At 44.1% G+C, this 116,931-nt stretch overlaps 7 protein-coding genes across 15 annotated transcripts in view; 4 read left to right on the top strand and 3 right to left on the bottom strand.

The window, feature by feature from the left end:
- Positions 1 to 31,710: 31,710 nt before the first annotated feature.
- On the bottom strand, positions 31,711 to 42,446 carry DHRS1 (dehydrogenase/reductase 1). Of its 2 annotated transcripts, none has more exons than XM_020970804.2 (9): positions 42,342 to 42,446; positions 41,867 to 42,035; positions 35,811 to 35,954; positions 35,547 to 35,626; positions 34,187 to 34,319; positions 33,675 to 33,812; positions 32,955 to 33,024; positions 32,521 to 32,601; positions 31,711 to 32,283 (listed from the first exon to the last, which is right to left on the bottom strand). In XM_020970804.2, the coding sequence occupies exons 2-9, from the start codon at positions 42,014 to 42,016 to the stop codon at positions 32,147 to 32,149; spliced, it is 933 nt and encodes a 310-aa protein (XP_020826463.1). In that variant the 5' UTR covers positions 42,017 to 42,035; positions 42,342 to 42,446; the 3' UTR covers positions 31,711 to 32,146. The 2 variants fall into 2 exon arrangements, with proteins under 2 accessions (XP_020826463.1, XP_020826535.1); XM_020970876.2 differs by having other exon boundaries at positions 41,867 to 42,038; positions 42,342 to 42,439.
- A 112-nt stretch (positions 42,447 to 42,558) lies between these two features.
- NOP9 (NOP9 nucleolar protein) lies at positions 42,559 to 52,818 on the top strand. Of its 2 annotated transcripts, none has more exons than XM_020970612.2 (10): positions 42,559 to 43,338; positions 43,712 to 44,152; positions 44,404 to 44,514; positions 44,764 to 44,905; positions 45,012 to 45,204; positions 45,343 to 45,483; positions 51,387 to 51,506; positions 51,690 to 51,926; positions 52,152 to 52,257; positions 52,562 to 52,818. In XM_020970612.2, the coding sequence occupies exons 1-10, from the start codon at positions 43,137 to 43,139 to the stop codon at positions 52,717 to 52,719; spliced, it is 1,851 nt and encodes a 616-aa protein (XP_020826271.1). In that variant the 5' UTR covers positions 42,559 to 43,136; the 3' UTR covers positions 52,720 to 52,818. The 2 variants fall into 2 exon arrangements, with proteins under 2 accessions (XP_020826271.1, XP_020826351.1); XM_020970692.2 differs by having other exon boundaries at positions 42,565 to 42,898.
- CIDEB (cell death inducing DFFA like effector b) lies at positions 52,792 to 58,074 on the bottom strand. Its single transcript, XM_020970989.2, has 5 exons — positions 57,813 to 58,074; positions 57,254 to 57,398; positions 53,947 to 54,096; positions 53,420 to 53,610; positions 52,792 to 53,311 (listed from the first exon to the last, which is right to left on the bottom strand). Exons 1-5 carry the CDS (start codon positions 57,869 to 57,871, stop codon positions 53,179 to 53,181), a joined length of 678 nt encoding a protein of 225 aa, XP_020826648.1. The 5' UTR covers positions 57,872 to 58,074; the 3' UTR covers positions 52,792 to 53,178.
- A 2,327-nt stretch (positions 58,075 to 60,401) lies between these two features.
- Positions 60,402 to 62,517, top strand: LTB4R2 (leukotriene B4 receptor 2). Its single transcript, XM_020971096.2, has 2 exons — positions 60,402 to 60,617; positions 61,129 to 62,517. The coding sequence occupies exon 2, from the start codon at positions 61,130 to 61,132 to the stop codon at positions 62,207 to 62,209; it is 1,080 nt and encodes a 359-aa protein (XP_020826755.1). The 5' UTR covers positions 60,402 to 60,617; position 61,129; the 3' UTR covers positions 62,210 to 62,517.
- A 3,698-nt stretch (positions 62,518 to 66,215) lies between these two features.
- On the top strand, positions 66,216 to 70,533 carry LTB4R (leukotriene B4 receptor). 3 transcript variants are annotated; one of them, XM_020971855.2, is made up of 2 exons: positions 66,216 to 66,377; positions 69,150 to 70,533. In XM_020971855.2, exon 2 carries the CDS (start codon positions 69,159 to 69,161, stop codon positions 70,209 to 70,211), a length of 1,053 nt encoding a protein of 350 aa, XP_020827514.1. In that variant the 5' UTR covers positions 66,216 to 66,377; positions 69,150 to 69,158; the 3' UTR covers positions 70,212 to 70,533. The 3 variants fall into 3 exon arrangements, with proteins under 3 accessions (XP_020827514.1, XP_078007401.1, XP_020827465.1); XM_078151275.1 differs by lacking the exon at positions 66,216 to 66,377 and adding an exon at positions 66,407 to 66,632; XM_020971806.2 differs by lacking the exon at positions 66,216 to 66,377 and adding an exon at positions 66,669 to 68,393.
- Positions 70,534 to 71,746: 1,213 nt separating this feature from the next.
- On the bottom strand, positions 71,747 to 96,450 carry ADCY4 (adenylate cyclase 4). Of its 5 annotated transcripts, XM_020971372.2 has the most exons (27): positions 96,343 to 96,450; positions 94,847 to 95,180; positions 93,826 to 94,049; positions 91,838 to 92,035; positions 91,453 to 91,614; positions 91,143 to 91,292; positions 90,121 to 90,269; positions 89,827 to 89,938; positions 89,426 to 89,553; positions 88,865 to 89,023; positions 88,017 to 88,149; positions 87,392 to 87,568; positions 80,017 to 80,060; positions 79,733 to 79,819; positions 79,458 to 79,527; positions 78,831 to 78,928; positions 77,041 to 77,125; positions 76,320 to 76,457; positions 75,808 to 75,912; positions 75,161 to 75,345; positions 74,867 to 74,951; positions 74,018 to 74,176; positions 73,574 to 73,720; positions 73,119 to 73,226; positions 72,725 to 72,839; positions 72,065 to 72,189; positions 71,747 to 71,958 (listed from the first exon to the last, which is right to left on the bottom strand). In XM_020971372.2, the coding sequence occupies exons 3-27, from the start codon at positions 93,982 to 93,984 to the stop codon at positions 71,815 to 71,817; spliced, it is 3,222 nt and encodes a 1,073-aa protein (XP_020827031.1). In that variant the 5' UTR covers positions 93,985 to 94,049; positions 94,847 to 95,180; positions 96,343 to 96,450; the 3' UTR covers positions 71,747 to 71,814. The 5 variants fall into 5 exon arrangements, with proteins under 5 accessions (XP_020827031.1, XP_020826947.1, XP_078007399.1 ...); XM_020971288.2 differs by lacking the exons at positions 94,847 to 95,180; positions 96,343 to 96,450 and adding an exon at positions 94,605 to 94,764; XM_020971531.2 differs by lacking the exons at positions 94,847 to 95,180; positions 96,343 to 96,450 and adding an exon at positions 94,605 to 94,766 and having other exon boundaries at positions 71,902 to 71,987.
- Positions 96,451 to 114,768: 18,318 nt separating this feature from the next.
- Positions 114,769 to 116,931, top strand: part of NFATC4 (nuclear factor of activated T cells 4) — a 12,690-nt gene continuing 10,527 nt past the window's right edge. Inside the window, exons 1-2 of the mRNA XM_020972010.2 lie at positions 114,769 to 115,024; positions 116,307 to 116,931. The exon at positions 116,307 to 116,931 is cut by the window's right edge and continues 474 nt beyond it. Of these exons, the coding sequence (XP_020827669.1) occupies positions 114,919 to 115,024; positions 116,307 to 116,931 (731 nt within the window). The 5' untranslated portion in view covers positions 114,769 to 114,918. The remainder of the gene's footprint in view (positions 115,025 to 116,306) is intronic.

Below are 116,931 nucleotides of genomic sequence, written 5' to 3'. Positions count from 1 at the left end.
GCTCTTTGATGTTGGGCAAGTCACCCCCCCCCTTTAGTTTCTCTATAAATTGAGGGAGGTTGGACCTAATAATAACAACATTTATTTATACAGCAGTTTCTGAGTGCTAAATGTTTTAACAGTTATCAGATTTGATCCTCACAACAACCTTGGGAGGTAGATGCTGTTATTATGCTATTATTATTTGACAGATGAGAAAACTGAGGTTAAGTGACTTGCACACCGCTAGTAAGTGTCTGAGATGAGATTTGAGTTAAGGTCTTTCTGTGCTCTTTCCATTTATCCACCTGTCTTCCTGGATGTGCAAAAGCCCATTCTAGTTCTAAATCTTGTGAGCTGCTGTGGAGTGACCTTGGAGACCAGAAGACCTGAGTTCAAGTCCCACCTCGGATATGACCTTTATTACTAGATAGGACCCCAGCAAGGCACTTAACTTCTCCTAGCTTCAATTTCTTTGTCTACAAAATGGGAATAAAAGTACCTACCTCTCAGGGTTGTTGTCAGCATCAAATGGGATGACATGTCATATGATATATAAAGAGATTTGCCAACCCTCAAGTGCTACATAAATGCTAGCCCAGTGTGCCCAGACACTGTGCAAGTGCTGCTCATGTTAAATGTGTTCTCTTCTACAGCTGTGTGACAATGTGTGTGGTCATTTGAGCAAATGGTTATTGGGCACCTACTGTGCATGGCACCTAACATTCACTTTTCTAGGTGCTGGATACGAAGAAGATGCATGAGATACAGTTGCTAACTTCAGGCAGCTGACTCCAGTGAGCAAGAGGCGATGTTCGGAAAACCACTTGGAGAGCCGGATGGCACAGGGTGTAAGTGTAGCATCATCAACTATTAGACCTTTAAGGGAATTGTAGAGAGCATCTAAGTTTACTTCGACTCCACTATGCAGAGGAGGCAAGGAGGCCCAGAGACTTCCCCAAGGGTCACACAACTGATGGGCAATGGAGCTGGGACTAGAATCTAGGTCTCCTTACTCTCAGTAATCAACCTTTTTTGCTGGGCCACAGCTGCCTTCCCAGCTACATTAAGCTGCCCCAAATTCTTAGAAATAGCTTATGTATAGATCAGAAGTAGGTAAACCAGTGTTTGGAAGTTAGAAGGTGCAAACTAAAAATTGTATGAGAAATCATTTTAAGACATTGTAAGAAGAGAATAGTAGTGTTATTACTAATAACACTTATAAAGCAATTTACAGATTACAGAATGCTTTCATATAGAGGATTTCATTTGATCTTTTCAGCAACTGTATGAAGTACCTAGGGTCAGTGTCATTATCCCCATTTTACAGACAAGGAAACAGGTCCAGAGAGATGGCACAAAGCTAAGGCAAGAGCCCAAGTTTTCTGACTCGAACACAGTCTCCTTGCTGTTTCATCAACAAGATACTCTACTAAGTCAAATTTATAAGAATACAAGTCACTTCCCAGTTGAGAAATGGTCAAAGGATATGAACAGGAAGTTTTCTGATGAAGAAATTAAAGCTATCTGTAGTCATATGAAAAAATGCTTTAAATCACTGTTGATTAGAGAAATGCAAATCAAAACGACTCTGAGGTACCACATCATACCTATCAGATTGGCCAAAATGACAAAACAGGAAAATGATAAATGGTGGAGAAGATGTGGGAAAATTGGAACACTAATGCATTGTTGGTGGAGTTGTGAAGTGATCCAACTATTCTGGAGAGCAATTTGGAACTATGCCCAAAGGGCTATAAAAATGTGCATACCCTTTGACCCAGCAATGCCACTTCTACGACTGTATCCCAAAGAGATCATAAAAATGGGAAAAGGACTTACATGTACAAAAATATTTATAGCAGCTCTTTTTGTGGTGGCAAAGAACTGGAAATTGAGGGGATGCCCATCAGTTGGGGAATGGCTGAGCAAGTTGTGGTACATGTATGTACAGGAGTACTATTGTGCTATAAGAAATGATGAGCAGGAGCAGCTAGGTGGTACAGTGGATAGAGTACCGGGCTTGAAGTCAGGAGTTCAAATCCAGCCTCAGGCACTTGATACTTACTAGCTGTGTGACTCGGGGCAAGCCACTGAACCCCAATTGCCTCACCCCCCCCAAAAAAAAAGGCACCAAAAGAAATGATGAGCAGGCAGACTTGAGAAAAACCTGGAAAGACTTGTATGGACTGATGCTGAGTGAAGGGAGCAGAATCAGGAGAACACTACACAGTAACAGCCACGTTGTGAGATGACAAATTTTGATAGACTTATCTCTTCTCAGCAATGCAAGGATCTAAGACATCTCCCAAAGTCTCATGATAGAACATGCTATCCACATTCAGAGAAAGAACTATGGAGTTTGAATGCAGATTGAAGCATACTATTTGCTCTTTTTTTTCTTCTGTTTTGTCTTGTTTCTTCTTTCTTGTGGTTCCTCCTATTGGCTTTAATTCTTTACAACATGACTAATGGGAAAATATGTTTAATAGGAATGTATATGTAGAGCCTATATCAGATTGCACATCGTCATGGGGAGGAAGGTGGGGAGGGAGGGGGAGAAAATTTAAAACTCAAAAGTTTATGGAAACTAAAACAAACTAATTATAACTATAATAAACTAATTATAAATAAACTAATAATAAATTAATTTAAAAAAAACCAAGATATTCTATCTCTTGACTCTAGACATTTTCTCTGTCTCCTATACCTGAAATGCTCTCACTCCTCATCTCCACCCACTGGCTTCCTTAAAGTCCCAACTAAAATCTTCCATGAGAAGCCTTTCCCAACCACTCTTAATTCTAGTGCCTTCCCTTTGTTAATTATTTCCTATTTCTCCTGTATAGCTTGTTTTTATATATACTTGTTGTTTCCCCTATTAGATTGTAAGGTCCTTGGGGGCAGTTCCTGGCACATAGTAGGCACTTAATAAATGTTTATTGATTGATTCATTTCCACTGTACCCCATTAGCCTCCATACTTGTGCATATACATTCTTTTGTTGTGAGTGACTATGGTTCACCAAATTTATGTTGTATGATCATGGGGGGTGTGTATTCACATAGTCTTTATGTTTATTGTCTATTTTCTCTACTCGACTGTACATGTATTATGTATTGTCTATTTTTTCTACTTCAGAGTATTAGATCCTAGGCTGTGGCTGCTCTATACTCATAACTTCTCATAGATTCATTTTAGTAAAAAATTTTTGTTCAGAATAGATTACCTTTCAAAAAGCATAAAACATATAACAAATATATACACCAAATATATATGTATGTTTACATATGTATACATATTACAGACCTAGAAGTAGTATTGCTGGGTCAAAGGGTATGCATAGTTTCAACATTCATTTTTGTAAGATTTTGAGCTCCAAATTTTTCTCCCTCTCTCCTTTCCCTCTCCCCTCCCCAAGACAGCAAGCAATCTGATATAGGTTATACGTGTATAAGCATGTTAAACATTTCCATATTTGTCATTCAACCTTTTTCTTTCAATCCAACCACCAGATTCAGTAACCTTGTCTTAGGTACCTTGAGGAGTCATGACAAGAATCACACATATTTTGCTTTACAGTTTACAAAGCATTTTATGTACAAGGTGTCATTTGCTCTCCATAGCAACCCTGTGACATAGTTATTGCAAATAGTATGATACCCACTTAGCAGATAGGGAAAGTGAGGCTCAAGGAAGTTAGTTGACTTGCCCAGAGTCCTATAACGAGTAAGTAGTAAAGCAGGGACTTTGAAATGCAGGTGCTCTAACTTGAAATCCAGTTCTTTTGCTGCTGTGCTTCCTATACTCCAGCCATCTTCTTGACAGTTTGTTAACTACCTTAATACCCTGTAAAATCATTTACCATGCACTCAGTGTCCTGGTGAGTGACTGCCTGTCCCAGACTATAATTTCAGGAAAGCCCCAACCACTATACTTTGCTTCACTTCTTACACTCTGGCCATCTCCTCTAAGTCTTTACAGCTGCTCTGTACTGTACCTTTCCTGTCCTCCCCCAACAGTATTTCCAGTTCTAGAACCATGAATCAAATCGACTCTGCTGTTGTCCCGGAATGGGGTATGTCAAGCTACTCCTCTGTGGGTCTCACCATCCCTGTAACTTTCTGGATCAAAGTGCCTTATCCTGGCCACCACTCCCATATGTGTGTTGTTTTCCCTGTTAGAATGTAAACATCTTGAAAGTAGGAACCGTTTGCTTTTGTATTTGTATCCTCAACACTTGGCAGAGTGCTTGGTACGTGATAAGCACTTAATGCTGTTGCTCGCCCTCAGTGGAAAGAGATAAAACAAACATATATTCACACAGATGCCCACAACTATGCTTCTGCAGAAGTACACATTTAGAGTAATGAAGGAAGTTGAAAGAGAAAAGCATGTCAAATATGAATGGGATTGATTATTTTTTTGAATGATCAGTATTACTGCAATTGGAAAGGTTTACTCAGGGGAGGCTCCAGAGAAAATGTGAGTGTTGGAGAGGGGGTAGAGTTTTTTTAATAGTATGGAAAGGATCCGTAGGAAGGGAATTCAAACTATGTTATGATTTGAAAGTGGGCAAGAGAAGGCAAAAATTGGTTTAACTGCTTATCACTGAATCAGATGTCCTGGGAGGCAGCAGGAGTGGAATTCATGACAAATCATTTGCTTAAAGGCAGAAGGAGTTAACAAGAATGATATTGTGGTGCATGAGCCAATTTGGACCTAACGATGGCTTCTAAGGAGTACAGTGATTAAAATAATGCTTAAGGCTGATGAGTCCTATTGCTGTATATAGGAAGAAGAGGAGGGATAGTGATGAAGGATGTGCCAAGGCCCAGGAAACCAAGGAGATCCCATGGAGGAGGGCTATGCTGCAGTTATAGCCAGTGTGATCACAGTTGTGGGTTAAGAGTAAAGAGAAACTAGCTCGGAAGCTGTGGGCCTGTGATTAGGATCATAGGATTCAAAGCTGGAAGGGACCTTAGAGAGATCTCGTCAGGCCCAGGATCACCCAGGTTAGGAAACTGTGGAGGAAAGGGCAGCAGTCCTGATATGGGGTCTTGGAAAGCAGAGAATGTTTGTGGGGGGATTAGAGGTGGAGGTGGTGGTGAGATGGGGGGCAGAGAGGAATGGGCTGATTTGGAAATATTTCCTTTTAAGGAAAGATGACTTAGAGGTGGCAAGAAGCCCAGGTCCAGGGAGAGAGAGAGTGAGAGGTCAGGGCTGGAGATATACCTAGGGATAGGGATTTTTCATTTTTTGTGCTTGTATTCCCCAGCATTTAGTATGGTGCCTGGCAGAGGAGATGCCTAATCAATCCTTGCTGGCTAATTGACCCATAGTAGGAATGGAGTGGGAACACTTGGAAGGAGGGTGGCATTGAACCACAGGGATTTCCCACTGTGAATAAAGAAAGGAGATGTCAGGAAAAATAAACAGAGGATGCAGGGACTAGTGTGAGGAGAATTACATGAGTGCTGTGAACCAGGCCCCAAAGCTAAAGTTTCACAAAGAGGATGGTCATCAGTATTAAAGACAGCAGACAAAGGCAGGGGCTCTTAGAGCTGAAGCCACAGAATCATAGACTGCTAGCTAGAGTTAAAAATGGACTCACATTTCATCAAGTCCCACCTCCTACCCCATTATAGGGTTTATCCTCTAACAGGGTTTCCTCCCTGACAGATTTAATACCTGAATATTATCAAGCAGCCCCTTCTACTTTTGGATAGCTCTCATTTTTAGAAAGTTCTTCCTTCTCTTGAATTACTTAGTGGCTGTTCTGTAACCTAGGATCATAAGGATCTCAGGGTTTGAAGTGACCTTAAGTCATAGTCATAGATATAGAAATGAGATTAGATTAGATTAGAGTTCACTTAGCCTGGTCATCTCATTTACAGGTGAGAAAATAGACTTTTGGGGGTGAAATAACTTGCTCACATTCACACAGGTAGTAAGTGGCAGAGGCAGGATTCAAACTCAGGTCCCATGACTCCAACTTAGCCATCTTTCATTCTGGTACATAAATACTCTCAGTACATCTCTGGAAGTATTCATCCAGCCTTTGCCTGAAGACCTCCTCTGATGGAACTAACTCACTCCCACCTGAGGCATCCCATTTCACTTTGGTACAATTTTAATTAAGAAGTTCTTTCTTTACCTGAAATCTCCCTATCCCTTAATAGTTTCCATCCATTGGTCCTAGTTCTGGCCTCTGGAGCCATGTGAAACACATTTTATCCTTATTCTATGTGATAACAATAACTAGCATTTATATAGCAATTTAAGGTTTGCTATAATATTTACAAATATTTCATTGGATCCTCACAACAACATTGAGAGATAGGATGATTCCCATTGAACAGATGATGAAGGATAAATGACTTGCAGATTGTTACATGCCTAAGTAAATAAATGTCTGAGGTGGAGCTTGAATTCAAGTCTTCTAGACTCCATGTGCCAGATTCTATCCATTGCACCACCTAGTTGTCTCTACACATAGACATATGACAACCTTTCAGATACTTGAAGTCCAATTTTGTCTTTGCTGAGTCTTTTTTAGGCATACACACCCCTCAGTTCCTTCAACCTAAATAAAATGATTTTAAATCTCTCCACCATTCTGATTTCCCTCTTTCTAGATACATTCCAGTTTGTCAATGCCCTTCCTAAAATATGGCTTCCAGAATACAATCTTCCAGAATGGGATGTTTACTTGACCAAGTAGTCTAACAAGGGCAGAGAACAGAAGGACAATCGCCTCACATAATCTGGACACTTTCCCTCTATCAATGCAACCTAAGATTGCTTAACCTTTATTACCCTCCCTGTCATACTGGTGACTTACAGTGGGCTTGCAAACAACTAACACACCCAGAGCTTTTTCATATAAACTGCTAACTCTTCTCTCCTGTGTTTAATGATTTTTTTTTCTTTCAACTAACATCAGAATTTTACATTTATTCCTCTTAAATTGTAACTTATCAGCTCTGACCCATTATCCTACTCATCTTTCCTAGTTTTACCCTCTGGAGCTATGTAAAATTTAACTCAGCTCAACAAATACTGAAGGCTTGCTCACAGATTTTGCAATCCTGGCATGGTAAGTAGTAACATCAGGACTTCACTGATGCTGAGAAGTCAGTAGCCAATGGAATTCAGGGCTGATTGGACATTCCTAGTAGAGATGCCATTGGCAATGGGATCCATGACCCCACAAGATTAAGAACACCTGCATTAGAAGGAAAACAGAGTCATGGCCATAGGCTAAAGGAGGAATGGAGTCAAAGGATGGTTTCTTCAGAATTGGATATACTTACAGACAGAAAAGAGAGAGTTGGTGATGCCAGAGAGGCTAAAAGTGAGATGGCAGGTTTTTAAAAAATGTTTTTCAACTTTTTTGTTTATTTAGTATTTTACTTTCCCCCCCAGTTACATGTAAAAACAAATTTTAACATTTGTTTTGAAAACTTGAGTTCCAAATTCTCTCCCTCCCCAATACCCTCATTGAGAAGGCAAGCAATTCCATATAGGTTATACATGTGCAGTCATGCAACACATTTCCATAATAGTCACACTGTAAAAGAAAACATAGACCAAAAAAAACCTCAAGAAAAATAAAGTAAAAAAAGTAAGCTTCAATCTGTACTCAGACAAAGATGGTGTTTTATAAACCAGGACATTAAGATGTAGAGGGCTGCTCAGTGTTTGGTAAAGGGGTAGGGAGGTAGAGCAGACAAGAGACCTCTTTGAGATTTCTGGGAAACAGGATGAGTGCAGCAAGAAGGGTCATGTTTCAATGGAGAAAGAACCAGATGGAGGAATTTCAGCGTAATGGTCTTGATCTCCTAGGGGAAGATCAGGTCATCAGTGTTTAAGGGGGAGTAGAAGGAGAGAGCCTTGAGAGATTTGGGAGAAAGGTGAACTTTTGACCGTCAGTGTAAACTGGTGGAGGATGTCAAAAGAGGAATGAGAAAGTTACAGTGCTTGGGGGAAGGGGCAGAATTAGGGTGGTGGACTTCTGAGTGGACAGATGGGAACAGATGAATTGAGCAAGAAAGCCCATTCCCTTCCACCTAGTTCCTTTTTCCACAAAAGGCTTAGAACATACAGTCATATGGTTAAGCCTCTTCATTTTCTGCTTTCTGAGGCCTGAAGTGGTTAAGTCAAGTCCATTAACATTTATTAAGCTCCAACTATGTGCCAGGTACTGTGCTAAGCACTTGGGATACAAACAAAGGTAAAAAGACATTCATTGCAGTCAAAGAGCCCACAGTCTAATAGGGGAGATGACATGCAAACAGCTATGTACAAGCAAGATGTATTCTGGATAAATTGGATAAATCAATGGAAGAAGTTGCTAGGATTAAGGAGGATTGGTTAAGGCTTCTGGTAGAAGGTAGGATTTTAGCTGGAATTTGAAGGAAGCCAGGGGGTGTATGAGGAAGAAATAAGGAGGGAGAGAATTCCAGGCATTGGGGAGATCCAGTGAGAATGTTTCGAACTGGGAGGTGAAGCAGCAAAGAGGCCAATGTTACTAGATCCCAGAGCATGTCAGAGGGAGTAAAGTGTAAGAAGATTGGGAATGTAGGAAGAGGCCAGGATACAAGGGACTTTAAAAGTGAAACGGAGGATTTTATATTTGATCCTGGAGGTAATGGGAGTCACTTAAGTTGACTGAACAAGGTGATATAATTAGAGTTGTAGAGTGACATAATTAGACTTGTAGTTTAGGAAGATTAATTTGATAGCTCAGTGGAGGATGGACTGGAGCAGAGAGAGATGTGAGTCCAGGAAACTAGCCAGAAAGCTATTGCAGTGGCCCAGATGGGATGTGATGAAGGCTTGAACCAAGGTAGTAGCACTCTCAGAGGAGAGAATGGTCATATGGGAGAGTTGTTATGGAGGTAAAATCTATAGGACTTTGAAATAGTTTGGATATGATTTGTAAGAGAGTGAGGAATTAAGGGTGACTTCTAGGTGGCAAGTCTGGGTGACTGGAAGGATGGTGGTGCAAGAGTAATAGGGATGTTCAGAAATGGGAGAAGGCTTTGGGGTGAAAGATTAGTTTAGAAAGTTTAGTTTTGGACATGCTAAGTTCAAGATGTTTTTCGAGATACCCATTAAGCAACTGGAGATACAAATCTGGAGATTGAGAGAGAGGTTAGAGTGGAAAGTATATCTGAGAATCCCCAGCATTGAAATGCTCATTAAATCCATGGTAGCTGATGAAATCATCAAGTTATAGATACTAATAGAGATAGAAAAGAGGAGGGCCCGGGGTAGAGCCCTGGGAGATATTGACCATTAGTAGCTGTGACCTGGATGAAGATCCAGCAAAGGAGACTGAAAAGGAGTGACCGAATATCTAGGGGAACCAGGATAGAGTAGTGAGTATCATGAAAACCTAGAGAAAGAAGAATATCAAGGAGAAGAGGGTGATCAACAATGTCAAAGGCTACAGATAAGTCAAGAATGATGAGGACTGACAAGAGATCATTAGATTTGGCAATTAGGAGATCATTGGTAACTTTGGAGACACAAGTTTTAGATGAATGATGAGATCAGAAGCTGGTCTGTGGAGAATCAAGAAGAGAGTGGGAAGAAAGGAAATGGAGGCATTCACTGTAGACAGCAGTCTCAAGGACTTTAGCCACAAAAGGGAGGAGAAATATGGGACAATAGTTAGCAAGGATGGACGAATCAAGTGAGAGTTTTTTAAGGATGGGGGAGACATGGGTGTGTTTGTAGGCAGTAGGGAGGCAGCCAATAAACTGAGAGAGAATGAAGATAAGTAAAAGACTGAGGATGATAGAGGGGACATTCTTCTGAAGAAGACAGGATAGAATGGGATCACAGTGAAGATAGAGGAATTTGCCTTAGCAAGGAGAAGGGCCACCTCTTCATGTGAGGCAGAGGTGAAGGAAGAGAGTGGCAGAAGCCATCTGAGTGATGTGAGATGAAGAGGATGGGGAAAGAAGGAGCTCTTAATTTTTTAAAAGTGAAATATGAGGCAAATTAATAGCTGAGAAGCTATTAGGGAAGGGAAGCCATGGAAGGCTTGAGGAAGGAGGAAAAGGTTTAGAAAAACCATTATGAGTGGGGTAGTGAGTCACTTAGGGAGGTATGAAAGGATTGCCTTGCTGCAGGGAGAGTCCACTTGAAATTATGTAAAATAAACTTCTAGTGGACCAAAGCAGCATGGTTTCTCTATCTTCATTCAATAGCACATGAATAGAAGTGAAGGCATCAAATGGTGGGAATAATCCAAGGCTGAGGCTTGACAGAGCAGGATCTTCAATAGGTTAAGGGGTCAAGGGATTGATAAAAGAGAACAGTGTAAAATTGAACTGGTTCATAAAGGGTCACTATAAGACTAGGAGGAGAGTATAGTCAGTGTAGAGATAATGGTCTGGGAAAGAAATAAGGGGGATTAGATGCCATGATGAGGATATAGAATAGGATTTGGGGTTGCAAAGTAAATGGGGAGGCGAAACAACCATAAATTGTTATCAGAAGAGGAATTTCAGAGTTCATGAACATGGAAGTGGTACATTGTGGGGTGATGGCAAGGTCAAAGACATGACCATCTCTGTGTGTCTGAGGTTGGGTGGAGAAATATGTCATGTAGTAAGTTGAGGAGGCTAGAGTTTTTGAAGGAGTATCATTATGCATATAAGTGACTGGCCTAAGGTCCTAGAGCTGAGTGGTAGCCAAGCAAGAATCAGAACCTAAGTTTTCTGATTCCTAGACTAGTGTTCTTGTCCATATCACACCACCTTTTATATCACAGGCCAAGTTTGTTATAAATAAACCAGTCCCATCCAGCCCCAGTTCATCCCTGGTCCTGAAGAATTCATGAAGACCAAGTTCTTTTCATTTCTGTCATGAGGCAAGACTGACTGGGATCCTCTAGGGTCACTCTAGGCCTAACATTTTTTGTATCATGGACCCCTTTGGAAGTCTGGTGAAGTCACAGACTCCTCAGAATAATTTTTTTAAGTGCATGAGATAAAATACATTATGAAGAAAAACAGTTATATTGAAATACACTTATCTCCATCCATCCATCTATCTATCTATCTATCTCTCTATCTCTCTATCTCTCTATCTATCTATCTATCTATCTGTCTATCTATCTATATTTAAAGCACAAGTTCATAGAGTCCAGGTCAAGAAACTCGTGCATCTCTGGTAACCAAAAAACCCACAGAACTCCAGGATTGGTCCTGTCTTCTGAGGATTCTTGTAATCTTCTTGTACATTAATATTGTCTCCTTGGTTTCCCCCCCACACTCCCTTAGTCAGCCATTACAGTTCAAATTGTGGCTGAATGGAAAAACTCTCTCAAAACCAAGCTGGGATCTGCCTTGGTGTGCTTGGACATGACTGTAGCATGCTGCTGGCAAGCCTGGGTCCCTTAGATTGAATGATCTGGGAGAAAGCTGAGGCAGAACTTCAGAGAAATGGGGAGGGCCTACAGAGGAAGTATCTCATTCAGAGCCTTGGGGGATGAGGGATATGACTCAAGGGCACCAAGGACTAGGCATCTGGCAAAGTGAAATGGAGCTGAAGAACAAGAAAAACCCCCTTGGTCAGATCACTGAGCCGACAAGAGGTGCTGATAGCTTCATGACAACTCTGATGATGCTACCTTGAAACTGGAAATTTCAGTTGCCCTCTGGCCCATAATAGAAACTCTTTGCTCCCAGTGAGGGATAGAATCCTAGAGGAAGTAGAGGAGGACATGAGGTCCCAGAGAGGAAAACGTCCAGTTTGGGAGAGGAGGGTGAATGCAGGACCAGGCTCCAGAGAAGGTTCTTTGCCTTGGGCATGGGGGATGGGTTCTGTGAAGAGGATCAGAGATAGAGGGGACTTGGAGAAAACACTCCCATTTTGGAAGGGGGAGATGCAGTATTGGGGTAAACTCTCCAATTCTACAACTATCCTCTTGCTCTCCCTCTATCCCAGGCCTGCATGACATACAGCCCAAGGGCTGCTTTTGGCCTGCCAAAGGATTTCAGGCTGCGTCCCAAAAATGTAGAGGATATAAAAGAAAGTAAAGATGTAACCAGTGCTTTATCTGTGCCCCATCTTCCACTAGTCACTACTGTGTCTGTCATGTAACTTGGTGGATGGGTTGCCACTGCACTCGCTCCTGTTTGTCACGTGACCTTCTGCAACCAACCATCATCAGTCTGTGTCTAATCTGAGAGAAGTGATTTCATGATAAATAAAAATCATAAGTAATTATGTGTAATTAACTGATATTAACTGAAATTTCCCTTTTTAAAAAATTTTTACAGGCAGCTAGGTGGCGCATTGGATAGAGCACTTGCCCGGGAGACCAGAGGCCCTAAGTTCAAATACAGGCTGAGACTCGTGATGCTCACTAGCTGTGTAACCCTGGGCAAGTCACTTAGCCCCAGTTGTCTCACCCCCCAAAAATTATTTATATGTAGTTTTCAACATTTACTTCTGTAAGTTTTTGAATTCTAAATTTTCTCCCCATCTCTCCCCTCCCCCCACCCCAAGATGGCATGCAATTTTATATAGGCTCTATATACACATTCATATTAAAATGATTTTCACATCAGTTACATTGTAAAGAATAACTAGAACCAATGGGAAAAGCCATGAGAAAGAAGAAACAAACAAAAAAAGGAAAAAAAAAGAGGGAGAGCAAATAATTTGCTTTGATTTGCATTCAGACTCCATAGGTTTTTTTTTGGATGGGGACAACATTTTCCATCATGAGTCTTTTAGAATTGTCTTAGATCCTTGCATTGCTGAGAAGAGATAAGTCTATCAAAGTTACTTATCACACAGTGTTGCTGTTACTGTGTACAATGTTCCCTGGTTCTGCTCACTTCAATCAGCATCAATTCATATAAGTCTTTCCAGGTTTTTCTGAAGTCCACCTGCTCATCATTTCTTATAGCACAATAATATTGCATTACATTCATATGCCACAGCTTGTTCAGCCATTCCCAGCTGATGGGCATCCCCTCAATTTCCAATTCTTTGCCACCACAAAAAGAGCTGCTATAAATATTTTTGTACACCTAAGCCCTTTTCCGATTCTTATGATCTCTTTGGGATACAGATCTAGAAGTGGTATTGCTGGGTTAAAGGGTGTGCACAATTTGATAGCCTTTTGGGTATAGTTCCAAATTGCTCCCCAGAATGATTGGATTGGGGCAGCTAGGTGGCTCAGTGGATAGAGCACCGGCCCTGAAGTCAGGAGGATTTGAGTTCAAATCCAGCCTCAGACCAAACACTTGAAACTAGCTGTGTGACCCTGGGCAAGTCACTTAACCCCAGTTGCCTACAAAAGCAAAAACAAAAAGCAGAATGGTTGGATCACTTTACAACTCCACCAACAATGCGTTAGTGTTCCAATTTTCCCACATCTGCTCTAGCATTTATCGTTTTCCTGTTTTGCCATGTTAGCCAATCTGAGGTGTGATGTGGTATCTCAGAGTTGTTTTGATTTGCATTTCTCTAATCAATGGTGATTTAGAGCATTTTTTTCACGATTATAGCTAGCTTTAATGTCTTCATCTGAAAACTGTCTGTCCATATCCCTTGACCATTTATCAATTGGGGAATGAAATTTCCCTTTTTAAAAATGTTGTTTATTTGCAAAATAGTTTAATCATTAATTATACCTTTACTTGGAAAGTGAGCCACTAAAAACCTATCTTTGGTCTGAAGAAGTTTAGCTTATTTTAATTTTGGCCTCTACCTACTGCCACATTGTGAAGTTCTGTTCTATCCCAATGCCCCTGGGCAGCTGGGCAAAGCAGGCCACACCCAGGGTAGGGATTAGAGGGAGGAGCTGCAGAAGATTGCTTTAATCCCACAGTGGTGAGTGATTGGGAGAGGTCAGATAGACTGGACACTGGAAGAAAGGCTCTCTCTACATTGAAGGTGTGGTAAGGGAAGGGCAGGGAGAGGAGGACAAAAAGGTGGCACAGAGTATCAGGATGCTAAGGAGACTTTCTAGGATTAGTAACTGAAGAACTGGCATTTGTGGTGGGGTTCCTAGGGCACAATGACTCAGGATGGGGCCCTGAACTACCCAGAGAAGTGGGGTGGGGGATGTGGAGGGCTGGGTGGGGATGGATCTAGACAAATTATGAGGAATATGTGGGAGAAATCATTTTTATCAGGCAGTGGAGTATGGATCAAAGAAGGTTTTCTGGGAGAGGTGGCACCTGGGGAAGAGGAGAACAGAATCCATTCTAGGCATGAAGGACAACCTATCCAAATAAATTCTGAGAAATGGGAAAAGGCAAGTGGAGACGGAGGAGCTGCTAGTACTCTAGTTTGGCTGGAATATGGAATGCATCAAAAGGATTAATGTAAATAAGCCTTGTGAAAGCCTTATGTGAAAAGTAGATTGTAGCTAGACCAAGGAGGATCTTCAGTGCTAGGGTGGGGAGATTATACTTGATGCTAGAGACAATAAGGGAGCCTCTGAAGTTTTTTGAGCAGCAGGGGTGATGTGCTCAGACTTGAACATTTGGAAAATCACTTTGGCAGCATTTTCTAGGTTGGATTAGAGAAGGGAAAGACTAGAGATAGGGGGCTATAATAATGCAGTTAGGAAGCTATAATAATGGTCCAAGTGGGAAGTAATGAAGGCCTGAAATGAGGTGATAACATTGTGAGCAGACAGATGGAAACCAGTGAGAGAGATGTCAGGGAGGAAGAATCCCCAGGACTTGAGGGCAAAGGAAAAGGAAAGGTCAAAGTTTACTCCAAGGTTTTGAGTCTTAGTGCCTTTATCAGAAGCTTGTTCTCGTTATTCTCAATTATGAAATACTTCCTACTCCGGGTTGGAGATGTCATCTAACAGATTCAGACCCAGGCTGCGTCAGCACAAAGCCAGAACCTGTTTATTTTTGTTCCTCTTGGTCCTTGATTCTTCAGCTATCAAGATTTTTAGAGTGAGCCCAGAACAAAAAGCCACTCACTCTTTTGTAATCTTTCCAACCCTGTGAATCACGTCATCGACACCTCAATTGCTCACTTTCTACCAACAAAGGCTCAGTTGCTTCATTTCCTTCCCCATCTACCTCCTTTGGCCTCTTTTGTGGCATCCTTCCATTTCTCAAACTTCCCTAACAGTTCTAGATAAAGCACCTGGAATTTACACTTGCTCCTCCCTGGCAACACAGAAGACACAAACAACCCCCATAAATGAATGGACTAGAAGTGATTTACAACAGAGCATTGAGAGGGCGTGGCAGGCAGAGAGGGAAGGACCGTAGCCCTTCTAATTCTTGACCTCAGTCAGGTGAGACAGGCACAACTCCTTGGCAGTGCTTATAATTTGGGGGGCAGAGCTGCTTGCCAGGGATATGTCTAACCACATAATGTGAGTGGTGGGCCTTAGATGACTCTAAGATTCTGAGAGTCAATGCAAAATTAGCTGTTTGGTCCTGCTGAGTCAGCCATTACTGGCGTAACACTAGTTCCTTTGGAAAACTTGGTATTAAATACAAGACATGTATATGGTTTGGTTTGGAGGAAGGGGGAAAAGGAGACTCCATAGAACAAAGATGCACAGACAGTATACTTTATGCCACCCTCCCCAGTCTCCTGGTTTGCTTTTACTTTATCATCATTGCTTGTCAGATGTGATGCATCACTCTCCCCTATCTCCTCTGTCCCCTCTACTAGGGTCTTAGAGTGAGTCAGTCCTTTCCTCCACCACTGTATGGGGCCAGTCCAGGTCAGGCAAATATTCAATCACATTTAGCAGATATACACAGGAAATCACTGTAGACATCAGGCAACTCCTGAGACATGTACATGGATGGATGCATGCTTGTTAGGGGAAAAGGGCAGGACAAGTGGAAAAGTGGAAAAAGCAAATGGAATATAGGGAGATGTGTTGGGGTGCTCCTAGTTGATATGAATCCAACTAAACTACCTAGATAGTTGATTGGACTGTATCTTCACCTCATCTGAGCTGGGATGAAGGAATAAGACTGGGCAAAGAAAAGCAGGGCTTCTCCTGATGTGGGGCAGCTAAAATTATTGTTGTTTTAGCAAAAACTAGAAGAAGGGAATGGACATGTAACCAGAAGGGAAGAGAATAATCTGCCTGTATCAGATTCTTATTACACTTATAAAACTAAGGGCCTATCTTCTACAGCAAGCCTTTCCTAGCCCTCTCCCCTTTGTTCTAGGGCCTTCCCACAGTTAATTATTTCCTATTTACCCCACATATAGCTGCTTGCTTTGTATATATCTGTTTGCAGATTGCTTCCCTGATGGGGTGCTTGGGTGCCTGTGCTCGGACCTCAGTTCCAAGAGTATGTTTCTCACTAGTCTCAAAACACTATCCCTGATAATTTCCTCCTCATCTCAAAGACCCTATCTATGGCAATAACTCAGGAGTGGGCCCAGTGAGGTAAACTATCTCACTGTCTCTCCCTGTTACAAGAACAAGCTGACCTCTGTAGACTAGCCCTTGTATGATTGAGACTCTTGTATCAACAAAACTATCATGTACTGATTCCCAGAGTTATCATATACAATTCAGAGGTCAAGTTACAGACATCAACTCCTGAAGCTATCTTGTTACAGACATAACAGACCAAAAATACATCCCTACACCCCTTAGGAACCCTCCCCCCGCTCCACCTCCATTTCCAGTAGTGAATGATGCCTGTGACCAAGGTTGTTTGTTAACACCTCATTAGCATACTTGGCACATAATCCACTACTTTTCCTATATAAGCTTTAGCATCATTCCTGTTAGGTTGCAGAATCCCTTAAGGAGCTCTGCCCACCTTTATTAGTGTTATAATAAACTTTTTGCTACCTGATTGGAAGACTTTGAGTCCATGAATTCATTCTAGATGACTTACCTTGCACCTTGGTATTTTGGGGTCCCTACACCCCTGAATCACATCATCCTCATTAGATTGTGAGCTCCTTGAGAGCAGGGACTGTCTTTTGCCTCTTTTTATATCCCCAGACTTTAGCACAGTGCCTGACACATAGTAAGTGCTTAATAAATGTTTAATAACTGATCAAATGTGAACTATTAGATTCTATAAAGATAGATAGTCTAGTATAATGTAATGGATGGGGACCAGCCTTGGACTTAAGAGAACCAGAGTTCAAGTGCCACCTTTGTCATATAGTGGCCGTGTAACTCTAGGCAAGTCACTTATCTTCTCAGCAAGCCAGACAACTTTGCAAGACCTAAGATGCAGAAAAGGTGACAACTGGCAATTGGTAAAGGGAGTTTTCTCACCAAGAAGTTCTTTATGTATGAATAATATTAAAATAACAGGTCCAGTGCCATCCCATTTGAATCTGAACCACACCAATTAGTGCTTGATTATCTAGTGTTTTATAACATTTCCCAACAATTCCCTGTGTATTAACCTTGTTAACCCAATTGATTCTAAACTTCTTGTCTTCCAAACTGTCTTATAGGCCATAGTAAATTTAATTCAACTCAAAAAATGTTTCTCGTGTGAGAGATCAAGTTTGTTCTCCTTGGCCCCTAAGGGTGCACAGCTAGAATCAATCAATTGAAGTAGGGGCAATGTGTTGCACTCAAAAGAACACTACGTTTGGAGTCAGAGGAGATGGATTTGAACTTCTGTTCACTTGTCTGGACCTTAGTTTCCTCATCTGTGAAGTGAGTTGATTGGACTAGGTTTATAAAGACCTTTCCAGCTCCAAATCATGTGATACTGTACCAGACACTGTACAAGCTTTAAGAGAAAATTTCTACCCTTGTAACAAATAATAAAGAGTTCCAGTATCAAATTCTTGTTGATCAATGAGGAACAATAGAATAACATTAAATTGGCAAAAATAATTTTAAAAATGCAAATGGTGTTAGAGAGGTCATGGAAAGGTAGTATATTATTTGTATAGCTATGAATTGTTCCAAACATCCTGGGAAGCAATTTGTAATTATGCCTCTGAAGTGACTAAAATGTCCATATCTTTTGACTCCGAGATCCCATTATTGGCTATGTGACCTAAGTAGGCCAAAGACAGAAACAAAGTTTCCATGTGTACCAAAATATTCATCAGACATTCATCCCACTCAGTTCAGTTTTGGGTATGGAGCAACCGATGGAAGAATTGCTTCCTTGCTTATGACTTGGTGTCCTGGGTCCTAGTTCAATTGACTTCTAGGCTGGGCTTGGCAGACAAGAAAACCTGCTTCAGACTCTAGTTCCTGGACCTTCGGAAGCTCACAAGGTTGTCATCATCTGTTCTATTCCTTTTCTGTCTGTCATTTACCTAACACAGGAAAGAAGAAACACAACAGACACAGAAGAAACAGCAGCACCAAGTGTTTATAGCCATGTGGTGACCAGGTAAGAGGGGATCCCTCACTTCCCTTCCACCCAGAGAGTATTTCTTCCTTCTTACTAAAAATACATCAGGGAGAAAGAGAGGAGATTTTGTCTGTCTGTACTTTCTGCATGCTGACCCAGTAGCCAATTAAAAAGCTTTTTTATCACCATGCAGTAAGTGGATAGGAAACAGTCACAGAATAGCTGGGCATGTTCTGAATCAGGAAAGAGGGCCCGATATTACCTACCATCATGAATTTCTGTTAGCAGGATCACTAGTTCTAATACAGTGCATGCTCCAAGGGCTGGCTTCTCATTGACCAGTCTTACTATTATACAGGGTGTCCCAAAGTCTTACCTAAAACTAGACTAAGACTGTGGGACAGGCTATATAATAACAGAACCTTAGGTTTGCAAGGAACTTCAGAGAGCCCAATAAGAATCCCATCTACAACATTTTTATGATAGAAAGGAAGGAAAAGAAAGAAAGAAGTATTTATTAAGTACTTACTATATGCTAGGCGTTGGACTAAGTGCTTTACAAATATTATCTCATTTGATCCGCACAATAACCCTGCATGGAAAGTGCTATTGTTATTATCCCTATTTTTACAGTTGAGGAAATGGAGTCTGACAGAGATTAAGTGACTTGTTCAGGGTCACACAGCTATTAAATGTCCGAGGCTGTATTTGATCTCAGGTCTTCCTGACTCCAGGCCCAGCTCTATCCACTGCTTCACCTAGCTGCTTCCTATATAGAGATAGGAGCAATGTATACCAGAATTTTCCCCCTCCTTATTCCCAGCAGGGGTTAGTGTTCTGTAAAAGGAGACAAAACTGTCCCTGGGACCTAACTGGCTCTTGTCTTCCTTGATTCAGATTCCTGGTAACCTAAGAGCACAGGCAAAAAGTTCTACCCATGTGGAGTCAGTACCCCTCAGACTGGGTAAATTCTGAACTCATGAGTTACTATATACCAAGCCTTGATGAACAAATATATTTCTATACGGAGATGAGTGTTACTATGTCTGTAGCAGCTAAGGGCTACTGTATCCGTCTTGCATATGCTTGTAAGTTAGGGCTCGATATATCTCCTTTTGTTAACTGTTCATTGACTTCGAAGTGACTCATTTCCTCCCAAAATTGAACCTGAATTAACAGGGTGCTGGTGTCAGCCTTCCCACACCTCCCAACAGCTTGTCATCCAGCTTTTGCTTAATAATGAGAATAGCCAACATTCATATAGCACTTTAAGGTGTGCAAAGGACTTTAAATGTATTATCTCGTTTGATCCCATTACCCTCAAGAAGCTCATGAAATTCTGGATAATTTAAATTGTTAGAACATCCTTCCTTTATATCAAGCAGAAATCTCATTCCCCTCCTACTTAGGATAATAGTATCATTGAAGGCATCTAATTTACCCTCTAACTCCAGTTTACAGATGGCTAAACTGTGCCCCAGAGAGATTTCCAAATATATTAATTAGTAAATAGCAAGAACTGAGAAATGAACCCAGGTCAACTCCAAATCCGATACTTTCCCCCCTCTCCGTTTCTCCATCCATTGTTCCTTATTCTTTTCTATGGGACCAAATATATAACTTGGGGAGGGTAGGCTAGGGTAATATCCGCCTCTACCCTCCCTACTCCACCTCCCCCCCCACCCAAGTCTTCTTATCCTTAAGATAAATATCCCTATTTCCGTCAACCAATCTTTATGAGGCAATGATTTCTAGTCCCTCACCATCCTGGGCATACTTCTCTAGATGAATATGTCATTTTCCTTCCTAAAATCTAGTACCTGGAACTGGACAAAATATTCTTGATGTGGTCTGATCAGAAGGGCTATCACCTCCCTTATAAGGACACTAGGGGCAGCTAAGTGGCAGCCAGGTAGCCCAGTGGGTAGAGTATCGGTCCTGGAGTCAGGAGGACCTGAGTTCAAATCTGGCCTCAGACACTTGCCATTTACTAGCTGTGTGACCTTGGGCAAGTCACTTAACCCCACTGCCTAGCAAAAAACAAACAAAAACAAAATAAGGACACTATAATGCTATAAATACAACCCCAGAGCAAATTAGCTTTTTTTGTTTGTCAAGTCACCCTTGCAGACCTCTAAAGCACTCAGATATCTTCCATCAGATATCTTTCACGTGAGCTATTATCTAGCCAAGATTTCCTATTGTTCCAATTCCTATTTATGTGTAGTTTTTTTTTTAAACCTGTGGATTTTACATTTGGTCAGTTAGTCAACAAGCATTTTTTTTTGGGGGGGGGAGCAATTAGGTTTAAGTGACTTGCCCAGGATCACATAGCTGGTAAGTATTGGAGGTCTGATTTGAACTCAGATCCTCCTGACTCCAAGGCCAGTGCTATATCCCCTGAGCCACCAGCTGCCCCTAAAACAAGTATTTATTAAGTGCATACTGTGTTCTAGTTAATGTGCTAAGCTTTGGGGATACAAAGAAAGGCAAAAGACAATCCCTGACCCCACTGCCTAGCAAAAAAAAAAAAAAGACAATCCCTGCTCTCAAGGAGCTCACAGCTTAAATGGGGGAAATGACCTACACACAAACTATGTACGAGCAAAATATATTCAGGATAAAATGGAGATAATCAGCAGAGGGGAGGCGCTAACACTAAAGGGGGCTGGGAAAGGCTTCTTGCAGAATGTGGGACTTCAGCCGAGATTGAAAGGGAGCTAGGAGGTTGAATTGAGGAAGGAGAGTGTTCCAGGCATGGGGCATAGCGAGTGAAATTTCTTGGAGTTGGGAGGTAGGAATTTGGAAATATCTACAACGAGGAACAGCAACAGGACCAGTGTCACTCAATCAGAGTGTGTGAGGGGAGTGTGCCCCTATGTAAGAGGACTGAAAAAGTATGAGGGACACCAGGCAGATGGAAGGTTTGAGGCGAGAAGGAAAAAATCTCTATCTACAGCCCCAAAGAATTTTGGAAAACAATTCATGGGAATAAAGTGAACTGAAGTAAAGGAGAGAGGCCAGAGCTCAGGGGAACTTCTATTATTGGACAACCTTGAGCTCACCTTCCTATCATTCAATGTGTTTTGCTGTGACAGAGGTCCAACTATTTCCTTTTGTTCTCACTCTTCAGCCTCCCTTACATACCATCTACTTTTCTTCTTTCCTATTCTTGCTTCTCTTCATTCAACAAGAGCTTTCTTCCCTCTTGGATACTCAAGGACTTTCATAGTCAGATGGTATTTCTCTATGTTATCCCAGTTGCCTTAAATTATCATTGAATCCATCTTTATATATAACAGGTGTAGATAAGACCATAAATTTAGAACTGAAAGAGATTTTAGAGGTCATTTAAACTCCATCATTTTACAATAGAAGACACAGAGGCTCACAGAGATGAGGTGACTTGCTCAGGGTCACACAGGTAACAAATAGCAGGGCAAGATTTGAGCCAATCAGCCTTTTTTCCCCATTATAATACATCATATTCTATACAAGATACTCCTGTTTTCCACAGAAGTCATAAATAGACTTCTTCTATTCTTCAAGCTACAATCAGGAAAGGTTTCAAGTTATCCTGTGTCCTTATCTTACCACTTTCTTTTTTTTTTCTTCTTAGGCAAGTGGGGTTAAGTGACTTGCCCTGGGTCACACGGCGAGTGTCAAAGTATTTGGTCTGAGGCCGGATTGGAACTCAGGTCCTCCTGACTTCAGGGTCGATGCTCTACCCACTGCGCCACCTAGCTGCCCCTTCTTACCACTTTCTAAAGAGGAAGCATTTATTTCATCGGTTTTGACTTATCTAAAACTCAAGCCTATTTCCTCTAAAAAACAAAACAAAACATAACATTTTTTTAAGGCAATTGGGATTAAGTGACTTGCCCAGGGTCACATAGCTAGTGTCAAGGGTTTGGTCTGAGGCCGGATTTGAACTCAGGTCCTCCTGACTTCAGGGAAAACATTTCATTTTGCTGCTTTTTAGCTTTATGTCACATCACCTCCTCTCTCTGGATTGGACCCTTCCTTGTGACAAAGAAAAATAATTAGGCAAAAACATCTGATAAGATGACTATGTCTGACAATATATAAACTATTCTGTCCTAGTAATCTTCAACCTCTCTGCCTAGAGGCATAGGCATTTCACTGTCCCTGGCTCCCCCCACCCCTCCATATATTGATTGTTTCATTTATACTGTTGTAATCATTGTTTACATTGTTCTCTTAGTTCTGCATACTTTGTTTTACAGCATTTCCTATAAATCTTCCCACATTTCTCTAAATTCCTCACACTGGTCATTTATTATGGCTGAATAATATTGTATTATATGCATGTACCAGAATTTGACTAGTCATTCCCTAATCAATAGAAACACTTCATTTCCAGTTCTTTGCTATCACAAAGAGTGCTGCTAAAATACTTCGGTATATATTGGCCCTTTATTTCTATAGTCTTTTTCCTTGGGGTAGCCCATTTCATTCAGTCTTCAATGGAAACAAATCATTATTAGGTTAGACACTACTTACAAATGTCAGGAATGGAGTCTGAGGAGTCCCTTTCTCATTCAGATTCCTTGAGAATGTCCTTTATATACATTGCCTCCATTTCCCCTTCTCTTATTCAGTCCTCAATCCTTTGCAGTCTGTCTTTTGACTTCAACACTCCCTGTCGACCACCCTTTCCTCCTGATCACTCTCTCATCTCTGGATTTTTGTTATACTGTCCTCTACAAGCTCAAATCCTACCTGTCTGACTGCTCCTTCTCAATCTCCTTGGGGGGCTCATCATCCAGGTCACATACCCGAACTGAATATTCCCCAGTGCTCACTGCTAGTCCCTCATCTCTCTCGACATTCTATCTTGATAACTTTATTAGCCCCCATGGGTTTAACTATTATTTCCCCCTCAAATCATGCTTTTATTTAGTTTTTAAATGAAACATAAGTTTAAACAATAATACATAATTCCTCTTTGAAAATATTTTTTCTTCAGTTCCTAATTCTCTTCTCTCTAGCTCCTTCCCCACCCACTGAGAAGGCAAGAAATGAAATGCCTATTACACATATGAAATCATGCAAAGCATATTTCATCTATTGTTTCTGTGAAGATGTCCCTCAGATGTATACATCCAGCCCCAGTCCCTTCCTTGAGCTTTAGTCACGGATCACCTGTTGCTTACTGGACTTTCAAACTGGATGTCCTAGAGTCATCAAACTCAATATGTCTGAAATTGAACTCATCTTTTCCCCTAAAACCCTCCCCTTTTCCAAAATTCACTATTTCTGTTGAAGGCAACAACATCCTCTAATGTCTCAGATTTATAATCTGTATTGTCCTCAACTTCTCGAACTTCTCCCTCACCCCATATATCCAACCAACAACCAAATCTTGCCATGTCTACTTTCACAACATCTCTTGTTCCTGACACCTTCTCTTCACTCACATAGCTACTACCTTAATTCAGGTCCTTATCACCTCTAATGTAGAGACAGCTAAGTGACACAGGGGATGGAGTGCTGGCCTTAGAGTTAGGAATTCTTGAATTCAAATCTTGCTTCAAACACTCACTAACTGTGTGACCCTGGGGAAGTCACTTAACTGGTTGGCTTCAGTTTCCTCATCTGTAAAATGAGATCAGATCAGAAACATGTAAGGCATTTTGTAAACTCTGACGCACTATATAAATGGTACCTTTCATTGGCTTCCTGTAATTACCTCCTAGTTGGTCTCTCTACCTCAGTCTCTCCCCACTCTATTCTATCCTACGTGTTGCAGCCAAAGTAGTTTTCCTTAAGTATTTCCTCTAGAGGAAAATATCAACTCCTCCATTTAGCTTTTAAAGCCCTCCACAACCTACCTTGGTATCCTTGTTGGACATTATTCTACCTTACCACACTCCATGATCCAGCCAAACTGGCCTTCTCTCTGTTCTGCACTCAAGACATGTCCATCTTCTGTCTTTGTTCCTTTGAATTGTCTACCCCCTATACCTGGAATGCATTCTCTCCTTACCCTTCCTTCCTTGAATCCCTCTCTTCCTTGACTCAGGCACCATCATCCACATGAGAACTTTCCTGATTCCTCCAACTGCTAGTGCCCTCCCTCTCAGCATACCTTGCTTTTAACTACTTTGTGTGTGTGTAAATTTTACACTGTATGTATTTTTACATGCACCTGTTGTCTCCCCCATTAGTATATAAGGTTAATGTTGTTGTTGTTGTTGTTCAGTCATTTCAGTCGTGTCTGACTCTCTGTGACCCCATTTGGGGTTTTCTTGGTAAAGATACTGGAGTGGTTTGCCATTTCCTTCTCCACCTCATTTTACAGATGAGGAAACTGAGACAAACAGGGTTAAGTGACTTACCCAGGGTCACACAGTTAGTAAGTGTCTGAGATTGGATTTGAGATTCAGGTCTTCCTGACTCCAGGCCCCGCTCTTCATATACTGCATCACCTAGCTGCCTACTCACTGAGGAAGAAATAGCATTAAAGAAAAAAAAATACTAACAAAAGTAAGTAGATTAGATCACATATATGAAGAACTGATTCGTGATAGAGTCAGCAAAATTTTAAGGGTGTTGAGAGATCAATTCAGGAGTCATTTGAAGAAGAAAAAGATATCAAAAGTATGGAAACAATCTTGGAACTTATTAATACCAACTGACTATATGTTTTTTCCTCTATCTCTATAGAATTTTGATGAGATTTATCTATGCCTTTGTTGGTGGTAAAACAAATGTTTTTAAAATCTGGCAGATCTTTTCCACCTTTCTTCTGTTTGTTGTAATAATAATAATAGCTAGTGTTTGTGTAGCACTTATTATGTGCCAGGCACAGTGCTAAGTGCTTTACAATTATCTCATTTGAGCCTCACAACAACCCTAGGAGGTTCTATTATTCCCATTTTACAGATGAGGAAACTGAGGCAAACAGAGGTTAAATGATTTGCCCAGGGTCACATAGCTAATAAGTGTCTGAGACCAGATTTGAACTCAGATCTTCCTGACTCCAAGCCTGGCACTCTATCCACAACACCAAAAAAAATAAGATAAATATCAAGATTCCTCTCGAATCATTACAAACTATTACATAAAAATGAACACCTTCATTAGCAATATGTTAATCAATAGGTGGCATTACTGCCACTAGCCTGATCCTATTCATCTTAAGAACCAAACATTGGGCAGTGCCAAGTCAGCTAAGGGGCACTCTTTCTTCTAGTTGAATTCTCCTTCCCCATGTCATTAGAAAGCGAAGTGCTTCCAGCCAATCTACTCCTTGGAAGGGAATCGTCCAGTGATTATCTCAGGGAAAGGAGACCTGACAATTAAGGATGCCCTGAACTACTCTCAGACGTATAGAACATTCTGAGAGGGCAAAAACTTGGATAACTCCTCATAGAAGACCAATAAGGAAAGACTGAAGAGGGTGGCCTGGGACAATTTCTAAAAGCAGTCCATCCTTATCAAGTAAGTCTTCCTGAAGGCTGTATCCTAAAAACTGCTGAACTGGAGAGTCTCCCCCCTTCCTAGGTAGTACCAATTCAACATAGACACAGATTCTAGGAAGGGAGACATCCAACCCCAATAATCAGGGACAGGTACAAAGTTCATGTTCTAAGGGTCCATTCTAGTATTCAACAAGACCAGTTGCTTTATGATGCAGGAGTTGAAAAACCTAGCCAAGGTGATAGCGATGGATCGAATCTCAGACATCCAAAAACCTCGCAGTAAAATAAGTGTCCTGATCAGAGGCAATGGTGTCAGGGGGCCAGGATGAAAAATGATACGTTCTCCAAGAGCTCTGATGTTGGCTGCTGTGGTAGAAGGCTTAATTGCCACTTACTACCATATCCTGAGTAAGTGCCAACTGCTCTTTCCCATTTCAGCCATTCAGCCCACAGCTTGGCCTGGTGGGAGAACTTTTCAGGAACCTCATCCCTCAGGGTATTCTCTGTTATGAGATTAATGGCCATTGAGGTGCAATTATGCACGTCTGTCTCATAGCAGGCAGAGTCATCAGTTAATCTGGCAATAGCATTCTTTAAGAGCCAAGTCCTCATAAATAGGGTCCTTTTAGGCTAGCAGAGGAGATGAAGCCCTGGGGCTGGTCCTGGAGGTGTAAAGGGCAGACAAACATCAAGAATATTCCATTTCCACTGAACAACTGAAGCCTCCTGGGACCAACTCATCTTGTTAGGGGGGCATCTTGCATCACCCAACTAATAATGGGAAATTCTGGACGAAGGGTGATGGTATGACTCTGCATCAGCCATCTGGTAGCAACTAGGGCCTAGTAACAACATGAGTATCTGCTTTTTAAAAGTAGATAAAATGGTACAGATGGCACAATGAGGAACCTTTTCAGGGAGGTTATGGCTTAGTTTAGCCACCTCCTTATGCCTGTCAAAGGCTCCTTTCAGCCTGATCATTACAGAGCCTTCTAAAAACAGAGGTCCTATAGGGTCATAAAGACCGAGGGAGGAAGCCTGCTGTTGGTTTCTTTGGGCTTTTCTGAGGTAAGAGTATGTTCTGGGACTCTTCTGAAAGAGATGACTCAGTAAAAGGGAAACATCAAAATACTCAGCTGGGGAATATGGATTCTTTGGAACCTGAAGAAAGAATCCAATAAAGTCTCTGAGCTTGACTTTCAGATTGTGAGGGAGCGTCAGTAGCTCATTACGGACTACATTTAGAATCATCTATGTTCTTCCCATCCAATTCTCTACAACTCCACTCTGAATTTTCTTAGGGTCCATCTCCCATTTTTTCTTTTCATATGAGTGACCATCTTATCTGCCACCATAGCTTTCTCCAGCCTGGTCAGCATTATATCATCAATATAATTAGGTGGACATAAATGGCCTCAGGGAGTGGGGCTTCTTTGAGGTCCCTGCCCACCAAACTATAGTAATATAAAGAGTTCAAGTAATGTTGAGGAAGGACGGTGAAGGAATATTTTACTCCTCTCAGGTAAAATCAAACCTACTCCAGATTACTTTCAGACATGAGAACAAGGAAAAGGCATTGGCAAGGTCAGTAACTATGCTATTAGTCTGACTCATGGGCTACTTAATCTAATACATTGATAAGGTCAGGAATAGCTGCAGCAAATGGCATAACAATTTTATTTAGCTCTCTATAATCCACTGAAAAGTACCAACTACCATCTATCTTCTTCATTAGTTATATAAGGTTATCATAAAGGAAGTTTATGTAGTAAAATATTTCAGCCAGCCTCAAGCACGCACACACACAGCCACTCCGATACTTGATATTGTTTCATATTAACTATACAGGATGGTTCAAGCAATTTCAAGGGTTTCCATTTGGCCCTACCCACAATAATTGGTATAGAAGTTGCCGTAAGTACCTGTACAGGTACTGACTCCCAAGAACTCACAATATCTATTTCCACAAAGCAATGACACTGATTAACCATCACATGGCCAAGTAATCATACTGATTAGCCATCACAAGGCCTAGATGGGGAATCTTCCAACCACAGAAGGACCTCCCCCATCCCACTTCCTTTAGTCATCTTCCCTCCCAAACTCCCAGTGGAAAGTAGAGTGTCCCTATGATCTATCTGTATAATAGTAACCTGGGTATCTAGCAGCCCCTTACACATTTGGTGGCTCTGACCTTCGTAAGTTACCATGACTTGGGTATATAGACTTGGGTTCCTTTCTGATCTTGCAGTTAGAACTTGAGCCTTGGAGGAACCTTAGCTGCTGCCCTAGGGAAACATCCTCAAAGCCTCTCAAGTCTACATACAAAGATTTAAGTGGTTCAGAACATGCCAATGAAATGGGGAACTTTCAGAGATGTCCTAAATCTGGAAAGAGCAGGACCCCTTCTTCTGCCTGAATTCTAGATGAGAAAGTTTTATTAATATCCCCAAAGAGTGATGATAATCCTCTTCAATGTCATGTTTCAAAAGCCACATCCAAAGCTTCTTATGAGAAAGGGTCACCCTCCAACCACTTAATCTGGGAACAGTAACAGTATCTCTTTCCACCATTTCTAGTATGCTTGTTTGTGTGGCAGCCATATTTGTCTAGACAGCTAAGTCTGCCCTAATCTCCTTGAATTTCATGAGCTGGTCTGCCCAGGCCTGTATGGTGGTATGGCAGTGGAGGTCCAATTAAAGGCTGATGCCACCCAGCTGGGGCTCAGCACAAAAGGCAAGATCTAATTGGTCCTGATATATGTTGGTCATAGGGGTACTAGGGTGGCATAGAACCAGTCAACCAAACCCCTTCTCTTCTAAGAATTTCATCCCATCCCTTGCTGACCCCCACTGGGGAACTGGCTGTAGAGAAAATTCATTTAAAACTTATTATTTATTTTTAACATTCATTTTTTAAAAAATTGAATTCTGAACTCTCTTCCTCCCTCCTACACTTCCCCTACCCATTGTGAAGGCAAGAAATGTGATATCAATTATAGATATGAAATCTGTAAAACATATTTACCATATTAGCCATGTTGCAAAAATAGCAAGAAAAAGAAAGTGAAAAAAATTATGCTTCAATCTGCATTCAGACTCCATCAGATCTTTCTCTGGAAGTGGACAGTATTTTTCATCATAAGTCCTTTGGAATTGTCTTGGATCACTGCATTGGTCACAGTAGCTAAGTCATTCACAATCTTCCCAGGTTTTTCTGAAGCCACCTTGCTCATTATTTCTTATAGCACAATAGCATTCCATTACAATCATATATCACAACTTGTTCAGCCATTCCCCAATTGATGGACATCCCCTCAATTCTGAATTCTTTCCCACTGCAAAATAGCTGCCATAAATATTTTTGTCCTTTTCCTTTGATCTCTTTGGGACACAGACCTAGTAGTGGTATTGCAGGATCATACGGTACACAGAGTTTTATAGCCCTTTACAGCATAGTTCCCAATTGCTTTCCAGAATGTTGGATCAGTTCACAACTCCAACAACAGTGCATTAGTGTCCTAATTTTTCCACATTCCCTTTGACACTTATTTTCCATTTGTCATATTAGTCAATCTGACAAGTGTGAGATAGTACCTCAGAACTGTTTTTTCATCTTTAATCAATAGTGACTTAGAGCATCTTTTCATACGATTATAGATGGCTTTGAGGGAATTCATTTTTATGAGGCTAGAAGTCGCTATAGTGATCACCTAAAAAGGGATAAAAGACAGTCTCCATCTATGGACATGTAACTGATTTAACTTGCTTTGCAAAAGTAAATCTTCTGTGAGGCTCCTCACACCAATGGAACCGTAGGAAGATGCTCTGAACTGACCTCATCAGACCATATTCTCACTAACCACTGTTCTAATGACTCATTAGACTATTGTAAACTTCTCTTGCAGCCTCCCAGGTTCCTTGGTGGTAAAAGCCTGTCCACTTTAACTCTGGAGGAAGTAACCTCTGGGGAGTAATAACAGTAATAATAAACAGGCTTTCTTAGCACTACTGCCTGTTCCCAGTTCTCATCCTTATTCCCACTCCCCTTCTCTTCACTAAATAGTTCTAAACTTAACAGAATTCAATACATTCTATGCAGTGAGAAACCATGCTTTTCACCTGTGGCCTATTAGTTCCTGCTTCCATCTGTCTCTAGCATAGCTGAATGTGCAATTCTACAGACAATCTATTTTTATTTTCCTCATGCTGGCTGTCATAAGCATTAACACCTGCACAGTTTCTCTTAAATGGTATTGAAACCATCTCAGGACTTAATTGGTCCAAGAAACTAAGGCTAAAATCAGTAAAGATATCTTCCTTGCAGTTTAAGTACAAAAGCCACCAGGGACTGCTCCTTCAGATTTGACACACCTCTTCACTGGTAGGGAAGTTGAACCCAACTGAAGCAATGTGTAAACTTGATGAATCACCTTACCATGCTATGGCTAAGTAAACTTCCTTTCCTTAACCGTTAGATGATTTTCTCATTTCATTCCAATCCTAAACTTGAGCCATCAGACTGCCTTGAATCAAATCTGGCCTAGGACACTGATGATCCTGCTTTTCTAAAACCATTTGCAAGATCCACGGAATGCTAGTTCTTGCAATACTTTTATTTTCCCTGTCAATCTCTTTAAGCACCCATTGGACTAATCCTAGGAGGTCAGTAGGGCTTCCCCCCTTATCCTAGTGAAGGGCTCCTTGTATTCTGCTAAAAAAGCCACAGGGTGCTAGATTCCTGAAACTGGCCATCCAATCATCTCCCTAAACTGGACCCATGACTTCATCAGGTCCTGATGAGGAACTTCCTCCATCAATGGAGGTCAGAACTTTCTCTGCAATTTGTAGTCTTAATGTTGCCTGGGGGAACTTACAGGTTAAGTGACTTGTATAAGTCATATAGTCAGTAGGTGTTTGGAAGGACAGGTATCCACTGAATCAATCATCTTACCTCACTCAAATAAACTACTTTTGTCAGGTTAGAACACCTCTACTGAATTGTGTCAATCAAGGGCAATAAACTAGGTGGGAAAACTCCTTGATTAATTTGGAAGGAATGAAAGCCATCTGATGAAATAAAGTAACTCTGCAAAGGAAGTGTATTGGGATTCTCTGGGGAGACTTAGTAGTGCCCTGTGGGCCATGGAACCTGGGCACCTGAGTATCTGGCCAGCCCAGGATAGCCATCTAACAAAGTCCCTAAAAGGGAACTGCTTGGTGAAGAAGATCTGTTCCCTCCCTGTTCTCTCTCTTAACAAAAGGACCTTGTGAACTTTGAAAGGTCAGAAGATTTTGTACATTCTATCAGTGTCTTCATAGGGAACCAAAGACAAAAGAGCCTGAGGAAAGACAGTTTGAGGATTCTACACAGCTTAGCAGAAAGCTGTATCATACCATGCCTTTACAAGGGCATCCCAAATGAGAGAGAAGGACTTCCAAAAAAGGATTTCCAGGAGCTACAAGTTAACCTTATTGCCACAGCTTGCTCTCTGCTTGGGCCCTATTTCCCTCGATTCTACATGTACTTGTGGGAGAGTGTGCCCTAGTCTGGAGGGGTATGTTGAATCTACTGGCTTTGCCACACTGCTTCAGTAAATACCCTTTCCTAAATGTCAAGTCCAGCAGACTAACTGATATCAACTGATGATCACTGGGGGAAGCATACCAACATCAGCTTCCAAGCTATACTTAAAGAAGCCACATCCCCCTTCTCTTAGAACCCTGACAAGGAAAAAAAGCACTAAAAACTCTCTGGGTACTCAGCTTTCCAGGGCAGTGGAAGTTAGGAGACTGAGCCCCAGAGATGTGCTACAGGTAGGACTCAAATCCACGTGCTTCCTACCTCTGAGGCTGGCCCTCTATCCACTATACCACGCTGCCTCTCTGTAAGCATATCATATCTTTTACATTAGATTATAAGCTTCTTGAGGGCATAGTCCATTAGGCTTCATAAATATGTTAAATTAATAACTGAATTCTTTATTGCCCCAGGCATCTTTTCCATTAAAAGGTAAAATAAGGCACAGGAAACAAGGAAAAGAAACCAAACAAAAGCACAAGTGGTATTAGAGCTCATAAGAATCACAAAGCTAGCCATTGTTTCAGATAAGACCAGAATTTGTGCCACATCCCAAATGCTCTTCTCATCAGGAGTCCATTCTGGCTGCATGAGGGAGAAATACAAGTGAAATAGTGAAAGACCCAGTTGAAGTCTTCACTTAAAGGCAGGGGTTGCTCAAGAGTTCAAGTATGTGGGAAATATTAACTTTTCTTATCCAAATATGTCAAATCACTCCTTGATCCATGGCTGATGACTTCGGCAGAGTAGAAAGCAGTTGTGCTAAGTTTGGGGAGACAGGAAGTCTTGGCCCTTCATCTTGGCTGGCTGGTAAGATCAGAACTTACTGGAATAAAGGGTCATAATCCACTTGGGCATACGAAGGAAGCTGGGCATGTAAGAGGCCAGCCAGGCCAGTCTGGGAACCTCAGAAAACACCGATCGAAGGGACAGATAGTCAGAGACAGGACGGCCTGAAGCAACAGGAAGGAAAACTGGGTTAGAGGGATTACACTTTCAATCCCCACCCTTGAACTATCCCAAACATTGGAAGTGGGAACAAGGGGAGATAAGGAAGGAAGGGATAATCAAAAGAAATACCGGGAAAGGGAAGTAGAAGAAAAAAAGGTAGAAAATGGATGGTGGAAAAAGGAAAGTTTGAGGACATAAGGACATTTCCTTTTTCACTTCCTTGCCCCCCAGCTTCTCACCATCCACATCCTTAAAGCCATATCTTTGAGCCAGATCGATCGATGGTAGGACCCGACCACTTAGCTGCAGGATATTGGGATCTGAGGATAGAAAGCATCAATGCATATACAGTGAAGGGGGCAGCTGAATAAAAAAAGTCTCTACCTTAGAAATTTCAGAAGAATGAGTTTCTAACTCCATGGCTATCAATGTCTTTCTGCCCCTTCCTTTCAGGGAGATATCCTCTAGTATATAACACCTCCGGGTCTGTGAACATTGTGTATACTATTAATCAAATTAAGTTTATCTACCCAATACAGTTCCCAAAGTTGTATTATTGGCCTCCCTCTTGCCTCCAAAGGCAGGATAAGAACCCAGCCCTGTTCATATTAGTCCCACAGATTCCCACAATATTTTTGGTAGCATATCCTTACCCCCGATCCCATCAGTTTACCTGTTGCCAGGGCTACCACACATTTGCCACTCAGCTCTGGGGTTTCCCCACTTGGAAAACGTTCTTTCAGCTATATTGCATAACAAGAAGATATGAACTGTTAGTCTAACAACATCATCCCAAGTCTACCTGTTAGTGTCATTCTTTTCAACCCCTACCTCAAGTGGTCAGATCAAGGCCTGGTTAGGGGTGGAGAAAAATGTATTCTCCCCTCAGAAAATCTTCTGAGAAGGAGCTCTTCCTTGCCCCTCTTCTCAGACAATGAATTAGAGCCCCATTATGCTGGTTTCTAAGAGCTACTACTGCCTTTCTTCTAGGTCACAGATTTAGAGCTGAAAAGGACCTTAGCAGCTTTATATGCCAGTTATTTTGCACAAGAATAAACTGAGGCCCAGAGAGATGAAACTCCTAGCTCAAGGCTGCAGAAGTAGTACCTGGCAGAACTGGGATTTCAACCCATGTTCTCTGACTCCAAATCCAGCTCTATTTATGAGTCCATGCTAGACTATAAATCTATGACAGCAGATACTGTGCTTTATCTAAATATTGTATCTTTCCACAGCCCTACCACAGTGCTCTAAACACAAAAGGTTTAATGAATGCAAGTTGAATGGAAGTTGAATTAACGCTCCTCAAGGCTGAATCTAGTAGTGCTCCCTGGGCTCTGTGCCTATGTATTAGGTGGAGAGATGACCATCCCCATGCCCTTTCCTTGCTGACCTGAGGGGCTAAGGAGTTCTCTTCCTTCGTCATATATTCCGTCACTAGCTCCGTCTTCACCCACCCTGGCCAAAGAGACACATAGGCAACACCGTGGCGTCGTAGCTCCTGGGCACAATCTGTGGCCAACCTATCACACTATGGAGGAAACAGGATAGAAATGAAAGCCATGATCCTCTATCTTCATTCCACTACTGTTTTCCCAGCTTTACCTATAAGTGACCCTGCCCCCAACTTCAGAGCCTTCCCTATCGAAAAAACCCCTCTCCTACCCAGAAACCCCTAAATTATTTCCCTTTCCACAGCACAGTAACTATAGGAAAGCATCTGGGATATGGGGTTTTTTTTCCCCTTGAAAGTCCAAAAAGGAAAGTCTGTATATGAAGGGACAGAGCTATTCTTCCCAATACAATCTGGAAAAATATGAAGGTAATGAATCACTGTGGCCTGAGAACCCCGTCCTGGAGTCTTATCAAGCTTTTGTTTCCTCTGCCCAGCCATCAGGACCTTACCGCTGCTTTGCCTACGCCGTAGGCTACATTGAAGAAATACTGCAGCCCACCAATTGAGGAGATGACCACGATGAGCCCTCGACCAGCAGGCACCATTAGCCTGGCTCCATACACCGAGCACAAATAGTGGCCTCTGAAGGGGAAAGGAAGTGAACGACAGATGGTAACAGCACCTAACTGCATCTTTGAGTGCTACAGAGAGCAGGTAGACAAGTGCCTAACTTCTGAGGAACCAAACAATGAGTTCTTCTCACTTCTCACTGTGGTTGGTGGTGCCCTCTAGCGGATTCTTTATTAATCTCACCTTCAAAGAAGCTTGCCTAGACAACTTAGACTTCAGTCCTCAAAGACCTCCAGAAAAGGAAGCCCACTGCTGCCCCTGGTCTCCTATCTTAGGAGACCTCATTTCTTACTTTCAGGATGTTCTTGCTTATATAGAACCTATATCCCTTCTGTTACACTTTCAATCCATTTTTTTTGTCCTAATTGGACAAGGGAAGCAGAACTCTAAGTACAGTAATAATAATAATTAACATTTGCATAATACCCTAAGGTTTTTAAAGTACTTTAGATGTATACTATCTTATTTAAATCTTACAATAATCCAGTGAGGTAACTAGGCATTATTATTCCTATTTTACATAAAAAGCTAATTGATGGCTCAGAAAGGTAACTTGTCCAAGGTCACACAGGTGGTAAGAATTAAGATTGGTAACCTGAATTCAGGTCTTCCTGTCTCCAAGTCCCACAGTCAATCCACAGTACCATAAAGTCTTTCAGTAAAGTGGCAAACAGATACAATTTGTGCTTTTAATAACCTGAATAAGCTTAAAATGCTGTGGTTTCTCCCGCAAATTTCTGATGAACGTATACTTTCCTCAATCCAACCTATGTGCACTACTTAAACTAGACATGGTGTATTTCCATGATGGAGAAGGGGGAGATATAACCACATGCTAATTCTCAAATGAGAGATTTGATAGATTTCTGCAACACTGTATTCTTTACAACTTAAAAAACAAAATAAAACCCACAGCTAGCAAGTAGACTGGAGGGGGGATAGGTATTTTCTTGACTTTGTTAATCTGGGGGGCTTTGTAGAAGAGTATTAGTAAAGGCAAGGAGATGGGAGGCTGAAGGCTCTTCTCAGATGGATGAAAGGAACATTGAAGAATAGGGTACGTGGTGGGCCTCTTAGTGGTGAAGGGAATGGGAACTGAAGGGAGAAGACAGAGATGGGGGAACAACGGGGCAAGCAGAGAAAGATGAGGAAATAAAAGTTCTGAAATTACCAGACTGACTGAAAAGAAGAATAACTGGTCCCTTGATTATAGGGTGTATCAGGAGAAGTAGTACTCACCGGAGTCCTACATTATTGATGTCATCCCAAACAGAGGCTGGGCATTCCCAGAATGGCTTCTTCATATGGGAAATGACGGTCTAAAAAGAACGAGGAATGAGATGGGAGGTGGGGAGCTGGGGGTGGGAGAGTACATCCATGACTTGAAAAGCAGAAGAGTCTCAAGTATATATGGATAGGAGTTGAGGCAGATGGGTGTTAACCAAAAAGAAGCGGAACCATTGGTAGGCCAGGGAATCAAAAGAAGGGATGGGGGGATAGTACCTGGACCCCAGCATAGGCATTGTTGACCAGTACATCCAATCTTCCATCTTGTTCTCTATTCACCCTTTCAAACAGGCTCCGCACCTCATCTTCCTGGGTTGAGTCACAAACCACAGGCACACATCGACCCCCTCGGGACTGTGCCTGGGGTAGGATGGACACAAGAGTCCCCTGAGCACATATCAGCACTGCATTTAGGTATTAATCACACCAGGTCTCTCCTCCCTACTCAACTGGTCCTCGTTCTGAGGCCAGCAGATCTGGATGAATGGAGTAAGGCTATCCCCTGGTGTCTGCACAAGAACTGCAGGTACAGAGAGAGGATTCCTGAGAATTCCAGGGTTCTTAAAGGGTACAGCAAATTAATTGTATGGATTATAGCTGCATTTGCAATTAGCTGCAATCCCATGAACACATGGAATCTGACTCTCTATTAGTACACTTTGATTCCTCATAGCCAAGCAGAAGGAAAAAATGTTTGAGAATCACTGCTCTGGGATTAACTCTAAACTCTTATTTGGCATTTAAAGCTCATTACAACCTGGTCCCATCCTATCTTTCCAGCTTTATTACTGCCCTCCATGCATTTTGTAGTCCCAGCCAAACTGACCTTGTGTTCCAGACATGATGGGTCATTTTGCCTTCTGGTTCTAACAATTAAAGCAATTTTCAACATGATTTCTTGGGTTGCATTTATCTAGCTTTTTTTAATCACAGTTTTCAGGGATACCACCTCTACTCCCCCTCCCCCCAGCCGCCAACAATTCTTAAATTGTATTTCCCTGATCTACTTTGAGGATCAGGTTTTTTTTTTTGTATTAGATATATTACTTTCTTTTATTTTTCTCTGTCTTTTGATTATTTTTTCCTATTCCTTGCTCTTAGGGAATCACTGATGTCTGTTTAATCTAATCTAATTTTCAGGGAGCTCAATACTTGGATAATATTTACCATTCTTTCTTCTAAATTAGTTCTCCTTCCAATTTTTTCCTCAAGAGCTTTTAATTTTTAAATTTCTTGCCTAATTTCTTCTAGGCATTTATATGTAGTCCTTGTGGAGAATCCATTTTGTTTCAAAATGTTTCTCTCTCCTTTTGTGGGATCTCTGTATTTGTAATAAATTTTGACGTTGGTTTATTTACTCATCTTTCCAGCTTAGTTCCTGAATTAGTGTTTTTTGCCAAGACCACGCTCTGTACCTAGCTGCACTTTTGAGTGGTATGGTTGGCCCTTGGTCATAGGTCTGTATGTGGTCCATCTGTGGTCCCACTGGGCAGCTACTCTATGCTTGTAGCAGGACCCTTCATGTTTTTAGACTTGAGATTGATTTCTTGTGCAATTGTGGAGTGAAGACTCAGTACTATAGCTTCACAATGAATTTCTTTTTTTCCCCTCACTTTTTTAATTAATTTATTTTGCTTTATCAACAATCACTTCCAGGGGCAGCTAGGTGGTATAGTGGATAGAGCACCAGTCCTGGAGTCAGGAGGACCTTAGTTCAAACCTGGCCTCAGACACATAACACTTCCTAGCTGTGTGACTCTGGGCAAGTCACTTAACCCCAACTGCCTCACTAAAAAACAAACAAACAAACAATACAAAACCAATCACTTCCATAAGCTTTTGAGTTTTAAATTTTTCTCCCCCTCCATTCATCTCCTGAGTCAGGGCTCCATGAATCTTGAAAGTTCAGAGCATTTGATCTTCTATAATCTAGAAAGATTTGTTCTGTAAAACTTGGACTCAGTCAAAAGGCTGCACCCAAAGACCTAAAAGGCCACATGTATCCTCGAGGTCACAGGTTCCCCACCCCTATTCTAGATTCTCAGGACAGAGAGTATGGGGACCTCAAGCTCGAGGGGAGGGTGGAAATCCTGGTTTGAGGACTGCCACAGTATTGGTCATTGCCCACTGGACTGCTGTTTCCTAGGGCTTTCTGACCACTCCGAGTTCTTGGGGGAGCCTCCTGCTCTTGCTGTCTTTGGACACAGAGCTTTGCAGGTCTGTATGTGGTCCATCTGTGGTCCCACTGGGCATCTACTCTATGCTTGCAGCAGGACCCTTCATGTTTTTGGGCTTCAGACTGGTTTCTTATGCAATTGTGGAGTGAAGATTCAGTACTATAGCTTCACAATGAATTTCTTTTTTTTCCTCACTTTTTTATTAATTTATTTTGCTTCATCAGCAATCACTTTCATAAGCTTTTGAGTTTTAAATTTTTCTCCTTTCCCTCCTGACCTTCCTCCCTAAGACAGCTCACAATTGGATATAGGCTATACATATACATTCCTATTAAATATCTTTTCACATTAGTTATGTTGTAAGGAAGAATTAGAACCAATAGGAGGAACTACCAGAAAGAGGAAACAAAACACAACAGAAAAAAAAATAGCAAATAGTATGCTTCGATCTGCATTCAAAGTCTTCTTTGGATGTGGATAGCACTTTCCAACATGAGGCCTTTGGAGATGTCTTAGATCCTTGTAATGCTGAGAAGGGTTAAGTCTATCAATATTCGTCATCGAGCAACGTGGCTGTTACCGTGTACAGTGTTCTCCTGGTTCTGCTCATTTCACTCAGCATCAAACTATACAAGTCTTTCCAGGTTTTTCTGAAGTCCACCTGTTCATCACTTCTTATAGCACAATGAATTTCTTGATTATTCAGTCTGGTACAAACTTTAGGATTTTGCTGGAATAAGTATGTGGGAGCTGGACGGTCTGCTTCCCATGCCAGCAGCCATCTTGACTTGAAGTGGTCTTCTTCTCTTCTCCCTTTATGCAATCTCATTTGGGGAACCCATCAGCTATCATGGGTTTATTATCTCTATGCAGATGATTCTCAAGATCAATTTTTCTAGCCAGAATCTCTCTCCTGACCACCAGTCTCACATCACTAACTGCCTAGCGGACATCTCAAATTTTACATCTCATAGGCATCACAAACACAGTATGTCCAAAATAAATCATTATCTATTTCCCCAAATCGTCCTCCCTTCCACAATTCTCTATTACATCCTCCTAGTTACCCAGGCTTGACACCTTGATGTCATCCTTGATGCCTCACTCACACTCACCTTGTATCCAACCTGTTGCAAGTCTTGTCATTTACCTTCACAATATTTTTCACGTATGTTCCCTTCTCTACAAACAATTACCAACCTATTGCAGGCCCTCATCTTATCAAGCCTGCACTACTACAATAGCTCACTGGTTACTATCTTTGCCTCAAATTTCCCTTCATTTTAGTTCATCATTCACTCAGCTGCCAAAATTATCTTCTTAAAGTGGAGGTTTGACCATGTCACCCTAATTCAATAAACCCCAGGATCAAATATAAAATCCTGCATAACTTTTTTTTTGGCTAGGCAGTGGGGTTAAGTGACTTGCCCAGGGTCACGCAGCTAGTCAGATTTGAACTCAGGTCCTCCTGAATCCAGGGCCAGTGCTCTAGCCACCGCGCTGCCTAGCTGCCCCTCTGCATGACTTTTAAAGCCCCTAATGAACTATACTCTTCCTGTCTTCCCAGTCTTCTCACACTTTATTCCACTCTACAAACTACAATCCAATGACATGGCTTTCTTGCTGCTTCTCACACGTGACATTCCATCTCTGACCCTGTGTTTTTTCACTTCCTGACTCTCTTACCTGGAATGCTTTACTGCCTCATCTCTGCCTCCTGGCTTCCTTTAAGACTTAAACTCATCACACCTATCAGATTGGTCAACATGACAAAACAGGAAAATGATAAATGTTGGAGAAGAGGTGGGAAAATTGGAACACTAATGCATTGTTGGTGGAGTTGTGAAATGATCCAACCATTCTGGAGAACAATCTGGAACTATGCCCAAAGGGCTATAAAACTGTGCATACCCTTTGACCCAGCAATAGCACTTCTAGGGCTGTATCCTAGAGATCATACAAATGAGAAAAGGACCCACATGTACAAAAATATTCACAGCAGCTCTTTCTGTGGTGGCAAAGAATTGGAAATTGAGGGGATGCCCATCAGTTGGGGAATGGCTGAACAAGTTGTGGTATATGAATGTAATGGAATACTACTGTTCCATAAAAATGGTGAGCGGGCAGACTTATGAAAAACCTGGAAAGACTTATATGGACTGATGCTGAGTGAAGTGAGCAGAATCAGGAGAACACTGTACACAGTAACAGCCACGTTGTTCGATGACTAATATTGATAGACTTAACCCTTCTCAGCATTACAAGGATCTAAGACATCTCCAAAGGCCTCACATCCAAAGAAAGAACTATGGAGTTTGACTGCAAATGGAAGCATACTATTTGCTCTTGTTTTTCTTCTGTTTTGTTTTGTTTTCTCTTTCTTGTGGTTCCTCCTATTGGTTCAATTCTTCTTTACAACATGACTAAAGTGAAAATATGATTAATAGGAATGTATATGTAAAGCCTACACAAGATTGCGCTCCCTCTTCAGGAGGGAGGTGGAGAAAAATTTAAAACTCAAAAGCTTATGGAAGAGATTGTTGACAAATCAAGATAAATTAAAAAAAAAAGACTTAGTTCAAATCCCACTTTCCACAAGAAGCCTTTCCTGGTCCTCCTCACTGCTAATCTGCCTTTCCTATGAGATTAATTCCCACTTACACTGTATATATCTTATACATATGTGGTTTTTTGGGTATGTTTTCTTCCCCATTAGTAGGTGGAGTCCTTGAGTGTAGGGACTGTGTTTTTTCCTTTCTTTGTATCTACAGCAGTTAGCACAATTCCTGGCATGGAATCAGTGACTCTAATATATCCTCAATTCAATTGCCAAAGTGATTTTCCTAAAGAGAGTATCTAGCAATCCCATCCCCTCCTGCCTGCTCTGTAATTCCAAAGGTTTCCTGTTATCTCTAGTATCAAATATAAAGCATCCTAGTATTATCCCAACAAGATCATAGCAGCTTATGTCTGCTCAAATCAGGCTGGAAGCAAATTCACTATGCTTTAAAGGAAACTGGAGCACATCAGGAATGGAAGAAAAGGACTTTCAGTAATGAAGAGCTGTGAGTTACATCTTTGCCGCATGCTCAAAGTTTGAGCACATTTCCCCCTGGACTCTATATGTACATGTGGGAGAAAGTGTCACAAACCTTGGGGAAAGGGGATATTTTTTTTGTATCAATTACTGTTACTGGACCACTTTGATAAATGACCCTTTCTAAACGCTACTTAAGGCTGCTTGACTACAGATTCTCAGCCGAAAACTGAGGAAGGGCAGCAGGGAAGCACACCAACGGCATTAGAGAATCACCACCTGTGTATAGGGTGGCATGGATCCCATCTGATACAAGCAGCCAGGATCCTTTGCCCTATACACTCACACTGTGCTTTCGCAATGCTGACACATCATTATATAACCACAGAAAATGTAAACTTAGGAGCTTATTGTCAGTATGATGCCTTCTTTGTGTGCTTCTCTATAAATTAAACAAGCAGTGGTTAGTAAGTGCAGCAAGAGGGATGCTGTACTAAAGGCAGAAGTTCCCTGCTTGTCTCCCCGGGCTCAGAGAATAAAATGATCAGGCAGAATGTGAACGCAGATGCTGTAGGGGCAGGTGCTTCTATTCCTTTGCTCCCCAGCCTGCCCCAGAATAAGCTGAAAAGGCAGATGCTTTACTCCTCTCTCAATCTGCTGCCAGGAGAATAAAGCAATATAATATAACCCTTTATCATGTCTCCACTGTACTTCTGTAGTCTGACCTGATACAGAGTGAACCTGCCAGGACCCCAGGAGCTCCTGTGTAAGACCACCCCATACATACTTCTTAGAAGTAGGTACTCCTAGAACCCCGAGGTGAAGATGGACCCTTGCTACGGGATCCAACACTCTTCTATGCCAGCTGGTTGGGATAAGGACCCCAAGGGCTTACAGGGCCTAAGTGCATGCAGTTACGACTGGAGAGCAAGGACCACTTTACTTTTTGACTTTGATTTGCCAGTGCCTAGTACATAGTTTCACAATCCTCATTTGATTGACAGATACTTTGGAAAGTGAGCGGTGGCTTTTGATGCAAAGGGTGGTAGTGAGCTCACCTCCAAAGCAGCAGCCTGCAGCGTGTCCTGTTTTCGGCCGGTGATGTAGACAGTGGCTCCTGCCTCGCAGAGTTGCAAAGCAATGCCCCGGCCAATGCCCCTGGAGGCTCCTGTCACCACACATACTTGGCCCTTCAGGGAGCCTAACATCGTACCAAGATGAGTTACCCTGCTGAAGAAAAGCAATTGAATGCACCTGCGGCTGCAGAAGCATCAGGGAAATAAAACTGGGAAGGCAGGGCACAGGGGCCAAACGGGAGGCAGTGAGGCACGGGGGTGGAGGACAGAGGGCCCCGAGGCGGCAAGGGCTGCGAGCACCTCCTCCCCCGGCCCAAGAGGGCCTCGAACATGGGACACCAGGCTAGGCACACCTCCGAGGTGCCCCGGAGCCCCCAATCCAACCCCGGGAGGCACTGCGGCGAGGCCCCAAAGTCAGAAGAGCTTCCCACCGCCGCCCGGGCCCAAAGCGGGTCACCTGCTCGCGCAGCTGCAGCCTTAGGGTCCGTTCCCGGGGGATCCTCGAGCCCAGGCAGACGTGCGCGCCTCGGAACTTTTAGCTACGTGGCAGAACACCGTGAACCCTGATCGGTGCGTGAGGCGCAGGCGCTGAAGCTGCCCGCCCTTCAACTGAGCACGTGGCCTCAGTTCCCGGGGCGTGTCGGGGAGCCAAAGTTCAGGCAGACGAGCGCGCGCCTCGGAACCTTTAGTTGAGTGGCAGAACACCGTGGACTCGAGCCCAGGGAGTTCGTGGGCGGGGCTCAGCCACTGAAGCTGCCTGCCCTTCAACTGAGCACGTAGCCTCAGCTCCCCGGGCGTGTGGGGAAGCCAAAGCGGTAGGGGCACCCTAAATTCAGGCAAACGACTGCCCGCCTCGGAACCTTTAACAGCGCTCCCCGACACTGCGGCCCCGGGACGAGAAGCGCGTGGGCGGGGCCCAGCCGCGGAAGCAGCCCGCCCGTCACCTGCGCGCGCAGTCACCGCCTCCGCTCCCGGGGATCGTTGAGCCCGGCCCACGAGCTCTCCTCGGAAAGGGTAACAGTTTTCCAAAACGCTTCGGACCCTGGCCCGAGAAGGGCGTGCACGGGGGGCGGGGCCCAACCGGCGAAGACGCCCCCTTCCCCCTGGGAGGCGGCGGTCGCAGGGCAATGACGGAAGCACCGCAGCGCCGAACCGCCATGGGGAAACGCGTTGGCGAGCGGCCTCCGGGCTGGGACCGCGACGCTCGAGGGACGGTGGCCAGGGTCCCAGGACCAGCTCTGCGCGTGCTCCCATGGGGGTGCGCCCACACCTTCCCCCGAAGGCCGGGCGCCGGCGGCCCGGTGGGGGCGGCCGGGCGCGGCCCGAGCAAGGCCCTGACCCGCGCCCTCGCCCGGCTCCGGCCCCGCACCCTCGTCCGGCCCCGGAGTCGCTGACCTACTTTCGCCGGGCATTGGAGGCGCTGAAGGAGACTCCCGAGGCCGGAGAGGAGCGCGGTACGGGGCGGCCTGGGGCGGGAGCGGGGTCCGCTGGGCTCGTGTGGGGGCGGGCGGGACTGCGGGGTGTGTGTGTGTGTGTGTGTGTGTGTGTGTGTGTGTCTGTGTGTCTGTCTGTGTCTGTCTGTGTGTGTCTCCCCGTGGTTCTCCTGGGATGGGGTCACTCTGTGGAAGGCAGGAGGCGTCGGAAGGGCGGGCCAGAAGGGAGGGGGCAGCCCGGGGTGATGCGGAAAGGGGGCTGGACCGACCGGGCACAGGCTCTGAGACTGAAGGAAGCAACCCTGGAGAGAGGTTTCTGTATCTGCAGTACCCTTCTTATCTCCCTCACCCCCACCAAAAGGAAAAAATAACTTTTTTTTCTCTCTCTTTCTAGAACTTTTGATACATAATGTGCTGAAGGAATTAGAGACGCAGGCCGTGGCCTTGGCCACAGATAGGTCAGGCAGTGGGATGCTGCAGGAGCTCTTGGTATCCAGCCCCCCGGGCCCACTGCGCCGCTTGCTGGCTGCTCTCTTACCTCATTTGCGCTCTGTGGCTTGTCACCGAAGTGGGGCCCACGTGTTACAGAGTGTCATGTTGCAGCTGCCCCGATTTCCAGAAGCTCTTGCCAGAAAGGAGGAAGGAGATGTAAAAGATGGAGATCCTGAGACTCTGGAGGAGCTGGTGATGAAGGTGGCATCAGAGGTGCGTGATGCCTTAGTCCTCTACAGTGGAGACACTCACGGCAGCTTCGTGGTCAGGACTCTGCTACAGGTGTTAGGGGGGACGGCCTTGGAGTCAGAGATAGCCAGACCCCGAGGTCCCCAGTCACTTGGTGAGTTCTCCAGGTTAGGGAGGTGGTGTTGGGATCATGATGAGACCTCCTGTGCTTATTTACACTGGGGAGGGAAAAGGGTTTCTCATCCTAGTTTGAGGTCACCTGGAATAGAGGAGAAAAAACAAAGTCTCCTAAAACTATAATATCTTCTTTAAGTATAACTCATGTTTGTTCATCTTTGGAAATTGATGGTCTTTTTGAAAGCAATTTGCTGTTTTACGAAGGCATATTTTTTGCTTTTCCTTCAGATGGCCAGCGGGCCCTAGTTCGGGAAGGGAAGCCAGCCAGTTTTGAGGTTCCTGATACCTTCTTGAGCTGCTTACAAGAACTGAGTTCCTGTTTTCTGAAGGATATTTCTGGTGAGGGGACTGAGAGAGGGCTTAAATCAGTAAACAGAACAAGAGAACACATTTTGCCCGGGGAAGGGGGTGGTGTTAATGTGAAAGGGGGAGGCATTGCCCCAGTCCCTTGATGGGACCTATGGAGGTAGTAGCTATGATTGTCCCTGAATTGCTTGTTTCCATTTCTTATTCTGTTTCCTTTTGAGGAATGAGGGTGGGCAAATCATTTGTGTAAGAAATTTTGTATGTTCCTGTCCTGTCTCACAGTGTTCATCACTGACAAGGTCTCCAGTTTCTGCCTCCAAATAGCGCTGCAGGTACTGCATCGGAGACTTCCCAAGGCTTGTGCTCGTCTTTGTGATTCTGTGATCAAATACCTAAGTACTCGAAACTCCTCAGCTGATGGCAGGTTAGAGGAATGCTTCCAGTCTCCATAAGTTGGTGGTCAGGATGTATTGTGCTACACAGGATGGAGCAGAATTAATTTGGATTTATTGCCATTTCTCTGTCCCTAGCCCTTTGCTGTTATTCCTACGGGACCAGACAAGCTCCAGACTACTAGAGCAGGTATTGCTGGTGTCAGAACCTCCACAGCTACAGAGCCTCTTTGAAGATCACTTCCAGGGGCAGCTGCAGGCCCTAGCATCTCATCCAATTGCCAACTTCCCCTTGCAGCGTTTTCTTGATGCTATTACCACCCCTCAGTTGGTAAGTGTGGTGGGATAGAGGAGAGTGGGGTCGGGAGAGCCTGGGGAATTGGGTTAAGAAGGTGAAGTTGGGTAGGAAAGTTGAATTGTACTTTGAGGGGTGGTCAGTGATTCATTCCGTGTCATCTTTTACCCTCAGCTGTCCCAAGTGTTTGAGGAGTTGAGTCCTGCCCTGGAAGGTGTGCTGGCACAAGGCCACCCAGGTGTAATCATTGCCTTGGTGGGTGCCTGCCGTAGAGTTGGGACTCACCAGGCCCAGATTCTGCAGTTGCTGCTGGAGGTGGGTGAGGTATAGCCTAGACCTCTGCCGTTCCCTTATTTCAGATACCCCTCTCAGGTCTTACCTCATTTATTCTTTTCCCTTATGGCTCCAAGGGCCCTCATGACCCAACAGTGCACAAATGGAAAGAAAAAGAAGGCAGAGAAGGCACAGATAAAGGCTAGCTCACTGTCCCAAACAGAAAGCAAGATTTCAGACTCGGAAGGGATCTCAGAGGCTAAGTCCAACCCCAACCCATCCACGAATCCTTTTCATGCTAGTGCCAAGTAGTCATCTAACCTTTCTGAATACTCTAATGAGGGAGACTTGCTACTTCCAAGGCAGTCCATGGTATCTTCTGATGGTTAATTCTTGGAAAGTTTTTCCTTACATTAAGCAAAAATCTCTTTTTCTGCAGTGTCTTCCCCTTTTCCCAGTTCTTCCTCGCAGGACCAGGTCTAGTCTTTGCACATGACACTTCTTCAGATACTTGAAAACAGTCCTAGTTCCTTTAGTGAATCCTCAGATAGTGTGTTCATCATTTTCTTTGTCGTTCACCCTTTAGATAATGGAGGGGTTTTTAAACTGGAGTTTCTAAACTTGTTTTAAGAATATTGTAACTTTCAATATAATTGACTTCTTTTACAGTTTCTTGTATTTCATTTTGTGTGTTTCAAAACATTATTCTGAGAAAAGGGGTCCATAGGTTTCACCAGACTGCCAAAGGGATCCATGACACAAAAAGAGTTAAGAACCTTTACTTTAGATGCTCTCTAGCTTGTCAGTGTCCTTCCTAAATTGTAGCACTTAACTGAAGACAGTGCTCCAACTATGGTCTGACCAAGGCAGAGACTAGCAGAATTATCATCTCTGGTTCTGGACCTTGTACCTCTCTTAATCGCAACCAAAGATAACATTAATGTCTTTCATGTCACACTGTTACCTTAAAGCTTGCAGTCTGTCAATACCAATATCCTCCCCTACTCCCCACCCCTGATCTTTTTTTACGTGAACTGTTGTCTAACCATGCTGCCCTTATACTCTATTTTTGAAACTGATTTTTGGACCAAAGTATAGAATTTCATTTTTATCCCAGGTAAAATTAATCTAATTAGATTGGGTTCATCTCTCTAGCCTTTAAGGATCTTTTTGGATCCTGATTTGGTGGTGCAAGATGTTCATTAGCCCTTCCAGTTTTATGTCATTGGCAGATTTGACAAGCATGCGATTTATACTTTTATCCAAATCATAGATAACATGTTGACTAATGCCGAGCCAAGGACAGATCCTTTGGGTGCTCTACTACAGATTTCTCCATAAAGATAAATGTGCTTTAAATGCTTTGTCAAATTGTGTGTAATAGCTGTTCTCAAAATTTTTGGTCTTAGGACCTCTTGACACTCTTAAAAGTTATTGAAGATCCCCACAAAGAGCTTTTGCTTATGTGAGTTATATTTACTGCATTAGAAATTAAAACATCTCAGAATTATTATGAAAATAGTTTTGACCTCGAAGACCCCCTGTAAGGCTTTCAGAGTCCCCCAACACATCCGTGGACCACACTTTGGGAACCACTGGTCTGTAGCCTCCTGATTCATGATTCTACTTATCCTTTTTAAAAATGAAATGAGATTATAACTGGCATCATGTATTTTTGATGTAGCCATCCTGGTCCTTAGTGATTACCACTTCCTTTCCTAACTGCTTACAAACCACTCATTTATTTAATAATACATTTTAGAATCTTGCATTTGCCTGGCCTATAATTTGTAGGCTTCACCTTCTAACCTTTTTCCCCACTTTGGTAAATATGATATTGACCCTTTCCTGGGTCTTTGTTATACATAACCATTCCCCATAATCACTGAATTATCACATCTGCTGGTCCTGTCAGTTGTCTCATGTATGGTTCATCCTAATATGGTCATTGAATTTATTAAAAGCAATTGGCTGAATACTTATAGCCTCTTCCCTTAGTTTGCATTGTCTGTTCCCCGTGAATCATTATTTTTCTGTTCTCTTCATTCCAAAGATCTTTCCTTTTTGGAAGAGAAAACAAAGTAAAAATTGGGTAGTTTTCCTGTCCATCCCTTATCACACCATTCGTCCTGGGCATTGGTCTTCTTCTTTATTTTGTCTTCCTTCTGCTCTCTACCATAGCTAAAAAGAAGCCCATTTTGTTTCAGTATTCTTCTGCAGCAGCCTCAGTTTTTGTTATGGACTTCAATACTCCTGACACTCTTCTTTACCTGCTCTTGTTCAACTGTCTATTCATGAAGTAGTGTCTGACACATAGGCATTTAATAAAGGCCTAGTGATTGATTCATTTTTTTAAAAATCTGACTTGTTTGGTGATTGTCCCTCTAAAGTCACAATGTTTTCAGACAGTTTCCATTTGTAAGAATAATTTCTTCTCTTTAGAATTTTATTTTTAATAACTTCCCCACCCCTCTGACTTTTTCTGTAGAATTTTCACATTGACTCCTGCCTTTTCTTTGTCTGAATCCTTTAAAATATGATTTCCCAAAATCCAGGGTGTGTCAGACTGCCTGGGCTTTCTTTCATATTTTATATTGAATTCTAAGATTGGGTGATCACTTGTTTGTCATCATTTCTACTTCCATTTTAAGTTTCTCTTTGTCAGAACCCTTTCCACAATGGCAGTTTCCCATTATTTTTATTAACTTTTTAAGAGTGAAGTCATTTAGACAAATCAAGATTTTATCAGCTGCTTTGCTTTTTTTTTTTTTTTTACTTTTTCAACATGGATCCAGCTAAGCCAAATTCTCCCATCATTACTAGATCATGGCTCTGCCAAGTTTGTGGTGTTTTCTCATACTTCTAGCCTAATAGCTCCTTTCTGGGTGGTCTACAGTATATTCCTGTGATGATATTGGTTCCGTTTCTCCACTCTTGATCCTTACTCAAGTTCTTTCACCACATGTTTCTCCCTACAAATTTTTTAATTTCTTCATATGAGCATATCTTCTTCATGTAAAATACTACATCACTGCCCCTTTTATCAATTCTGTTCCTTTTGAATAAATGTCATTCTTCCATACTCATATTTCAGTCCTGTCATATTCCAGTCCTTCCAAGTCTGCTCAAATTTGCCTAGTATCTCTAGTTTACCCTGTTTATTACTCATCTTTTGTGTATTAGCATAAAGGCAATTGAGGCCATGGAGTTTTTAAAAAAGGAGGAAAAAGCATAATTGATCCAAACATTGAAAAAGTCTGAAATATGTGCTGTAGTAATACTTGTGGACCTCCCAAAGGGGTGGATTGGGAGTATCTTCTTATCTCTTCTTTTGATAACATTTGTTTTTCATAACTTTGCAGTACTCACTTCCATTTACGTTGTTGTAGTCATCATTGTGTTAGTAAATGCTCTGGCCATGATACTTGGTTTGGCAAATATGTGGGCAGTTTAAAGCTCTCTTGATCAGATATGAAAGACTTCCAAGTAAATATATTTCATGGCTCCTCATAAGATACATTCCATCCAGAGCCAAAGTCCACCATTCTAATACCTTAAATCATGGTTTAGAAATCTATATCTTATTCTCTTATTCAGCTGTTCACTTCCTAGATCTTACCTACTCACAGCTCACAGTAGTAATGAAAACTCCTTGCACCCCCAAGGACTTCAGTGTGTTCCTTAGAATTTCATAGTTATCAGTGCTTTCTAGGTTGCTTTTAGCAGGATCATTTATCCCCACATGAAGCACTTCGAGTAGGAAGGGTCATCAGATTGATAAACCCTGGGAGGTTCTCAGTTGTCCAGGGTACATGCCTTGGAGAGATAACAGACTTCTTCACTGTTAAAAATATCAGGCTGATGAGTAGCTAACTCTCTTTTTCCCCTGATTCTTCTAGCTATTAACTCTGTGATCTTTCTCCTAATGGCATCTGTGGTTCCACATCATCTTTTAATGGAACATAAGAAGCTCCTTCTTTCTGGGAGTTCCCAGCTTTCTCTTTTGCTGCAGGAATAGCATTGTGTTTATTATTTGGCCCCAGATGTTCAATAGTCATTCTTCCCTTCCTTCTCTTGTGTCACATACTTTGAAACTCCAGCCTCTTGATGGCTTCCCTCTTTATTTTTTTTTTTTTTTTTTTTGGTAAGGCAGTTGGGGTTAAGTGACTTGCCCAGAGTCACATAGCTAGTGTTATGTGTCTGAGGCCAGATTTGAACTCAGGTCCTCCTAAATCCAGGGTCAGTCCTCTATCCACTGTGCCACCTAGCTGCCCCGCTTCCCTCTTCCCGCTTCCCAAGCTTTTCTTTCTTTCTTTTTTATTTTCTCCCAGAGAAGACTTTAATTCCTTGATAACCTGAAGGTCAAGGATTTGTTCCTTTAGCCTTCTATCTCCATTAAAACAGAAACAAACTTGTATCCCAGTTCCTTGGTAGTGGTACAAATGCTTTTGCACAGGCTGTTGTCTATGTGTGAAAGGCATTGCCTTCTTGCCTCTCCCTCTTAGTACTTATAAAGGGATGGGAACTGGACCTTCGATTTTATTGTTTGGGGAGCTTTCTGATGAGGAAACTCACCACCAGTATAGTTGGGCACCTTCTTAGTCCAGGAATGTTTCCTAGGGCACTGAATGTTAAATTAATTGATCATAGAGCTAATATGTGTCAGAAGTGGAACTTGAACCTAGGGTCTTCTTAGCTTGGAGGCCAGCTTTCTATCCATTGTATTTGTTGGTTGGTTTTGACATTTTTGCTGGCAGCTTTTAGCTAAGCCTGATTTGATCGGCAGTTAGCATATTCCTGCCAAGTGTTTTTTTTTTTCCACCCTTCCCTTTTATTTATTTGTTTTTTAAAATTTATTTTTAGTGTTCAGCGTTCACTTCCATAAGATTTTGAGTTCTAAATTTTCTCCCCTTCCCTAAGATGGTGTTCATTCTGACACAGATTATACATATACATGTTAAAACATATTTTCGTGTTAGTCATGTTGTAAGGAAGAATTAGAACCAATGGGAGAAACTACAAGAAAGAAGAAACCAAAAAAAAAAAAAGAGAGAGAGGAAATAGTGTGCTTCGATTTGCATTCAGACTCCATAGTTCTTTTTCTGGATGTGGATAGCATTTTCCATCATGAGTCTTTTGGAGTTGTGTTAGATCCTTGCATTGCTGAGAAGAGCTAAATCTATCAGAGTCATCACACAGTGTTGCAATGTTCTCCTGATTCTTCTCATTTCACTTAGCGTCCGTTCGTGTAAGTGTTTCCAGGTTTTTCTGAAATCTGCCTGCTCATCATTTCTTATGGAACAATAGTATTACATTATATTCATATACCACAACTTGTTCAGTCATTTCCTCAATTGATGGTTATCACTTCAATTTCCATTTCTTGGCCACCACAAAAAAAGCTGCTGTAAATATTTTTGTACATGTGGGTCCTTTTCCCATTTTTATGATCTCTTTGGGATACAGAACTGGAAGTGGTATTGTTGGGTCAAAGGTATGCACAGTTTGATAGCCCTTTGGGCATAATTACAAATTACTTTCCAGAATGGTTGAATCAATTCACAACTCCACCAACAATGCATGAATCAGAAGCAACTCTCAGATATCCTCAAGGGATTTTATTACTAGTAATGCTGTATCTAAATCTTAATCACCCTCTGCCACCCCCACTTTCTTTTCTTCATTTCTAGTTCTTCTGATGCTCAGATATATCCTTATGCTTCTCTGGATGCTTTGCTTTCTAATCCCCCTTAGTAAGGATTCTTAACCCTTTTTGTGTCATGGACCCCTTTGGCAGTCTGGTGAAGCCTATAAACCCCCTTCCTATAATGGTATTTTAAATGCATAAGAAAGTTCATGAACTTTAGGTTAAGAAACCTTGCCTTAAAGTGTGTGGAGAAAGAGTTTTCAAACCCGTGGTGTATCCTTCCTCTTTATACCTACAGGCATTCCACTGTGCAGAACCCCTATCCCGGCAGGTGGCATGTGTACCCCTGTTTGGCTCCCTGACAGCCTATGAAGTATACTATGGACTAGAGGAAGAGGATGTACCCTCTGAACACAAGGTGAGGTGGGAATTCTGAATGGCTAACAGAAGCAGATCCCTTGATTCTTAGGAAGAAACTTGTATTTTAAACCCTTGACCATAAACAGTTGTAAAGTCTCTGGCTTTTAGAAATAACTAGAAATGGGGCTAGACCCTCACTTAACATTTCTGACCCCAGATTTAATATTTCTTTTTTCACCAGCTAGAGGTGGCTGCAGCCCGGCCCCTGGGGGAAGTGACTGTTCCTGGGTCACTGTTGCTTCAGCACCTGCTTCACTTCTCAACCCTGGGCCCTGTGCTTCGAAGTCTGACTTCTATGGAAGGACCACAGCTTCTGGCCCTGGCCCAAAGCCCTGCTGGTTCCCACGTCCTGGATGCTGTGCTGACTAGCTCTACTGTGACCAGAAAACAACGTCGCAAAATCTTACGGCCTCTCAAAGTTAGTCTTTCTGCATCCTTCCTTCATTACTTTCCTATTCCAAACTTCCGGTTTTTCAAATAAGATGCTCTTCCAATTACCTGGCTGTTTTGACTGAAACCTTTGACCACTTTCTGTACCAGAGGACAAACCATATTGGGGACCACTGTTTCTCTCCCATGCCCTCTTTACCTTCTTCACCTGAGCTGTCCTTGAGACCTGTTTCTCCTGTTTTTCCCTCCCTAGGGACACTATGTGGCTCTGGCCTGTAGCCGTCATGGCAGTCGAGTGCTGGATGCCATCTGGAATGAAGCAACTTTGGGGACCCGGAAGGAGATTGCTGCTGAATTGGGTAAATACCTGAGCTTCTCCTTGACCTTCCTTTTTCTTGTTCAAGTCATCTGGGCACCTGTGGGAATGGGATTAAACTCTGGGTAACAAGGGTAGTCTGGATTTGAGGTCTGCAAACTTGCTATTTGCAGCCCAAGTTTCTCATCTTCTGGGTTTCAGGGGTAGTGAAATGTCAGCTTCATTCTAGGACCTGGGTCAGGGTTAAAAGAAGAGAAAGGAAGCCTTATCCTAGGCAAGGTCTTTACTTCAGGCTTGGGAACCTAGCTGCCTGGTGATTGTGATGTTGGAAGTGGTTCTCTTCACAGGGGAACAGAACCAGGAGCTGATGAGAGATCCCTTTGGCCATCATGTGGCCCGAAATGTAGCACTGGGCACTTTCCTGAAGCGACGAGGAGACTGGGAACAGCAGCAAGGAGCAGTGGCCAAGCGGAGAAAAGCCCTGAGCACCATACTTGGAGACTGAGGTCTTTGGACCTGGGGATGGAGCAGTGCTGGGAGGGGGAACTGGCTTAATTTGACTGAGACATTCTAATAATAAATATTTTTGTATTTTTATTTGAAATGAGATATGTAATTTTTTTTTCCTTCCCCCCGAGGGTGGGGGAAGTGGCAGCATTAAAAGGAAAAGGGGGATGGAGTCCTTTGGGGACATACAGGGAGGACTCCTCATCAGGTCCAGGGATGTTCAGGCATAGGGAGAAGAGTTGGTAGGGGATTTAGAATATAGCCCCTTCATAAGTGGTGGCTAGCTGGGGAATGATGGGTGTGGCGCCTTCCTAGGAAACAGAGTTGAATAGAGAATATTAGGTATGAATGTTAGTGGAGAGTTTGTCCATTTTAGCAGTTAGGTGCAAATAAGGAGACCCATGTCTTCTCTGTTCCATGCTAAATCCATCTTTAGATTGAGGATGGGGCAGAGTACTTAGTTGGCATGGAGCTGGTGTCGATGCTGCCACTGCTCGGCACCTTCCACTACGTGGCGAAGGGTGGATGCAACACCTAGTAGCATGTTTCCCAGCCCATGCAGGATCGTGGAAGTCCACCGAAGGAGCTCTCTAAATAGAGAAGTCAAAGGGAAAGAAGTCAGAGGGGTGGGGGACAGGGGTGGTGGTGCCACTAGCCAGTCTTAGGGGTGAGGAGGATCTAGAGTGTTGTTCACTGACCTGAGCACCTTCTTGGGACCAAGTCCTTGAAAATCGCAGCTCATGGAGTACAGCCCATAGAACGTGGCCTTGATGTTGAGGCTGCCGAAGAGGTCCCGGGGGTTCTGTTTATACACATCAAATGTGATGCTGGCAATGTCTTTGCTGTGCTTTGGCTTCTCCCGGCCCAGGCCGTATGAGAGCATCCCACTCTAGAAGGATGCCATTGTGATCAACAGAACCTCCTGACATACCACCCCAAATCCCAACAAACTGCCCTCCGCTAGATGTACAATTCCTTGAACTTCCACATGGGGGCCCTTTCAGATTGTCTAGTTCCCCACAACTCTCCCTCACCTTCCCGCCAATACACGAATTGCTGAACTTCCCTATCCACCTCTCCATCTTTAGAGCATTCCCCTGAGAAGCAGAGAGAGTAGCAGATAGTAGGCTCTCCCGCTGGGGACAGGAGGGCCAGGCAAGGTGGTAGGATTGTAGGAGTGACTGCATGTGTCAGGTGATGCAACATCCTTGTGTGGAGCACTCACTCTGACAGGGCTCCAGTTCTGTCCCTTCTCCAGGACCATCAGGCTTGTATCATCCTCCAGCATCTGGAAGAATTCTTCACTCTCCACACTTGTCCCATCCTCCTCTAGCACCAATGTTAGCACACCACTCAGCAGCAAGGTCTCAAGTGCCTACCCAGTAAGGAAGTAGGGAAGAAGATACTGTCAGGAACTCCTCTCTTCAACATCCTTTGAGATCTATTGGCTAGTCTCTTTCCCCATCCTGAATCCCATCCAGCCTTAAAAACTGCTATTGCTTTTTCTCTACCTCTACCTTTTTCTGTGCTATTCCTTTCTTTGGCTTCTGTTTCCAGCTGTCATCCCCAGCCACCCTGAGGACACACCCTACCTGGAGCTCCCTCCTTTACTTCTGTGTGCTCTTCTGTGGTTCTTTCTACCTCTCCCCTGCAAAGGTCTTCCAAGAAGTACCCTGGAATCAAGTGTTTCTGTTTTCTCTTACCAGCAAGAGCATGTGCATTTCCTAGCTTTCCCTGCTTTTAACAGTCACTGCCTCTGACATTTACTCTCCTATCACCCCCCATCCCCACTGTTAGCTTGCAGTCTGATGGTACCAAGAGATGGTCAATCCCTTTAGAGCGGAGTCAAATATGAAATCTGCTGGTTACAACACGCTCAAATGCTGTCCAAACCAGATTAAAATGTCACTGGGAAACAGTTAACAAAATAATACAATAGAACATAGATAATGAGGTTTTCTAAGTCAATAGGTGGACAGCAGGGATCCTTATTATTTATGAATGATTTAGTGACCCGTTTTTTATTTGAGTTTGACACCATTGCTCTAGAAGTGACCTTGTCTGTTTCCCTGCTGCTGAGCATGATAAAGGCCTCGGACTCTTGCTAACTCTATGACCCTGGTCAAGTCACTTAACCCTGTTTGCTTTAGTTCCCTACCTGTAAAATGAGCTGGAGAAGGACAAGTGGACAAGCCACTCTGGTATCTTTGCCAAGAAAATCCCAAATGGGGTCACAAAGACTTGGACACAACTGAACAACAGCAGGCATGATAGTCCCTAATTCAGTTTGAAGGAGCAACATAGCACAGTGGAAGAGCGGGGTTCAAGTTTAGACTCTGCTCCTTAATATCTACATGACTTTAGACGAGGCCTTTCTGATCTGTCTCTTCATCTATAAAATATAGTCTCTGATGTCTCTTTCCGCTCTAAATCTATTCATGGCAATAGTGTCTCTTGCTTTAGGTTTTTCTTTGCAACCTGGCTTCCAACCTTGTTACTCAACTGAAACCTCTCTCTCCAAAGTCACTGAAGTTCTCTTAATTGCCAAATCTGATGGCCTATTCAACTTTCCTGACCTCTTTGCAGCATTTGATACTGTTAAGCACCCTTTCCTCCTAGATACTTTTGCTGGGTTTTGGTGACTCCTGGTTCTCCTTTTTTGACTCATCATCAATCTCCTAATTGTGGCTTATACCCCAAGGTTTTGTCCTGGTTGCACTCTCTGTCTCCGTCTGTCTGTCTCTCTCTCTTTCTCCCCTCTTCCCTTACTCTCCTCTTTCTTTTCTCTCTCTTTTCTTCTCTCTCCTCTTTCTTCTCTCTCTCACCTCATTAGGTCCCATAAGTTTAATTATCTGTGCAAATGATTTGACAATTGCCATTTCAAATGGATGTCCCATAGACATTTCAAACTCAACACAGAACTCTATCTTTCTTCCACTCCACCCCACAGACTTACCTCTCTTACCAAATTTTCCTATTTCTATTAAGTACACCACCAGTCTTGTAACCTTGGCGTCATCCTTGACTCATTCTCCCTCACCCTACATATTCAAGCAGCTCCTTATTTCTACCTCAACACTTCTTGTGTCCATCTCCTCACTCCTTATACCTTAGTTTAGGCCTACATCACCTCTCTGCTGGACTACTGTAATAGACTTTTTTTTTTGTGAGGCAATTGGGGTTAAGTGCCTTGCCCAGAGTCACACAGTTACTGAGTGTTATGTGTCTGAGACTGGATTTGAACTCAGGTCCTCCTGACTCCAGGGCCAGTGCTCTATCCACTGTGCCACCTAGCTGCCCCTGTAATAGACTCCTAATTGACCTCATTGCCTGAAGTCTCTCCTTGCTCCAATCCATCTTCCACGCAGATGACAAAAGTGATTTTCTTTAAGTACAGATCAGACTATGTTACTCCCCTACTCAATAAACTTCAGCGGCTTCTAGGATAAAATATAAACTCTTTCACTTGACTATAAACTCCACACCAAAAGGTTGGGGTTGAACTATCTCACCTTTCAGCTCTTATAATAGCTGAAATGAGGTAGCCACCTAGGGTATAACACAAAGGGAGGGGAAATGAGATAATACTTGTAAAATCCTTTACAAGTGGGTCCCAGCCTATTTTTTCAGCCTCACTATACATTATTTCCCTTCCTATTCTTAATCGTCCGGCCAAAGTGGATTTCTCTTAGTACCTCACACAGTATGGAACAACCTCAGGTTGCTGTGCCTTTGCTGGTCATCTTCCATGCCTGCAATGCAACGCCTCTTCACCTTCACTTCAAGACTCAGTTCAAGCAGCAATTTCTATCTCCATGAAGACTTTCCTGATCCCCCCAACTGCTAGTACCTTCCCTAACGTGTATTAACTCTCATGTTTATTGAGTACTTATTCTGTATTCTTATATATGTAAATATTGTCTCTTCCCTCTCTGCCTCCCTCCCCCAATAGAATATCAGCATCATTTGGCACATAGTTGCTTAATAAATGTTTATTGGCTATTTGATTGATTTTTAAACTTAAGGTAAGAAGAGCCTACACTCTCTCTCCTGCCAGTGTTTCATACCCCATCACTTTCACACTGTCTTTTAAAAATCTTTTTAAATTCTACTTTTATTAATGTATTTTTTCTACTTTTAGCTTTATTGATGTTTTGTTTTTGCATTACATATAATTAAAGATTACTCCTGATTTGTGGTAAAACTAATAATATAATGAAAGTTGAAAGTTCATGCAACTAAAAATCCAAACATAAATCTGTCTTCTCTCCCTTTTACTTCCCACCCCATTGGGTGAAAAAAAAAAGCAAATTTCTTGTAACAAATATACATACCAAGCAGAACAAACTCCCAGTGGCTGTACGTAAAATGTCTATGTCTCATTCTGCACCCTTAATTCATCCTATCTCTGTAATGGATAGTATATTTGTATATCTGAGTCCTTTCTACTGTACTCTTTCATGTTCTCACCATTCTTTGGCTAAAGGACCCAGATTTATGGATGAGAAGACAGGTGTTCAGGCCCCACTCACTTTGTCAAGCAATTCTTGGCGGGTGACAGCTGTCAGACCTTTTCGAGTGGACCGTTTATGGTCACAGACACGGAAAGGACGCTGGGGTGGAGGACCTGAAGTCCAGACCCGACGACCAAACTCAGAACCAACACTGGATACTGACCTGGGAGTCAGAGGAAAAATGTCAGAAGTGATCAATACAGGGCATAGGGAGAAGGGCCACAAGTATTGGGAGAAAACAGGTTGGAGGTGAGGGGAAAGTGGGAGAGAGAGTTTTGAGACAGTCTTACAAAAGAAAAGAAAAGGTGAAAATATCATAGTGGGTAGATGAACAACTTGAGGGAGTAGGTGAGGGGGAGAGCATAACCACTATAGAAATATGAGGTGGGAAGAGGTGGTGCTGGGAGGGAGAGACTTTTCAGTATGGCATAGATGGGATAGTCTGGATGGACTAATTGGGAGCATAGAAGGGGGAATATTTTTGTCTAGACCATAGTCCAGCCTATAGCCCATATTTTCTTTACCTGATGTTGGGGGGTGGGTGGGAGAAGAGAGGGGATAATAGGAAAGGACTTACCTGAGCAGGGAAGTAGGGTTCAAGGCTGAGATATAGTCCTTGGCCTTGATGTATTCCATGATCAGATGAGGTGGTGGTAGAACTACTCTCTCCTACAGTTTTCTCTCGGAGATTCCTCCCTTGGATGTCTGATTCAGAATCGGGGCTTGGTCTGCCTCTCAGTAGAGTTGTTGATTTCTGTGACCTGCCCTGGGGTTTAAGCAGCAGAAGAGGTTGTGGGGAATGAGTCAGGGTCGGACTCTGGCCCCCCTTGCCTGGATAGGAAGTAGGTCAAAGTCCAAGAGGGCTGGGACTTGGGGGGAAGAGAAAAAGGGAGGGGCCTGGGGAGAGTTGGGACCTTGATGTTTTCGAGCCAAAAATGGGAGGGAGAGGCAATTGGGAAAAGGGAACAGTGATTTGGTGCTTATCTATCTATTTCTTTGGAGGTCATTTCTAGTGACATTTTCTGCTGGGCCCACAACCTACTGTTCCCCACTAATGGCCCTCTGTTTGTTGTAGGGTTTGCTTCCACCTGCTGGAAAAGTTAAAAACTACAATTTTCAAGGAAAAGTGGGATGGGGAAATGAGGTCTGCAATTTGAGAAGTTTACAGACTTGGGCAATATAAGGGATTTGTTGTTAAGTTTTATTTCAGTCGTGTCCAACCTCATTTGGGGTTTTCTGGGCAAAGATACCTGACTGGTTTCCCATTTCCTCCTCCAGCTCATTTTGCAGATGAAGAAACTGAAGCAATCATGGTTAAGTGACTCGTCTAGGGTCACACAGCTAGTAAGTATCTGAAGTCACATTTGAACTCAGGAAGATGAGTCTTCCTGACTCCAGGCCCAACACTATATCCACTTTGCCACGTAGCTGCCCTTAACATAAATGATAGGCGATAGGTATCTAATGGGAATAGAAAGGTTTGTCACTTTCTGGAGAGCCAATTGAAGGTAAAAGCCTGAGTGTTTTTAGGAAAGTCAGAACACCAAGACTCCTGGGTTGTGTAATATCAGCCTGTCTATGAGAGTACTTACTATCTGCTAAGGCTGCTGGGGATATAAAGAAAGGCAAAACCAATTCGTGCCTTCAGGAAGCTCACATTCTAATGAGGGAGACAATATGCAAACAATTATGTGCAAATAATGTATGTACAGGATATATTAGAGGTAACCTCAGAGGGAAAAACCTGAGACAGCTAGGTGACACAGTGGATAGAGTGCAGGACCGGGAGTCAGGAAGACTCATCTTCCTGACTTCAAATCTGGCCTCAAACACTTACTAGCTGTGTGACCCTGGGCAAGTCACTTAATCTTGTTTGCCTCAGTTTCCTCATCTGTAACATGATCTGAAGGAGGAAATGGCCAACTGATCTGGAATGTTTGCTGAGAAAACCCCAAATGAAAAGTCAGACATGACACAAAAACAACAGAGGGAAAATACTGGGGGGTGGAGGGTGTTGAGAGAGAAGAAGAAAGAGAAGTTTTCTTGGAGAATGTGGGATTTGAACTGAATCTTAAAGGCAGCCAGGGAAGCCAGGAGGTGGAAAGGAGAGGGATCAAACCAGGCTTGGGTAATTCTCACTAAAATCTGTCCTCAGGCTCTGAGCTTCCTCCCTTTTACTTCCAAACTTCCTCATGTAAATGTGTACTTGGATTAGGCATTAAGAGATCTGGATTCAAATCCTAGCTACTCTGCTTACCACATATGACCTTGGCCAACTCACTTAATTTTGGGGGGGGCCTTGTTTCCTCATTTAGAACATGAGGGTGTTGCATTAGTTAAATCTTATGACCTGAGAGAGACCTAGGAATTCTCTATCCATTTCCTCTAGATACTACCACATAGGCCCTTGATAAATGTTGAATTGAATCTCTAGTCTTAAATTTTTTAACATAAATGCCAAACTAGACTGCTCACTGTCACTTCTATTTGCTCACTATCCCATTCCAGGTATGCTGTCCCCCTCCTCTCCACTTTATCTGAATCCTACCCACTCTTCAAAGTTTAATTCAAGGACTACCTTCTCAAAGCCCTGCCCATTCAGGATGACACGTGAGAATTAGGTCTGTTATTATTTGTTGACATGTGTATGTCTTGTCTCACATAGATTTTTAAACTCCTTGAGGCCAGGAACCGTGTTTCATACCCTTTTAAAATATCTTTCACAGACTATAACACAAAGACTTGTACTTGGTAGACACCCAGTAAATGTTGGTTGAATTGAACTGAATTGCTTGATTTGACAAGAACCGGATCTGGAGAACTAGAGGCTGGGAGGCAGGTCACCGTCAGGGAACTGGAGAACAGTGGCATGGGACGACAGAAGGCCAAGATTAGCAGGCCACAGTAGAAGAATGGATTTGGATTCTCTTTTCTGGCTTTCTTCCCTCCCCCACTTCTCCTCACACTGAAGGGAGATGTAAAAACTAAGGAATGCACAGAGGTATGGATGGGGGCGGGGAGAGAAGAGGAGGCAGAAATCGGGTCGTTTGGGAGGCAGTGCGGAGGACGAGGAATGAGACACTCTATTCACACATCCCTGACCAAGGAACTTTATCGGCACCCCCTCAGTTCATACTGTTTCCTGGGGGAGGCGGAGCCCTCTTTTTCACGCCTGGACTCGCTGGAGTTCAGAGTAGGGAGGGGCAGCAGGATAGGCTCAGGGATGAGCTCCACCCGTACTTCCCCAAGTCCCACCTGTCCCAGCCCCAGCCCCGGAGAACCTGACCAGCCTAGTACGTGACCTGAGCAGTCCCCCTTGGTCACCTTTCGCTTTTTTCTGGGGTCATCTAGCTTCGCCCCCCAGCATTGCTCTTTCTGCCGGGTGAGTCCCAGCTCGCTCCCTCTTCCACTGCATAACTCCTCCCCACCTTCCCCAGCGGAGGGGGCTTGAATTTAGAGGGAGGGGCTCAGCAGAGGATTAGGGAAGGGGGCAAATCTTCTGTAACCCGGGAGTCTAGCTGGGCTTGTGGAAAGCACAAGACGCTTGGACTCTAAGAAGAGAGCATGAGTCTCTGTGCCCAAGCCTTGGTGGTGGGGTGAAAGGAAGGGCTAAGAACAGAACACTTGGGTTCTAGGAAAAGAAGTGAGAAAGAGTGAGAAGTGGGAAACGGCTGGAGGTATGGGCCGGACTGGTCCTAAGGGCTGAAGTCACCAAAGGAGATTTGAGGGTGGGAGACCCCTGAGTTCCAAGGCAGAAATGCCGCAAGGGTAGAGAAGGGTGACACCGTGGCAAGAAGAATAAGAGGGGAGATGTTTGTCCCAAATCCTGGCACTCCCGATCACTTCCACAGAGTCCCCATTTTTTCCACTCTACGTTTCCCCCCTCCTCCCAGGATGACGCTGTTCTGCCTCCGGCCCCCGGGCAATGAGACTCTGCTGAGCTCCTCAGCCTCGCGGGTCACCGGCACTGTGTTCTTGCTGCTGGCCGCTCTGCTGGGGCTGCCCGGCAACAGCTTCGTGGTGTGGAGCCTGGTGGGCTGGAGGCCAGTTCGGGGAAGACCCCTGGCGGCCACCCTGGTGCTGCATCTGGCCCTGGCCGACGGCGCGGTCCTGCTGCTCACCCCATTCTTCGTGGCTTTTCTGGCTGGCCGGGCTTGGCCTCTGGGCCCCGTGGGCTGCAAAGCCGTGTACTACGTGTGCGGGGTCAGTATGTACGCCAGTGTCATGCTCACCGCCCTGCTCAGCCTGCAGCGCTGCCTGGCCGTCACCCGTCCTTTCCTGGCTCCTACCCTGCGCAGCCCGGCGCTAGCCCGACGCCTGCTGCTTGGAGTCTGGTTAGCTGCCCTGCTCCTGGCGCTTCCCGCAGCCACCTATCGACATCTGTGGGGAGGACAAGTGTGCCAGCTGTGCCACTCCTCACCTGCTGAGGCCGCAGCCCACCTGGTCCTGGAAACCTTGACTGCTTTCGTTCTACCCTTCGGGTTGGTACTGGGCTGCTATGGAGTGACTCTGGCCCGGTTGCGGAGCGGGCGCTGGGGTGCCCGGAGGCAGGGCGTGAGAGCAGGCCGTCTAGTGAGCGCCATCGTGCTGGCTTTCGGCTTACTCTGGGCTCCCTACCACGCTGTCAACTTGCTGCAAGCAGCGGCCGCCTTGGCACCTGCCAGTGGGTCCCTAGCGCGGCTCGGAGGGGCAGGCCAGGCGGCTAGGGCCGGGGCCACAGCTTTGGCTTTCTTCAGCTCCAGCGTCAACCCCATTCTCTACGTCTTTGCTGCCGGGGACCTTTTGCCCCGAGCTGGACCCCGCTTCCTCACTCGAATCTTCGAGGGCTCCGGGGAGACACGAGGAGGAGGTCGTTCCCATGAGGGGACCATGGAACTACGAGCTACTAGGCGCCTGGGAGGGGCAGGGCAGGGACGAGGGAATGGGGACCCGGGCGGCGGGGTTCAGGAGGGCAGCTCAGATTGTAAAAGTTGAAGTCCTATGCCTCCTTTCCCATTATTTCTCCAGCCCTCTTCTCCTACCAGCTCCCTATACGGGTTTGAACATTTCTCCCCTAGAATCCAGGGTACTACCCCTCTTCTCCCGCCTGAACTTCTTACTGGCCTAGAGACTTGTGATGAGAAGGTTACTGTGCAATACCAAAGGTGGGATCTACCCCAGGCCCATTGAATTCAGGGAGCAGGATTTGTTGTGTGTGGCTTACTTTTATACATGTGCTCAGCTATGTTGACCAACAGTGCCAGAGATGTAGATTGTAAATACAATAGATAGCCATTTATATACCTTTCTGCACGTTATTTTTTTCCCCCAGCCAATACAAAAATGCTAGGATATTTTAAAGGTCTCCCCTCTTTTCTCCTTCTTCACATGTCAGGCTAGGGTTGGGCCATCTTAGTCTGGGAAATTCCCTCATAAGAGCTGGGAGTAGATAGCCCCCTAGGGAGCGACTCAAGTAGGTGCAAGATCATATAAATTATTTTTAGTAACAGAAAATTCTGCCCTCCAAGGTGGTACATAGAGTATTCTTTTTGCATTAAAACTGTTTTTTTAAATGAAGATCCAACCCTTTCTCCCTGCCTCCACTATTTCAAAAACAAGAAAAGCAAAATTCCTTATTACATAGGCATTTTTTTGAGGTATTGCCTAAATGTGACTTATCTGTCACAATGGTCTCAAAATTCTTCTTGCCACAAAAATTTCTCCTTTTAATACCAATATTTGCCTAATCAATTCAATTCAACATTTATTTAGGGCTATTATGTTCAAGACCCTGCATTGTGTCTTCTCTCTATTCAATCCATCCTCTTTTCAGCTTTCAAAATGATTTTCCTAAAACACAGATCTGACCATGCCTCCTGTTGTTGCTATATTGTGCATCATAACCTCAGAAGAATCAAAATTATAAGTAATCCAAATGTGAATGGAAAGAACACAGTTTTTACTAACACATGCAACATATTACTAGCAATGATTTTTTTTTAAGAAATGGTAGGGAAGACAACTAGGACTGTTATAATTTGGAAAAGAAGTATCCTGGTCATATCACACACACCCAGAAAAAGAGACAACAGATAGACAGCCCAAGTGTTCGCTGAGATATTAAAAGAATCTGAGGAAAGTCTTCAAAATGGTGAATTACTAACAAGAGATTTCTAGAAAAGCATGAACCAGGCTCACACAAGATGGAAGGCATGGAAAATTTGTCATCTCTGTGGGTAAAGGGATGAAGTGGTGGATCTATCAAGGGAAGTTAAATTGCTTGTCACAAACCAAGCTGAAAGTATTGAGGTCATGTCTTAGGAGTACAGTTTTTAAATCTTGATTAGGGTGTAGAAATAACCTTTGTTCTGATTCAAATTAAAAGGCTCTGAGTCTCTCTCCTCAACCTGATACCCTCTCCTTTCCCCAGATCCCCAGCAAATATCCATATACCTGACATCCAACAGAGTTGGCACCAAGAGATAAGATATGCCGTTGGAATGAGGGTGTGGGCAGGGCAAAGGACTTGGAAGGAGAGAGTCTTAGCAAAGAGAATAGAGGAGCAAAGGGTGAATTGGCCCTCATGTCTTCACCAAAACAAGATTTGGGATCAGTTTAAAGAGGGCAAATGCTGCTTCCTTTCCTGGCATTTTCCTTCCTTCCCTTCCCTTCAGCTCTCCTAGCTACTCTTTCTTACTTGTCATCTTCAGATCTCCCATATCTAGGTCTCTTAAATTTATATAAACCAAATGCCATTCTACTCTGAATTTAACAGATTACTGGGTTCAATGGAGGGTACTTTGAATAAGTGTGTATAATTTTGCTTAATTATTTATTATAAATTTGCTTAATAATTTTGCTTCAACAAGCTTGTTTGGGAACTTTTAAGTCCATCTAAACTCAAGTCCCACCAAGCTAGAAGAACAGACAAGGAACATACATAATAAAAAGTAGGACATCTAATTGGGGCCCCAAAAATTAGTAAATAATAGCTTTAAAGTAAAACCAGCATTGGTGGTATGGTGGTGAGCATAGCTGCCTTCAAAGCAGTTGACTCGGGTTCTATTCTGGGTCAATGCAATCAAAGTTTGGGGCACTAGATGGCGCAGTGAATAGACTGCCAGGCCTGGAGTCGAAAGACTCCTCTTCCTGAGTTCAAATGTGACCTCAGACACTTACTAGCTGTGTGACTCTGGACAAGTCACTTAGCCCTGTTTGCTTCAGTTTCCTCATCTGTAAAATGAGCTGGAGAAGGAAATGGCAAACCACTCCAGGATCTTGCCAAGAAAACTCCAAAAATGGGATAATGAAGAGTCAGACATGTCTGAAACCATTGAACAACAAAACCAATCAGTCAACAAGCATTTATGAAGCTCTTTCTATGCTCCAGGAGGGGAACCTAGGTGGCGCTGTGGATAGAAACACTCATCTTCCTGAGTTCAAATTTGACCTCAGACATTTACTAACTGTGAGATCCTGGGCAAGTCACTTGACCCCATTTGCCTCAGTTTCCTCATCTGTAAAATGAGCTGGAGAAGGAAGTGGCAAACCACTCCAGAATCTCTTTCAAGAAAATCCCAAATGGGGTTACAGAGAATTGAACATGATTAAAAACTTACTTAACTTCCTAATGTTCCAGGAACCATACTAAGAGCTGGGAATTGAGTAATTAGTAAAAGATTAGGGTCTCATTCCCAAGAAATAGAGAGGAAAGCAGTCTTTTCTAGGACATGTGCTCTGGGGTGGGGAAGGCACAGCATCATCTTCGGTACAACCAAACCAAACTTTCATGCACCATAGATATCTCTTAGTATGTTTCTTTCAGTTTGCCTTTAGAAGCCTGAATTGCTGCTGTCCTCCTGATGTTTTCATGGCTTCTTGACATGACCGTGTTCCTACATGGCTCCCCTTTATTCTTTGAGTTTGTGTCTCCTGAAGAAATCATCCTGGGCTGTAGGCAGACAGTATCACAGGAACTGAAGTCCTAGAATCTTCAATTAGGCCCATCCTTGAGTCAAGTCTTGTGGGAAATGTAGTCCTTTCCCTTAGATCTACCTATGGATGACTTACACTTGTGAACTTGCTAGGAGAAAAGGTGGAGGGAAAAGGGAAGAAGAAAGGAATTTGCTGTCTGTGCATGTGTCTATCCACGTAGGCAGCAATAACATGCACACATACATACATACACATTCACATACATTATATATATACATACATGTATATGTTTTTATATGTATGTATGTACACTTCCTAGTGTCTTCCCTCCCACCTCAATCTCTGTGACTACTCTTTGGTTAAAGTTTGGCAAAGGGAAAGGAGGAAACCCAAGTGAGTTTAGCATGCTATGGATATTAATGTGACATAAAAAAATCGTGACATATGAATTGTTCAGATGCTTAGATTGCTCTAAAACACTGAGAATTGAAAGGAGATAGAGTATTCTGTGTCTAGTACTTGTTGGTGAGGAGGAAAGAAGAATTGACAAGAAGGTCGGAGGGATGTCTTTTTTGACTTACTGTCTGTCTGATAGTCACTTTGTTTCTGCGGATTGGTTTTTTTAAATCTGTAAGATGAGAGGGTTGGGCCAGATGATCTCTAAAACCCTTTCTATCTCTTAAGCCTATAATCCTATGAAAACTACACTCTTTTTATTGACTGGCTGCTTTAGAAGTTGTTTGGTTCTGAATGAAATGGTTAGTTCCCTAACCCAGACAGATGGGACTCAACTCTTCTTCAGGATCTCTGAAACGGAGAATTTACATATTTCCACTCTCACATTTCACAACTCACATACTGTATTTCTCATTGTTTGAAAATTTTTACATCGGACCTCAGTCCTTGTGGTTTTAGTCCAAAGCCTTTCCTCATATCCTCTGCGTGACAGTTATTTGGTCATTTTACCCCTACCCCTCCAGTAATACAACAGATAGCTGGGGGAGGGTAAAATTACCCAGTAGTCATCATTACTTCCTGCACCTTTTCAGAGAATGGAACAAGAGGAAGTAAGTTGCTGAAACTACAGCAGGAAGGCTTATGATCAGATGAAAGAAAGCCCTCTCTCACACAGAATAACCTCTGGGACGAAGGGACAGCTGCACTGTGAAGCTCTCCAAATGAAGGAGACTCCCCTTCATTCTGATGATCTTATTACCTTGATGCAAAGGTATACACAAGGTGGCATTTGGTGGTATGTCTCACCCAGAATCTTCTTTGGGATACTTTCCATCTTTCTGTCCTTGTAATAGTAATAATATTTAGATAGGGCTTTAAGGTTAGCAAAGTACTTTGCAAATATCATCTCTTCTTATCCTCATAACAACCCTGAAAGGTAGGTGCTCTTATTATCCCCATTTTACAGATGAGGAAACTGAAGCCAAAGCAAATTAAGTGCCTCACCCAGGATTTCACAGCTTATATGGTATGTGTTGGAGGTTATATTTGAACTAGATTTGAAGACCTGTTGAACTCAGATCTTTCTGACTGTAAGTCCAGCACTGTGCCATCTAACTGCTTGTGGTATGGTCAGCCAATTCCACCTTCCCTTTTGTCTGTTGGGTCTCAGTCTCAACTCTTCTTCTTGGCCCCCCCTCCCCCCCAGCAATTGGAGTTAAGTGACTTGCCCAGGGTCACACAGCTAGTGAGTATCATGTGTCTAAGGTCAGATTTGAACTCAGGTACTCCTGACTTCAGGGCCAGTGCTCTATCCACTTCGACACCTAGCTGCCCCCTGTCTCAACTCTTCTTAACAAACATGTACTTAACAAACAGCTCCTGCTCAAAGTCTATACCTCTTTCATTTCCTCTGTGGAGCTAATTAATGTGGAAGAATGGGGGGGGGCTGCCAAATGGTGGCATTAATAACTTTTATATAATATAATGAGGTTTCTAATGTACCTTCATTACAACAATTCTGTCACTATTTTATTTTATTTTATAGCTGAGGAAACTGAAGTTCAAAGAGGTTATACAAATTACCTACAACCACACAGCTAGGAATTGTCAGACAGAGACTTGAACCCAGGTCTTTTTTTTTTAGGCGATTGGGGTTAAGTGACTTGCCCAGGGTCACACAGCTAGTAAGTGTCAAGTGTCTGGTCTGAGGCTGGATTTGAACTCAGGTCCTCCTGACTTCAGGGCTGGTGTTTTATCCACTATGTCACCTAGCTGCCCCAGAACCCAGGTCTTCTGAAAGCAATTCCAGTGCTCTTTCTGTTATGCTATGTTGCTTCCTAGTTTTGCACCCCTTAGCTAAACCCCCAAATGTCTAGATCTAAAATTGTGACTGAGAATCTACAAGAGCATATGCATCAGCATTAAGGGAGAGTGATGGGGCAGATGAGCATTCCCCTCCAAACCAAGGAAAGTAGATTGGGGATTGTCTACTGAGGGAACGTGGAATGGCTTTAAGATGAATCTTGGTTAGTTTTGGTTTGGAAGCCTCAGTCCACCTAAGTTGTGAACAGGAATGGATCCAAATCCTGAGATTGCCTTCAAATCAACAAATCCCTTAGACCTCAACATAATGGGCTGGAGAGGGGAAAGGTTTTGGGTTTTCCCAGCCTTGTCCTTGGCCGACCTGTTGGAAATTTAAAATGAGTGGGTTGAACCAGGTCACCTCTAATACTAGAGCTAGAGTTTTATGCTGCTGTGATGCTATGGGGATGAGTCAAAATGGAGACCAGAAAGGAAGGATGGAAAACACTTCAATTGAGGAAGGGAAAGGCAGATGAAATTTAGTTCTCCAGGTAACTGACACTTGCCATACCCCAATGAAAAATCAAAACCAAATATTGTTGTGAGGAAACAACACTCCCTACACTTGACTCACCTCCTTAATACTTCCCAGGCACCAACCCTAGATGTGTTCAGACATGATCCTAAGAGCTGAACCTCTACCTCCCCTCCCCTTTCCCTATTTCTCATTTCCCATCACATCTGGCCCCACCCTCCCTGACCTTTCTTCCCCCCTTACTTGCTTCTTTGGGGCAAAAGGGACTATTTCTTGCTTCGATGAAGGAAATAGCATTAAGCACCACCCCTCAGAAGAGTTCTCCCATCCTCCTCCTGCCCCCTCCCCCTCCTCCACCCCTGCTGCCCCAACACTTCCTTCCCCACTGACTGACAAGACAGTAGCATCCAAACCCTGGACCAGCCAGGGCTCCAACTTCTGGCAAAGAAGGTAAGTGTCCAAGACGATGGGTGGGGATGAAGGAAACAAGGTCTAAGCAGTGAGAGAGAGGACTTACAGTGAGAAGTATTTGGATTCACTCAGTACCCCAAATCTTCTCGTTCTGGTAGCATCTCAGATATCCGAGGGAAGAATTAGGGGAGAGGGATGTAGGAGAAAAGGGGAAATAGGGTGAGAGACAATCAGAAAGCTGGGGGTGTTGGGGCCAGAGAGGGTAGCATGATGGGAGAACTGGACAGTCAGCTCTAAGGCTACACTAAGTCATCCCCACAGGAGAGAGGTGTGAGAAGACAGTAGAATGGGTGAACTGTTTACAAGATAGGGCTGGGGAAGATGAAACTCCATTTTATTCTGAGACAGCCTCTTTCTGAAGGGAAGAAGGATTATAGAGGTGTGGAAATGCAACCACTGCAAATTTAGCAATTTGGCTCTGTGGGCAGGAAGCCCTATGGCCCAGTTAGGAAATTGGTCCATCTCTCTTGTAAGGTAGCTAAAGGGTGGAGTGGGGATGGGTGTAGCAGGGTAGGACGACCCTCTGAAAAGCAGGGTTGGAAAATGCTGATACTAGAACACGAAAGGATTTCAGAGATGCTACCTCACGGTGTAGGGAAAGCCTGTCAGGTACTGAGCACTTGGCTAATGGTCCTTATGGGGTGGGTGCACCCCACACAAACGTGAAGGCTGTCAGGAAGTTCTCCCTTTGTCCTATGCCTAGTCCTTCCTATCTTTCCTGAACTCATCATCCAGGTCTTCCCAATGGCTACCAACACCACAGCCCAGCCTGCACCAATTCCATCCAGCCTCCTGTTCATCCGGTCCCTGTCTATCATACTGCTCTCACTGGCCCTGGCGTTGGGACTCCCTGGAAATAGCTTCGTGGTGTGGAGTATCCTGGCCCAAATGCGACATCGCTCTGTCACTGCCCTTTTGGTCCTGAACCTGGCAGTGGCTGATCTGGCTGTGCTGCTTACAGCGCCTTTCTTCCTCCACACCTTGGCCGGTGGTACCTGGTCCTTTGGTTTGGCTGGATGCCGCCTCTGCCACTACATCTGTGGAGTCAGCATGTATGCCAGCATCCTCCTCATCACAGCGATGAGCCTTGATCGCTCCCTGGCTGTAGCCCGCCCTTTCCTCTCTCAGAAATTTCGAACCAAGTCAGCCGCCTGGCGAGTCTTGGTGGGCATCTGGGTGGTTTCTGCCTTCTTGGCAGTGCCTGTTATAGTGTACCGGCAGGTGCATACAGTGGCACAAGGCAGAGTGAGATGTGAAACGTGGTACTCTACCCTTGGCCACGCAGCCTTCCATTTGCTATTTGAGTCCATCACAGGCTTCGTGCTGCCCTTTGTGGTAATCGTGGGCAGCTACTCAGACATTGGGCGGCGGCTGCGGGCCACAAGATTCCGCCGGAGTCGCCGCACTGGACGCCTGGTGGTGTTGATCATTTTGACCTTTACTGCCTTCTGGCTGCCCTACCATGTTGTGAACCTGGGACAGGCTGCCAGGGCCTTGAATGGGTATAAAATAGGGGAGGGATCAGCAGGGCAGAAGCTGACCTTGGCTCGAAACATTCTTATTGCCCTAGCCTTCCTGAGTAGCAGCCTGAACCCTATACTGTATGCCTGTGCTGGTGGTGGACTACTCCGCTCAGCTGGTGTTGGTTTTGTAGCCAAGCTGCTGGAGGGCACTGGCTCAGACATTTCCAGCACCCGGAGGGGCACCCAGGTTCAAACACCTCGCAGCAACCCCAATAATCCTCTGGAGCTTGGCCCAGCAGAGGAATTCACTCTCTCCACCAATCCCACTGACTGAACTACTGAGTGAGACCTGGGTTGGGGGGTGGGGGTAGTGGGGGAGTGGGTTGGGGATGGGCTTGTGCTGGGGTTAGCTCCTCTGTTCCTAGGGATGACTGAAGCAAAATGCTGTCTCATTCCAGCTCAGTCATTTTCCCTAGGGAACGTGGAGTCAGAGGAAGCTCTCAGTTTGGACTGACAGTCAGTTTATATAGGAGATGAATTGACATAGGGGTGGGACAGCAGGAGAAGAGATGGAAAAAGGTGAATGAGAGAAGGAACCACATCCTGATCTGTCTCCTCATGCAGTTTTTAAAATTAAAAACTAAAGCCTGAAAACACATCTGTTCATGAGGGATGCTCCCTGGAGTGCTGACTAGGACAACCCAGATTTTTTCTCAGCAAACCTTGTTGCCGTGGACTGCTGAGGCCATGGGTAGAGAGGTAAGAAGATAGACCAGATAGCTCTGTAGTTATGATGGGGACATCTGATGACTAAATGATTGGGTTGAGGCTGACTCACTTTTTCTGGCAACAGAATGAGGGAAACTAGGCAAACTAATTAAGGCAGACATAACACATAAGCTCACATGTACACATATACATACACAGACACATATGCATGCTTATACTTACATACATGTACCATTGCCTCAAGCTCAAGACCCATGTATAGCAGCCTGCCAATTCCAAATCACTCATAAGAAAATCAAGAAAGATGTTCTTATTATATATATATATACACACACACACACACACACACACACACATATATATGTATATGGAGACACATATATATGTATATGTAGACACATACATATATTTTACCCCTCACAGCTGGCCCTCTCTGGAAGCCCCACACAGCTGGAACAAAGAGTGCACATTTATGACCTTTATCTAGAATGGTACCCATGGTGACTATCAGTGATTGTCAGATTTCCTGCTGATAATCACTTCAGTCCTACACAGGAGGTAATTAGAGTGATGAAATATCTAACAAGTCAGCTTTCAAAGCTCCCTTACATATCTACTTTGAGGTTCTTAAATCTGTTCTTAAATCACTCTGTTGATTCTTTAGGGATGAGCAGTGGCCTCAGAGGCCCCTCAATCAAACCCTATGCTTGTAGATTCAGAAAGGAAGATCTGATGGTGTGCCTTTCTCAAAATCTTCATCTGGAGCACCAGTGGGTCTGAGAGCAAAATTTCTCTTTGGCATTTCCCCTTGAAAATAGAAGGGAAACATCTGCCATTGGTCCCAAATGTCTGGAGTCACTAGGGAAGACAGAACCACAAAGAGACTTCCTGGTTATCCTGAACCAAGAAAAGCAATGTATATGCCTCAGAATAGAAGCCTTCTCCTTCCTAAGATGGTGAATGAGGCAAGTTGGAATGAGTAAGGGAAGGATACTTTGGCTCTCTCCTTTTCAGGAACTGAGAACTTCCCCCCTCCCAACCCTCAACTCTATCTTCTATCTTTGGGAAGGAACCACCATTTGTTCAGAGGCAGAATGATGAATGTGGTAATGTCAGAAAGCAGCAATCAGCACCAATTAGTCTAGATGAAGCAGTGTTGTTTTATTGAGTATTTTCAAGGTCAAAGGATTGAGGGGGGAGGGAGTATTTTAGCTAAGCATCGGCCCAGTCCGTGTTAATTCTGTGGATAGGAAGTAGGTACGGAGCTGTCCTTTGCCTTTGACCTTGATTACTCCTCGGCTATAGCAGGTGTAGCCCAAAGACTGCAGGACACAGGCTGTCTCCTCAGTTACCTGGAAATGGTGAGAGAGATGGTGGTGGGCTGGGGGTGGGTTCCCGCTTTCTGTGTTCTGGCCTGTGCGTGTTGTCTACTCATCACATTTCTCCTGCCCCCCTCACCTGGATCTTGCCCAGAACGCCTGTGCTCTCCATTCTGCTAGCCACATTCACAGTGTTGCCCCAGATGTCATACTGTGGTTTCTGTGCTCCAATTACTCCAGCCACGACTGGCCCATGATTCAACCCTGAAATAGGAGGGAGAAATTCTAGCCCCAGGGGAAATTCAGTTGAATACTGGGTAACGGATGTGGAGAAAAGGTATGATTTACAAACCAAACCCTAGTTAGGCTCATTCTCTAGCAGAAAAGGTCGCTAAGCTATGAACCAAAGAAACATGTTATTTAATTAACCAATCAAACATTGGGAAAGGGATTATAATTGCCAAAAGGACTACATATAGACTCCTCAGGACTTTGGAGGGTAGATGTACTTCTCCCATCCCACTCGTGATGATAAGGTGTCATCATCCCACTGGTAAAGCCGTGGTCACTCCACCATAGTTATAACTCTGAGTTTGAGGAAAGGGTGAGGAATTGGAGTTGGTCTTCAAAGATCTTGGTCTGGTGTCCCTCCCCTACCTCCAGTACAACTGATGCAGGGTGAGCTGGTAAGGAAAGAATGTCCTAAGGAAGCCCTAAGGAGATCTGAGGGAGATGGGAGGGAGGATGTGGTGAAAGGGACCCTCTGGGTAGGCTAGAGGAAGGAATCTGGCACCCTCACCCACACGAAGACGGAAGTCGTTGAACGAGTGCTTGTTGATGATGTCCAGCTTGGCCCCCAGGGCCACTGCAAACTCCACCATAGTGCCTAGGTGACTGCAACTTCGTTCAGAGTCCTAGCAACAAGTGCCACCCACCAGAATGAACCAGCAAAGGAACAGAGACAGGTTATACCTATGGGGTACTAGTGAGGGTCTGGGGGGAGGTATTTTCTCTAGGATTCACCATTGAGGGGAAATGACATAAAACATATCAATGAAGGAAGGGGGAGGATCACTTCCCATGGATACACCCTTAAGGGAAAAGACATAGGCTTCACCCTTGGGATATGACTAAACAGGCCTCCCAGAGCTGGGAGAACATGCTGGGTGTGGGGAAGGGAAAGGATGAAATACCTGCTGGGTATCCTGTCCAGAGGTGGCATTTAACCCTGTAGCTGCCATATATGTGCTGCCAATAGTTTTGATCTTTTCCACACCACTGAACTTGGGTTTAGAAAGTAGCTGTGGGGGAAGGTAGTAGTGTTGCCTAGGAGCCAGATCTCTCTCCCTGTTCTTGTCCCCATTTCTACAGCTGAAGCCCCAGCTTTTGGGAAGGGAGACTGGGATAGAACAGATATGCAATGGGAAGGGAGTAAAAAGCTAGGATAGATGATGAGTATTAGACAAACAGGGTGCTTGTGAGAGAGGAAAGCAGAAGACCCAAATGTCGAATCCTAGAGGGGAAAAGATAGCTCTGCTGGCTGTTGGGAAGAATACAGTAGGTATATAAAGATTAGGAAGATTCAGAAAGGTTGGTGGGAAATGCTGGGGAACGGCACTTGAGGCTCAAAGGTGGGAAGTTTGTTCACCTCATCAAAGTCTGCAATGATCTCATTGAGCAGCCGAAGACACTCCAGCCCCTCACGGTTGATGTTGGACTCAGAGTAAAACTCCTTGAAGTCAGGGACAGAAGCAAAGAGAACACAGACACACTCATAGGATTGGTGGTAGAGGTCCTGGGTGGATAGGAGAGTCAGAAAAGTGAGGCACATGCCTACCTCAAGTTCCTTGTCTATATGGAATGGTTTCCTCCCCCTGCTTATATACTCCAAGGAATTCTCCTAACCCATCAACTTTTTGATAGACTGGGAGAGGGGGACAGGTCAATTTGGTGAAGTAGTTTGGGGAAGCTAAAGATTAGGGTACACTTCACTGTGATTCTGAGGGTTAAAGATCAAGAGCAAGGGCAAGGTCAGCTCATAGCAGGAAAAAAGAGATGCTCTAGAGTGGTGATTCTGTGGGGTCAAGGTCACCTCATTTCGCCGGTTCTGACCAATAAACTGGGGGGCAACATGTGCAGGTAGCACATTTTCCAGCAGCAGTCGAGTCAGATTCTCCATCGTCTCTGTCTCTTCCTGTTCTTGCCGAAGCTTCTTTTTCCACAGGAAGTCCAGTCGGCAATAATACTCATTCTGAGAGGAGTTCACCACCATAGAGGGTGGGGGAAGGGAGGCATCAATTCAGAGAAACCAGGGGCCAAGGTAGGGTTGACCTTCCATGTAGGTAAACAGTGGAAGCAGCCTCATCTGTGATTGTCAGGGGGGCATTGGGAAGACCATCCCACCTCACACAGACACCCAAAAATATATCTCTCCTTTCTCCATGATGCTTAAAATTTCATTTCACAATTAAAGGGAGGGCTTGGGGTATATGTACTTCCCAAAAAAGGTAAGAAGGGGCTTAAATGTACATTGAGTTGTGACTGATATCATATCCTTTCCTTTTTGGTCTGGGAAAGAGAGGAAAGGGGTTAAGGACACTGGATTCCTGAAGATAGTGAGGAGAGAGGAAATCAGCAATAAGGAAGGGGTGAAGAAAGGTGAATCTGAAATCACCCAGAAGACAAACTCTACCTTCTTTGAAATTTTGCCCCTGGGACCAACCCTAGGGAAGGAATATGGATATAGAAGATTGGCCAGGGATATGATTGAGGGAAATTTAGGGGTGTGGCCAAGGACAAGGTACATATCAAGTCACAGATATGGGAGACCCAACCTCACCCATTTCTAGGTAGACCCAGAGCACTGTGTGCATTCCCTCTCCCACCCTCCTCCCTCTATGGAGTTGGGGAGTGCAGGGGGACTTGAAGCTGGTAGACTGACCTGTCGAGCCAGAGCCAGAAGGGTAAAGAAGAAGACGAAGAAGGAAATGGCACCCATCAGCTTGGGCTCCTTTAGTACCCCAGGCCTGGGGAGGCCACAGGTTAGAGCTTCTCATCACACCCCTTCCCTGAGCTTCCCCCATTTTTCAAGCTTCTTGCCACCCTTTTTTTTCCTTTTTTCCCACTTGCCAGAGTCAGTGCCAGGGACAGATCCAGCCAGCCCAGGTTTGCCCTTCCCCCCACCCACCAGAATGATGTTGGCTATCTCCTGGGATCAGTCTTCAGGGCTGGGTACCTTTGAGCACTGGGAGTTGGGTAGAGATGGGCAACAAGGCAGTCAGAGAGCCAGGCATGGGAATGCAAGAAGAGGCTGCAGGAGGTCAACAACCAGAGCAGCAGCAGCAGCAGCTTCAGTTCGAAGTTCATATGCAGAAAGAGGGAGCAGGAGAGGAAGCCCAGCACACAGCAATGTATGGAGTACTGGAGACATAGAGGCAGGTGGACATGGTGGTGTCAGTGAAAGGGGATCAGGTCAGAGGCAGGGTCCAAAGGGAGAGATCACCTCATCTGTAAAAGGGCATGGCACCAGATGATCTCTAAAGTCTCTTCTCTTGACCCTCTGACCCTTATGCCAAGGTGAGTGAGGTGTGTGTATGTGTGTATACCTTCGGTGCCTTTCTAGTTCTATTCCTTTCTGGCTCCTAAGGTTGTCATTCTCCCTCTTCCTTTACTCCTCCCTTTCCCAGTTCCCATTTCTGTGTATGAACAGAGAACTGAAAAAGGTTTGGGCTTCTAGTTCCCCTCCCCAAACAGGATGAAACGTTGTGGCCAGATTCTTATCCCTTCCATCCTGATTATAAAAGGAGAAATCTTTTACCCAAGGAGGTCTGCAAGCCGAGCCTGGGACAGTGGCTGCTAGGTGGAGCCAGGCAAAAGACTCACCGGGATGCTGATGAGAGGCAAGGAATCAGACGTATTCCAGGAGTTGAGAGCTGTAGCAGAGGAATTGGGGGCTGGGAAGGAGCAGTCAGACATTGGCTGAAAGAACTGTTAGAAGAGAGAGGGCTGAGAGAAGAGCAAGAAAATTTTCTGAGCACAAAAGTGGTCTGGGATTGGCCCTTATTGTCCTGGAGTGATGAGTTTGTGTTTCCTGTATGGGGCCAGGTCCTAGTCAAACAGTTTGCTGTTATTAACTGGGGTTGGGGGTGGGTGGGTAGGGGACAAGGAGTAGCAGGATTAAGGATCTGATAGGAGTGCTAACAAATTCCCAGTTATCAACCAACCTGTTCTTAGACCTTGATTCTCCAGTTTTGCCCTTCCCCTAGAATTTGTTTCTTTTCTTTTCTTTTCTTTTTTTTTTTACCCCATTCCTATCCTTAGGGAATGAGGTTTCTCTTTTTCTTTACACCCCACCTCCAGGGCCAGTTTTCACCTAGCAGCTCAGACCTGCTCACCAGGTTTACAATGGCCATGGTGAGGACAATAAGGATGGTGGTGGCGCCGAGGGCAACTCGAAGACCAGGCCTCGTGGCTACTGTTCCTGAGAGGGCTGGCAGCCAGTGCAGGAATTTGGGACCCTTCAGGACACACTTCTGCGGAGGAAGGAATGGAGAAAAACTGAGCTGGATGTGAGACTGTGGCTCTGCCTTCAGGAAAGGTTTTGCCTGTCTCCGCAGGTTCTCTGAGTCCCACACACTCCAATTGCTTCTCTTTCAAATGTTCTGGGACAGAAATAGGAAGTCCTGGTCCTACACCCCTGGGATAGTCTATGCCCCAACCCTGTTTCCAGGCTGGCAGGATCTGAGCAGTTTTCTGGAATATCTCTAGGATGTTTAGTTTGATGGGACCAGAACAGCAAAACCCTAGATGGATTCCCTTAGCTAGGATCAGAACTTCATCCCCTTGTCTAAGTCTCATTTATTTAAGAAAAATAATGAGTCCCAAGTTTAACAGTTTTTAGAGTCATTTTTCTTTCTTTTCTCCATTCTTCCACTATTTTTATTCCCCTCACCTGTCTTTTCCTAGTCCATGTACCAAGAAAAATGGATGTGGTCCAAAACAAAGCAAAGCACCAAACCCCAGGTAAATTTGGAACAAAAAGACCAGCTGGCCCCAGGTTACTGAGTCAGTCTAAATAATAATTTTCTGGCCTGGGGTTCCCTGGTATTCTCTTACCGTCAAGTGTTCTGAGAAGCAGATGAAGAGGAGGAGGCAGAAGAGGATGAAGATGATGCCATAAATGACAGCCAGAGCCGGGGGCCTAACAGAGACAGTAATAAAACACTCACATGATTCTCCTGGGCAATCATCCTGATAGGCTGTCTAGGTGGAGCTTTCTGCCTAGGAGAAGGTTCTTGACAATTCAGTTTTGTGTTGTTGAATTATGCGTCCACGAGGACCAGGTGGAATAGCTGTGGAACCAAAGCTTGGAGTGCAAAGGGGATTAGGGAAGGTCTAGAGCTGGAAAGGTAGAAGCAACAGGGAAGCAGAGGCTCATCTTCATCAAAATAACGATGAGCATTTGGACAAACAATGCTCACAGATCTGTTGAACTCAGTCTTGACTTCTCATCTTATCAATGCACAATAAGTCAGGAGACCAGGGTCCTAGACATTAGGCAGTTTAATTCTCTCAGTTTCTGAGAGAATTACATTCAGTTAATTCTGAGCCTCAGTTTCCTCATCTGTCAAATGAGTATAATGCTTTTTGGATGGGGCTTTTGTGAGGAGAAATGAGACAATATATGCAAAAGTATTTTGTAACCCTAAAGCCCTATAGAAATGGAAGTTATTTTCTGTATTCTACATATTGGAATGTAGAGAACACTAAATTTGGAATTAGGAAGACCCAAGTTCAAATCTGGCCTCAGGCAATTACTAACTTTGTGGTCCTGGTCAAGTTAATTAACCTCTGTCTGTCTTAATTTCCTCACTTGTAAAATGGGGATAATACAGATTGCTTGCTGTCTTGGGGAGGGGAGAGGAGAGGGAGGGAAAAAAAAATTTGGAACTCAAAATCTTACAAAAATGAATGTTAAAAACTATCTTTATGTGTAATTGGAAAAAATAAATCCAAAATATTATTTTAAAAAAGAAAGTGACAAAATGAGGATAATAAAATGGGGATAATAATAGCACCTACCACCCAGGGCTGTTGGGAGGATAAAATGAGATATTTGGAAAACACCTTGCAAACCTTGGAGCGCTATACAAATGCCAGCAAATATTATATTATTACTGTGGTATGGTTGAAGGGGACACTGGATTCTTGAAGACAGGGATCTCTGGCAGATCTCACCAAGTTTTAAAGGCTTCAGGTATGGTCTTGTCACCTGAGGGTCAGGCTAACTACATTAAAATAAACTTATCATCAGAGAGTTGGTATGAGGTAAAGAAATTATCACGCCAAGGCAACTCATGAAGACCCACCAAAGTATGGACAGATTGCGTTCCACCCTGATGAAATCTCAGTTCTTTATTAAAGTACTTTTACAAGGCTCTTGGGAATATGTGAAATGTGAGGAATGCTGATGATGAGTTCCCAAGGCCACCTCCATATTTCCACCTCAGCCACCTGTTTCCCACCTCTTGGTACCTGTCCCCATGGGGAATGAGAAGGCTGAAAGAAAAAGAGGGGCAGAAAATGTGGAAGGAGGGAAGAGAGGGCAAGGGGAATCAACAGTTATAATGACTTCCATTTACATAGGGCTTTACAATTACAAAACACTTTCATAACAACCCTCTGAGGGAGGAAGGTCACGTATCATACCCATCTGATAAAGAAGGCACCTAAGGTTTGAGAGTTTAAGTGATTTCTCTAGGGGTCATAGATTTTAGTGGTACAGTTCTTCTGAATCTAGGTTCAATATTCTTTTCACTACAATGCCTCAGCTGGGGAGAAAAACATTTCCTTTTCTTGCCCAGGTTCCTCTATGGAGAACTGGGGCAAGAGTAGGAGGAGCTTACCTGTTGGCCACCAGCACCTGAATGATGAAGTTGGAGAGGAAAACCAGAAAGGTACAGGCTGCATAATACTTGAAGGCAGGGAGAGCAGAGAGCCGATACTAAGGGAGAAGGGATTGAGTGTGGAGGTTGAGACAAAGGGATCAATGCTGTTTATCACCTCGAAGGAGTCAAGCTAGCCTAAGATTGATTCACAGTGTATTCCTTTCCACCTCATCTATAACCACAATTCATCAGAATATCCCTTCTATTAAAAGAGAAACTCAGGCCAAGAAGGAATATGTATGCCTCATCTGGGTACATAAATTGGTGGAAAGAGAAAGAAGGCTTCTTCTGACCAGGCAAGAGATTCTGTGTGTGTGTACACAATTCCAAATCAGGTTATAATTAAGTGGTATCAAGGTATGAAGCATTAAACATACCTGAGAAAATGTTCCCAACCCAACCCCAGGAACTGTCTTCTGAAGTCAGCACATAGAAGGGGCTTAATCAATAATGGTTGATTGATTAGTCCATGACTAGGCATGGGCAAAGACTTTGAGTCAACTGGCCAGGGAGTTCTTTAGGGGTCTTTAAGTTATCCCCTTGGTATCCCCCTTCACCTCTCCCTTAGATTCAGCCCTCCCATACCTCCTTCTCCATCTCTTTCTCCCAGAAGTACAAGGTGAGTGGGCTGAAGTCCTTGGATCGCTTCCACTGTCTGGAGAAGAGGGTGGGGGTGAGGCACAAAGAAATGTGAGCTGGTCGTAGAAGTTAGCTTTTTATCTAAACTGCAGTCAAGGATAGATGTCCTACTTTCTCACAATCACTCTAGTCACACAGAAATGCACCATCCCACCAATCTCGTCATCCCTCGGTCCCTCAATATCAGGAGTCCTGAGATCTAGGCTCTGATTTCTACTTACTTCTGGGAATTGAGCTGTTCGATGACTTGAAAGAATTTCTCATCCCCAGTGTCCAGTTCATCCTCAAGTCCCCTAGGGGTTCTGGCCCTGTTGGAGGGAGACCTCAACCCATCACCAGAGAAACTGTCTTGTTACCCTCATGTCTCTGGGCTAAACTGGTGTTATTGAGTGGTAAGAACATAGGATAACAAAGATTTGTTTCAGCTCCCTGTACTTTCAGCTACCTCTGCCCTTATCCCAGCTCCCCAGGCCAGTCAAGTTATGTGTGTTGGGCTTCTTCTCACCGGTCCAGGCTCCTCTGAGGGCCCAGGGAGGCTAAGGCATTTTCCTGTTAGGGGAAAACAAAGGAAATTAAGAAATTTTTAGCAAAATCCTCAGTTCTGTTTGCAGCAATATAAGCTATAAGTTTCAAGTTAAAAACAATCACTAATGCCTCCAGTCAAGATGGCCTACTTCCCTACACTTTTTGTTCTTCTTTCCCACTGTTAGACTGATGAGGGCTTCCTGGGGAAAGAGAAGGTTTGCAAGTGCCTCCTTATTCCAGGGTCTTGTACCTGGGAAGTCCTTTTTGATGTCCGACTTTCACTTGTCCTGCTGCTGCCTGGGGTTGCTGTGCTAAAGCATAAGGGTGTCAAGGGAAGGAACAATTTTCCATTTTGTTTTTGTATCCCCAGCACCTAGCACAGTACTTAATAACATGCTTATTGGTTCGGAACTTTTGTTGGTTTTGTTTACCTTTAAGTACCTTTAAGTCATTGGGTTTTTAGAGTTTCCAAGGGCTTAGGTGCCTTACTGTATCAGGAAGTAAACCCCAGAAGATTGCCTTTCCCAAAGTAAATAGCTGAGGGAGAGAGACAGTGCTCGGTAGTAAAACTGGGATGAACAGGGATAGTCTCAGCTCCTGGCTTGATCACTTTTTCAGATTCCAGTCCCATATTTCCTAGGATATCTTTGCCCATATATCCCACGAGCATTTTAAATGTAGCATTCTTCAAACTGAATTCATTATCTTTCTCTCACCAACCATCTCTATTCTCAACATTTTCTATTCTCTCAGTGGTACCATTTTTCATCCAGCCTCCTAAATTCAAGACCTCAATATCATCTTTGACTTTACCCTCTCCCTTCTTATCCACTTAGTTGCCAAATCCTTTCAAGTCTTATTTCTAATATCTCCCATACCCTTCCTTTAATTTCCATTTATTACCTTTCTTTTAAAAATAATTATTTTTATTTTGAACAAATCTGAAGTGGTTAAAATAAGAAGGGAAACAGGTAACTAGAAAAAAATCTTTATAGGAAGTTTCTCTGATAAAAATCTTGCATCCAAGATATATGTGGAATGAATTCAAATTGATAAGACTAACAGCCATTCTAGAACAGATAAATGGCCAAAAGATATGACAGGCAATTTTCAAAGGAAGAAATCTAAGCTATCAGCAACCACATGAAAAAAAATGCTCCAAATCACTAATAGTTAGAGAAATGCAAATTAAAGAAACTTTGAGGTTCCAACCTCACATCCTTCAGACTGGCAAAAAAAGACAGAAGAGGAAAATGACAAATGCTGGGGTGGCTGCAGGAAAACAGGCACACTAGTGTACTGCTGATGGAGCTGTGGATTATTTCAACCATTCTAGAAAGTAAAGTCACTAAACTGTATATACTCTTTCACCTAGCAATCCCACTTCTAGAAAGTAAAGTCACTAAACTGTGTGTACTTTTTCACCTAGCAATACCACTTCTAAGATACCGGAAAAAGATCAAAGAAAGGGAAAAAGTACTTATCTTTATAGCAGCTCTTTTCATAGTAGCTAGACATTGGAAATTAGGGGCATGTCCTCCTATTGGGAAATGGCTTGGTAAATTGTGGTATATGAATGCAATGGAATGTTGTTGTGTCATAGAAATGAAGAAACAGTTTCAAAGGCAACTGGGTAGGTAAGGAGGGAGGAACAGAAAAACATTTATATAGTGCTTCCTATGTTTCAGGTACTGTGCTAAGAGCTTTTATAAATGTTATCTCATTTGATCCTCACAATAATCCTGTGAGGTAGATGCTATTATTATCCCCATTGTTGCAGTTGAGGAAACTAAGGGAACAGAGGTTAAGAGACTTGCTTAGGGTCAGACAGTTAGTAAGTATCTGAGACCAAACTGAAACTCAGGTCTTCCTGACTCCAGGTCCAGTACTCTATCCAGCTGCCAGGAAGACCTCTAAAAACTAACATATTGAAGTAAGCAGAACTAGGAGAACAATTTATTCAATGATAACAACACAATAAAGAAAAACAACTTTGAAAGACTTTAGAACTTTGATCAATGCAATGATAAGCTAAAAGTCCAAAAGAATGAAGATGAAACATGCAAACATGAAAATTCGCTTCCTGATAGAGAGGTCACCAAACTTAAAATGCAGAAGGAGATACATGTTTTTAAACATGACCAATGTGGGAATTTGTTTTGGGGATTATGCAGCTTTGTATATATTTTATGAATATATACAAATATGTACAAATGAAAGGCTTTATATATTTTTATTTACTTAAGGAGGGGGTAGTGGAAGAGAAAGAATAATAAAAGAAAAACCCAAATGATATTTATGCTATTTTATTTTCTGTAATTGGCTGCTGTGCAGTGGTGTTGCTTTGAATTAAAACTCAGGCACTAAACCAGGCGTGGGGAACCTGTGGCCTCAAGGCCACATGTGGCCCTCTACATCCTTGGGTGTGGCGTTTTGACAGAGTCCAAGTTTTGTAGAATAAATCCTTTTATTAAGGGACTTGTTCTGTGAAGTTTGAATTCAGTCAAAGGGCTGCAACTGAGGACTAGAGGGCCACATGTGACCTTAAGGCTGCAGGTTCCCCACCCCTGCACTAAAACAACACTGCCAAAGAGAAATGGTGAAAATACATTACATCATCTTGATGCTAATATACATATGCATATATGTATATATACACATATATAGTTCATATATACATATATATTTCAATGCACTAACTTAATGGATAGGACTGCTGTTGATATTATTGCTATTGGGAATATATGGTGAGTACTTATTGAAAAAAACAATGTGTTAAGTATATAGGATTTAAATCATTGAATTGCTAAGACACATATACTATGTAATAACAATCTTTTTTTTTTAAAAGAAAAGCATGAAATACTGAAAAAAAGTTTGAGGGGACAGTGGGAATTGAATTCAGGACTGGAGATGTCTGGAAGGGATGATACAAGGGTTGATGCTATTCTAGAATATGGCAAAGTAAGATAACCACATTGATGCCCTTTGTTTTGATACTGAAACTACTCATGGCTAGGACTAGAGTCCAGGAGGCAACTACTTGAGGAGGACATGGCTCTACCACCTTTTATAAAGAAAAAGAACAAGGCTCATATACTTGGTATTGTAAAAGAAGCTCTAATCCTATACTAAAGAGACTTGGGTTCCAATCTTTGCTCTGATACTCACTAGATGTATAAGCTTGGACAAAGAATTTAACCTCAATGAGCCTTACTTTATTCATTTATATGATGCAGATGATTATCTGGTGGTACTATCATGAAGACACCTTGGAATACTTAAACAATTGCATAAATGTGACATTCTTATTATAATACTTCTAATCCTCCCCTTCCTTATTATGAGGGCAAAATAATGGGACTGTTGACCCCAATCCACATTCAGACTACATATGGCCTCTTATGATTACCTGGGATTATCAACAGGACAGAAAACAGGACCAAGTATTGCCAAGTCATTCCTTTCAGGAGTATGGCAGAGCCCAGACCAAACATAAAGTCCAAAGTCAGGAAGTAACATTGGAAGAATTAACAAGCAAAAAAAAAAAAGAATGCTACCAAAAAGAGTTGCTATGAGAATGTTCAAGGTGGAAACCCAGAAGAAGAATAAAATTCCAAAACATCTACAAGCAAAGAAAAACACAGCTTGGGCATGAGTTCAACCAGAATGCCTGAAAGAGATAAAGCAAGAGGTTTTTTTTTTTAAGGGTTAAACATCATTTCATAAATGAAATGAGAGGAGACAGAGCCAAGATGGCAGAGAAAAGGCAGTGACTAGCTTGAGCTCTCCCTAAAATCCCTCCAAATACCTTTAAATAATGCCTCAAAACAAATTCTAAAGCAGCAGAACCCATGAAAGGACAGAGTGAAATATTTTCCAGCCCAAGACAACTTAGAAGGTCAGCAGAAGAGGTCTATCACATGGAGTGAGAACGGAACACAGTCTGGTGCTGGCAGCTCCCCAGAAGACCAACAGTAGGCCCTGGGGGTGACTGAATCAGTGGCAGCAGTGGTGGTTTCTAGACCGCTCAGCACACAGATGGTAAGGGGTCAGACAACTGGTCAGAAGGAGATTATAGGGGTCCCTTTGTTGGCACCAGGGGCAGCACTCTGTTGCATTGCCCATACTCGGATCTGGGTCAGTCTTGAATCTCAGTCTCTGGGTGAGGAGGAGCAGTAGTACACCAGAACTTGTGGCCACAGGGGAGCTGGGACTCTGCTCACAGTTTCAGGGTGGAAAAAACTGTGGTTGCTCACAGACCAGAGCACAGAATAGGAGAGTAATAAACACCTTTCCTTAGATCATACCACCTTGGAAGAACTGAAAACTTACAGGTTCCCAGGATTACCTCTGAAAACAGCTGTACAAAAAAAACCCTGAAGCTTGGGACAGTGCCCTCTCCACTCTGGAAGCAGAGCCCTACTTTAGCACAGAGTTAAAAGTCATGAAATAGGCTGGAAAAATGAGCAAACAGCAGAACAAAATCCTGATTATAGAAAGTATATGAACTTTAATTATAGAAAATCCACCACAAACTCAGAAGACAACAAAGTTAAAACTCCTACATCCAAAGCCTCAAAGAAAAATAGGAATTGGCCCCAGGTCATGGAAGATCTCAAAAAGGATTTTGAAAATCAAGTATCTCTAGAGAGGTAGAGGAAAAATTGGGAAGAGAAATGAAAGTCATGCTAGAAAATCATGAAAAAAGACTCAACAGCTTGGTAAAAGAGGTGCAAAAAATACTGAAGAAAATAACACCTTAAAAATAGAATAGGCCAAATGGTAAAAGAGATACAAAAATCCAATGAAGAGAAGAATGCCTTGAAAAGCAGAACTGGCCAAATGGAAAAAGATATATTAAAAAACCACTTGAAAAGAAGAACCCCATAAATGAATTGAGTGTTAGAGGAAACAATTGAAAAAGAACTGAAAGCACCAGGGGAAAACTGGAAAAGAAGTGTCAGCTATTGAAGAAACAATTGTAAAGGGAATGAACAGTTTTGGCAAAAAATGTATAAAACCTTAACCAAATGACAGACTCCTTGGAAATTAGAATAAACCAAATAGATATTAATGACCCCACAAGACAAGACTCCATGAGACGAAGTCAAAAGACTGGAAAAAAAACTGAAAGAAAATATAAGATATCTCATAAACAACTGACCTGGAAAAACAGATTAAGGAGAGAGAATTTAAGAATCTTGAACTACCTGAAAGCCATGACCAAAAAAAGAAATTATTTCAAGAAATAATAAAAGTGCCCAGATCTCTTAGAAACAGAGGGCAAAGTGGAAATAAAATCCACCAATCAGTCACTTCTTAAAAGTCACCTCCATGTGAAAACTCCTAGGTACAAATAGCCCAGATTCAGACTCTCCAGGTCAAAGAAAAAATACTTCAAGAAGCCAGGAAGAATTAAAGTTCTGATGAGCCACACTTAGTGACTACCACTCTGAAGAAGCAGAGAACTTAGATTACAGTATTCCAAAAGGCAAAAGATAATGACTCACAACCAAGAATAACTTACCCAGTAAAATTAAATATAATCAGGGTTGGGGGGGGATACATTTTTGTTTTGTTTTGTTTTTAGGCAATTGGGGGTTAAGTGACTTGCCCAGGGTCACACAGCTAGTACGTGTTTGGTGTAAGGCCGGATTTGAACTCAGCTCCTCCTGACTTCAGGGCTGTGCCACCTAACTGTCCTGGGGGATACATTTTTAATGAAATAGAGAACTTCCAAACATTCCTGATAAAAAAGACCAGAACTGCCCATAAATTTTGAAAAATACACACAGGAGTCAAGAGAAATGTAAAAAGGTAAATCTGAGTGAGAAGTCATAATGGACTAAACAAGGATGAACTGTTTATACTCCAATAAGGGGACATGATACATGGTTCTCTCCAAATCCTATCATCATCAGGGATTATAGAGGGAGTCTAATAAGACAGGGGGCATGGGTGTGCTTTTTATTTATAGTTGGATGATCTTAAAAGAAGAGAGGAAAGGGAGGGGGAGAAGAACAAGAATGGGGGGAAGGAAGGGAGAGGGTGGGGGAAATTATCTCATGATTTGTATGAGCAAGTAGAAGACTTCAAACAAGAAGGAAAAGGTGAAGGGAACAGGAGACACTTGAACCTCATTTTTATTTGACTTGGTCAAGTGAGAGAAAAATACCATAGACCACTGGGTGCAGAAATACATATCATTCAGCTGGGAAACAAGAGTGAAAAGGAAGAAAAGAAAGGAGAGTAAGAGGGAGGATAGATTGAGGGAAGGAGTACTCCTAAACAAAATAAACTCTAACTAAGGAGACTGAATCTCAAAGAGGGGTTTAAGATAAAAGAAAGAATGGATAAGAACCAGTGGCTGGGCTCCGAGTGAAGGAAAGAGAAGGGGGCAGGAAAGCAGAAGCAGATTGTATCAAACCTAGAGCATTGCTGCTGAGCACACTACTTCTCTCATGCCATCCTCTTCTTTACAAAGAAGAGGTGAGGTAACTGATCAACATAGTGACTAATCATGATTCCAGAGGATGCATAATGAAACTTGATACCTACCTCCTGACAGAGAGTTAATAGACTCAGCATGCGGATTGAGACATATTTTTTTTGGACATGGCCAATGTGAGAATTTGTTTTGCTTGACTATGCATATTTACTAAAACAGTTTTGTTTTTATTTCATAAAAATATTGGGGAAATAGGGTACAAATAATGCAATTTGCAGTGGCCTCATCATTCTTACCCTCTTCCCTGAGGAGATTGCTGTGAAAATCTTTTCTGTTCTAAGAAAGACTGCTAAGAAAGGCTCCTATTTTTTTTAACTGCAACAGACTGTATTTGAATTAAACAGAAACATTTCCTGATAGGAAGGGGTGTGTAATGCTGAAACTAGCAACCCAGGCAAACAGTGGCATCTGTATCTGTACATCTGCCTAGTCTGGAGAAAGGAATATCCCAACTGGAAGTGAAAGTGGAGCTGGAAGGGAATTGAGATCATGCCTGAGGAGCTCAGCCAGCTATGGAGGTTTAGGACTTGGGAATCTTTGCTGAGGTGATCTTAGAAGCCAGGTAAGTAGAAAGCAGTGAACTTTGCTCTTTTCCTGGAAGAGCAGATTACGGTCTGGCTTAATCCCACTGGAGGGAGAACTCAAAATCTTGGGATATTAGAAGGTATGAAAAGTTATAATAGGGAGGCAAGTTCTCTTGAGAAGTATGGGGGTATGTAGGGGTCTGAAGGCACAGGCATGTGGATGAACAGTACAGAGAGAAGGGATGTATGTTCCAAGGATGACAATGAAGGGATCTATCCCAGGAAAAGACTAAGGTGCCCAGACACAGAAATGGACATACCGGAAGGGGGGGTGATGTGGGCACAGAGCTGTCCAGGTGGCTGAGGTGGGCAAAAGGCTTGGCTGCACCCCAGGACTCCAAGTATCGGGTCATCAGAAGTGATGGACGCATTTTGGGTCCCTCAGGAGGAGACAGTGGTCTTCCTGCAGTTACTTCCTCTTCTTCTTCCTCCTCTGCCTGGAAGATTTCAAAGGAAGGTGGGCTGATGGCAAGACCCCTCCATCATTATGCCACACCCTCAGCTCAGATTCCTCAGGGCACGGAAGAAGCCTAGTTCTCTTAAGTCTTTTGTCCATTCTACTTCAGATTCTGGCAATGTATCTCTGATGGAAGTCAAGAGAAAGGGCTTAATTGGATCTGGTGCTGTCTGTAATCATAAGGCTTTAGAGCTGGAAGGGAAGTTAGAGGTCATCTAGAGTAATGTCTCCATTTTACAACGAAGAAGCCTTAGAAAGAGATGTTATTTGCTCAAGGCCACAAATGATAGTAAGTGGAAGAACAGGAATTTGATGTAGGTTATTTAATTCCAAACCCAGGACTCTTTTTCACTCTGCCACCATGCTTCAGGGACTCAATTAATCTATGTCTTATCAGCTGGGCTGATAGCTGGAATGGGGGATCTCACCCTTGGGTCAATGACCAGGTAGGTGGGCTCCCCAAGCTCCCGGAGATATGGGTCCCGATGCCCTGGGGCTGCATCCTCCACAGCATAAGCCCCTCCCAGCAGGGCCAGGGTTGCCCCTGTGATGTGCACTCGACTTGGGGGGGGGAGGGAGAGAAGAAGGGAGAGTGGAGTGTCAGTAGCCCCAGCCTTCTTATTCATCCACTGCAAAAATAACAGAATCTTAAGAGTTGGGAGAGACCTAAGAGGTCATAGTATCATAAATCTGGAGCTGGAAAGGAACTCAGAAGCCAATCCAAATCCCTCCTTTTACAGATCATCTTGACCAGCTTCCACCTGAAATGTTCATTCCACAAATATTTACTGAAGCACCTGCTATATGCATGGTACTTGTATTTGGCCTAGGGAACTCTGTGCCCAGGCCCCCATCCACTCTGCCTGCTATTCCTCCCCCCCTATTCTCCAGTCCCTTCTTCCCAATAAGAATCCCCTCCCCCCAGTTACTCTGCCTCTGCTCTGGCTGTATACATATTCATAATACACATATACACACATTTATACTGTATACATAGTCATATATCCTATATGACTATATATTATATATATACACCTATATGCTATATACCTATGTACATATATATATGTATATATATGTACATATAATATATATTCTTTCTATATACACACATACTGTTCACTTAGAGGGGATATATTGGGTGGGGGGCAGGCCTGGGTGGGTGGAGACAGAGGCTTGTCTTAAGCTCAAAATTTTCTAGGCACAACTCTGTTCCCACTGCTTCTTTCAGCCGGAGCTTATATCTGGGTCCCTAGAATGGAGCAGACCTACTCACCCTGGCACTCCACCTGCCTCCATGTGGTTGGCCAGGGTGACATCATGGGACCAGACATCGTATTGCCACTTCTGAAGCCCGATGACACCGCAGAGCACACTGCCCGAGTGCACACCCACACGCATGTTGATATCTACTCCAGTGGCTGCCCGCAGCTTCCTAGGGAAGGGCAGAAAGAGGGTGGGCTCAGCTCTGGGCTTAATCTGAACCCAGATCCTCTCCCTGAGGCATCACTTCTGATTTTGCCTAAACCCACACCCCCTACTCAGATTGAAGGGCTTCTTCACCCTAGCAGGAGGGTGGGGAACCTTTGGCCTGGAGGCCACCTGTGGCTCTCTAGGTCCTTGATTGAGTCCAAGTTTTACAGAACAAATCCTTTTATTAAGTGGATTTGTCCTGTGAAGTTTGGCCCACAGGCTCCCCACCCCTGAGCAGCCTAGTATAAGCCCAACATTCTCCAATCACCCAACTTCCCTCACTGAACCTCAGGCCTCAAGATTTCTGAGTTTCCTGTTCTTTCCTGTTCTTCGGTCCACCCCAGGGTGTCTCCCAAGCACTGACCTAATGGCTCGGCACATGTCCAGCCCCATGCGCACACAGTTGAGTGCATGGTCCGGCAGAGAGAGTGGCAGACCAGATACACAATAGTAACAGTCTCCCAGAATCTTAATCCGCATGCACTCATGCTCCTAGGGAAGGAAGAAGGGGTGGGGGAGACACAGGACATGGGCAACAGATGAGAAGTGACAAGAGGAAAGAGGAGCAGGAGACTGACTGATGGGGATGACTTGGAGTGTCGGGGTTGGGGCGGGGAGCAGGCTGCAGTTCCCAAATATTAGGAGGTCTCTCAGAGTTGGGAATCTCTGAGGGAGTGAGTGTCTGGGGGCCTAGATGTGGCTGAAGTGGGATCTCAGGAGGTTTGAGAGGTCTTTCTAAGGCAGGGGTCCTTCACCAGCTCTGACCTTGGCGATCTGATCGAACTTGCCGAAGAGTTCATTCAGCATGAGCACCAGTTCCTTGGGAGAGCATTCACTGGCCAGTCGAGTGAAGCCAACAATGTCAGCATACAGCACACTGAGGTAGGATGTGGGGGATGGAAATCAGAACCTACAAAGTGCCTGCATTCCCTCTCTTCTCTTCCTTCTTCCCTTTATCTACTCCTCCCCTTCACCCCAGCCAACTCATCTGCTCACTCTGTCTGTGTCTGTCTCTCTCTGTGTCTCTGCCTCTGTCTCTGTCACTGTCTCTCAGCCTACCTGACACCCTGATGCCTCTTCACATACAAACTGTGAAAGTTGTTGGTGCCCTCAGGCCGGGGACCTTGCCCAGCCTGGAGCCGTGCCATGATCTCAGCCTTCATTTCCCTGGCCAAGTAAGCTGGCAGAATGGACAGCAGGAGATGCTCCTAGAATGTAAGTAAGTTCTTTGAGGCCAGGCCCGGTTTGGTTTTTTTCCTTTTCCTTCTTTCTATCTTCAACATCTAGCATGGTGCCTGTCATAAAGCAGGCAAAATGCTTGTTGAGCATTTGAATGAGCCATGGGCACTGTTCTCCTTTCACACCAAATTGCTGAATCTCTGAACAGTTCCCCTCAAATACCAGTCCGACACTGTGTCCGCTCCAACTCTGCTCCTCTTGCAAAACACTGCTCCTGTCAAATACTTTATTTGACCTCGGTAATAATGGTATCTTGCATTCATTTAGCACTTTAAGGGTTTTTTTTTTAATGTTGTTGAGTCATCTCCACTCTTTGTGACCTTATTTGGAGTTTTCTTGGCAAAGATACTGGACTGGTTTGCCATTTCATTCTCCAGCTCATTTTCCAGATGAGGAAACTGAGGCAAACAGGGTCAAATGACTTGCTCAGAGTTATACAGCTAATAAGTGTCTGAGGTCAAATTTGAACTCAGGTCTTCCTGACTCCAGGCCCTGAGCTCTATCCACTTCGCCACCTAGCTGCCAAGGTTTATAAAATACCTAACATTGGAGATTTGCAACAAGCCTGTGGGTTAGCTCTTTGCAATCTTTTTCTCCATTTCATGCTTGCAAGAAGCTCAGAGAGTGACTCACTCAAAGTCTCAATGGCAGAGCCTGCATTCCAGCCCAGGTCTCCTGACTCCAAAACCAGTGGTCTTTCCATACATTACTCCTGACCACACTCAGTAGTAAGTAACCGCTGCCCTCAATTCCCCGGACCCTGGTCCTCCTACAGTTAACTCTCCCAACACCGATCTGTCCCTCCCAGTGCCAGGTCTCTGGTCTTCCGCCCCAGGTCTGACCTGGTGTCTCTTCTCAGAATCCAGTCGCCTCCTCGAGTGCAGGGAGCTCAGAGCCTCGCGGAACGTGGCTCGAAGCGCACGCTCCATTAGCGCCTTGTGATAGGCTCCTGCCGCATTCCCGCACAAGAACAGCACGGCATTGGCAGCCAGCTACAATGCGATAAAGGGATCAGAGTGTGGGCAGTGTTAAAGACTGGCAGCTGAGAATAGCCTGAAAGGGAGCAATCTCAGCCAAATCCTAGGGAACCTGGTCCTTGGACTAGGGAGTTGTCCAGAGCTCCCGACTTTCTATGGTCCTGATGGCTCTCACCTGAGGGAGAAGGTGCGGCTGGGCGTCAGGCTGAGGTCCAAGGTACAGCCCAAGGACCAGGAGGTGGGATAAAGAAGAGGCAAAGCCGGCTGCAGCTGCATCTCGCATACCCAGAGGCAGCATGGTGTACACCGTGAAGATGATGAAGAGGAAGAAAGACACCTGAGACGGAGGAGAAGAGAAAGAAGGGACGCTCTCAGATGTCCCGATGATGTCCACAGAACCCCTGAGCGTCCAACAGACTTATTTTCTTTCATCTGTAGTAGCAGTTCCTCCCTGCCTCAGTGATTTGCCTTCAACCCCCCTTCCTGACACCCCAGCTAACCTTCTGGTTTAGTTTTGCTTCCCAGCTTCCCCTCCCTCACAAAGCTCACTCCCCTCTGACCTGGTCCCAGGCGCTGACCACACCTCCAGTGAACAGGAAGCTGTGGCCCAGGGCCAGTAGGGCGGCCCACACGAGGCCTGATACTAGGCGGGTCCAACGCTGCAGACGCTGCTCGCGTGAAGCCAAGAAGAGCAGCAGGGCAAAGCCTCCGAGTGCGCACAGCACCCCAGCCAGGAAGGCTGGGTCTGAGCCCAGTGCCTGTGGGGAGATAATGGGGCCTAAGACCTGTGAGAGGTGTGACTGGAGAAAAATAAACTAGCTGGAACTGGGGGGTGTAAGGAACCCGGGAGAAACACGCTGGACGAAAAAGAGGGATGCTCAAAAAAGTCAATTGAGAACTAAAAGGCAGCTGGACAACTTTGAGTGTTATTTACATCTCATTATTTTAAATACAGATTCAGCCAAAGTCTTTACTTGTTTTTAGCTTCCCCTTAACTCTCAAGCAAAAATTGGGAAGATATTTGTTTGGTCTTGAAACTTGCTTAGGGTAAACACCAGGTGTGGCTGGTGAGGATGCTGACTGGGGGACCTTTTCTGTAGTTTAATGAATCTTGTCTGAGCTCCACTTGGACTCTTGCGATTGTTCGGTCCTTAGTGGTAACTAAGTCTTTGTGACCCTATTTGGGGTTTTCTTGGTAAAGATACTAGGGTGGTTTGCTACATGCCTTCTCCAGCTCATTTTACAGATAAGGAACTGAGGCAAACAGGATTGAGTGACTTGCCCAGGGTCACAAAACTAGCAAATGTCTGAGGCTGGATTTGAATTCATTAAGATGAGTCTTCCTACCTCCAGGCCCGACACTCTATCCACTGTGCTACTTAGTTGTCCCACTTGGACTCTACCTGCCCTGAAATCTTGTCCTTCCTCCCTTCTCCTGCCCTCCTCTCCCAAGGCTTCCTAGTTTAATCCAGGTAATAAGACTATCTATCTAGAGCTGGAAGGGACCTCAGAAACCATATAGTTCAACACTATTATTTTATAGGCAAGGAATTAAAAACCCCAGGAGGTTAAGTGATTTGTCCATGTCAGTTGTGAAGACGAACCTTGAGACATGAAGACCTAGGTTCTTGCCCTTTCTGTTGTAATACTCTGGTATATTGTATTGGAAAGAGATCTAGTACTCAGAGAAACCCAGATTCCAGTATGAATTTTGTCACTTACTGAGTAGCCTTGGGCAAAGGACAACTTTCTCTTAATTTGTGAGGCTAGAGAAAGTGGACAAGGTCCTTAAGGTCCTTCCAGTTTTTTGTGCCTTCCCTCTGTTGGTTTTCTCCAATTTATCCTGTGTATAGTTTGTATATAGTTGTTTGCAAGTTGTTGCTCCACTTAGATTGTGAGCTATAGCAGCTATTGTCTTCTGTCTTTTTTTTTTAAATTTTTATCCCCAGGACTTGGTACTGAAACTGGCTTAGAAGAGGTGCTTAATAAATGTTTATTGGCTACCTCTGCTGCCAACTTGATTGGACTCTAACCAGTTGGAGGGAAAATAAAGCAGAAAATAGAGATTAGTATTTGGATTTGGAGATGCAAGATGATCGTTTCTTTGGAATGGAGATGGGGTGAGCTTAGGGACTGTGTGAGAGGAAAATCTGTTAGATATATTTGCCCTTTGAGACTGGCTGTGGGTACAACTGCCCCTATGAGGGCCTTAAGAGGGAAAGAAAACCAGGAAATGGATTTCCCAGGGGCCAGGCTGGAATTCCCCTCCTGGAAAAATGCAAAACCTGGAAAAAGATTGATCCTAGTGTATAGATGCATAGGCACCCAACCCCAACATATTATAGATGACAAAACTGAGGCCCAGAGTCGCAGGCTAGTTATTGGCAGGGTCCTAAACCCAGAATTAACCTTTTCCTCTTAATCAACTTCACCAAACCACAAGACAATCTGCTAGATTCCCAGCCCCTTTGCCTCTACTGCAGGCTGGAAAGGAGAGAAAACTCGGAGTACGATCTCCTTTATCTGGGCAAAGGGGTCCCCTCCTCACCCGACCGCTGGCCCAAGTGACTGCAAGCAGAGCAAGAAGCGTGGAAATCACTATGGCCAGCAGCAGTAGTAACAGCGGGTACTGCTGGCTCAGGCTGTAATAAGTCTCGTAGAAGAGATCTTCGCTGGGGGGAGGCCGGGGGCTGAAGAGGCGGGGCATGGTCTCTTCACCCTCACCCCCTACCCTAAATGGCCCGAAGTCACAGTGGGGCTCCGAGGGAACAGCTGGAAGATGGGGAAGGGGAGGAGGAAGAAATTGACAGTTTACTCCCTCCGAGAGAAAAAGAGACCTCCCAACCCCCTTGCTTACTGCTCTTTGCTCGCCTTCCTTTGATTCTCAACTGTACTGTGGACTCTCCCAGCCGCACCCCAGCACCCACATCTATTTTCTCCTCTAGCACCTCTTCTTCCACCTCTCTCCCCAGCTTAGTCCCCTTTTGCACCATCTTTCCATTCCCCGACTTGTTTCTCTATTTCACTTTCTAGTATTTCTTTCATTTCTATCCCGGCCACTCTCCCGCAGTCCCTCATACCTTCTAATCTCAATACTGCCCTCCACCTAGCCCCAGGTTATCACCTCCTTGGTACCCTTGGCCTTCCTTCCCTCCTGAACCTCCTCCCCCTCTCCCTTTTAGGGTTTTATCTAGCAACCCGAAGTCTCCACTGCGTCAGGTCATTATCTGCTTGGGGAGAAGGGCAGGCCCAGGAAAAGAGGACAAGAGTAGGGGCAAAACGGGAGGTGGTCCCAGAGTTTCCCCTCTTACTCATCTCTATACTCACTGCGTGGCGCCCCTACAGGGGTTAGTGCAGAGGAACCGGGGAAAGACCTGAGGAGTTCTACAGCAGGGAAAACGAAGCTGGGATAGTAGTGGCCAGGGACCCAGGGGCTACAAGCTCTTCCCAGCGCCACAGCCGCCTCCCACTTCCCCGACGGAGCAGCTGAGCCCCTCCCAGTTTCTGAGTCTTACCCTTCTTCCACCCCCCCCATACACCTCTGAATTGTTACCCCCTAACACAGCCACCTCCTTCTCGCCTGTTCCCCGGTCCCCCCTCCCTTCCGTTCTCTTAGGAAAGGGAGATGCGAGGCAGCTGGAGAGGCCGCCGGGGAGGGGCCGGTGTGACTGGAGCTGGGAGCCAGGATGTGCGGCTGGACACTGAGGTTTAGAGTCTGCGTGGGGAGGCATTGAAGTCTTGAGTCCTAGTTGGATTTAGAATCTGCATAGGATTCAGAGTGCTGGTTTCAGGTATGGAGAGGCCAGTTGCCCCCTTCCCACCTCCACTGCATCTCAGTCTCCTAGCACTTGGGGCCGCGGCTGAGTTATTGATGCTCCTGTCTGTGCGCGGGACTAAGGGACTCTGGGGAAAGAATGGCGAAGGCAGGAGATTGTAAGTGCATATTGTTTATAAAATTAATCGGCGTCTAATACAGCTATATGGAAAAGCAATTTAAATACAGGCCCAATGAATAAATAAATAAATCCCCAATCAGAAGACTGAAGCTTTTAAAGCCTAAAACTACAGCAAGACTTTTGGGATACCCTATAAAAGACTGCAGCGGAGAGTCAATGACTCACGCCTCGAAGAGGAACGCTGGTATGGTGAAGGGACCCCAGGAGACTAAGTGGATGAGAAGGAAGCCAGAAGGACCTGGGGGTCTGAAAATTCCTACAGAGGGGTCTCCCAAGTGGTCCAGTCCTAGACTTTCAGGTCTCCCCACCCTTTCCAGTTCTTTGTTTCAGGGACCTGGACATAAAAGTTCTCCTTCCCCTCCTCTCTCTCTCCCTTTGTCTATTCCCTAGAGGTATCTGGGTGGGGTCCGATCGTACCACTTCAGAGGAAGAGCTCCTCCCTCAGATAAGAGGAGCCCTAAGAGGGAGGCTGGGGAATCAGGCCTCCCGGATTCCTTCCTGCCGCCGGCTGGGAGTTGACCCGGTGCCACTCTACCCACCCCCACAGGCCCTAGGCCCCCGGTACTACCCTTCACTTCCTGACCTCCACAAAAGGAACTCTGCTTCTTACAATGCCCTCCCCCATTCTCTTTTCTGTTGTCTCTCTTTTCTCTCCAGACCTTCCCCCTACCTTCCCCTTCCTCACCCCCTTCTTAACAGATCCTACCACTCCAGACAGGGGCTCTGAACATGACACTGGAGCACTCTGGGAGATGTTGTCTAGAGGACTGCTGGGGCAGCGGAGCGATGCTGGGTCACACTAAAGACCCACTATTCCCACTCCCACTTCACCGCTTGCTTCCCAAGAGCCCCCTTTCTTCATACCATCCTCCCCACCCATCCACCTCCCAGCAATGCTTGTCCTTCTGTAACCTAGGACAATACCAGTTCTAGCCTCAACCCGGCCCCTCCAATTCCCCTTGCCCGGATGATTTCAAGAGTGAGTAGCACAGAAATCATACAGCCGGCCAGATGGGCACCTTTATGGCCCATTTGTATCCCCAGCACCTAGCACAGTGCCTGGCACATTACGAGACGCTTAATAAATGCTTGTTGACTTGACTCATTACCAGTTCAGCTGGATACAGCCTGTCACCGGGGCGGCTGGAGTTCCTCTGGATCATCACTGTGTTATTGTTCCCTGTCTGAAGTTCCCTCACGTTGCAAGCGTGGAAAAAGACTGGGGAGGCTATGCATATAAGGATGGTTATGTAGTGATTGGAAGCTAGGGTGTGGAGAAGCCTCTTTGCGCAAAAGAACAAGGTCCCCTTGTGTCCACTGCGGGGAACTGCAGGTGCCGGTTCCCACCTCCACCCCAGACGCTGAGATATCCGAGTTCCAGCTTGCCCAAGAAGCGCTTTGCAGAGAAGCTCTGGGCAGGAAACTCGGAAGGGGTAAAGGCTCTGGAAACCTGGACGGAATGAGGAGTGAGACATATCTCGAGGCTTCTTCTATCCCAACCACCGCTTCATCCCCCAAGGAAAGGCAACATCTCTGGACAAAATAAAGCATTCTTGAAGGGATTCAGGCGACTGGAGCGGGCTGGGAAGCAAGACTGAGTAAAGGAAACTGGTGAAAAAAGTATGGGAAAGGGGTTACCTTTTAAGAGACTGAATGACTGAGAAGACTCTCATGGCCTGTTACTACTACAAATAGCTGCTTCCTGAAAAGCCAGAGATCTTAGGCACCTATCCTGGAGCTGCCCTGGCCAAATCTCATAGCAACTCAGACACATTGCAAGCTCTAAAGGCCCTACAGATTCCACTCCTCCCCATCCTATCTTTCAGCTTCTCACCTGGCTCCCTATGGGAACCTCCTCTGGATAGGGGGCAACCCTGCATTGAGGCTTGGGCTCTGCACCCTAATAGATGCTGCTTCTATTGAGGACGATCATAGCATCTTGTTTAGCAGTGAACTAAATCTGGGAGCACTCCTGCTGTTTCTCCCCTTTCTTTTGGTCATCTTTACTTCCACTTCCTCTTCTCCCTTCTCTGCTTGCCCTGTGAGTGGGGTCTTACTGTTTTTTCAAAATATATTTATTTAATATTTCATTTTCCCCAAATTACAAGAAAAAAACAATTTTCAACATTCATTTTAAAAAATTTTAAGTTCCAAATTCTCCCTCTCCCCCCCATTGAGAAGGCAAGCAATTTGATATAGACTATACATGTGCAGTTATGCAAACCATATTTCCATATTAGTCTTGTGAAAGAAAACACGGACTAAAAATAAAAAAAACCCAACAACCACCAAGCAAAATAAAGTAAAAAAAAAAAGGTATGCTTAGATCTTCATTCAGACTCCCTCAGTTCTTTCTCTGGAGATGTATAGCATTCTTTAAAAAATCACATGTCTTTTGGAATGGTCTTGGATCGTTGTATTGCTGAGAATAGCTAAGTCATTCACAGTTGATCATCATAGAATATTGCTGTTACTGTGCATCATGTTCTCCTGGTTCTGTTCACTGCACTTTGCGTCAGTTCATGTAAGTCTTTCCAGAATTTTCTGAGAGCATCCTGCTTTTTTATAGTACAATCGTATTCCATCACAATCATATACCACAACTTGTTCAGCCATTCCCCAATTGATGGGCACCCCACCAGTTTCAAATTCTTTGCCACCACACAAAGAGCTGCTATAAATAGTTTTATACATATAGTTCCTTTCCCTTTTTTAAAAAAATCTCTTTGGGGTATAGATCTGGTAGTTGTATTGCTATGTCAAAGGGTATGCAAAATTTTGTAGTCTTTTAGGCATAGTTCTAAATTGCTCTCCAGAATAGTTGGATCACTTCACAACTCCATCCCCTCAACATTTATCGTTTTACTTTTCTGTCATATTAACTGATCTGATAGGTATTCTTATGAGATTTCTTTACTTCCTCTTCCATTTGATCAATTCTGCTTTTTAAGGAGTTCCCTTCAGTGGATTTTTGTCCTTGTTTTTAACGTTTGGCCTATTCTGTTTTTTAAGATGTTATTTTCTTCGGTATTTTTTTGTGTCTCTCTTTACCAAGCTGTGGACTCTTTTTTCATTATTTTCTTGCATCACTCTCATTTCTTTTCCCAATTTTTCCTCTACTTCTCTTATTTGATTTTTAAAAATCCTTTTTGAGCTCTTCCAGGAATTATTTTTTGGGGCCTGAGACCAATTCACATTTTTCTTTGTGTGTTTGAATATAGCAGTTTTGACTTTGTTGTCTTCTTCAGAGTTTGTGTTTTGAGCTTTCTTTTCACCATAGTAACTTCCTATGGTCAGGTTCTTTTTTTGTTGTTTGCTCTTTTCCCAGCCTATTTCTTAACTTTTAACTTTATGTTAAAGTTGGGCTCTGCTCCCTGGGTGGAGGGTGCATTGTCCCAAGATTTTTTTGTGTATCTGTTTTCAGAGCTATTTCTTGGTCTGTAAGTTTTCAGTTCTTCCAAGGTAGTATGATCTAAGGAAAGGTGTGTTTACTACTCTCCTGGCCTGTTATCTGGTCTGTGAGTGACCATAAGTACTTTTTTCCACCATGAAACTATGACTGGGTCCCCACTCCCCTGTGGCTGCAAGTTCTGGTGTGCTAGTCCTCCTTGTCCTGAGACTGCCATCCAAGACTGTGACCCAGAACTGAGTATGGACAATGCAACAGAGTCCTGCACCCAGTGCCAGTAAAGGGCCCCTGTAATTGCCTTCTAACCACTTGTCTGACCCCTTTACTGTTTGTGGGCTGACAGCTCTGGAAGCCACCACTGCTGAAGCTGATTCAATGACTCCTAAGTCCCACTTCTGGTTTGCTGAGGATTGACCTAAACTGGACCACGTTCCATTCTCATCCTGGTGCAATAGACCTTTCCTGCCAACCTTCTAAGTTGGCTTGGGCTAGAAAATTGTTTCACTCCATCCTTTTGTGGATTCTGCCACTCTAGAATTCATTTTGAGGCATTATTTAAAGTTGTTTGGAGGGGAATTGGGGAGAGCTCAGTCAGATCTCTATCTTTTCTCTGCCATCTTGGTTGTGCCTCAGTCTTACTGTTTTTAATGCACTAATATATGCAGAGTCTTCAAGGACTCAGAAATCTCAGAGGAGCTAGATTTCTTGACAATTGAACTCCCTACATCCAGTGGGGAAACATCTTTCAGGGACAGAAAGAATTCTGGGAGCCAAATAGAGGGAGGTCTAGGATACTGGTTTGGTTCTCTGTTCTGGATCTACATGTAGGAAGGAGGATGCTGGAAGGTTGGAGTCAGTCGGTATATGTCATGCATGTGTGATGGAATAGAGGAGTTATTATGTGGGCAAATATGCCTAGGTGGGGTTAGATTTTTGTATGCATATTAGTGATGGGGGATTAGTGTTTGGCAATTTTCATGGATGTCTATGGATGTCAGTAGGTGGGGGTGATTACAAGTGTGGAGGAGATGTTAGTAGGTGAAAAAGGGTCATTCAGTGTTTGGAAAAACATTCATGGATGTGGATCACTGGGTGCCAGAGAGTTTGTGGGATGTGGTGGGTGATGGGAATGGTGGAGTTGGAAGATACAGAGAAATTTCTGAGCCTCTTCAGCTTTCTCATGTATAAGATGAAAGGGCCGGAGTAGGTGATATATGAAATCCTTCCAGCTCAGATTGGTGCCAGTCATGATCCTCAGGATGTTCTAACCTGTATCTTTATGTCACCAACTTTCTCTTTCTTGTGTAACAAGAACACATTAGTGGTTTCTACAACACAATTGAGATAAGTGATGGAGTGGAAGATAGAGCAAATCTCTTCTTGTCAGGCAGGCATGCTCCATACCTGCATTACCCCAGAAAGAATTTTCATATCCGTGGATAATACCTTTGCACTTAGGTCCCTTTTCTCCCTTCTCACTCTGGAAAAAAAAAAGGACTTTAGTCAAGTTCTTGGTGCCAGCAGCACTCCATTAACACTAATTCTTTAGTTTTTCCAGCCTAGGTAGCTAGGATTTGTAAGGCAGTTCGTTCACTGGAGAGCCAGTCCCTGTCATACAACTAAAATGTCAACAGGCAGATGTGGAGCACATCTGGGAGTTGAGAGTAGAGGGTGGCTGGGAAAGGCAGAAACCAGTCATTCAGGGCGGGGGGAATAGAGAAGGTGTGAATGAGGGTGTAGTGTAGACAAGATTTAATTAGATTAGATTAATCTAAGGGTTAGGGCAGAAGATCCAGGGGACAGTTGGGAGTGTGGTGGGGAAGCATAGGGATTGATGGAGAAAAAAAGGGCACTTGGACCTAAGGATTTTGGTTATATCTTGGGAGTCACTTTCAAATGATTCCTTCTTTGACAGTTTTGCCCCTACTGGGATCCTGAAACTGAAGCCAGGAGATGCAGCTCAGGATCAGGTGTCTTCACCCCCTCTCCACTCCCCCACCCCCCAGGGGTTCTTTTCCCTTAATCCGGTCCTTAGGGAGGAAAAAGGATATGTCCATTCCAAACTAAGAGGGGAAGCAAATCCAAGAAAGGGCAGTGCAAGAGCTTGTGACTTACTGAGGGCCCACTTGAAAACAGAGTATTGGGGAATGGGGGGGAGGGGATGAGAGCATGAGGTTTTCATTTGTGTATGTATTGAGGTGGGTTTTGGCCAGTCTCATGATACATGCTTATACACATCACTAGGAAGATTCACCCTCTGATTCACATTCTTCAGTATCTCAAAAGCCTTGGGCCACTTTGTGCACCTTCCCCACCCCCTTATTTTGGGTTTCCAGATGTGACCCTGATTGTCTGTTCAGAACTGGGACAAACTAAAACCTGACAGCTTGGGTGGGAGGAAGGAAGGAAGAAGGAGGGTAAAGGCCTATTAACCATAACATCTTTCTCTGGGTCCCATTACCCCTGGGGTTCCTTATATTTCTGATTCCACAGTTTAGTGAATCTGCTTTCTCATGCCAAGTCTACTAATTGATCCTTACTTTGAGATCCTTTCGTGAGAGAGAAGGAAGATGTAGGCAGGGCTTGTATCTCCTGGGAGGAACGTGGGGGAAGAACACTAAGCCTTTAAGATTGGGAGACTGGATCTTTCTGTCTAAAGTTGGGGCAGCATGAGATCTGGGCCATTACCTCAAGTCTATAGATCAGGGGTGGGGAACCTGCAGCCTCAAGGCCCCATGTGGCCCCCTAAGCCTTCAAGTGCAGCCCTTTGACTGAGTCCAAGTTTTGAATTTTTTGGGGGGGGTATGAGTCCAAGTTTTGCAGAACAAATTCCTTTAATAAAAAGACTGGTTCTGTAAAACTTGGACTCAGACAAAGGCCAAACCCAAGGATCTATAGCTGGAAAGCACCTGCTAGATGAAAACTGGCTCCTAAAGACATTGTGATTTGCCCATGGTCACAGAAGTAGTAAGTAGCAGTGCTTTCTAAATGGCAACTCAGGTACTCAGCTCCTCTGCTCAAAGATCTTCATTGGCTCCCTCTTGTCTGAGTGGTCAGAGCTCCTCTGCCTAGGACTCAAGGCCCCCTCTATCCCCACTACCCACCAACACCTAACTTCTAGCTTCCAATTACTCTCCTTCTCTTCCTCATACTCTGTGGTCTGAAGCCTAACACTTTGTCCTCCTCAGATCTAACCCCAGGACACAGTGTTTTCTCTTGCCTCCAAGCTTTTGATGAAAGGGATTCCCTCCCACTCTTTGTTGTTTAATTGTTAATCACCACTTTGGGGACCATCCCAAATGCTGCCTCCTTCCAGAAGCCTGCCCCTGTTTTTTTTCCTTTTTCTAACAAATGTTCCTTTCTAACACTTTGTTTTGCATCTTTCTTATAATCACCTTTGGTGATGTCTTTCTAATCCACTGACTAGATTGTAATCTCCATGAGGGCAGGGATTCTGTTTTTCCTCTAATCTTTGTATTTCCCCTACCTACCACACATTTAACAAATGTTCGCTATAATTGTTTAGTGAGGCAGGCCCGGGATGGGGCCTTACCTGGAGGCCTAGATCAAGTTCAAGCCCCAGATGGGTGGGTTTGAGGTCTCAGTGCAATGGTTTCAGGCCATCCCTTCTGTGTTCTCTTTGAGAAAGCGTCAGCACAATGACCAGGAAAGCGGCCACCCTGAGACCAGCAGCTGGACCTGAGACACGTGCTCCTTGTAGAGGATCACCAGCCAGCCCAAGTGAAACACAAGCATTCCATCTCGTTGCTTACCCAGCAGTCCCAGGAGGAAGCTTTGTCAAGACCTAAGCCTGCGATGCAATAATCTTCCTGACCCAGGGGATGGGGGCAGAGTATCCTGGCTGGGCCCAAGGACTTATAGGACTCTTCCATGTTGCCCACTTTCATGTTGAAAGCAAGAGTTCTCATTTTTTCCCTTGCTGGGCAGCATCACTCACACTTAGATGATCTTGACTGCCAAGTCGTGGCCTCAGCTCCTGTGCAGCCCCTGGAACACAATACCGTCCTGCCGATGTACACTGTGCAGCAGTTGCTCTCAAGACACGAAAGAACTGGGTATTATCTGGCTCTAGAAGGTGGAAACGGCTTTGCGTTGAGCTCGTTGAGTTAGCCCCTCCTCTCTGGCTCCTTTCTCCTAAGCAGCTTCCCTCTGTCTGCAACTGCACCCCTCAAGGCTCAATTCTTGGATCCACAACTTGTCTTCACAGAAGACAGTCAGGGAACTAGGAGTTTAAATGTAGCAGGCTTGACCCATATGTACAAAAATATTTATGGCAGCTTTTTTTTTTGTGATGGTAAAGAATGGAAACTGAGGGGTTGCCCAACAATTGGGGAATCAATTAACAAGTTATGATATATTGTGCTTTGAGAAATGATGAAGAGGGTGGTTTCAGGGAAACTGGAAAAACATGTTAAACTGATGCAGAATGAAATGAGCAGAACCAGGAGAACAATTTATACAATAACAACAATATTGTAGAGACAAACAACTTTGAAAGATTTAGGAATTTTGATCAACTCAATCAATGACCACCCTTGGATTCTAAAGTACTCAAAATGAAACATGCTACCCGCTTCTTTATAGAGGGGTAATAGATTCAGTGTGCAGACGGAGACTTTTTTTTTTTGGCTTGGCCATGGGAGAATTTGTTTTGCTTGAATATTTATGTTTGTAACAGGAGTTTTGTTTTTCTTACTTTCTAAAAGCGATGGGGGAGAGAATTGGAATCTTAAACAAAATTGAATTGCAGGCTTAATCCCCCTTTCTGCCTGAGAAGTGTTCCTTAACCCTTGAGACCTATAGTTCTTTTACCTTCTGCTGCCTCCAAGGGGGCCTGAAACAGTGACACTGCACTGAATAGGAGCAGAATATAGAATGTCAGAGTTGGCAGGAACCTTAAAAATCATCCAGTTTAACTTCTCCATATGACAGAGCAGAACATTGTGACCTGAACCTGGATTCTCTGACTCCAAAGCCAGTTCTCATTATACCACTCTTTATTCTTCTGTAGGCCTGAAACTTTCTGGGCCTGTCCCTGTTCTGTACATACTAGCCTTGCTTGAGATGTTAGGGCAGAGCTATGGGGTTTGGGGGAGAGAAAGAGATTTGTGAGAGGCAAAATTTAGAAGCAGGGGCCCAGACATGGTTATCTACTCACTCCAATTTGTGATGATCCAACAGGGATCTCTTTGGGTCTAGGAAACCAGAGGAGAACCTGCTCCTATGTGATTAAGCTAAGAGGTTAAGGGAAAGGGAGGTCAAAGAGGGTAACTAAAGAAATCAGGAGATTGTGGGGGGAAGGCACAGTGTGAAGAAGAAAGTTTAGAGTACTGCTGCCACTTCCCTTTTGTGGGGCTGCGAGCCTATAGCATTGCTATACCATTGCTGTGCAGGTGCTCCTCCATAAGGAAGGGACAATCCCTGCGGTTGTTGTTTTAGGATGGAGGAGTTAGATAGATCTTTTGAGGTTGGGACCCATTGATTCCAAAAGCTTTAGAGCTGGAAAGAAAGAAGTCACTTGTCCAATCCCATTATTTTACAGATGAAGAAATACAAGCCTAAAGAGGCAAAAGGATTCATCCTAGGTCACACAACTCACTTGGGATAGTCAGGATTTGAACCCTTATTTCCTTACTTCTGGTGCCATTTGCACTAAGCTATTCTGTATGAGGACAAGTACTATATGTTGGCAACTATAGGATTCCAGAAAATCATATCCTGGAGTCAAAAGAAGGATATGACATTAAAAGTCATCTGGCCAAACCAGTAGAGTTGCTATTCTGAGATGGTAGTGGAGGCCTTCCTTGAGTTCATGACCTGTCAGTCACCTCAATTCTGCCCTTGAGTTAAGAACTAGAACAGAATACAAGAGTCAGAGGACCTGAGTTTAAAGGTTATCTCTGCTGCAACTTTCTGGATATGTTACCTAATTTTTCCGGGTCTCAATTACAACATGTACAAAATAAGAGGTTTAGGTGGAATGATCTTTAATAGATCTTTTCCAGATCTAGAACTATCAGCTTAAGCATTTTTGTGACCTCTGGGGTGAAAGGGCTGGGGTAGAGGATTTCTTTCATAAAATAAGAATAAATTCCAGTGAAACAAAATACCATCTTGTCTTGTTGTCCCAGGTTCTGTGTATTGGCATAGCCTTTCTTCATGCCCAAATTGCTTACTCACACTCAATCACAAAAAAGAAGACAGTTAAGAAGGACAAAAGGAAGGAAGGGAAGGAGGGAGGGAAAAAGGGAAAGAGGAAGGCAGACTTCATCTCATATTCTTCCCTCTTCCCCCAACTCAGCCTATGGACATCCTTCTTGGATCTTTATTCTCCTTCAGAGAGAGCTTACAAGCTACTTTCTTTCTATTGTATTCCCTCATCCTTGATCCCTCCCACTCCCCCACCCCCACCCTCCACAGCACCAAAACCAGAAGTGACCTATCCTTTGTCAAATCTGTTGGCCATCTTTTCACTCCCCCCCAAAAAAGAATCCTCACATTCCTGGATGATACCTTTGCACAAACTTCCAACCAAGTAAAAAATCCCTGTTTTAGAGAATTAAAAAAAAATTTTATATGTTTTGTTTTTATATTACATTTCCCAATATATCCTTCACCCCTCACTCTTAAAAAATTGCCCCTTATACGAAAATAAAAAATAAGAAAATAAATCCACCCAAATCAACCAACACATTGGAAAAGTCTGACTATGTTATATTCAGTGTTCCACATCTATAGTACCCCATTTCTGCAAAGAAATGGGAAGGTACTTTTAGAGCAAGCCTTCTTGAAGCCTTTCTAGGGGGAGAAGAGGATGATGATGTATGAAGCCAGAAATAAGAGTCTCTATTTTTTTTAAATAGGAAAAAATGAGTTTAGAAATACTTTAAATTCAATTTCTACAAAAGGTGATACAGCTTATCCCCAGATTCATTTTTCAGAATGAAGAAGAATTGTAGAGTGATATAATGGAAAGAACAATGGATTTGGACTTGGAAGGAGAGGGGTACTGGACTAGAATAAAAAAAAACAACTTGGCTTACAGTCCCAGCTCTACCATATACTAGTTTGGAGTAGCAAAAATTTTTCTGAGTCTCAGTTTCCTTATCAATAAAATGAGAATATAATATTTGTGCTATTGTCATAGGGTTGATGGATTGATTCTTTGATTCCTTAAAGAAATATTTGCTGAGGCTTATTTTGAACAAAGTTATTGTTGGGGATGAAGTATTGGTAGTAGAATTCTTTAAAAATGTGAACTTCCTGCCCTAAGGAGGTTATAGTTTAATTGAAGAAGTAGGTAGGTGTGACTAATAACTCAGATTTATATGGTGCTTTAAGTGACAAAGTACTTTCCTTATAATAAAAAGTATGAAGTAATTGAAGTAATTATAATCATCACCCCCATTTTACAGAAGATGAAACTGAGGCTCTAGGTGATTAATCTAAGTGATTAAGCATGGGTTAAGGCTGGGTTCTGAGGTCCAAGGACTCTAAGAAACAAGGCCAGCAGGGTGCCGCTTTCTGATTTCTGAGTTTTCATGGCCATTCCTGTGAGTATTACTAGGTGGGTTACAGTGGCTTGACAAACTCTGTAAGTAAGGAAGATAATCTGGTAGTGGCGAGAGCCTGGATTAGAGGAAGCAGAGAGTAGGGATGGACAATCAGGCTAGGAGGCTCCTATAATGGTCCATGCAGGTGGTAATAAGGGCTGATTCTAAGATGGGAATATAACAGCAGGAAGAGAGAGAAGGGATGGATGTGAGAGATGCTATAAAAGTAGAATTGGTGGAACTTGGTAACTGATTGGATCAAATATGACTGAGGTTTCAAGCCTGGAAATTGGGTGAATAGTCCTGCCATTGGCAAGAAATAGTGAAGTCAGAGGGAGGGGACAGGTTGGAGGTGGAAGTGAAGATAAGAAACTCAGTATGTAAAAAAGACATAGCTGTACCTACCTAGAGCTAACAGAATCCAGTTCCTACTAGGCATTAAATCATACACTGTATGAACAAGGTGTTAGGAAATAGGAATAGTTAGGAAATATACCTGCGCTCTTGTCTTCCATGAATACCAGCAAAACTCACATGCACCCCAAGTAGTACCATTTCTCTCAGTTTGAATTTCTGCTACTAAGTCTCATTCATGAGGATTGTGGAAATCTTGGTGTCTTTGGTTGGGACAGTCATGGATAGACATTGTTCCTTATCACTCCTAGCATGTCCTCAAATCCACTAAGTTGTTTATGATCTCACCAAAAGGTGACTAAGAATTGTGGGCTGTTACATCCTCTTGTATACTAGACTCTATGGTGAATTTTAAGAAACTTGTATTCCCTGACGTGGACCACCAGACAGAGGTCATCCTATGTTGAACAGATTTATGAAAGGCCTCGGTAATTCATAGTCATATCTTCCACCCAGAAGAACAGCATCTGAGAGTGGGCAAAATAGGAATCCATTTAGGAAGCAATATTCAAGGGGGTTCAAACACAGATACCTTTAAAAGTGTTTCAAAACATAAATGCACACTATTAGCTAAATTGACAGACAAGGAAATGACAAATGCTGAATGAGTTGTTGGAAAACAGGTACTTTGCTGCAGTATTGGTGGAGCTGTGAACTGGTCCAACCATTCTGGGAAGCAATTTGGAATTATGCTCCAAAAGCTATTACACAGTGCATACCCCTTGATCCAGAAATACTACCACTAAGTTTATATACCAGAGAGATCAAAGAAAGAGGAAAAGGACCCATTTGTACAAAAATGTATATAGCAACTCTTTTTTGGGGTAGCAAAGAATTGGAAACTGAGGGGATATCCATCAATTAGGAAGCAGCTGAACAAGTTATGTTATATGAGTGTAATGGAATGCTATCATGCTATGAGAAATGATGAAGAGGATGGTTTTAGAAAAACCTGGGAAGCTTTGTATGAACTGATGCATAATGAAGTGAGCAGAACCAAGAAAACAATATATACAATAACAATACTGTAAAGATAATCAACTCTGAAAGACTTTGGGTCTATGACCAACCATAATACCGAAGTACTCATGATGAAAAATGCTATTCATCTCCAGATAGAGAAGTGATGGACTCAGTGCAGATCAATGCATATTTCCTTTCCTCTTCCTTTTTTCCTTCCTTTCTTCCTTCTCTCCTTCCTTCCCTCCTTCCTTTCCTTATTCCTTCCTCCCTCTCTTCTTTCATTCTTTCTTTCTTTCCATGGCCAATGTGAGAATTTGTTTTGTATAATTATACATGTTTGTAACAGGCTTTGTTTTTCTGCCTTCTCAATGGGTTGGGGAGAAGGAGAGTATGAGAGAGATAATTCAGAACTAAAAATAAAATAAAATTGAATTGAACAAAATAAATAAGGGCACACTTTTTACATTAGAATATTCTGCATGCCATGACCTAAGGTATTTTGTGACCAGCTAAGTTTGAATGAAAGTTCAAAGTCTCTAACATCTAGTAACATAAAGGGAGCACATTTTTCAAACTTGACCCAGAACAGATTGTACTCGAGTGGAAATAACACTGAATTTGGAGTCCAAGGATGTGAGTTATAGCCTTGGCTCTTCTATTCCCTCACTAGTGTGACCATGGACAAGTCATTGAATCTCAATTTTCTCATCTGTATGTAAGAGTTTAGGTCAGGCCTTAGGAATCTTGAGTGACCAGTGTTGCAGGAATTTATAGCTAGAGGTGATCTGGAATGCCCCATTCCATATCTCTAAGGTTATCTTTGATTTCCACCTTTGTTGAGAATAGGAAGATGTCCATGACTGGGAGATCACTCCTTCATTCTCATATCACTAGGAGGTGTATTGGGGGTAGAATTATACCTATCTATCACACATTACATTTTGTAGTCCAGGGATACAATACTCTTTTGAGATTTAACTTGAAAGCCACGTTCCTTGGTCATTCCAGTAGGGAGCAATACTGCTCTGTGCTGGGACAATAATTATACTTTGACTCTTTTTTTTCTACTTTTTTCCTACTTTTCTCTCAGAGCTCTCTTAGCCAATCAGAAGTCATGTCTCCCTATCTTCTCCCTAGGTATGCTTTCTTTCAAGGGACTGTCAAGCTCATGGGGGTGGGGCAGACATGTAAAATGGTGATAATAGCTCTTACACAACCTACCTCACAAGATTTTTTGTGATGATAAAATATTTGTAAAGATCTCTTAAATAATAAAATATTCTACAAATATAAGTTATTGTGATTATTCTTATTGGGGCATCGAAATGCCTTGCCTTGGCTCTGAAGGATAGATTCCATGGGGAGGAGAAGACAAAACTGGAAGCAGGAAGACTGGTTAGGAGGCCATTTCAAATAGTCTAGACAAGAGGTAAGGAGAGCCTAAACAGGGATGGTAGAAATGGATTGGAAAGGAGAGGAGGGATGCAAGAACTATTTCAAAGAAAGAAAGAATTAATAAAGACTTGAAAACTGGTTGAATGTGAGAGGTGAGGAAGGAGAAAAAGTGAAAGATTATGTTAAACCTAATGCTCACTTGAAATCCAGGAATCTGGTTTTAGCTTTCAGTATTCTGTAGATTCCACTCTCCCCAATACCACCAATGACCTCCAAAATCAATAAATCTAATTTTTTTCCTTAGTTTTTTTCTTCCTTGACTTTCCTATTTGAAGCATTTTATACTTGAATACATCCTCCCTGAAACTTTTCTCTCACTTGGCCCCCATGATGACTCAACAACTCTGTTTTCCTCCAATATCTCTCTTACCATGCCTTCTCTGTCTCCTTCACTGGATCCCTTTCCTCATTCTATCTCCTAAACAGAAGGATTCTCTAAGGTTCATCCTTCATCCCTGCTCTTTTTAAATTCTTCAAAGTAAATTCAACAAATCTCTACTAAGAACCTACTATGTGAAAGGCACTGTTTTAGGTACTTGAGAAGTAAAGATTAAAATGAAACAGTTTCTGCCTTCAAGAAGACTGCGGTATATTGGGAAACACACACAAATAAGTGTATTACATAGAAAATTGAAGAGACAGAAGACACAAACAACTAGGGGTAAGATGATTAGGCATACTTCATTAGGCATCTAGTCACCTGAGCTTGCCCTTGAAGGAAGACAATGATTTTAAGAGATTCAGATGAAAAAGAAATGCATTCTAGGCTTGTGTGAATGAATGGAGGTGAGAAGTGTTGAGTTTAGGTAATACTCTGTAGTAGTTTGGCTAGAATTTGCTTAGGGGAGTAGTATGAATGAAGTTGGAAAGGAAGTGTGAACCAGATTGTGGATGGCCTTAAATCCCAGACTAAAGAGCCTGTATTTTATCCTATAGGCTAAGAGCCAAATGGATATATTTCAGTGGGACCCAGTGATTTCGATGGGGGAAAAGTACATTTTTATTCCCACTAATTTCTAAATGAAATTTAGCATTTCCTCCAATATTGAATTTAAAAAAATTTTTTAAGGGGGACTATAGGCTTCACCAGACTACAAAAAGGGTCCATTACATGTAAAAAAGTTAAGAACTTTCACTCTAGGCCACATGAGGAGTACTGACAACTTTTGAGCCCAGCAGTGCTGTGATCAGATCTATGCCTTAACAAGAATATTTTCCAGCTGTGTGGAGGGATGACAAGGAGAATGGAGAGACAGGAAGCTTAGAAACCAAATAGGAGGTTGTCACAATAGTCTAGGCCAGAGGTGTCAAACTCTTGCAACAAAATTCTTGATTAAAATGTAACTAGGACATATTTAACAAAATCAATGTGGCCTGCAGTCTTGGCAAAGATACTGGAGTGGTTTGCCATTTCCTTCTCCAGGTCATTTTATGAATGAGGAAACTGAGGCAAACAGTGTTAAGTGATTTGCCCAGGGTCACATACCTTAAATAACACTCATTTTCTCATTCTTTTTTAGATTATAAATTCCAAGAGGGAAGGGACCATTTCATATTTCAATTTTTTATCTCCCTTAGTACCTACTACCATGGTATGGTACTCTGTCTACAGTAGCTACTTTAGAAATGTCCACTGAATTGAATTGAATTCATCAAGGCCAAGCTCAAGCCCTAGTTTCCTTTGGACTTAAGCATGTATTAAGTGCCAACAATGTGCCAGGCATTGTGCTAGGTATTGGGGATCTAAATGTAAAGAATGAAAGAATCCCCAATATTAGAACCTTCCATTCTAATAGGGAGACAAGTACACATACGTTTATATAGAATAAAAGATATGGAAAACAGAGAGTGGTTTAATACAAAGTGTTAAGGAAGTATGGTACTAAGATTGGGGGATCAGGAAAGGTTTTGTGTAGAAGGTGGTACTTGATCTATCTCTTTATTTTATTTTATTTCTTTTCCTTTGTTGTGTGTGTGAGGCAATCGGGGGTTAAGTGACTTGCCCAGGGTCACACAGCTAGTAAGTTTCAAGTGTCTGAGGTCACATTTGAACTCATGTCCTCCTGACTCCACGGCCAGCTCTATCTACTGCGCCACCTAGCTGCTCCCTTGATCTATATCTTGAAGGAAGAAAAGGCTTTGACAAGGGGAGGCTGAGAAGGAAGAACATTCCAGGCACAGAGGACACCAGAGACAGTACGAAGAATTGAGAGAAATCCAGTTTGGCTGGATTGTAGAATGCTCGAAGGCATAACATACAACAAGGCTGGAAAGATAGCTAGGAGCCAGATTGTGAAGAGTTTTAAAAACTAAACAGGACAGGTGAGAACAATTTGTTCCAGTGACCATGAAGGAATCTGAAGCAGATGATGGGGACTGCTTAGAGCTTGGACAGACATTGAAGACACCAAGGTGCATCCCAGGCCATCACCAGTCATCTTGACTTTTGTCCTGCCACTGGACTTTGATGACTCATGAAGGAGAATGAAGCTGATGACTTTGCACGACTCTGCCTCAATTAAATCCAGTTCACAAGCAAGTCAAGACATCACCCCTTGATGTTATCGGTTCCCTTCGAAAACGAAGGACAAAAAACAGATGGAGGTAATAGGGAGCTATTGGAATTGGAATAGGAGAGTGACATGCTATGTCACTGCTTTATCACATGCTTTAAGGGAGATCACTTTGGCAGCTTCATAGAGAATAAATTAGAATGAAGAGAGGCTTGAAATAAAAAGACCTAACAGGAAGTCATGGCAATAACCTATACAACATATGATGAGTGTCTGAACAAAGGTGGTGGTTGTTCAAAGAGAGAGGGGGAATAGGGTAGGATTCTAGAGAAGCTGTGGAGGTAGAAACAGATGGGGCAAACGACAGGATCTGTGTAGTGAGGGAGAGTGAAGAGTCAGTTAACTTTTTGTTAACTCAAAGGTTACTAGGTTTGTGCTGTATTGTCTTGAGTCCTTTAGTTCTCCCTTCAATTGTATTTGTCTTGTCTCTCCAAGTAGATTACAGGCTCAGGCTGGATTGTTTTGTACTTATTTGTATCACCTACAGAGCAGATTATACACTAGGCTTACACAAAATATTCGTTTGTTGATTATTAAATGATCCCCACTCAAAAGGGGAAAAAAGGAGCTAAATTCATAAGTGGACACCATGGGGCAGCAGAGAGAGAAAAAAAATACTAGAGGAAAGAGAAGTTATGGAGAGTTTGAGAGGAGGAAAAGGATGACTAATAGCTAGGATCACCAGGAGGCAGCAGGGAGTGGGAAGACACTAACAACACTAGTTTCCTCTCTCCCAAACCCCCACAACTTTCCAAAGGTCATTTAGTCCATTATCTTCCTGACACTTCTTCCTCAGCCCAGGTGAACCCAGGTTTTTCTCATGTTAATAGAACTTCAAGGAAATAAAATATTCAACTCTTTCTGATAGCTCAGTGGTGTGGAAGTCCTTTCTTTTACACATTCTTTTTTTTTTTCTTCTCAGCTTCCCCCCTCACCTCCCCCACTTCCCCAAACCTAGAGATCCTGGGTGGAAGTCTTGATTTTGGAAGAGGAAATAGTTTTCGGCAAAAGGTCAGGAAGAGACCAGTAAGAACAAAAAAGGCAAGCTCACCTCCCAAATGCAGGGAGTGGAGGCACAGGGCAAAAGCTCAAAAGGGAAAAATCGACTAAGTTAGGAGGGAGGGAAGGGGAGGGGGTAGGTTGGGCAGGGAGCAAAGCCAGACACATGGAGAAATGCTGCCCAGGATCAAAGGAAATAGTGACATTTGAAAAGAATGTGAGAGTACGTGTGTTAGAAGGAGGGGGGAGGTTAGGGGCAGGAGGGGACTGGTTCTCTTCTCTGTCTTCCTAGGTCTTTGTCTCCCTCTGCTCCTTGCCTGCTTCCTTCGTTTTTTTTTTTTTCCAGGACTGTCTCTGAGTCTCTCCTCAATGTGTATCTGCCTGTGTTGTCTCTAGCTCTCCACCGCCTCTAAAATGCCCTCCTCCATCTCCGCCCCCCCCTTCTCCGTTATTTCCAAGATGAGCCTGGAAGGGAAATGTAACTTGAGGAGGACTGCAAAAAAGTCAAACCAGACCGCCTCCCCCCTCGGCCTCGCTCAACTCAGAACATTTTTTTGCCCCGCCCCCAGCCAGCGCACCGCGGTCCTGGGCTCAGAGCCTGGGCCTCTCCCGACGTCACTGAGGGGTCCCCCGGGGCTGGGGAGGGGGAAGGTCCCCCTGGGCGGGTCCATTGGAAGACTGGGAAGAAGGAAGCGTGAGTCTCCCATGGAGCTTCTGAGTCTGGACCCGACAGCCCCAAGCCTGCCCAGTCCACCTCCCCCCTTTCCTTCTTCTCCTAGCTTCCCCCTCCCATTCCCCCCTCCCACACTCGATGCCTGGTTCTCATTAGTGTAATGAGCTCGGCCCCCGCCCGGCGCTGGAGTGTTTGTAAATGTCTGACCTGGGGGACTTAGTCACTTAACCCGTTCAAGACTGAGGACTGGGCTTACAGGGCTGGTAGCACAGCTGAATTATTTGGGGATACAGGAAACTTGAACTCGTTGGGGGAGGTTTTAGTGACGAGTCGTTGAGGAAGCTGAGGATTTCCTGGCCCAAGCCACACATCTCATCCTTAATTTCTCTCTTCCTAAGTCACAACATCTAAATTTCGGTTACTTTATTACAGCCCGTCTTTGTCGCTCCAATATATGTTTTCTTGCTTCCTCCTAGCGCCCAGATGACAGGTGTTGGTCCTCTGGGCCATCTAAGCACCAGTGGCCAGGGAAGTCGGGTAAATCTAGCCAAGATTACAGGAAGAATTAGAGAAGGCTTCAGAGAAGCTGATCTCCTCTCTCCCCCAAACTGAGAAGTCAAGACTAGGCTCTGCACCGGGTGGGTAACGGGGAAACAGGCTTACTGATGAGGTTAATTAATGCCACTCCCTCTTGATGGGGACTTCAGAAAGAAACAACAGGAAAGCTAGGCCTGGATCGCTGTTCAGTTGCCAGTTGCCGAAGGATCTGGTGCCTTCAGCTCTACCTCTTCCTGGGACAGCTTAATGAGTCTGCTCCCCTCATTTCCCCGGGGCGGGGGTGGGGGGGCGTACAAAGGGAGGAGTGATTACTACAGAAGAAGGGGCTACCTGTTGTGTTAAGGGCTTCTAGTCCCGGCCCAGGCTTCGGGGCAGGACAATTACTCCCTAGACAATCCCCAGAGCCGAATGGCTTGTTCCCCGTTAGCAGTTAGTAGGGCCCTGGGTCTGCAGAAAGGGGAGTGGGACTGTCTGTATTCCACCTTACACCCCGGGGATACTCCGCGGGAGAAGAAAACATAGTTGCGGGGGAAGTTGGGGAATACTTGAGGACCTAGTCCCTAGAGGCACAGTGACTTGGAGGCTTTAAGAGGTTCGGACCTAGAAATCCAAACGGCTAGGAGAAGGGGCTGAGGGAAGCGAGAGGTCAGGTTGGGCAGTGACTGTCAGGGCCATTGGCCAATAGGCGTCAATAAGATTGTACCACGCGGAGGAGTGCAGGAGGGACCATTTTCCAATTCATTTTTTTTTTTTTGGTGGGAGAGGGAGGGGGAGAAAACGAGGTGGGGGGGAGAGGGTGGATTGGGACGAGGGGCGCGTGGTTTTCCCATCTCATCCCAGAAGGAGGAGCTGGAGCATCCCGGACAGCCAATCAGAGACTGGCTGAGGGGGGGCCGCTTTGAAGAAGTTTGGGGGAAAAAGTTTGGAAAAGTTTCTATAATAAAGAGGGGGCGTCGGGAGGGTGGAGGCGGCGGCGGCGGAGGGGGCAAGCCCCGGGTGAGGACACAGAAGCCCCCCCTCACCCCTCCCTAGCCCCGAGTAGAGGCCTAAAGGCTCTGGCCAGATCTATGGGGGCTGCAAGCTGCGAGGATGAGGAGCTGGAATTTAAACTGGTGTTCGGGGAGGAGAAAGAGGCCCCCCCGTTGGGGCCGGGGGGGCCTGGGCCTGGGGAAGGTTAGTGCGGGGTCGGGAAGGGTTTTGGGGTGCAGGGAGGGGGGTTGGAGGGGCTGGGGTCTGTGAGTCTAGGGGGCTTGAGAATCTTTGGAGCGGGAGGATAAAAGGTTTGAGGCAGCCTTTAGAGGGATTCCGTGGGGCTTGGGGGTCGTGGAGATGGGGCTGGGGGCATGGGCACCGCTTTTTCCTTTTTAGGTCGCGGCTCTGGTGGGGGGTGGGGGCCGGCTGGTCCGCCGCGCACCGCCTCCCGCGCCGGCTGTCACTGGGATGGGGAACTGGAGGGAAGGAGAAGGGAGGGACTGAAGAATGGACGTAACCGGGTTGAGATCTGAGGGACATGGGACACCCCCCGGAGAAGATGAAGTCCTGCCTTGGGTCGCATCCCATCCCATGCTTCCCACCAGAAAGCTCTAGGCCGGGGAGACGGGACTAGGAGGGACGCAACAGGACTAGGGTGGAGGGGGAATCTCAGGTCCCGCTGGAGCTCCCCCTCCGAGCTTCGCGGGGCGCCCCCCCTCGTCTGGCCGCAATGAGAGGCAGATGGCTGGGAAGAGCCGGGGGCGGCGGCCGCCCCTTGCACGGAATCCGCGGCCCCCCTCGGTCTCCCTCCCAGTCCCGGCACGCAACCACCTTCTCTCCTCCTCCGGATTTGGGGGAAGGGGGAGAGGGGAGACCCCGCCCCTCTCCACCCACCCCCAGTCACCACAGCTCGGGTGCCCCCTCCCCCTTCTTCCCTGGGCCCCCGGGGCCAGGCCACGGTTACGATGGTAACAGAGGAGCCTGCCAGCGAAGTTTGGGGGTTTGGGAACCGCTGCTAATTGGGTTCATGTGTGTGTCGCCCCCGGCCCCGCCCAGCACCGCCCTAAACCCTCCTCTGCTCTTAACAAGCCTCACCCCAACCAAACCCCTCTTAGTCACGCCCCGGGAGCCTAAGTCCCCACCCTCTTCCTCATGGCCCCACCCTCTGGAAGCCCACCTTGGAGTTGAAGGTATCTTGTTCTCTGGTACCCCACCAGGGGTCAAGGAGATAGTCTGGCTAGCAGGGTGGCTTTCAGAGCTTCTGGAACACCTGTAACTGCAGGGCATGCATGTCTCCTTTGTTGTCATGTCTGGGATGTTGCAGAAACACCACCATGTCATGGAGCCTGCTGGGTAGAGAGAAGTTGGGTAGTCAGAAGCCTCTGTGGGACAAAGATTCTTTCTCTTCCCCCCCCCCGGCCCCATTTTCTCTGTCTTACCTCCCGCCCTTCCTTGACTTCTTTTCTTACCTTTTCATTCACAGAGCTGGACACAGAAGACTCCCCCTCTTGCTGCAGTCTGGCCCTGGGTGAACCTCCTCCCTATGGTGCCTCCCCTATTGGCATCCCTCGACCCCCACCATCTCGGCCAGGCATGCACTCCCCACCCCCACGGCCTGCACCACCACCTGGTACCTGGGAGAGTCAGCCAGCCCGATTGGTGAGGCTGGGGGCACCTGGTGGGGGACCTGGAGGGGCTGGAGGGGGCAGAATCTTGGAGTGTCCGAGCATTCGCATCACCTCAATCTCTCCCACACCTGAACCTCCACCCTCACTAGAGGATACTCCAGACAACTGGGGAGATGGCTCTCCTCGTGATTATCCACCTCCTGATGGCTTTGGAGCCTACCGAGAGGCTGGGGGTACTGGCAGTGGAGGCTCCTTCTTTAGTCCCAGTCCTGGTAGCAGTAGTTTGTCTTCCTGGAGTTTCTTCTCAGATGCCTCTGATGAGGCAGCCCTATATGCTGCCTGTGATGAAGTAGAGTCAGAACTGAATGAGGCAGCTTCAAGATTTGGCCTGGGATCCCCGCTGCCCTCACCCCGGGCCTCCCCTCGGCCTTGGACCCCTGATGATCCTTGGGGTGTATATGGTCCCAGTCCTGGAGGCCG

The sequence above is a fragment of the Phascolarctos cinereus genome, unplaced genomic scaffold (assembly GCF_003287225.1).
Source record: "Phascolarctos cinereus isolate Bilbo 61053 unplaced genomic scaffold, phaCin_HiC Scaffold_3;HRSCAF=262, whole genome shotgun sequence".
NCBI lineage: Eukaryota > Metazoa > Chordata > Mammalia > Diprotodontia > Phascolarctidae > Phascolarctos > Phascolarctos cinereus.
The sequence above is the reverse complement of the archived record's forward strand: the minus strand, read 5'-3'. Positions and strand labels throughout refer to the sequence as shown.

Bases quoted from the DNA above. Each gene is read 5' to 3' on its own strand.
- DHRS1 (XM_020970804.2), bottom strand. From the start codon at position 42,016: ATGTTAGGCTCCCTGAAGGGCCAAGTATGTGTGGTGACAGGAGCCTCC. The intron at 35,955-41,866 runs GTGAGCTCACTA...ATCCTACCCCAG, and splicing joins TGCAGGCTGCTGCTTTGGAG to GCACAGTCCCGAGGGGGTCG. The intron at 32,602-32,954 runs GTAAACTGATGG...TTCTATCCTCAG, and splicing joins TGTGGTAGCCCTGGCAACAG to ATCCCAATATCCTGCAGCTA.
- LTB4R (XM_078151275.1), top strand. From the start codon at position 66,573: ATGAGGAAACTGAAGCCAAAGCAAATTAAGTGCCTCACCCAGGATTTC. The intron at 66,633-69,149 runs GTATGTGTTGGA...CTCATCATCCAG, and splicing joins AGGATTTCACAGCTTATATG to GTCTTCCCAATGGCTACCAA.
- NOP9 (XM_020970612.2), top strand. From the start codon at position 43,137: ATGGGGGTGCGCCCACACCTTCCCCCGAAGGCCGGGCGCCGGCGGCCC. The intron at 44,153-44,403 runs GTGAGTTCTCCA...CTTTTCCTTCAG, and splicing joins CCGAGGTCCCCAGTCACTTG to ATGGCCAGCGGGCCCTAGTT. The intron at 45,484-51,386 runs GTGGGTGAGGTA...TTATACCTACAG, and splicing joins TTCTGCAGTTGCTGCTGGAG to GCATTCCACTGTGCAGAACC.
- LTB4R2 (XM_020971096.2), top strand. From the start codon at position 61,130: ATGACGCTGTTCTGCCTCCGGCCCCCGGGCAATGAGACTCTGCTGAGC.
- CIDEB (XM_020970989.2), bottom strand. From the start codon at position 57,871: ATGGAATACATCAAGGCCAAGGACTATATCTCAGCCTTGAACCCTACT. The intron at 54,097-57,253 runs GTGAGTGGGGCC...CTTACTGGGTAG, and splicing joins GCCAAGAATTGCTTGACAAA to GCACTTGAGACCTTGCTGCT. The intron at 53,312-53,419 runs GTCAGTGAACAA...TTCTCTATTTAG, and splicing joins GGTCCCAAGAAGGTGCTCAG to AGAGCTCCTTCGGTGGACTT.
- ADCY4 (XM_020971372.2), bottom strand. From the start codon at position 93,984: ATGCCCCGCCTCTTCAGCCCCCGGCCTCCCCCCAGCGAAGATCTCTTC. The intron at 78,929-79,457 runs GTATGGGAGGGC...CTTCTCCCTTAG, and splicing joins AGAAAGAGATGGAGAAGGAG to TATCGGCTCTCTGCTCTCCC. The intron at 73,721-74,017 runs GTGACCTTGACC...CTATCCACCCAG, and splicing joins GTCAGAACCGGCGAAATGAG to GACCTCTACCACCAATCCTA.